Genomic DNA, 144179 nt, shown 5'->3' on the forward strand with positions numbered 1-144179 from the left:
GTAAGGCTCAGTGAAGCAGATTCCTCCTCAAGGTTGGTGGGCATCATCCAATCTGTGGAGGATCTGAACAGAACAAAAGGTGGAGAAAAAAGAATTGTCCTGTTTTTTCTTCCTGCCTGCCTGCTCGAGCTGGGACACCTCATCCCAACTTCTCCTGCCCTTGGACTGAATTACAGCACCAGCTCTCCTGGTTCTTCAGATGGTAGATCTGGGGACTTCTCAGCCTTCATAATTGTGTGAGCGAATTCCTCACAACAAAACTCAATTTCTCTCTCTCTTACATAGGTAGGTAGATAGACAGACAGACAGACATCTATAAATATAGATATAGATATGTATTTATCATATGTATATGATAGATATCATATGTATATGATATATATCTATTTATCATAAAAAGTGAATAAATGTAAATATAGTATGTATGGTGTTTCTCTGGGGAGCTCTAATATAGGTTTTAATATAATGTATTTAATTACACATTTTTTATGGGTTGCTTTTTTAGTAATGGCTGTGTTTTACAACCAATGCTAGCTGTCTCCAGCATGCCACTGGTTATAATCCTTGTAGGTCAAGCGGTTTTACTATAAGAAGCCTCTATCTGAGCATGAGGTAGGGGAGAAATAAACCTAAAGAAACCCTTTTTCCTTGGAAGATTAGGGTGGGAGTTTGTATCAGACCAGTGGACAGTTGGGGATATTGACAAGTCCTGGCTGCAGCAGGGCTACCAGCAACATCAGATGTGCAGCTTCACTGTAACACTTGTAGTTACAAACCCACCAGTAATATGGAAGCAAGGAAGGGGAAGACAGCCGACAGGAGCAAGCAGCGTTTTCTGGAAGGTTGCTTGTTTCAAAACCTAATCTTTAGAAGTATGTTTAAGTTCCTGTTCTCCCGGCCCAGGCATCAGTGGAAATGTGGGCAATTATTTTAATTGTTAAAAAGGGTTTAGAGAAACTTCAAAAAGAAGTCTAGTCTTGTGTGACTGGCCTCAAGTCATTTCATTTCGGGCATTAAAATATGATGTGACCTTTTCCATCTCCATCACGATGCCCAGCTCTCTGTGGCAATGCCGTCAAATGACCAGAGGGAAAACTGTCTAATTATGTGAGGCTTTGACATCTAACACAAACCTACAGCAAAGCTAGAAAATATTCATTTTTGAAAATGACCACACAGAAAATCCTCAAAAAGTTGCGCTTTTATTCATTGACATTGTGGTTCATTAAGCCAATAGATGAATTGGTGGCATTCCTTGGTGGCTAAATTCCAGTGTAAGCAATGCAGACTTCTTCAAATTAATATTAAATGTGATGGTGAAAGGATTACACATGACAAAATTAAAAATGCTTAATAAGGGGCTTCCCTGGTGGCACAGTGGTTGAGAGTCCGCCTGCCGATGCAGGGGACACGGGTTCGTGCCCCGGTCTGGGAAGATCCCACATGCCGCGGAGTGGCTGGGCCCGTGAGCCATGACCGCTGAGCCTGCGCGTCCAGAGCCTGTGCTCCGCAATGGGGGAGGCCACAACAGTGAGAGGCACACGTACCGCAAAAAAAAAAAAAAAAAAAAAAAAGTGGGGTTAAAACACATGTGACTTAACAGTTTACAATTCTGAATTGAGCCTGCATAATTCAGCAGAACATTTTGAGGTGTTTTAGTCAAAGGCTAATTTCTTTTGTTCTCCAAAGAACAGAGCTAAACAACAGCTTCAGGGTCCTTAAAAATACACCAAAGATCAGGCTTAGAAAACATGCAGCTTCTCTAAATACATTTATTGACCTGTTGGCTGGAGTGGTAAAACTATAGGAAGCATAATGACAAGTGAAAAGCAAAATATATCTCAGGGCAACCGTGAGAATATGCAAGATTCCTGGCATGTTTAGATTTCTTGATTCTTGTCCTGGCAAGTAGCATCTCAATGAAGTGGATTTTTGGATTCATTCTCTGATCAAAAGAAAAAAGTTGGAAGCCATGGTTATTATAAATTATAAAATATTATGTAATAATAATAAATATTTATAGAATTTTAAAAATGCTAACAACCCTACTGAAAGGCAATATCATTAGCTTCATTTTACAGGTGAGAAAACTAATTAAATAACTTAGCTTAAAGTCCCTAGTTTGGGGAAGAACTAAGAAAAGAATTGAAGTTTCCTGAGTCCAAGTCCAATTTTCTTTCCATGATACTAAATTGCCAATCTTGCCCAGTAATGGGGCATGCCCACCTATCATTCCAAGCACCTAAAGAGTTGAATGGATGTTTGCTGTGACGCTATGCTTCTGGTCACTGTGACAGAGGAAGAAAATGGGCCTAATGTCTTAGCATTCCCTGCAGAATGGATCACACCAGGGGTTCAGCTGAGTGCAATGATGCTTGGTGAGAGAATTAATGATGTTCCTCATCTTATGACCCCTCTGATCCTTTCCTTGAGGAAGTTATAGTCAATGGTTTTTGAGTCGATTATTCACTTTATAATCTCTCTGCAGTTTCCGTCCCAGAAAAGATTCAGGAAATTCAGGAAAGGGTGGGGATTTGTAAGAATAATTCCTTTAATATAATTTATCCTGAACCTTTCCCCTATTTATAACTTTTTGTTCTTGTTGCCATTTTTAGATTTGGAGACTGTTTTTCACTGAAAGGAATATATTCAGAACAATTAGGTTTCCTAGTATAACTTATGTAGGAGTGTGTAAAACACAAAAATAATAAGTGAACTATGAATTATTGAGGCATTTTGAAAGGAATAAAATTGCTAAATCTTGTAGTGTGTTCTTAAATGTTATTTTCTGACTACGCTGCAAGTTTCAATGATCAGCACTTAAGAACAAAATTTGCTCTTCAATTGAGACCTTTTTAAATAAAATTTCCTGTCATATTACTTTATATTAAACTTATAACTAATAGAAACTTATACAAATTTTAGCACAGATTACAGCGGTCCTGATCTAGTAGGTGATAAAGTAGCCACTTTTCTCATTACTATATTAATATACACACAACTCTGAGTTATTTATGTTCATATTGATGGCTTTTTTCATTTCTGAAACTGAGTCATTTAAAAAATGTAAAATAAATTGTGTTTTAGTGTATTGTAGAACTCAGTGTCACATCTTTCTTAAATCACATAGAAGTATGAAAATATTTGGAAACAAAGAAAAAAAAGTCTTACGTGTTATGGTTTACTGTTTTTTCCACAGTCAGCTTCAGGTTTTAACATACAGGTCGTGGCGTCACAGCAAGGATTGGCACATTCCTTTAAAGCACACACACAATGCGAAAGTGGGTTCAAGTATTTTTTTTCCTGTAGACTAGGTGCACAGAATTCTGGTACAAGATGACAGTGAAATTTCACTTTCTAAACTAAATTACTCTGCTATACAAATTCTAATGGAAATGACCAAGGAAATTTAATAATAGAAAAAATGCTGAGTAGTGAAAACTACCTCCTAAAAGGACAAAAATAGAATTATCCAAGAATTATCCCAAATAAATTTGCCCACGTGGTATTACATGTAAGTTAATTTAAAAGCTCAAAGGACAATATTTCTATACTATTCAAACAGCTTGAAGATAGAGAAAAAAATTTTCTTAATCCTCAATTCATTTTACCAAGCCTGCATAATTTCGATAATGAGATTTGGTAATGAATATACACATACATACTATTCTCATTTATGAATATAAATGCAAAAACTTGAATAAAATATTAGTAAAACACTAGCTTATTAATATAACAACTCTCTATTACAAACTATGCAGGGTTTTTTTTTGTCACCAAAAATGCAAGAGTGACTCAGCTCTACAGAATAAAGTAATATAATCCATCATATTAAAAGGCTAAGGGGAGAAAACAACTAATATTATAGTGATAGATGGCAAAAATTAGTACAAATTAGGTAGCCATTATTTACTTATTTAAGCATATATTAGTAAACTATGAACAGAATTATGCATCATTATGATAAAATCTATCTGATGAATAGCAAAAATATATTCAATAATATAAACTATAAGACAAGAATTATTTATAAGCTATGTAAAGCAACTATACTCCAATAAAAAGTAATTTAAAAAAGTTACTCATAGGCTATATCTTAATGTAAATTCTGACAAATGCTATGAGTGAAAAAATACATGAAAGTATAATAATTGGAACATAAAATCACACTTTCATTATTCATATGTGGTACAATTCTTGACCTAGGAAAAAAAGAGAGGATCAACTCTAAAAACTTTGAATGAGTCACTAAGATAGCTGTTTAAGATAACAATAAAATAACATCAAGAACACTAATAAATTAGAACCTAAATAAAAAAGAAAACATTATACATATTAATAGCAAAAAGAAAAAATTGGAAATACTTCAAAATAAACTTTCAAAATGTGCAAGAACTGCATGAAGAACATTTTATATAACTTCCCTGAAAAACTTCAAAGGCAACTTGTCTTTTAAGACAATACTTAATATTGTGAAAATGCCAGTGGCCTTCAGAGTGAATTATGAATTTAACACGTTTCAACCAGAATCTCAATTGTATTTGTGGGCAAGTTGACAAAAAAAAAATACTGGGAGTTTTATAGAAGAATGAACACTGGATAATTGCTATGTAAACACTGCCAAAAAAAAAAAAAAAAGCCAGTGAAGAAATTTTCTATTAAAGATATTAAAGTGTGTTACATAGTTACAGTCATTAAAGTAGCATTTCAGTTGTGTGATAATATCTAGACAGATAGATAGAATGATCATTTTTTAAATCCAGAAAAATACCTGCATATATACATAAAAATAATAAAATAGCATATAAGATCATGGAAAACTGGATTTTTCACTAAAGGATACTATATAAAGTATATATACACTACTTTTTGGATAAGAAAACAGTTGTTTAAAAATTCAGTTGTTTGTAAGCTTGAACTCTCTCTGATTTTATTCATCTGTAGAAGAAGAAAATCAAGATATGGAAAAAGTATAGCAGTTGGATGATATACTTAAAGAATATTAGATATTATACATCATATATAGTAGTTTCTCTCTCTCCTCTCCTCCTCCCTTCTCTCCCTCTTTTTTTTGTAGGTGTGTCTGTATGTACTGAATACACGTTATTTACCTGCTGAAATTAGAAATAGTAAGGATTGTGAACAACTTCAATGATCTTCCACCCAAGAAACCACATGGGAATGTAAGGAAGTAAGAATGAGATAAACATAAGTCTAACTTATTGTAGGGTATCACGTCATTTGTAAAATTTCATATCTCATTATAATTAAGAGAATATTTGCAATATTCTTTACAAATGATTGTTGCACCATGTAAACTTTTAATATAATTCAATAGCTTAAAATTTTTGAATAAATAAACTCAGGCATAGAGAGATTACATGCCTTCCCCATTGTCATAGAGCCTCTTAAAGTAATGGATAAGTCTTGGGTTGCAGTAGGCTTCACCAATTACTAGCTTTGTATCCTTGGATCTAGTTACTTAAATTTTCTGCATCTCACTTCTTTTCTAAATTGGGAAAATAACAAACCTATTTTGTAGATTTGTTGTGAGTAATAAGGAGATTGTGATTATAAAAGCATTTTGCAGATTAACACATAAAAATTCTCTTCAAATAGTAACTCATTTTCTCAACCTTAAAAGTAAAAGAAGATTGCTAAGAAAATAGAATGCTTTCTTTTAGAAACCCAATCTGGGATTGCTAGTAAACATTCTATCAGAGACATTCTTTAGAGTGCACTGATGCCTTGAAGGGGTCAGATTTTTATGAAGATTAGCAGAAGTATAGTAATTATCTTAGACGTTCTATGTTAACCCATTTTCTACAGGTTTGTGTGATTTTTCTTTTTTCTCCTTCTGTTTTAATTTCTCCTCGTTTACACACTGGTTTGATGAGAGAAGGCCAGCACTTTTTCTATGGAGAGAACTTACTTCTAGACTTTTAATTGTTATTGCTCAACAAATGATCAGCTGTGACTTTATGTGATTTAGGAATTTCTGACTAATATATTTAGGAAAGATCATAAGTGACATGTTATAGTTAATGATTTACTTCTTTACACTGAACTTCATACAATCATGTCATAAGTGTATCCTGGCTTTGAAATGCTTTTCAAAAGATTACTAAAAGCAGTACTGAAAACAAGTGCAAGCCTACGTTTTACTAAGATGTCAAGTTTGTCTTTAAAAAGAATTTCCAAAAAAACATTTTAAAGGAAAAAAAAGAAAAAGAAAACAGTATAATTCTTATGCAACAATAACTCCTTAGTAAAATTTTTAAACCGTGGATATTTTCATACCTCAGGAGAGCCACAATCACAGACTTCTCCTACTTCCAGAAGTTGGTTCCCACACACTGGTTTTATCGTCATATTTTTAGGAACCAGTGTTTTCAGCAAGCAGCTTGGTTTTTGAGATAAAATATATTTTTTAAAATGTGAGCGACTGACTGTACTGAAATCCTTTGGGAATTTTGAACTGTAACCAGAAGAAAAATGAGACATATCATGACACACAGTGATAAGTGAACATGAGAATCTGACTTGTCTAACGATATTACGTAGTTCAATGAAAATTCCAAATTTAGTATAAATGGACCATGTTATATGTGGAGCTTCATAGAGCAGGCATACTCTGCTGGTTGAAAAATTCTTTTCCTAGACACCCAGTTGTAGAGTTGGAAGAATTTAAATTCCCGTGTGGATTCACTTCTGTCCTAAAGGGCAGCAGTGATGAGCCTCGCCATTTGTTATCATTCACTCATCTCGCCGAGGGCTAAGAGGTAGGCGATAATAACAATGAATAGTGAAAGGAAATAATTGCAGAATTAGAGGTTCTATGGACATATTTATCTATTTATGAACACTTCAAAAGCAAGGTATGTTTTTTCATTTTTCTATCCCAGGTCCTTGCAAAGTGCCTGGAATTAAAAGGCAACTATTAATAACATAAAAATGAATTGATTGGTGATGGGGATTTATAAGGATGTTGTCATCATCTTAATTAGATAAATATTTTTAGAAAATATATTATTTTAAGCTAAAATTATTTTAAGTTAACATGGTCACTATACTTATAAACTCTATCTTGGCATATTTGGAGATCTTAAATAATGAACTCTGCTAGCTGGTAAATCCTATACATCAAGAAGCTGGAGGGTGGGGATTTCCCTGGCAGTCCAGTGGTTAAGGCTCTGCACTTCCAATGCAGGGGGCACGGGTTTGATCCCTGGTTGGGGAGCTAAGATCCCACATGTTGTGCGGTGTGGCCAAAAAAAAAAAAAAAAGAAAAAAGCTGGAGGGTGAATTAGCAGGAAACAGCCCTACATAAAAAAAAAAAATTTTCCATCCAACTATATAGGCTGCATCTGAATTCTTTGGGATTTAAGAAATATTTTTTCTCTAGGGTGACAAGGGCTCACCTCAGATACTCATTCATCACACAACTCCCAGAGAGACACTTGGTGTTATATGGAACATCAGGCATACCGAGGGCATGACCCAACTCATGTGCCATCACTCCTGCAAGAGAGACACTATTCTTTCTCTTACCCTGGAAAAAGAATAGAAATATCTATTACTTCTGATTTTATTCAGTTATTTGTTAATTTTTGCCAATGTTCAGTGTTACAAAAAAATAGTTTGACAGATGAAAATTATTGAATCATTGAGCTTCTTGCCCTGTCATTGGTTATTGAAAATTGTTGCATAAACATTTGAAATGATTGCCTCCTGGGAATCTAACCATTGAGCCAGTGCTCAATCAATATTTGCTGAATTAATGATGAATTCTTGATAAACCATGGTTAAATTATGGTAATTCCATTCTTTATAAGAAGTACTAAAATACACCATAGTATATACTCAAAGACCTCCAAAAACTATTGCCGTGATGCCTATGACATTGGTAGTGTTTGGCCGTATGACACCAGCATGCACTTTGTCTGACCTTCCTGGCCATAGATACTAGGGATGATTAATTTGAAGTTGCCTTGGGCCCCAGAGGGCACCTGGATTCCCTTTATGTCCCAGTCTTCCTGTTCTCATTCACTAACACAAACTAAAGAATGAAACCTCTGGGATAGTCAATGTAAAGAGATATTCTGTTTCATAATCCAAGGAATCTTCAGTGTAGTGATCTAGCAGGAGGTTCACTTCTACTTTTATTTACTGACTCAGAAAATGTACATTGTGCTAACTCTGAATAAGACATTGTGCTTGTCTTCCTGAAGGTTATAGAACCTCATGGAGCTATATTTTTACAAACCTCAATAACGGCAACAGACGATGGGGAACACAAGGAATTCAAGGCTGCCAGTGCTGTAATTCGATTTTTGAAGCCAACTCCACTGTGTGAAAGTTACAGGCACATTGTCACAATTTGAATCTTTGGAACCATCAGCTTTTTTCAACTCTGTTTGAGATTTCCCTAGTTCCCCTATCCTTTTCATATTCATGAGGCCCCCGAAAAGCTTCTGCTGTTCTATAGCATTATAATGACCACAGATGGCTATCCCACATCCAAGAGTCGATTTTAGTGTTCTGACATGGGTCTCCAATAATCTCACAGGTGAACTGCTATTAGTAGAACTTTAGGCTCTCTGACAACTGATCAGGGAGGTAGAATTGAACAGGAATGTCTGCCAAGAAACATTTGGGATAACTATCTTCTCTGCCAAAATAGGCCTGGCCCTGTCCAGCGTGTGCTCACGTGAGTAGCTGAGCGTGGTCATGGATCTTCATCTTCCCCAGGTTAGAACGATGCCAATTCAGAAAGTTTTCAAAGGTGACAGCTGTGTTGGGTACCACCTTTATCTTATCACCATCAGACCAGACTTCCATACCTATCAAGACCACTTGAACATCTATGGTATTATACATCTGTGGAAAGAACATTTTTCTTCATGAAAATGTTTGAGATTTCTGTTTTTAAAAGTTTTGATTGAAGTATAGTTGATTTACAATGTGTTAATTTCTGTTGTACAGCAAAGTGACTCAGTTATATATATATATTCTTTTTCATATGCTTTTCCATTATGGTTTATCCCAGGATATTGAATATAGTTTCCTGTGCTATATAGTAGGAGAGATTTCTTTAGTATTTTAGATATTTTACTGACCACAAGTGATGCATAAATGTATCCAAATTTTGAAAATAGAAAACCTAGAAGTTGCCTTTTCTACAGTATATGTGATTTTACCTTGATGTTGATCATATCTGCTAAATTTCCCAAAACTGCTGGCCTTAAGCCATTGTGACTCTCCCAGCTCCTTATTTGGTGAACACATAGGGAAGCCCTAAGCTCCTGTGTGGAAATATATGTTTAGAGAACAAATATCTTACCACATTGAGTAGGTTTATCACATCAAACAGAAAGCTTCTTATCAAAGTTACATTCCTATTATACATGTTATACTGTAAAACAGAAAATGCAAAGAGTAATTAAAACCACAAATTAAAATGAGAAAGCTGATGGGGTACAGGATTTTACATTCTAAGAAAAATTACACGTTTCAATGTAAATAAATGTCTGTTCATTCCACGTCTATCTTATATAAGAATCTATTTCAACAAATTCTAATTCAAATGTAAGACGTTTTTGGCAGGAGAACAATTTGGCATTCATATAAAATTTCAATTCAAACTAAGTTAAATCAAATTAATTTCAGTGTTTTTAAACCAATTTAATATTATTAAAATTTGGTTATAAAGCAGTATTTGAGAGAAGCACAGATTCTAGTATTTTTGAGCATATGAACATAATTTGTAAAGTACAGATAGTTTTATGTCTATATGTATTATAGTGAGAACTTTAAAAAGACATTAATAACCCATTCTTTTATGTTTCTAGTTATTGTGGTTGTTTTACTGTTGCTATCTGGCATTAAGTATATTTCCAATATCTGAATATTTTGGCAGAAGATTTTAAAGGGGGGGATGAATGAAAACTATTTTTGACAAAGCAGGTAGAACAGACAAGACAATCAGGTGGACAGACTTTGTATTTTCAGCTAGAATAGTTTATTGCTTGTGTCCACTTGATAAGAAAACTTAAAAGTTGACTTAACTGGCCAAAAAGTACTTATATTTCATACTCACAAAGGCATTATCCAGCACCAAAAAGAGATCGATGTATTTCTTAGCCTGAAGAAAGTCTTTCTTTACAAAGAGTGAAAGAACATTGTTAATATCTTCAACCTAAGAGATTAAAAAGCTTACAAAGATTTAAATAAGTAAAGAAGGGTTGAGCTTTACTCATACGAGTCATTGCTGGGTGCACCAGTATTTCATACATCATTGCTGAAATGAATGTTGGTCGGAAAGCTGCACTCACCTTTGGCCTTTTGAGTGACCTTGAGGTTCGAATAAGGCCCTGTTTCCTGCCAACATTTCTTACACCACAGGTGTGATTAGCTGGGTCTAGCTCCTCCTGGTTGTATATGAGGACAGCATGTTCTTCTTGGTCTGTGCTTTTCAAAGGCTTTATCATGTATCTCTGATTGTGATGTGTGAAGTATCCCCTGCGAGATACAGAGGCTCATATTTCAAGATTGTCTTCCAGAGTCACATCCACTGACCAGAGTGTCAGGGATACCTCTCCCTCAATCCCAAACTCACACATAGAGTTTTCATTTGTAGGCCTTGCAGCTAACTTTTGCTAACTTAAGTTGTACTCAGTATTTGTCAGTACTAAAATAGAGCCTATTTTAATTACCTAGAGAATTCTGAACAAGAAGTACTAAGGTGAAGCTATCCCAAAGAATTTGGAATGTACACCATAGTTTATTTTCACATTTAGCAAATATTTCTTGGCAGTTCCCAGACATATAATGGAAAATGCAGTAAAGGCATGTTTAGATACCAAGAACCCCAGAAGAGAGAAAGAATGATGAGCAGATCAGCCAGAGGAACAGTTTATAATTAGTATTAACTTAAAGATTTTCTCCTCTTAGAAGGAAAATTAGTTCAGAAATACAAAGTAAATCCATATGTTGGAATATTAGAAAGCCAACACAGCTGTTAAAAATTACATCTATGAAGGTATTTTATGACCTGGGAAAAGGCTTATGATGTCATGTGGTATGTCCCAGGTTGGCAGAAGAATCATGTATATTTTATTTCATATTTCAATCATGTAAAAGATATATTTGTCTATATGCATAAAAGGCAGCAACCATGACAAAATATTAATAATAGCGATACACAGAGGTAAAATTTTATGGTGGATATTTTTGTATTTGTGCTTTCTCACACGTTAAAAATTTTCCCTAGTTGGCAAGAATTATTTTAGTAAACAGAAATACCACACAGACAGACACACACACATACCCATACACACAAACTTCTAAAAATTATGTTCAACCATGACAATTGCAGGGTAGAATCTTTAAGAAAATGAAACAGGTGGTTTTGGGGAGTGAGTGGTAGAGTGGGTGATAAACATGAAAATGGATCCAGATATCATCAAGCTCCAGAATGTAGTACTTGTTTAAAAATTGCTAACTTTAACTTTTACTGGAACCGCAGATAATGGGTGCAAGGATGATACATTATTCTTCACTTTAACCACATATATTCAACATTTTATCAATGGAGACAATTCTACCAGGATAGTAAGAAGATATGGTGTTCAGAAAGACTCAACCTTGTGTCACAAAATGGTGCTTGATGTTTAACATTTTTGCAAGTGGCACTCACCTCAGCCCATCACAAGTACAAATGCTGGCAACAGAATCCTTTTCATTTAGGACGTGTCCTTTATAGTAGCAGTGTTCCTAAGGTTGAAAAAAATGTGTTTGCTTTTTTTAACTACAAAAGTAAACATATCACAGTTGTGTTGAAAGCTCTTATCTTGAATATGTAGGAAAGTTCTTCAAGTAGTGGCTGTGGCCAGACCAGCTCCCAGAAACAAAAACATTGAGAACCTCAGCGGTTTCATGAACTACTCCATGGGGAATTTGAATCTAAATGGACTCATGGCAAGAGTGGATGCTGCATTTGAGAAGTAGCCAGTTCCCCAATGGGATCTATAGCACTCCCCAAGAGCTCTCAGGTTTGAGTGTCAACTTTTGAGAATATAGTTCCCTTATGCAAGCTCCACTGTGCATCACATATCAATAAAATGAGGTATTCACTTTTCCAGATTCTAGAGTCCTCAGGGGGCCACATCACCACTCCTGAGCCCCTCAGACTAACTGGTCCAACTCATTATTTTAACTAGTGTGTTAGTGGCATCCCTTTACCAGCATCCGAAGCCCAGAGAATTTATCTACAACTAGAGATTCACACATGGTTGGTGCTTCGTAGAAGCAAAGTAATGGGTCACTTATGTAGAATGATCCAAGAAAGCTAATGAATAAACTCTTGCTCAAAATAAACTGATTTACCTCAGGGTCTGAAAATCCATCTGTATCTTTCTTTCCTTTGTAAGAAACCTTGTCATCATAAACATTTTCTTATAGACGACTTGGAAAAGGTACCACATTAAGATATCACTGGCTATTCACACTTGAGCATGAATAAATTTATCAGATATTTTCCCCAGAGGTCAATGTTAGCAACAATCCAGACATCCATGAAATGAGAGTCTTGACTTGAGAAGGGAATGGAGAGTCATTCTGTGGCATAAGTCTTGTCTGTTTTTTTATAGAAACGTAGATATTTGGGGCACCATGGAGGGTGGCTCTGAGAAACTCGCTTAGCTTGGTAATACTCTATGAATGAGTCTTTTTATATTCTCTTCCTGTTTTTCCCTTGGCCTTGATTCTCTATGTCTGATATCTATACCTTGGCATTATTCATATGATGGTAGTTTAACCAGATAAAAAATTATATTAAATAATGTACCTTTTCTGATCTCAGGATAAATGCATATATCATTAGGAAACAGTAAACAGCGACATGACCTTTCAAGTACCTAGGGGACAATATTTCTAACCTATTGATAAGATGGTTTAAGGGAAAGCAGACTTTTGGTTGCTTCTAAAAATGCAACACTTGGAAGCCTCCTACTACTCCTATCTTTTAAAAAAAGATACAATTTTTTTCATCTGTTATCTCATTGGTCTTAGATGAGCATCCTGTTTTCAAGTCCTTTAATTTTTTTTAAGTTGCCCTTGAACCTATGAATCTTATGATGTAAGCAGCAGATCCAAGTAAGAGTCCCAGAAAGCATTCGGAACCTACCATGTTCTGAGGGCTTGTTGTGATTTTCTCTCCTGTGGGTGAGTAATATGTTTCAAGGTAGTCTGGCCCCAGGAGATGCCTGTAGAGAGCAGAAAGCTGCATGATACTCTCATGGTGGTAGTAAAGGCTAATATTCCTGTAAGATCATCAGTACTAAAGGAATGATAATGTCTACAGTGAGAAAGAGCTGGCATTCTGACCACTGGTCCTTTTCCAACATCAGAAGTCTGCTCCTGAAGCAAACCAAAGCATTAGTTATACCTCTTAGATCTGAGGAAAGAAATACCCTGAAATACTTTTCTGATAGAAAAATCACATAGGAATTTTTCTACCTTCAAATGGATTATTTTGGGATTCTTTGAACCAAGGATATAGCCTCCAAAGGATCTCTGTAGGGTGTTGGGTCGTAAATACACATGAAGGACCATTGCATTCAGGGAGAAGTTTACTGACTATTATAGAACTTGGTGGAGCCCCATACCCTGGGATCTATCTCAAACTTGTGTGCCCTGAATGAGCATTAGATATATGTTATTATAAAAGTAATGGAGGAGAGGACCTTCAAGATGGCAGAGGAGCAAGACGGGGAGATCACCTTCCTCCCCCAAAATACATCAAAAATACATCTACATGTGGAACAACTCCTACAGAACACCTACTGAACGCTGGCAGAAGACCACAGACTCCCCAAAAGGCAAGAAACTCCCCACGTACCTGGGTAGGGCAAAAGAAAAAACTGACACAAAAGAATAGGGACAGGACCTGCACTTCTGGGAGGGAGCTGTGAAGGAGGAAAAATTTCCACATACTAGGAAGTCCCTTTGCAGGCAGAGACTGTGGGTGGCAGAGGGGGGAAGCTTCAGAGCCACAGAGGAGAGTGCAGGAACAAGGGTGCAGAGGGCAAAGTGGAGAGATTCCCCCATGGAGGATCGGCGCCGACCAGCACTCACCAGCCTGAGAGGCTTCTCTGCTCACCCGCCGGGGTGGGTGAGGGCTGGGAGCTGAGGCTCCAGCTTCAGAGTTCAGACCCAAGGGAGAGGACTGGGGATGGCTGCCTGAACACAGCCTGAAGGGGGCTAGTGTGCCACAGCTGTCCGGGAAAAAGTCTGGAGCTGCCTAAGAGTCAAGAGACCACTGTTTCGGGGTGCACGAGGAGAGGAAATTCAGAACACCACCTAAATGACCTTCAGAGATGGGCGCAAGCCACAGCTATCAGCGCAGACCCCAGAGATGGGCATGAGATGCTAAGGCTGCTGCTGCCGCCACCAAGAAGCCTGTGTGCGAGCACAGGTCACTATCCACACCTCCACTCCTCGGAGCCTGTGCAACCCGCCACTGCCAGGGTCCCGTGATCCAGAGACAATTTCCCTGAGAGAACATATGACTCACCTCAGGCTGGTACAAGGTCACACTGGACTCTACCACTGCAAGCTTGCCCTGCATTCCATACCTCTCCCTCCCCCTGACCTAAGTGATCCAGAGCCCCCAAATCAGCTGCTCTTTAACCCCCTCCTGTCTGGACGAAGAAGAGTTGCCAGAGGGCGACCTACATGCAGAGGCGGGAACAAATCCAGAGCTGAACCCCAGGAGCTGTGTGAACAAAGAAGAGAAAGGGAAATTTCTCTGTGCAGCCTCAGGGGCAGCGTATTAAATCTCCGCAATCACCTTGATGTACCCTGCATCTGTGGAATACCTGAATACACAACTAATCATTCCAAAATTGAGGTGGTGGTCTTTAAGAGCAACTGTAGATTGGGGTTTGCTGTATGCAACTGACTAGTTTCTGATTTTTATGTTTATCTTAGTATAGTTTTTAGTGCTTCTTATCATTGGTGGATTTGTTTATTGGTTTGGTTGCTCTCGTCTTTTTCTTTCTTAATTAGAAAATTTTTAAATTTAATACTATCTTTTTTATTTTTTTTAATAACTTTATTTTACTTATTCTTTTATTTCTTTCTTTCTTTTCTCCCTTTTCTTCTGAGCCATGTGGCTGAGAGGGTCTTGGTGCTCCAGCTGGGTCTCAGACCTGAGTGGGGGAGACACAAGTTCACCAGAGACCTCCTGGCCCCTCATAATATCAATTGGTGAGAGCTCCCCCAGAGATCTCCATCTCAACACTAAGACCCGGCTCCACTCAATGACCAACAAAGTCCAGCACTGGACACCCCATGCCAAACAACTGGCAAGACAGGAACACAAGACCACCCATTAGCAGAGAGGCTGCCTAAAATAATAATAAATTCACAGACACCCCCAAACACAACACTGGATGCGGTCCTGCCCACCAGAAAGAAAAGATCCAGCCTTATCGACCAGAGAGCACAGGCACCAGTCCCCTCCACCAGGAGCCTACACAAACCACTGAAACAACCTTACCCACTGGGGGCAGACACCAAAAACAATGGGAACTACGAACCTGAAGACTGTGAAAAGGAGACCCCAAACACAGTAAGTTAAGCAAAATGAGAAGACAGATAAATACACAGCAGATGAAGGAGCAAGGTAAAAACCCACCAGACCTAACAAATGAAGAGGAAATAGGCAGTCTACCTGAAAAAGAATTCAGAGTAATGATAGTAAAGATGATCCAAAATATTGGAAATAGAATGGAGAAATACAAGAAACGTTTAACAAGGGCCTAAAAGAACTAAAGAGCAAACATACAATGATGAACAACAGAATAAATGGAATTAAAAATTCTCTAGAGGGAATCAATAGCAGAATAACTAAAGCAGAAGAATGAATAAGTGAGCTGGAAGTAAAATAGTGGAAATAACTGCTACAGAGCAGAATAAAAAAAAAAGAATGAAAAGAATTGAGGACAGTCTCAGAGACCTCTGGGACAGCATTAAACACAACATTCAAATTATAGGGGTCCCAGAAGAAAAAGAGAAAAAGAAAGAGACTGAGAAAATATTTGAAGAGATTATAGTTGAAAATTTCCCTAATATGGGAAAGGAAATAGTTAATCAAGTCCAGGAAGTGCAGAGACTCATACAGGATAAATGCAAGGAGAAACACGCCAAGACACATATTAATCAAACTATCAAAAATTAAATACAGGGCTTCACTGGTGGTGCAGTGGTTGAGAGTTCACCTGCCGATGCAGGGGACACGGGTTCGTGCCCTGGTCCAGGAAGATCCCACATGCCGTGGAGCGGCTGGGCCCACGAGCCATGGCCACTGAGCCTATGCGTCTGGAGCCTGTGCTCCGCAACGGGAGAGGCCACAACAGTGAGAGTCCCGTGTACCGCAAAAAAAAAAAAATAATAATAAATACAAAGAAAAAGGTTAAAAGCAGCAAGGGAGAAGCAACAAATAACATAGGCGAGAATACCCATAAGGTTAACAGCTGATCTTTCAACAGAAACTCTGCAAGCCAGAAGGGAATGGCAGGAGATATTTGAAGTGATGAAAGGGAAAAACCTATAACCAAGATTACTCTACCCAGAAAGGATCTCATTCAGATTCGATGGAGAAATTAAAATCTTTAAAGGCAAGCAAAAGCTAAGAGAATTCAGCACCACCAAACCAGCTTTACAACAAATGCTAAAGGAATTCTCTAGGCAGGAAACACAAGAGAATGAAAAGACCTACAAAAACAAACCCCAAACAATTAAGAAAATGGTAAATGGAATATACATATCTATAATTACCTTAAATGTAAATGGATTAAATGCTTCAACCAAAAGATATCGACTGGCTTAATGGATACAAAAACAAGATTTGTATATATGCTGTCTGCAGGAGACCCACTTCAGACCTAGGGACCCATACTGACTGAAAGTGAAGGTTTGGAAAAAGATATTCCATGTAAATGGAAATCAAAAGAAAGCTGGAGTAGCAATTCTCATATCAGACAAAATAGACTTTAAAATAAAGACTGTTAGAAGAGACAAAGAAGGACACTACATAACAATCAAGGGATCAATCCAAGAAAGAAGACATAACAATTGTACATATTTTTGCACCCAACATAGGAGCACCTCAACATAAGGCAAATGCTAACAGCCAGAAAAGAGGAAATCGACAGTAACACAATCATAGTAGGGGACTTTAACACCCCACTTTCACCAATGGACAGATCATCCAAAATGAAAATAAATAAGGAAACCAAGCTTTAAATGATACATTAAGCAAGATGGACTTAACTGATATTTATAGGACATTCCATCCAAAAACAACAGAATACACATTTTTCTCAAGTGCTCATGGAACATTCTCCAGGATAGATCATATCTTGGGCCACAAATCAAGCCTTGATAAATTTAAGAAAATTGAAATCGTATCAAGTATGTTTTCCAACCACATGCTATGAGACCAGATACCAATTACAGCAAAAAAAACTGTAAAAAGTACAAACACATGGAGGCTAAGCAATGCACTACTAAATATCCAACAGATCACTGAAGAAATCAAAAGGAAATCAAAGAACACCTAGAAACAAATGACAATGAAGACACGACCACCCAAAACCTATGGGATGCAGCAAAAGCAGTTCTAAGAGGGAAATTTATAGCAATACAATTCTACTTCAAGAAATAAGAAAAATCTCAAACAACCTAACATTACATCTAAAGCAATTAGAGAAAGAAGAACAAAATCCCTCCGAAGTTAGCAGAAGGAAAGAAATCATAAAGATCAGATGAGAAATAAATGAAAAAGAAAGAAGGAAACAACAGCAAACTTCAATAAAATTAAAAGCTGGTTCTTTGAGAAGGTAAACCAAATTGATAAAACACTAACAGACTCATCAAGAAAAAAAGGGAGAAGACTCAAATTAACAGAATTAGAAATGAAAAAGGAGAAGTAACAACTGATCCTGCAGAAATACAATGAATCATGAAGGATTACTATAAGCAACTGTATGCCAGTAAAATGGGCAACCTGGAAGAAATGGACAAATTCTTAGAAAAGCACAACCTTCTGAGACTGAACCAGGAAGAAATAGAAAATATAAACACCAATCACAAGCATAGAAATGGAAACTGTGATGAAAAATCTTCCAACAAACAAAAGCCCAGGACCAGATGGCTTCACAGGTGAATTCTATCAAACATTTAGAGAAGAGCTAACTCCCATCCTTCTCAAACTCTTCCAAAAAACTGCAGAGGAACTAACAATCCCAAGCTCATTCTACGAGGCCACCATCACCCTGATACCCAAACCAGACAAAGATATCACAAAAAAAGAAAACTAGAGGCCAATATCACTGATGAACATAGATGCAAAAATCCTCAACAAAATAGTAGCAAACAGAATCCAACAGCACATTAAAAGGATCATACACCATGATCAAGTGTGGTTTATCCCAGGAATGCAAGGATTCAATATATGCAAATCAATCAATGTGATACACCATATTAAAAAATTGAAGAATAAAAACCATATGATTTTCTTAATAGATGTAGAAACAGCTTTTGACAAAATTTAACACCTATTTATGGTAAGAGCCCTCCAGAAAGTAGGCATGGAGGGAACTTACCTCAACAAAGTAAAGGCCATATATGACAAACCCACAGCCAACGTCATTCTCAATGGTGAAAAACTGAAGCCATTTCCACTAAGATCAGGAACAAGACAAGGTTGCCCACTCCCACTGCTATTATTCAACATAGTTTTGGAAGTTTTAGCCACAGCAATCAGAGAAGAAAAAGAAATAAAAGGAATCCAAATCGGAAAAGAAGTAAAACTGTCACTGTTTGCAGATGACATGATACTATACAATGAGAATCGTAAGGATGCCACCAGAAAACTGCTAGAGCTAATCAATGAATTTGGTAAAGTTGCAGGATCCAAAATCAATGCACAGAAATCTCTTGCTTTCCTATACACTAGTTATGAAAAATCTGAAAGAGAAATTAAGGAAACACGCCCATTTACCATTGCAACAAAAAGAATAAAATACCTAGGAATAAAACTATCTAAGGAGAGCTGTATGCAGAAAACTATAAGACACTGATAAAACATATTAAAGATGTTACAAACAGATGGAGAGATATACCATGTTCTTGGATTGGAAGAATCAACATTGTGAAAATGACTCTACTACCCAAAGCAATCTACAGATTCAATGCAATCCCTATCAAATTACCAATGGCATTTTTCACAGAACTAGACCAAAAAATTTCACAATTAGTGTTGAAACACAAAAGTCCCTGAGTAGCCAAAGCAATCTTAAGAAAGAAAAATGGAGCTGGAGGAGTCAGGCTCCCTAACTTCAGACTATACTACAAAGCTACAATAATCAAGACAGTATGGGACTGGCACAAAAAAGAAATATAGATCAATGTAACAGGATAGAAAACCCAGAGGTAAACTCATGCACATATGGTCACCTTCTCTTTGGTAAAGGAGGCAAGAATATACAATGGAGAAAAGACAGCCCCTTCAATAAGTGGTGCTGGAAAAACTGGACAGCTACATGTAAAAGAATGAAATTAGAACACTCCCTAACACCACACACAAAAATAAACTCAAATTGGATTAAAGACCTAAATGTAAGGCCAGACACCATCAAACTCTTAGAGGAAAACATAGGCAGAACACTCTATGACATAAATTAGAGCAAGATCCTTTTGACCCACCTCCTAGAGAAACAGAAATAAAAACAAAAAGAAACAAATGGGACCTAATGAAACTTAAAAGCTTTTGCACAGCAAGGGAAACCATAAACAAGATGAAAAGACAACGCTCAGAATGGGAGAAAATATTTAGAAACGAAGCAACTGACAAAGAGTTAATCTCCAAAATATACAAGCAGCTCATGCAACTCAATATCAAAAAAACAGACAACCCAATCCAAAAATGGGCAGAAGACCTAAATAGATATTTGTCCAATGAAGATATACAGATTTCCAACAACATATGAAAGGATGCTCAACATCACTAATGATTAGAGAAATACAAATCAAAACTACAATGAGATATCACCTCACACTGGTCAGAATGGCCATCATCAAAAAATCTACAAACAATAAATTCTGGAGAGGGTGTGGAGAAAAGGGAACCCTCTTGCACTGTTGGTGGGAATGTAAATTGGTACAGCCACTATGGAGAGCAGTATGGAGTTTCCTTAAAAAACTAAAAGTAGTACTACTGTACGACCCCACAATCCCACTACTGGGCATACACTCTAGAAAATCATAATTCAAAAGTGTCATGTACCACAATACTCATTGCAGCAGTATTTGTAATAACCAGGGCCCGGAAGCAACCTAAGTGTCCATCAACAGATGAATGGATAAAGAAGATGTGGCACATATATACAATGGAATATTACTCAGCCAAAAAAAACCTGAAACTGAGTTATTTGTAGTGAGGTGGATGGACATAGAGTCTGTCATACAGAGTGAAGTAAGTCAGAAAGAGAAAAACAAATACCATATGCTAACACATATATATGGAATCTAAAAATAAATAAATAAATAATGGTTCTGAAGATCCTAGGGGCAGGACAAGAATAAAGATGCAGACGTAGAGAATGGACTTGAGGACATGGGGAGGGGGAAGGGTAAGCTGGGACAAAGTGAGAGAGTGGTATGGACATATATACTCTACCAAATGTAAAATAGATAGCTAGTGGGAAGCAGCCGCATAGCACAGGGAGATCAGCTCGGTGCTTTTGACCACCTAGATGAATGGGATAGGGAGGTTGGGAGGCAGACACAAGAGAAAGGGTATATGGGGATATATGTATACATATAGCTGATTCACTTTGTTATACAGCTGAAACTATCACACCATTGTAAGGCAATTACACTCCAATAAAGATGTTAAAAAAATTAAAATGCTTTACAGAACAACAGCAACAAAAAGTAATGGAAAGTCACATCAAAGGTTTCAGTTTATCTGGGTGAAAAATATTTTCAATAAATTCCAAAAGCAGCAGGGAATCAAGTCATTCGTGCAGCTCTTTGTTTTACTCTTTGCATATAATTTCCTAGGGAAACATCAAACTTCTTAGATAATATTAACACCAACTATTAGCATCTAATGTTCAATATGCTTCATGTCTTCTATGTCAAATTACAGTATATAGAGTCTAAAGAAGATTTATTTTTCCACATTCTCTTAGGTATAATCCAGTGATTAGACTTGTCAGGAAATACAACTTACTCGGCTTTTTGTAGGCAAAGAATGACTTCTTCTCCATTTAATATCATCTGATACTGAAGTTCATGTTCATATCTTTCCTAAAAATATGTAATAATATAATGATAATTTATATTTATGAGTCTATCTAAAATAATTATAATGATATAGGTAGCTGTATAGAATAATAATTACAAATGTAATAGAAAGTTAATATCTATAATACATTTTTAAAATGTTAATTAATGAGATAATATGATTTCTCTATTATAGACAAAAGGCAATTCGGGGGGTCAGGAGGTGAGGGTAGGGAGAAGACATGGGTTTGGTGGGCTTGGCAAGGAATGTCTTCTCCTAGAAATACTGCCGTTCTGTCCTCTTTTTTTTTTTGTTCCCCCCACAGAGTTGGAGAAACACCCAAACTGTTTTATTTTTTCTGATCCAGTGTGGGAGTTAACTCCCTTCCTGCTGCTTAACTGTAAAAGCATTTAGAAAAATCCTATGCCCTCTCCTGGGCAAAGGGGAGCATTCATGTAAATGGGCTTCAAGACTGAACTACTAGATGTTGACTGTGACATCACTTCTACTAGTGAAAAGGTCCTTTACTGTCTCTTTAGATGACAGCAAAATCCCACGGTCATCCCATTGCTTACCTCTTTGCCATGCTTCTCTGTCTGGTTGTTCTGTATCTCTCTTTTGTGTAAAATGTGTAGTTTTTTAGGATGAACTACTTCATAGGGCTCTAGTTCAGGAGTCTGCTTTATGGCTATTGCTAGAAAAAGAGAGGTAATACTGACAAAATATTTAAAGGTTTTTGTCGGTTTTTTGAAAGTGAGTGGAAGACAATTTCCATTGAGAAGGGAAACATTGAGAAGAACAAGTTACTCCTCCAGTTCAGCTTTGATAACAAAGAATTTTTCTTTAGTTTTCTCTCCCTATTCTGGAAAGATGTGACAATGATGAAACAATTCTTTGGAACTGTCAATATATTAGTACTTACCTTGAGCTTGAACGATGAGCCAGAGGGTGGAAAGCAGGACCAAAGACATGCTGGCTACTGTAGGTAGCTGAGACATCCCACACAACATGAAGATTTGGTCTCCCCAGCTGTCCAGTTTTATCTTCCCCTACTTCTCTTTACAAATTGAAAAAAAATAATTAAAACCTTCTTTGGGAGATTGAGGAATGTTTCCTAATGACACTGGGAAGTTGCTAAGAAATTGCAGTGTCAAGATCGTGAGAATGTTCCTCATTTATGAGAGGTGTTTATGTCTGTGGTTACAGCTTAAGGAGTCACATCTGGACAGCTGCTTGGCCGTGATGCTCCTATAGTAGTGAGAAAGTACCAACTGAGACAGATGTGTGTGCATATGTTTACATATTCATTAAATTCAGCCATTGCTCATGCCATTCGGTAGTGTTATAGAAATTGATCCATACTTTTAGAAAATATTTCAGTAGTCTGTACATATTTTGAAAAATTGGCACAGAGAAAACAATCTGTAAAACAAGCACCAGGCAAAGTTTTATAAGCTAGGATATTATAATTTCTCTGACCCTCACTTTCCTTATCTGTGAAAAGGGGATGATGATAATGATACCTACTCTAAGTTTCTTATAAAGTTCATAGAAGGTAACACACACACATGCACGCACACACGTAAAACTATAAGGAAATGTGCAAATGTAAATTCTCTTGACGACAGTGCTAGCCTCAAATTATACTGCATATAAAGTATTTTTGAAACGCACTATGAGTTCTACTGAAGGAAAATAACTTTTTCTGATTACAAAAATAATACATTTTCATGGTCATAAGCATCAAATCAGTATCCTGAGGGAAAGAAGTTGGTCACCCAACAGCCCAACATCAAGAAGTGACTACTGTTAACATTTTGACAACTTATTTTCATCTCTCTTCCATGCACTAGTAAAAGAAAGGAAAGAAAAAAGAAAATTAAACTTTATAAACTATAGTTCTTACTGTAGAAAAGGTTTGGGGAACCTGTTATTTTTTGCATAGCATTATAGCATAAACATTGTCATCCTATTGTATATTAATATGTTATTTTAATGACTTTAGAATATTGCCTTGCGTGTAATGTTTTATATGTCGTTATTTGTGTATATTTCTATGATTGATTTTCTGATTCTTTTGGATAACTTACTAGAAATGGTATTATTTAGTTAAAAAGGTAGAACAATTTGAGCTTCTTGGTATACATTGATCTGGTAATCCTCAGATAATTAGCTCCAAATTACACCCCCATTTGCAGAGTTTTCCCAATCTAAAAATCTATGCTCTTTAACTACTGAGTTCAGTTTTCACTGTTACATTTGGGAGTTTGCTAGCATTGGACTGTAAGTTTTATAGTTACCTCTTCATGTTCATGCTTCTTTTTGTTCTTCTACGTTCTGTTGTGTCATTTAAGCTTTCTCTATAACTTTATTTATATATATATATATATATATATATATATATATATATATATATTTTTTTTTTTTTTTTTTTTTGCTGGTGCAGAAGATCAACAGTCTACATATATCCTATAGTAGTTACCATTAAAATTTCACAAAATATAATCTTAACATCTCTACCGTCAAGTAGTACAAGACTTTGGAACGGTGTAACTCTTATCAACATCTCACCCCTTGCCATCTTACATGTTGTTGTCAGGTATTTTAGCTCTACCATGATTTTCACCCCTAAGTTAGTCATTATCATTAGTTTGTGTTTTATACAGATAATACTATTTGAAATTACTCACAATCATACCACCTTCTTTGCTTATAGATCCTTTTAGTATTAGTATTTTTTTTAAATGTCTTTATAAAACATATTCTCTGACAAATCATTTCTTAGAGTAAACACTACTTTTTTTAAAATTTTTTTTCTGAGAGTATTTATTTCACCCTATTCTTTAATGGTGGTTTAGCTCGGAATACAGTTTTAGAATGACAATTAATGTCTCAGCATTTGTAAGCTATTTTACTGGGTTTTTTTTTTTTTTTTTTGACAACTAGTGTTGCTGTTGAAAAGTCTGCTTTCAGACTATTAAACACCACATTAATTTTTGGTTACTTATACAGCTAGTATTTCAAGATAAGTTAAATATTTATTGAGATCATGTTAAATTTGAGTTTATATTAAATTAATGCTACTATTCTGGGCATTTCAAGATGACCCTGATACTATCCTTAGTATTGTGATAGTCCCGTAACAAAGTCTAATAATAGAGATTAATTTACAAATAGGTCCGTTTATACAAATGGTAAACATTATGATTGAGGCTTGTGCACTACATTCAGGTAGACTTTAGAATACATCATTTGGTGCACAGAGAGAGTCAGATAATATTAGCTGGAAAAGAAATAGGGGAATGAGCATTCTGTGAGAGAAAACTATGTGAGAAAAGCAATGGATATGTAGAAAATCATATGTGTGTAGAACTACAATATGTTCTCCATGACTTGAACATAACATAAAAAGTAATAGGTATACGGCATAAAGCTTTTGAGATATTCAGGGGGCCAAGTTATGGAGAGACAAATGTTAAAGGGCTTAAGGAAAATGGTACCTATCTGAGAAATATTTAGCTCATAAAACTGTCACACTTGCTAATTGATCGGATGTAACAACTAAGGAAGATAGAAAAATCTGGAATGAGTTCTAAGGGGCAGTTTGAGCAACTGTATGAATCTTATAGATGACATCTTCCCATTTGGTCAGTTGATCAGACTGTTTTAGTTATAACCATTAAAGGCAGGATATATATCTCCTGGTGTATCTTTCAAGAGCACAGCACCTTGGAGATAATAGATGTTCAAAAATATTCACATTCAATGAAAAGAAGTTTGTAAACTGAACTGTCTGCCTGAGATACTAATGCTGTTTGTTAAATAGTTGAATATCAGTCTATAAATTAAAACTGTGGAAATAATAGTGAAGAGATTGTTTACTTGATGCATCTGGAGGGAATGAGGAATGACATATCATGTACCCTTATGAACACAATATCCAAGGATTTACTAAACATAGGACTTAATTTATGATCACAAAACTAAGAAATCATGACCAACGTCTTGACCACAGAGAATTTTGTTCCAATAAAAGTCAACAACATTCTGAAATGTTTCATAATAAAGTATACTTGATGACTGGGGAAGATGTTTAAACAGTGTCTAACTAGAAATGAAAATAGAACAGCAACATGGATAAAAATTACAATAATCCCTTAAAATGTGAATATTTTACATACATTCTTTTATTTGGTAATTGTAATAGATCTAAGTAGTCAGTTCAAAGATTGTGATTCCCGTTTTATAGATGACTCAAAGAGACTTACTTCAAATCATCCAGAAGGTCTGTAATATATGTCTCCTAAGTCACTGACATAGGAGAAGAGTTGCTTGATATGAGAACTAAAGTATTTCAAATATCTTATTGTGGGAGGGATCCATGATGGCTTCAATCGCTTCAAGGAAGAAGCCTATTCTAAGAATATGAGAGGATAGGAATTAGTGGGTTGGCTGAGAGGTTTGAGATGAGAAGAGAGGGTTTAGAATAATTAAATGTATATATATGTATAAAGGAATCACTTTGCTGTACAGCAGAAATTAACACAACATTGTAAATCAACTATACTTTAATAAGAATAAATAAATAAGTACTCAGAATAATTATTCAAAACAATGGAAGGGGAGCTGACTAAGGAAAGGTAAAAAGATTGTTTAGTTAGTATTAATGAAACAACTAAGGTTATAAATCACAGAAAGAGTTAGATGTACAAGAGTTTCATATTAGACAATAGATTAGGTACCTAAGTTATCTGAAATGATAGTAAGGCTTGATACCACTAGAGTTAAAGTATTGCCTTGCAGTAAGATCCAAGAACTATAATGTTAGTATGCTTCTGGGTCTTTAAATATTAAAAGTTCTAAAGTTATAGCAGACTTTATTGATACAGAGAAGTACCACGTGCACTACTAAAGGTCATTCTAAGGGTAGTAACATGTAAATCTTAAATCTCAGTGGCTATACACAACATATAGTTCACTTAAAATCCAATCAGCAGCAAGGGGCTCTGCTCCACACAGTCATTAGGAGACACTGGATGATGGAGGCTCCGCCATTTTCAACACGTAACTTTCAGTGTTACCATGGACATCAACATCCATCTGAAAGATGGAGGAAGAGAAAGAGTGGAGCATTTATGGAGCTAGGCTTGGAAGTAACATCGCATCTTTGGAACTCCATTGGCCAGAACTTACAGGGTCACATTTAATTGTAAGGGAGGCTGGGACAATAGTCCAGCTACACGATTCCAGAGGAAAGGGAAATGGGTTTGGTGAACAGCTACATCACACAGCTTTAATGTATATTTGTTAGCTATCATCAAGTTGTTAGATGTCAAAGATAAGTAAAAATAGAAGGTGACAGCTGAGCAACATGAAACTTAATGGAAGTAAAAGTGAAAATGCAATCGTTTAAAAGCCATCTTTGGTGAACTAGCAGTTTTCCCAATTAATGTGGGAAATATGTTGGAAATATCCCTAAAATGCATGCAAGGTAACGAGGTCATTGAATGGAGAGTGGGATTTCAGTTATGACAGATGGTAAAGAGATTGAAGATAAGGGGTATGTATATTTTCAGGTGAATAAAGTAAAAGGAATGAGAGAGGGTTCAGTTGGGTTTGCTCATTCATTCAACAAATATTTAGAATTGCTTATGTTCCAGGCTTTGTATAAGGGTTTTGGGAGGTGAGATTCAACAGTATAATTGTGAGGAAAATTACACTGAACAGTAAGTGGAATGGTGCATGAGGGAAAAGAAAATACAGAATTAGGTAAGAGAAGAGTATTTTGGGTATCAACCAAAGAAAACTGCCAACTGTTGCAGACTAGGTTGTATCAGACCAGTCCTCCACTAGTAATATGTTCATGAGCTAGAGAAAAAAATGTATAAAACCTATTAAAACGAGTTTGAGAATAGCCAAATAATAAGTCTTGGAATTAGGTAAATTGATCTTTTCACTTCTTCCTTTTCAGTATTGTTTTAGCTATACTAATTTCTATGCCTTTCCCTATAAATTTTAGAGTTATCTTGTCTGTATATAGAAAAAATCCTCATGAGATTTTGATAGGAATTGTGTTTAACCCATGTATCAATTTGCAAAGAATTGACATGTTACTATACTAAGCCTCCCTAACCATGAATATGGGAGGTCTCCCCATTTATTTAAATCTTCTTTGATGTACTTCATCAGCATATAAATCCTATATATGTTTGTTAGACTTACACACATGTTTAATTTTTTAAGAAACTGCAAATGGATTGTAGTTTTAGTTTAAGCTTTCTTGTTTTCATTAGTAATATAGAGAAATAAAACTTATTTTTATCTCGTATCCTGCAACCTCGTGAAACTTACTTATTCTAGGATTGTTTTGTAGATTCCTTGAGATTTTCTATATAGACCATCATGTCATCTGCAAATAAAGTTTTATTTTATCTTTTCTGATCTGATTCTTTCCCCCTTACTTGCCTTGTAGCACTGGCTAGCACTTCTATTACACTGATGAATAAGAGTGACAAGAGCAGATAGCCTCACCTTGTTCCCAGTTTTAGGAGAAGACACTGAGTTTTTCATCATTAAATACAATTAAATGTAATATTATATAATTAAATATTAAAAATTGTTAGAAGTTCTTTAACAAATTAAGGAAATTCCCTTCTATTCCTTTTTACTGAGGGTTTAATCATGCACTACAGTTGAATTTTGTTAAATTTTTCCTTCATTGATTGATATCATCATTTGATGTTTCTTATTTAGTCTATTAATGTGATTTTTAAATACTGGCTTTTGTTTCCAGCATGTTAATAGTTGCTCTTTCATGCATCTTTTTAATGACTGGTTTAAAATCTTTGTCAGATGATTCTATAATCTCTGTCATCTCAGTGTTTTCATCTATACTGGCTGATTTTTGTTTTTGTTTTTTAATCACTTAATTTGAGATACCCACTGTTCTTGGTATAATGAGTAATTTCTTACTAAAACTTGGGCTTTGGAGATATTATGCTCTGAAACTCTAAATATTACTTAAACTTTCTGTTTTAGCTGACTTCTTCTAACACCTCTCTGGCAGGAGAAGGGGGACACTGCCTCATTACTACCTACTGCAGGTAGAAATCCACATTCTCCACTCTAACTCAACTGACACCTAAAGGTGGGAATGCTTCTTATCATTCCTGGGTAGGAGAGGGGGTTCTGGCTCCCCACTAGGTTTCCACTGACACTACCCTCTCTGGAGAGGTAGGAGCACCTTGTTACTGCTCCCCACATGGTCTCCATTGACACCTCGGTTAGGGAAGGTGGCCTTGTTACACCCGGGAGGTGATGAAAATCTTGACTCTCCACTAAGCTTCCTCTGACAACCCTGCAGCAGTGAGTGGGGAGGGAGCCCTTCATTTTCCCCAGGTAGGGGTAGAAATCAAGGCTCTCTACCTTATTTCCACTGAGACCAAGGGGAGTGGGCTGTCATGATCATTACCGCCTGGTGAGAATGAAAAAAGCGCAGGCCTCCAGTTAGCCTTGTCTGACATCACCCCAGTATGGTGGTCAAAGGGTTCATTCAGCTTTTGCTGATGTAGTTGGAGTGTAGCCATAAATATTTGTGTAGTGTTTGGCCGGAGTAGAGCGTTTAAAATTTTCTGTGTTGCTAACCTGTCTTATTCCTGGTTGTTTGACTAAAATGAACAGACTTCTGTTGAGGCTTTTCTTGTCTGTGTCCATTGACATTTCCAAATTGATGGCTTCTTCAGATACAGTCTGGGTGAAAGAAAACCCAGGGAACTCACCATTATGTCCTTACTTGCAGCCCAAGGTCCTAGATGTTCTGTCTTCTCTCCACCTTTGAGTCTTATTATGTTTATTTTATATATATTCCACATACAGTTTTTAGTTGTACTTCATGTGAGAAATAGGGAAAAGTACACCTACTCTGTCTTCCAAATTAAATTGTTTTTAAAGGAATTTTTCTGTTTTATCTAAGTTGCTGAATTTTTACTGTAAAGTTTTCATACTACTTTGTTATTATCCTTTTAACATCTAAAGGGTCTGTTGTGATGGAATCACTCTGATTCTTGATATTAGTAATTTCTGCTTTCTCTTTATACTTGATATGTTTGGTAAAAGTTTATCAAACCTTTACCAAATTTCTCTTTTCAAATCAAATTATTCCTTTGTTCATTTCTTTATTATATTTTGTGTGCCATTTCATTTTTTCTTATATTTTTAAAGATTTTTTTGATGTGGACTATTTTTAAAGTCTTTATTGAATTTGTTACAATATTGCTTCTGTTCTATGTTTTGATTTTTTGGCCATGAGGCATGTGGGATCTTAGCTCCCCAACCAGGGATTGAACCCGCACTGCCTACATTGGAAGGCAAAGTCTTAACCATTGGACCACCAGGGAAGTCCCTCATTTTTTCTTAATTTTATAAGTTTAATTTTAATTAATTTATTTTCTTTTTAATTTTTTATTATTTGAATCATTGATTTTAAATTTCTAACATAAGCATTGGGAAGCTATACATTTCTCAGCACTATCCACTATTTCTTTTATTTGAAAGAGATAAAAACATCAGTTAAAAATATCTCCTAATTTTATTTTTTTATTAATTTATGAGATTTTGAAGCATGCTGCCTAATTGCAAAATATTTGGAGCTTTCCAATATATCTCATTTTAATGAAATTCTAATATATTACTGTTGTGTTCTGAGAAAATTTTTGTAACATTACAGTCTTTTGAAATATATGAGACATTCATCAACATATTAGTGAAAAATCCATGTTCTCTTAAAAATCATGTATTTTCTGTGGTTATGAATATAATACTGTACTCATTATTAATTAGGTCATACTAGTTGTCTAGTTGGTAGTGTTGTTCAAGTCTTCCATAACTGTACTGTTAAAATTTTCCAGGTTGTTCCATCAATGCCTGAAAGAGGTATTTTAAATCACCTACCATAATTGTGTATTTACCTATTTCTACCTTAATGCTTTTTAGTTTGTGTTTTGTGTATTTTTGTTTGTTTTGTGGTACGCGGGCCTCTCACTGTTGTGGCCTCTCCCGTTGCGGAGCACAGGCTCCGGACATGCAGGCTCGGCAGCCATGGCTCATGGGCCCAGCCGCTCTGTGGCATGTGGGATCTTCCCGGACCGGGGCACGAACCCATGTCCCCTGCATCGGCAGGCAGACTCTCAACCACTGTGCCACCAGGGAAGCCCCATGTTTCGTGTATTTTTAAGCTTTATTACTTGGTGCACAACATTTGAGATTATTATATGTTTGTGATGAATGTCCCTTTTTATTTCCAGCTGTATTTCCTGTATAAAATTTATTTTGTCTGATATTTATATAGCCACACTGCCTTTCTTAAAGAGTGTTTACATGATATGTGTTTTTACAGTCAGTTCTACTTTACAGTACTATTGAGTATATGTCTCTCTGGATGTAAATCAAATTTTAAACTTTTTCTGGAAATATTTTCTCTACTTCGTTTCTTTAATTTACTGATTTGTTCTTCAATTCCATACATTCCACAATTTATTCTATTTTATTCTGTATTTCAAGTATGAAGTTTTTCATGCCTAATATTTTTCCTTATTTTTTAAAAATCTTTTCTTGTTTTATATTTGGAGTAACTTCTCTTATGCCTATTAATATGTTTATTGTTATTTTTGGACCCTCTCTTCTAATATATCTGCTTAGGCTGCTTTATTTTAGGTGTTTTGCCCATTTTCATTTTAGGTATTGTTATTTTTTTGGGGAGAATATGCTATTTTTCTGTTTCCTTTCTCTTTTTTTAAATTTTTTAATTTAATTTTATTTATTTTTTTATACAGCAGGCTATTAGTCATCAATTTTATACACATCAGTGTATCTATATCAATCCTAATCTCCCAGTTCATCACACCACTATCCCCATCCCCCCGCGGCTTTCCCCTCTTGGTGTCCATACGTTTGTTCTCTATGTCTGTGTCTCAACTTCTGCCCTGCAAAGCGGATCATCTGTACCATTTTTCTAGGTTCCACATACATGCGTTAATATACGATATTTGTTTTTCTCTTTCTGACATACTTCACTCTGTATGACAGTCTCTAGATCCATCCACATCTCAACATATGACCCAATTTCGTTCCTTTTTATGGCTGAGTAATATTCCATTGTATATATGTACCACATCTTCTTTATCCATTCATCTGTCGATGGGCATTGAGGTTGCTACCAGGACCTGGCTATTGTAAATAGTGCTGCAATGAACATTGGGGTGCATGTGTCTTTTTGAATTATGGTTTTCTGTGGGTATATGCCCAGTAGTGGGATTGCTGGATCATATGGAAATTCTATTTTTAGTTTTTTAAAGAACCTCCATTCTGTTCTCCACAGTGGCTGTATCAATTTACATTCCCACCAGCAGTGCAGGAGACTCCCTTTTCTCCACACCCTCTCCAGCATTTGTTGTTTGTACATTTTCTTATGATGCCCATTCTAACTGGTGTGAGGTGATACCTCATTGTAGTTTTGATTTGCATTTCTCTAATAACTAGTGATGTTGAGCAGCTTTTTATGTGCTTCTTGGACATCTGTAAGTCTTCTTTGGAGAAATGTCTATTTAGGTCTTCTGCCCATTTTTGGATTGGATTGTTTGTTTCTTTAATATTGAGCTGCATGAGCTGTTTATATATTTGGAGATTAATCTTTTGTCCGTTGATTCATTTGCAAACATTTTCTCCCATTCTGAGGGTTGTCTTTTCATCTTGTTTATGCTTTCCTTTGCTGTGCAAAAGCTTTTAAGTTTCATTAGGTCCCATTTGCTTATTTCTGTTTTTATTTCCATTACTCTAGGAGGTGGATCAAAAAAGATCTTGCTGTGATTTATGTCAAATAATGTTCTTCCTATGTTTTCCTCTAAGAGTTTTATAGTGCCCAGTATAAAATTTAGGTCTCGAATCCATTTTGAGTTTATTTTTGTGTATGGGGTTAGGGAGGGTTCTAATTTCATTCTTTCATATGTAGCTGTCCATTTTTCCCAGCACCACTTATTGAAAAGACTGTATTTTCTCCATTGTATATCCTTCACTCCTTTGTCACATTAGTTGACCATAGGTGCATGGGTTTATCTCTGGGCTTTCTATCTTGTTCCATTGATCTATGTTTCTGTTTTTGTACCAGTAGAATATTGTCTTGATTACTGTAGCTTTGTAGTATAGTCTGAAATCAGAGAGTCTGATTCCTCCAGCTCCATTTTTTTCCCTCAAAACGGCTTTGGCTATTTGGGGTCTTTTATGTCTCCATACAAATTTTAAGAGTTTTTGCTCTAGTTCTGTAAAAAGTGCCATTGGTAACTTGATAGGGATTGCATTGAATCTGTAGATTGCTTTGGGTAGTATAATCATTTTTCACAATATTGATTCTTCCAATCCAAGAACATGGTATATCTCTCCATCTGTTGGTATCATCTTTTAATTTCTTTCATCAGTCTTATAATTTTCTGCATACAGGTCTTTTGTCTCCCTAGGTAGGTTTATTCCTAGGTATTTTATTCTTTCTGTTGCTATGGTAAATGGGAGTGTTTCCTTAATTTCTCTTTCAGATTTTTCATCATTAGTATATAGGAATCAAGAGATTTCTGTGCATTAATTTTGTATCCTGAAACTTTACCAGATTCATTGATTAGCTCTAGTAGTTTTCTGGTGGCATTTTTAGGATTCTCTATGTATAGTACCATGTCATCTGCAAACAGTGACAGTTTTACTTCTTCTTTTCCAATTTGTATTCCTTTTATTTCTTTTTCTTCTCTGATTGCCATGGCTAGGACTTCTAAAACTATTTTGAATAATAGTGGTGAGAGTGGACATCCTTTTCTTGTTCCTGATCTTAGAGGAAATGCTTTCAGTTTTTCACCATTGAGAATGATGTTTGCTGTTGGTTTGTCACATATGGCCTTTATTATGTTGAGGTAGGTTCCCTCTATGCCCACTTTCTGGAGAGTTTTATTGTAAATGGGTGTTGAATTTTGTCGAAGCTTTTTCTGCATCTATTGAGGTCATCATATGGTTTTTATTCTTCAGTTTATTAATATGGTGTATCACATCGGTTGATTTGTGTATATTGAAGAATCCTTGCATCCCTGGGATAAATCCCACTTGATCATGGAGTATGATCCTTTTAATTTGTTGCTGGATTCTGTTTGCTAGTATTTTGTTGAGGATTTTTGCATCTATATTCATCAGTGCTATTGGTCTGTAATTTTCTGTTTTTGTAGTATCTTCGTCTGGTTTTGGTATCAGCATGTTGGTGGCCTCATAGAACGAGTTTGGGAGTTTTCCTTCCTCTGCAGTTTTTTGGAAGAGTTTGAGAAGGATGGGTGTTAGCGCTTCTCTAAATCTTTGATAGAATTCAACTGTGAAGCCATCTGGTCCTGGACTTCTGTTTTTGGAAGATTTTTAATCACAGTTTCAATTTCATTACTTGTGATTGGTCTGTTCATATTTTCTATTTCTTCCTGGTTCAGTCTTGGAAGGTTATAACTTTCTAAGAATTTGTCTGTTTCTTCCAGGTTGTCTATTTTATTGGCATAGAGTTGCTTGTAGTAGTCTCTTAGGATGCTTTGTATTTCTGTGGTGTCTGTTGTAACTTTTCCTTTTTCAATTCTAATTTTATTGATTTGAGTCCTCTCCCTCTTTTTCCTGATGAGTCTAGCTAATGCTTTATCAACTTTGTTTATCTTTTCAAAGAACCAGCTTTTAGTTTTATTGATCTTTGCTATTGTTTTCTTTGTTTCTACTTCATTTATTTCTGCTCTGATCTTTATGATTTCTTTCCTTCCAGTAACTTTGGGTTTTGTTTGTTTTTCTTTCTCTAGTTACTTTAAGTGTAAGGTTAGATTGTTTATTTGAGATTTTTCTTGTTTCTTTAGGTAGGCTTGTATAGCTATAAACTTCCCTCTTAGAACTGTTTTTGCTGCATCCCATAGGTTTTGGATTGTCGTGTTTTCATTGTCATTTGTCTCTAGGTATTTTTTGATTTCCTCTTTGATTTCTTCAGTGATCTCTTGGTTATTTAGTAACGTATTGTTTAGCCTCCATGTGTTTGTGTTTTTTACTTTTTTTTCCCTTTAATTCATTTCTGATCTCATAGTGTTGTTGTCCGAAAAGATGCTTGATATGATTTCAGTTTTCTTAAATTTACTGAGGCTAGATTTGTGAACCAAGGTGTGATCTCTCCTGGAGAATGTTCCATGCACACTTGAGAAGAAAGTGTAATCTGCTGTTTTTGGATGGAATGTCCTATAAATGTCAATTAAATCTGTCTATTGTGTCATTTAAAGCTTCTGTTTCCTTACTTATTTTCATTTTGGATGATCTGTCCCTTGGTGTAAGTGAGGTGTTAAAGTCCCCTACTATTATTGTGTTACTGTCCATTTCCTCTTTTATAGCTGTTAACAGTTGTCTAATGTATTGAGGTGCTCCTTGTTGGGTGCATATATATTTTCAATTATTATATCTTCTTCTTGGACTGAACCCTTGATCATAATGTAGTGTCCTTCCTTGTCTCTTGTAACATTCTTTATTTTAAAGTCTGTTTTATCTGATTTGAGTATTGCTACTCCAGCTTTCTTTTGATTTCCATTTGCATGGAATATCTTTGTCCATCCCCTCACTTTCAGTCTGTATGTGTCCCTAGGTCTGAAGTGGGTCTCTTGTAGACAGCATATAGATGGGTCTTGTTTTTGTATCCATTCAGCAAGCCTGTGTCTTTTGGTTGGAGCATTTAATCCATTCACGTTTAAGGTAATTATCTATATGTATGTTCCTATGACCATTTTCTTAATTGTTTTCATAGGTCCTTTTCTTCTCTTGGGTTTCCCACTTAGAGAATTTCCTTTAGCATTTGTTGTAGAGCTGGTTTGGTGGTGCTGAATTCTCTTAGCTTTTGCTTGTCTGTAAAGCTTTTGATTTCTCCATCGAATCTGAATGAGATCCTTGCCGGTAGAGTAATCTTGGTTGTAGGTTCTACCCTTTCATCACTTTAAGTATAGCATGCCACTCCCTTCTTGCTTGTAGAGTTTCTGCTGAGAAATCAGCTGTTAACCTTATGGGAGTTCCCTTGTATGTTATTTGTCATTTTTCCCTTGCTGCTTTCAATAATTTTTCTTTGTGTTTAATTTTTGCCAATTTGATTACTATATGTCTCGGCATGTTTCTCCTTGGGTTTATCCTGTATGGGACTCGCTGCACTTCCTGGACTTTGGTGGCTATTTCCTTTCCCATGTTAGGGAAGTTTTCGACTATAATGTCTTCAAATAGTTTCTCTGGTCCTTTCTCTCTCTCTTCTCCTTCTGGGACCCCTATAATGTGAATGTTGCTGTGTTTAATGTCCCAGAAATGAATGTTGTCTTCATTTCTATTCATTCTTTTTTCTTTATTTTGTCCCACAACAGTAAATTCCACCATTCTGTCTTCCAGTTCCCTTATCCGTTCTGCTGCCTCAGTTATTCTGCTATTGATTCCTTCTAGTGTATTTTTCATTTCCGTTATTGTATTGTTCATCTCTGTTTGTTTGTTCTTTAATTCTTCTATGTCTTTGTTAAACGTTTCTTGCATCTTCTCGATCTTTGCCTCCATTCTTTTTCTGAGGTCCTGGATCCTCTTCACTATCATTTTTCTGAATTCTTTTTCTGGACTGTTGCCTATCTCCACTTCATTTAGTTGTTCTTCTGGGGTTATATCTTGTTCACTCATCTGGTACATAGTCCTCTGCCTTTTCATCTTGTCTAACTTTCTGTGAATGTGCTTTTTGTTCCTCAGGCTGCAGGATTGTAGTTCTTGCTTCTGCTCTATACCCTCTGGTGGATGAGGCTATCTAAGAGCCTTTTGCAAGTTTCCTGATGGGAGGGACTGGTGGTGGGTAGAGCTGTGTGTTGCTCTGGTGGGCAGAGCTCAGTAAAACTTTAATCCACTGACTGCTGATGGGTGGTGCTGGGTTCCCTCCCTGTTGGTGGTTTGGCCTGAGGTAACCCAACACTGGATCCTACCTGGGCTCTTTGGTGGGGCTAATGACAGACTCTGGGAGGGCTCACGCCTAGAAACCCTTCCCACAACCTCCGCCGCCAGTGCCCCCATCCCCACGGCGAGCCACAGCCACCCCCCGCCTTCGCAGGAGACCCTCCAACACCAGCAGGTGGGTCTGGTACAGTCTCCCCTGGGGTCACTGCTCCGTCCCCTGGGTCCTGATGTGCACACTACTTTGTGTGCCCTCCAAGAGTGGAGTCTCTGTAAGTCTGATTCTCTAGGAATTCCTCCTCCCATTGCCGGACCCCCAAGTTGGGAAGCCTGACATGGGGCTCAGAACCTTCACTCCAGTGGGTGGACTTCTGTGGTATAAGTGTTCTCCAGTCTTTGAGTCACCCACCCAGCAGTTATGAGATTTGGTTTTACTATGATTGCGCCCCTCCTACCATCTCATTGTGGCTTCTCCTTTGTCTTTGGATGTGGGGTATCTTTTTTGGTGAGTTCCAGTGTCTTCCTGTCAATGATTGTCCAGCAGCTAGTTGTGATTCTGGTGTTCTCACAGGAGGGAGTGAGAGCATGTCCTTCTACTCCGCCATCTTGGTTCCTCTTCTCTTTTGAGTTTTTATGTAAACAACTTTTGGCAGTAGCCTTTTAAAAGCCTGCTAGTGTTGGAGGGCCTCCTGCAGAGGCGGGGGTAGGCCCTGTCCCACCGTGAGGACAAGGACACCGGCAGCAGAAGCCCCAGGAAGCACTCCCTGGCATGAGCCCCTCCAGAGTCTGCATGCATTTGCTTTTTATTCTCTTGTTTTTCCTTTCTTGCCTTCTTTTGGGTATTCAAATTTTTTTAGTGTCACATTTTAGTCCCTGTATTTGGATTTTTGGCTATATCTCTTTGTAATAGTTTTTTAGATTTTTTTCTTGTTTGATGCAGACCTTTATATAATTACATTAGTCTTAGCTTGTTAATTATATTGTCCACATCACTTATATATTCTTCTTAATTTTTTATCTGTTTGAACTATTCATAATCAAAAGGAAGATGTTGAGATCGCTTACAATTAAGGCAAGTTTATCACTTTCCCCTTGTGGTTCTAGAAATTTATTAGGTGTTCAGATGCATAAAGTACTACATTTTACTTTGTACCTTTTAAAATTATACAATAACTCTCTTTGTTCCCTACCCTCTCCATCCCTAATAATGCTTTTTTGCCATAAAGTATATATTCTCTGATAATTAGATACCCCAGGTTTCTTTTTACTTATATTTGCCTGATATTTCTATTCCTATCTTTTCACTTTACATGAAATTATATTTTAGATGTGTCACTTGTAAACTATGCATATCTGCATTTTATTTTTATTCAGTTCATCAATCTTTGTCTCTTAACTTGTAAGTTTAGTTTAATTATATTTATTGTTACTATTGGTATTTTTTGTCCTTGTTTTCATCTTTTCAAATTATTTCTTACTTTTTAAATAGTTGATAACTATTTCTCCCCCCAAATAAGACAAGAATTCACCTCGCTTTCTTATTCCTTGCTCTTTCCCAAGTCTTACATTTTATTGATATCATCTAGACTTATACTGTCCAAAAAGTAGTCACTAGCCACATGTGTCTATTAAGATTAACATTAATTAAAATTAAATACAATTTAAACATTCAGTCCCTAAGTCATAGAAGCCATATCTCAAACATTCAATAGCCATGTGGCTAGTGGCTACCATTTACAGGGTGAAGATGTAGAATACTTCCATCATAACAAAGTTTTCTTGAGTAGAATTGATCCAGACTTTCCAATCAGGGCAATTATGGATATACTTCGGGGGAGGGGGGCTATAACTATTTTGTTTTAGGATACATACATTTTATCAAGATGTTTAATCATCTCTGCTTCATATATTTCTTGTGGTGTACTCTGGATTTTTTTTGTCTCATTTATTAATTTATCCAAAAGGCTTTTCAAGTGGGTCTTTGTGTAGTCAATTTCTGTAACCCCTGATGCTTGAGAATATTGTTGAATCAACTCCTTATAATTAAATAGAGTTTGGTTGGGTATAAAATCCTAGTTCTAAGTTTTTTCCTTCAAAACTTTAAAATTGCTATTGTATTTCCTTCATGAATCTATTACAGCTGTTGGAAAATGTGAGGTCAATGAAAATCTTTTTATTTTTTTTCTGTGTGATATGCTATTTCTCTTGGAATCACTGGATTTTTTTCTTTGTTTTGATATTCCTAAATTTGTCATAAATTTGCTAAGGGCAAGATTTTTTTTTTAAAATGTTTTGTTTCCCTTTCCCCTTTGACTCTCCATGGCTTTTCTCATATGGTGCTCTTTTCTCTTTCTTAAGTCTGGAAAATTCATCTCCATTATTCAAATATTTACTTATCTCCCCTTTTTTGAGATATCATTTTTCTGGGATTTCTATTATTTGGACTTTAGCATTTTTACTTCTACCCTCCATAATTTTTGGCTCTCCTTTTTTTAAAAAAAATTCTTCGTAATTTTTTTGGTTATTTCTGGAAAAAACTTTTTATTTGGTCTCTGCAGTTTACTGATTTGTTCCTCAATTCTATCTATTCTATTATTTATTCTATTTTATTCTGTATATTTCAACTATTAAGTTTTCTTATGTCTCATATTTTCCCTTGGTTCCTTTCTTTATGTTTTCTTGTTTTAGTTTCATATTTGAACTATCTTCCTTTACTCCTATTAGTATGTTTATTATTATTTTTGTCTCCTCTCTTCTAATATTTCTGCCTAGGTTGGAATCTGTAATCCAACATATTGCTTGTCTTTGGAAATGTTTGTTTCCCTAATGTGTTATTTTTGGGTCAGCTACCTCATTTTTACACAGCACTATTGCTTATTCTACTAAGACATGCATATAGAGAAGGACAGCCTCAGATATTGTTAGCTAGAAAAGCAAGAAAGTGGGAAGTTGATGCATCTCTCACAAGGTGGAAAACCTCAAATACAAGGAAACAAGTCAATTACTCCCCACCCACAGACAGCTCTCAGACCTTCACCGTTTGCCCCTAGAGAAATAGCATTAGTAAGATAAACTCTTTAGATGTTACTTCCTTTGCCAGTTTAGAGCAGGTGAGGTGAGAAAGCAACTGTGAAGGATTAGTTAGTCTCATTTCCTCTGGAATCATACTGCTCAGGGTTTCTCTATTGCCCTGATTTTATTCCTGAGTCCACCAGGACTAATCCCAGTTGGAGCAGATATAATACACAACACTGTGTATTCAAGGCAAATCTGGCAAACAGCCAGAGAAGCTCAATACCTTCTGTTCCTCTTTTACCCTCTCACAGATTTCCAAGCTGCCTCCTGTTCCAAGCCAAAGCAGCACACAGAAATCTAAAAACAAATCCACCCCCACTCCCACATTATCTGGGGAAGTGTTGCAGCTTCCTTAAGTTCTCCTGGGACTAAAGAAATAGCCAGATGTGCCACATCAGCTTATTTCCTTGAAATGACTGGATGATTTTTAAATGTAAACAAGATATGCATGTTTTCTTTCCTCACTAAATTTACCTAGAATTAGATCATTCAGCTGAATGGGTCCTTTAAAACCCCTTTCTAATTACAAAACCTATTTCTATCAGCCTAGCTTCCTTTTTCCCTCTTTACTTCTCCATTTTGTGTTGTAAGAAGAAAGCAGAAGTCTAAACCAAACAGCTCGTGTACCTTTAGTTGTGAGACCCACCTATTGCTAATGGAGGTATTATTTGATGTCATCTGAGTCACTGCATGGAAGATTTACCATCTCAAGAGATTAGAAGGACTCAAATATAAGTTTTATTATGACATTATCTTCAGTTGCAACAAAATAAAAGGTTCCTGGATCAGTTCCAAAGGGTATGTTTGGCAAATAAGCATATGAAAACACTCAACATCATGTATCATGAGGAATTGCAAATTAAGGCAACAATAAGATACCACTACACACCTGCTAGAAAGGCCAAAATCCAGAGCACTGACAGTATCAAATGCTGGGGAGGATGCAGAGCAACAGGAACACTCATTCTTTGCTGGTGGGAAAGCAAAATGTTTCAGCCACTTTGGAAGACAATTTGGAGTAACCCTACAATCCAGCAATCACAGGACCTTGTTGGTTATCTATTTTATATGTAACAATATGTGTATATATATATATATATATATATATATATATATATATATATAAATAATATAATATGTATATTTTAATCCCTAACTCCTAATTTATCCCTCTCCCTGCTTTTCCACTTTGGAAAACCCTTTGTTTTCTAGGTCTGTGAGTCTGTTTTTATTTTGTAAATAAATTCAGTTGTATCATTTTTTTAGATTCCACATATAAGTGATATCATATGATATTTGTCTTTGTCTGACTTACTTCACCTAATATGATAATCTCTAGGTCCATCCATATTGCTGCAAGTACTCTTAAAACAGGTTAAAATATCTATTTCACTTGTTCGGTGATGATATATTAGTGTGAGAAAGATCAATTATCTGATTTCTCAATTCATGGTTTACAGCTTAGTTTGAAATTACTCCATTACTGTGACAAGTAATGGATTAAAGTCACTGGTGAAAAGGTTGGGTCGATGAGCTGAATTAAGCCTACAGATTCCTCCCTTTCGGGGTTCTTTTCCTACTGGGTGTGAGCATAGCGTGGGTTAGGGCAAGTAGTCAAGAATCTGTATCTGTGAAATACCTGGGGGATACCAGTGTGAAAGCCCAGGAAAAAGGCAAAGTCAGGTTCTCAAGTTTGATCCAATAACGATACCACCATGAAAACTCTCAGAAACAGGAAGAGCTGTGCTCCTTCTGATTTTTATGTATTTGTTTGGTTGGCTTTGCTCTGTTTATGTAGTTTTATTATCCTTGTTGATAGTATGTTTGTTTTTGTTTTATGGGTGCTATCCATCTCCTATCAATCCCGTTTACTTCTCGTTTGTTTACTATTTTGTCTTCAGATAGTTTGGAGTAAAACTTAGAGCTCATACTTATCAAACTTGTAGGGCTGTATGTTTTATATTTCACTGGTCTCATCTTACCCATGGCTTTATGGTTTCTGGAACTTTCTTGCTTTCTTGTTTTCTAATTCTCTTAACTGTTTCTCTTCCTTTTGTTATACTTTTTGAAACCTCCACAATTTGTGTGTGCACAGTGTGTGTGTATGTTTAATGAAGGGTGGTGTATGTAAATATATAAAGAGACTCCTTAAAAAAAAAAATAAATAAAATGCTTCATTTCAGGCTAACCTCGATAAACCTGATGAACCATGACTTCATACATGCTATTGTTGAATCTCATTATCTCCCCAGAATGCCCCCTTCTTCTTGTTTCCTTTATAGGCCTGACAAACCTGCTATTTTAAGGTTGAAGTGGCACCTCCCTGAGAAATTTCTCATGCCCTCCTTTGATAAATATTTCCCCCATGCTCCCTTGTGCTGTTATTTTAGCAATAAATTTATTTCTGTATTTATTTACGCCAGTCTTTAGAATGAGGCTGTGTGTCCCAGGACATCAGGGAAAGAGGTTAATCTTTCTATCCCAAAGGTCAACATAGTAAATTAACATTTTTTTAACATCTTTATTGGGGTATAATTGCTTTACAATGGTGTGTTAGTTTCTGCTTTATAACAAAGTGAATCAGTTATACATATACATATGTTCCCACATCTCTTCCCTCTTGCGTCTCCCTCCCTCCCACCCTCCCTATCCCACCCCTCTAGGTGGTCACAAAGCACCGAGCCTGATATCCCTGTACCATGCGGCTGCTTCCCACTAGCTATCTACCTTACGTTTGTTAGTGTATATATGTCCATGCCTCTCTCTCGCCATTTTTGCAAATGTTTGCATTAAAGAACAAAAGAAAACAACCAGGTAAGTGTAAGTTGCATAATGCTAAATCCAGAGTCTTGACCAAAGACTTTTGTTAAGGACTTTTTGAGTACTTACCATTTTCCAGGCTCTGTGCTATCAATAGCGGCAAGAATGGGGAGAAAAATTAAAAGTTATTTTCAGAAGGAGTGGACAGCCAAGGGGCATAAAGTTTGACACCAACATCAGATAAATTTTCACTGGTAACACTGTAGAAAGGAAATTATAGCTGGAGATGAAGGGGAATTTCTCTACTTAGTACTATAATGTTAAATGTGCCTTTCTGTTCAAAATAGTTTTGCTGCAGACAGTGTGGTTGTGTAGAAGGAACTAAAAACTTGGAGTCAGAATAGTTGGGTTTGAGACCCTATTTCAACACATCCTAGCTGAATAATCTAGAGAAAAATAACCTACTCTCATTTTTATCTGTTTTCTCATCTGTAAAATGAGGATAGTGTTGTAAGGATTAAGCAAAGACATACATGCACACACATACACACAGGCTTGCATAAATCATATGGTACTCTACAGTTGTAAACTTTTATCATTACCCTATGATATTCTAACTTTTAAAAAAAAATCATCAAATTTACAATCAGTTGTGATTTCATTTTTTTCTAATAGTTTTGTGGATTCAGTGCTTGTTGATTTCCCTCAAATATCAATTCCAGGTCATTTTACATGGCAGCCCCAAATCTAGAACAGTGTTTGATTTGACCCAGAAGTTCTGGCTGAGATTTAGACTTAATGGAAGGGGAGGAATAAAGGTATGGAGACAAATTCTAAAAGCACTTCATAGACGCAACAAAACACTAAGAAAAATAGAGGCTCACCAATGAGATATCTACACATAATAAGTAACTTTGCCCTACTTCCTGCTCAAAGATGCATGAAACAGCCTGTACAGAGAAGGGCTCCACCTTTGACAAATCCAAGAATGGAAGCATCTTATGGGTAGATCCATGACAGATGGACATTATCTGCCCTTCTAGACTATGGACATCTCTCTTCTTTTCTCTTTTTCTTTTTATGTTCTTCATACTACCTTTACACATTTCTTAGAAAACCCTCTTTAGATATTGGCAATTCATGAATTGTTAATTGCATTTCATAGGAAATTTAAAGATGCCCACAGAGTTCAAATTATTTACTAAGTCTAAAAGGCTAGTTAATGGAAGAGCTGGGGGAACTGTCTCTGCTTTTATCCCTGTGTATTGTATATTTCCCCCACATAACGTATTTTTTAAAACTTTTCCTTATTCTTTTCTGAACATTTCCATTAAATTTGCTCTTGACTTTCTCCGGGTCCCCATCTGGCACTTCAGCTTTTCACTGGGTCTGCTTGGCCTGCCATTGACAAGTAGGACTAAAGGAGTCTGCCTAGAACTGGCTGCTGTAGACTCCATTCTAATTACGGTTATAACATGTCCCCAAAGACACACAAACCTCAGGGGGCTACTTCACAGCAGTTGGGAGTTTAGAAAGCCAAACAGGTGACACACATTGACTTAGAAGGGAAAACGTTATATACTGAGTCATTATGTACTTGGCCTCTGAATCAGGGGCTTTCTCTATGAAAAATGCAACAATTTTGGCAGTTAGAGGCTGCAATCACCTTCATCAGAAGTTACTGGGACATCAGGAGGAGACCATTATCTATAGTCAGGTTGTTACACCCTGTTTTTCACTTAGACAAACTTACCAGCTTCCTTTAGGTCCCCATCGGGGTTGTACACTAAGGATTTCAACACTCAGCTCATGCGGATGCTTGGTAAGGCTAGGAAAGCGACCTAAGACATGGTTCTTGCTAAGAAGAGGCTAGCAAGACCCTTGCTTTAAAACAACGTTCTAAAATACTAAGAATACAGTGAGTAACATGATCAATTCAAAAGTATGTTCACCAAGAAGCCACGTGTAAAAAGAATTAGTGGGTTAGGGAATGAGCAAGCCTGAAAACAGTGATAATGTGCATGAGGAAGTGGAACCCCAGAAACTGCCTCCAGCTGTTTTAAGGAGAAAATAAATAGGTTAAAATGATATTAGGCTCTTAAGCCTTTCAAAGGAATGACATTCTGATATATTCTACAACATGGATGAACCTTGAAAACATTGTGCTAAGTGAAATAAACCAGTTACATGAAAGAAAAAAAATACTGTATAATCCCACTTATTAGGGTACCTAGAATTGGCAAATTCATATGGACAGAAGGTGAAGAAAGGTTATCAGGCCTGGGGGAAGTAGTAATGGGAAGTATTTAATGGGTACAGAATTTCTGTTTGGGATGATGACCAAGTTTTGAAAATGGATAATGGTGATGGGTACACAGCCTTGTGAATGTACTTATGCCACTGAATTGTAAACTTAAAATTGGTTAAAATGGTAAAATTTTTATCTATATTTTCAGAAAAACAGCCAGGTTTAAGAAAATGGGCAAAGGAGCCTAACAGACATTTTTCCAAAGAAGACAGACAACAGGTATGTAAAAAAGTGCTCAACCTCATTGATCATCAGGGAAATGCAAATCAAAACTACAGTGAAATATCACCTCACACTTGTTAGGATGGCTAGTGTCAAAAAGGCCAGAGATCAGAAGAGTTGGTGAAGGTGTGGAGAAAAGGGAAACTTTGTGCACTGTTCGTGGGAGTGTTAATTGGTACAGCTGCTATGGAAAACAGTATGAAGATTCCTCCAAAAAATTTAAAATGGAACCACCATATGATTCAACAATTCCACTTCTGGGTATTTATATAAAAAAATTAAAATTAGGGTCTCAGAGAGTTATCTGCAATCCCATGTTCATTGTAGCACTCTTCATAATACCCCAAATGTGGAAACAATGTAACATCAATGAATGAATGAGTTTTTAAAATGTGGTATACATGTAAAAAGGAATATTATTTGGCCTTTAAAAAGGAAGGAAATCCTGTCATATGCAACAACATGGGTGAATCTGTAGGACATTATGCTAAATGAAATAAGTGAATTATAGAAGGACAAATATTGCATGATTCCATTTATATAAGATGTCTGAAATAGGCAAACTCTTGGAAGCAAAGAACAGAATTGTGGTTGCCAGAGGCTGGGAGGGGAAAATGGGGAGTTGCCAATCAATGGGTATAAAATTTCAATTATGCAAGATGAATAAGAACTGGAGAGCTGCTGCCCAATATTGTACTTACAGGTAACAATACTTTGATGTACATTTAAGTATCTGTTAAGAGGACAGATGTCATGTCAAATGTTCTTACCACAATACATTTTTAAAAATTTATTTTATAAAAAAGAGTATGGACTTCAACACCAGGTGTGAGAGAGAAAAGAGTTAAATTTTAACAAGGAGATACTTTCATAGTAAACAGCATACCATAATTTTCTTCTGCTTAGGAACTTAGTTTCCATAACAATATTACTTATTTAGCAGATTAAGAATAGTAATATTGTATTAGTGTTGAGCAGAATAGCAGACTGTCCAGGGCTAATTGCTAAGCAATGTCTAAAGTTGTCACTGGCAAGGGAAGGTCTTTTTCTGGAAGCAATCTATAGCGGTGATGATGAAGTGGAACATGTGCCCTAATAATAGGAGCAGCTACTTTATTAGTCAGGATGGCTTCTGTCACAAATAAGAGCACGTTTAACTTGAAATGGCTTAAACAATAAGAAGATTTTCTTGGTCATGCAACAGAAGTCCCAAGAAAGTACACGGTGATGCAGGCAGTTACTAATCTACCAGTTCATGACATCATTAAAAGACCAGGTTTTATTCTTTTCATTTTTCTGCTCTATCTATCTTATTCAGTATATCAGCCATGCCCTCATAATCACAACAACATGACTGCAACAGTACCAGATAGGATATCCAAATAGCCAGAGGGACAAGGATATCTTTCCTAGAAATTCCCCAGCATATCTCCTGTCTTGCCCATTGGCAAAAAAGGGGGGGGGATGGGGGTAGGGTGGGTTAATACACTTACCTCTAAATCAATCAACCACTGGTAAAGGAAATGAGATTATTATGATTGACTTAGAGTGACTGATGATAGAAATGTATCCAGGAGATGGAGTTAGGATTGTCTTTTTTTGTTTAATTAATTTTCTATTTTATATTGGAGTATAGTTGATTTACAATGTTGTGTTAGTTTCAGGTGTACAGCAAAGTGTTTAGTTATACATATTCATTTATCTATTCTTTTTCAGATTCTTTTCCCATATAGGTTATTACAGAGATTATCTCTTCATGCATGCATGAAAATGGAAATGCATATGGAAAACTGAACAAAATTTGGCTTCTGAAAAGCAAGAAAGGAGTTTTTGGTAAGGCAACCTACAATGTTTGTTCCATCACCAGTCAGCTAAGCTGATGGTTGCTGTGGGCAATGTGATTCCAGGGTTGACAAACCATTTGATTACTTTTAAAATGCTGGAGATCTGGATGTTTATGCAGGATCTCCCAAGTTTTAAATATTGGCAATACATTCAAAACATTAAAAAATACTTTTTGGCCAAATAAAATAAATCTGCAGTCCAGACACATCCTGCTGGTCAGCAGTTTACAACTTCTGGTTTACGTTATTAATTTATTTAACTAAAACTTAGTTAGAAAGTACTACTAAGTTTCTACTAAAACTACTTAGAAAGTAATGTTCACTTTAAGCTTACCAGTAACTGAATTATACAAATTTCTATGAAAAAACAATTTAATTAATAAAGTCTTAATCAGTTGTAGTAAACTTCCAATGACACAGCTAATAAGAATTCCAGAAGATAATGTAGGGTAGGAAAAAGACATGATATAAACCAGAGAATGTCTGTATAATTTTCTTTGTAACTGAGGGTTCTAATTTGACAGTTTCAGGGTTAAAACAGTTAAGCTATTGCTAGTCATCCAATGAGGAGTATACAATTTTCTCCCATCCTTCCCAGTTTCCTGTGATTTCTTGTTTTTTGTTTTCATTAGAGGGTGAATTAATTCCTACTGAATGAGGAAATCAAGGTGCTCAAAACCCTTTAACAAATATTAGTCAACATCACAGTAAAAAAGCAGGGGTGGGAAAGGTTAGGAAATTCACCTAATTAGAGATTTCAGCTTTATAACTCTTTCTTTAGAGCCATCCTCTTTCCCGTGAGTATAGAGAACAGAAAATTTTAATTCATACAAAGATTATCAAGAGTATGTCTCTCTTGAAAGTTTTATGTCTTCAAAGTATAATCAAGAAATAGTAACGTCCTTGAGTGTCAAGAGCAATATTAGTACATTTCTCTTCCATCCAGATGGTCCAGTCTTCTAAGTTGATCATTTACCCACCAATCCTTGTTTAGCTGTTACTTCAGACTTCTGGATTGGAGCCCTAAAAAAAAACAGAACTCTTAAATAATGAACTTTCCCTAAAAACTTAGATATTACATAACTTTGAACTATTAAGAAATTAAAATGATTTATCTGTAGTCACTCTTGCTATTCTGTAGCTTGATACTTCACAGTGAAGGAGTGGAAACATAAGCGGGTAGAGAAAGGAGAGAAAAACATCACAACTGGGATTCAACTATCCACCTGGCCACTTATCAGTTGTAGAGGGTGGGGCATCAGGAGAAGAATTATGCCATGCTGAGTAATTTTTCTGTGGAGAATTTTCTCCCTCTCACTATCCCTGGGTAATTTTTCTGAGAAAACAAAGAATATTGGGGTCATCATCACTTTCTAGCAAAGACCCTTACGTCTTCTTTCTCTTGGTTTTTGTCCAAGCTCAGAAGGAAGACATATACTAGAACCCAAAATATACTCATATAGACACGGTCCTTAGTGAGCATCTTCTAGGAAGACATGGTTAGCACTTCTGTCCTTGATTCTAGGAGGGCTACAAGATTAGAATAGTTTGGTTATCGATCTCTTACTTTAAGTGCAGACATTGGCTTATCCTTGAAAACAGCAGAGGAAAGTCCTTTTATGTCTTTATGCTATATTAGGGACAAAAATAATTAATGGGAGGGCGTTAGAAATGTTGTGCAGTTCCCATCTTTGCTATACTTATTTCCTTATTTAAATCCTTCCTACCTCCTTGTCACTTATTTTAACTTCCACCCAACCCTCAGGGTCCAGTACAAATTCCAACCACTTAGTCAATGGACCTTCCTCTTACTTTCCCATTCCTACCCCATTCATTGTCCCCTCGCCATACTTCTCTCAGTAGTATTGCCTGCTTTGGCACACGTAATATATGAGGAGTTAAGTGCTCCATATGCATATGATTTGTTTTCCTACCAAAAATGTAAAAATTATTGAAAAAAAGGACCTTAAGTTTTAATTCCTTCTCATGTACTCACAACAAAGTACCAAGTATGAGGGGAGTATGTTCAGGATCCACTTGAGCGAATGACTGACTCTACCTGTTGCTTCATGAGTGCTTGGCCTTTATTCTGGGTGTGCCTTCATGTGCTCCGTTTTTCATACCCTTCCTCCTCTAGAACACTGTGAATAATATAGACCTTATTCTGTCTAGAATAAACAAGTACAGTCTAATTTATAATACAATTTTGTATCCTCCAAAAAGAGCGTCTAGAAACTAACCTGTGAAGGAGACAGTTCAACTTCTGCAGCAGAACCATTTATCATTTCTTAACAATCATGTAACAGTAGAACTATTTTTAACAGTAAAAAAATTAATACCCATTCTAATTTGTAGATAGTGAGTAGGCCTTCTTTCTCAGATATTCCTATGGGCTATGATATCTCAGGTTAGCTTAGCGTATCCTGAAAGGGAACCCAGAGATCTGAAGACACCCTTCACATTGGGCACCAGAGACATTTAAAACACCACCAGTGACCATCTGATACTTACAAGGAAAGAGAATGACACAGATGTAGGAATCAGCGGTGGAGAAAAATCTGGCTTCGTAATTAGCTAGTAAGAAGGTAAAAAAAAAAAAATTAAAAAATGGGGCCTCGAAAACAGGTGTGCTTAACGGAAAGGCTTAAATCACTTTCAGAAACGGAGAACTAGGAATCTTCTAAACCTGTACATTTAATTGCTTTCACTAAGGGGCGCACATGCAGTTCAGAAACAAGCTCAATGCCAACAGACATATGATGAAGATGGCATTCTATGAAGCAGATCGGTTCTCTTCTTTAATGAATTAGCTTTTCAGACCCAGTAACTCAGGTTGAAGGGTTAAATTTAGTAGTATAATGGAAAGGCAAGCTCGTATTTCGTCTTTTCAAAACGTTTTGCAGAAGAATCCATATTTTCTATGAATATTCACACAGATCTGAACATTCTCCTGAAGAAATAATTGGGCATTGTGGGTTATGTCTTTCACTAGCGTTCCCCTGAGGTTAGATTGGAAGGGATTTTTAAGAGACGTTACCAACTCACAACAGAAGCTGGAGGCGCATCCTCCTCTGCCAGAAGGTCAGGTGTGTCAAGCTTCATCTAAAAAGAAAAAAATAAAATTTTAAAATGGGTTTATATGAAATCATGTGTGTGAAAACTTTGAAAATTGTAAAGCACTATAGAATTTAAAGAATGCTTCATTCAATAAAAATAAATTTTAAAAAATGATCGGTGTCCTAAGTTCAGCTTCCAAATAAGCAGCCCTTTCTGATGTGAGCTCAGAACTAAGATGACACTAAGAGATTGGATGGAAAATCACAGTGGCCCAGCTGCTGCATTCTGCTGTGTACAGAGCTATTAGAGATGGGTAAGTTTCCATCAAAAACATTATTACCAATGTCATTGTCATTAGGCAATTGCCACTTAAATTTTTAAACTTGCAGGACACAACTAGGGCATTAAGGATTATACATATTACAGGTGTTGTCATACAAGTATACATATTATTGTCATTATTGGGATATTGCAAAAGGAATAAGGAATCAACCTAGAATCCCACAGAGAGAAAAGGAGAGAGAGCTGTCATCTGCCCTCCCCTTTCTCTTTATTCTCTTTGCATTTTGTGAACCCCAGCAAAGCAGCCTCTGAATTGTAGAGACTCTTGCATGGAACAAAAGGCAAAGGTGAACTTTCTGAATGTGTAGTTCAGAGCCCACAGTCCTTGCTGCATACTAACTAGTGAGATGGATTTGTAAAACACTGCTGAGTAGAAATGACAGCTAGCTGGTCAGGACAAGAGAGAGAGAATCACAAACTGGGACCCAGGGCAAACACAGTACAGACTATGGTTCACCTCTTGGGGTTGAACAGCCTTCGCCGTCTGTGGTTTCCTCTTCTGCTTGTGTGGCCCGGTGTCAGTGGTAGACAGTGGCCTGCATGTGAAAGCATATCATATAAACTGACTTAGAAATTCCTTCCCCGTGAGAGGGAGATTCAAGAGAAGTCTGCTAGTGTCCTCTGCCCATTGTTTCATACTTGGTAATTGACTGGGTTTTCATCTGCTCCCTAGGGCATCCTGCAGGTTTCCTTGTCTTGTAATTAATAATCATTACCACTAATTTTCTTTTCCATTCTCTACCAATCCCTGAAACCTAATAATGAAGATGCTGAATCCAACTTTTATCTAAATTATGCCATTTACTTAAAGATTTGTTTTATTCATTATTTATTAAAAGCCCATTCTGGGTGAATAAATCAATTTTTAAAAAATGCTAGAAAGAGACTGTAGTGTCAAGATTATCTTTGAAAGACTGACTGATGTATGTGCAAACCTAGACTCCATTACTTACTTTGTAAGACTCTGAACATGTTAGTTTATCTCCCTGAGCTTCTGTTTCCACATCAGTAAAAAAGTGAAGTGCCTAGCCTTGCAGGACTGTTGTGACGATCAATCTATAACACCTTTTCATCTATAAAATGGGAATAATAGGAACTATTATTTCCTTATGAAGATTAAATGACATATGTAAAAGGGCTAAGCAGAGTGCTTGTCATAAAGCTATGAGTGATACATTTTAGACACTGTATTTGGATAATGAGCATAAACATCTTTAATAATGAGAGTTATTAATTATAAACGGTGATTAATAGAAGAGAAAAAGGAGATCTTACTGTGAAGAATTTCCCAATAAAAAGAATAACTAGCTTCTGGTCCAAGAAAAATGTATCTGTACTTATTTCTGAGTATTTGAAGTAAACTAAAATTAAATTGGATAATTTGGGTCCTTACATTTGAAGTGAATTAAAGGCCAAAAACGTCCCCAAGGCAAGATAATGCCTACCTCCGGACTTCCTTCCGCTTTCCTCTGGTGCTTTGGCATCGGGTTACTATAGCAACCACCACAAATATGACGGCCACAGGGAACAGCACCCCAACCACAATGGAGAAATCTGCAGCCAGGAGAACGAGAGCCTCGTGAGAATAGGGGAAATTCACAAGTATACATCACACTGGTCCTTATTTCTTTATTTTATTTTATTTTTTTTGCGGCATGCGGGCCTCTCACTGCTGTGGCCTCTCCCGCTGCGGAGCACAGGCTCTGGACACGCAGGCTCAGCGGCCATGGCTCACGGGCCCAGCCGCTCCGCGGCATGTGGGATCTTCCCGGACCGGGGCACGAACCCGTGTCCCCTGCATCGGCAGGCGGACTCTCAACCACTGCGCCACCAGGGAAGCCCCCTTATTTCTTTATTTATCACAAACTCTGCCTACCTTTTCCCCAAAGGACATGCAGTCCCTGGAACATCTCTCATAGCCAGTAAAATGAAAATATATTTTGATAATGATTATTATAATATTATTTAGATAGAAGAAAGTAAGAGGATGTCTAGGGAGAACATTTTACATGAGATAGGTAAAGCATCATACTACTGGGAATTCTTAGAAGGGATGATGTTTGTAATAAATTGAAAACAAAGGGCTGAAAGAATATGAAGTAAGGAGGATGCGGAAGAGGAGGGAAACATTGTTAAAATTCAGCCTTGGAATAAAACCAGTGAAAAGAATCTGAAGACTTGAAATCATATTCCTCTTAGTAGCAAGTAAGAAGCTGAGACGTGAAAAAGAGAATTGATGGATAACTGATAAGTGATAGATAGACAGGACATAAGTGAGTGTCCTGCTGACGTTTGCTCTATAGTGGAATTATTACGGACAAAAAAATTATGTGACCTTGTGAACTGGGGAATGGTTCTAACAAAGTTTTTTGATTTATAGGGTGTTTTTTACCTACTAATCTAATAAAGAATGCAACTTCAATCTTTTGCTATCTCATGTATTCATTTCTCTTATAATAATCTGAAAGCACAAAGACCAGGAGGTACAAGTTTGAAGAGCAATGCAAACAGCTACTGCTCTCTTATTACAGAGATGGCGGAGATCAGTAAATGAATAATAAGAATGATTTTTGCATAAATGCAAGAAAAGTTCACAAGTGTGAGCACACATGCGTGCAGAGAGATAGAGACCTCAGAAGTAGAATTCTAGGTAAGATAATAACAGTTCAAATACCTAATACTCTCTACCCTCCATAAAAATTGCTACCCAAAAAGTCAAAGGAAATAAAGTTCTGAAGCATCTGTGTTAGAAACAGTATAGATGCGTTCAGAATTTTAAAAGTGTACTTGCACTAACAACAGAATTGTAGCTATTTTCAAAAGAGTGACACGGTCCAGAGGAAATAAAGAGGAACTTGGCAGTACTTCACAGACATCCATAGTTTGAAAGGATGTGGTCTAGAGGTAAAGCCGGGGCATCAGGCAGATGGAGAGCACTATAAAAGGAAGCAGGTTTACAGTTGAAGATGTCAGTGATTGAACAAAAAATACAGCCCTTTCTGTTTCTGGAAATGGTGGTCTAGGAAATTTGGACTAGCTCTCTCACTAAAAACAACGAATGAATTAAAAAAAAATCTTCCTAAAAGCACAGAAGTGCTGAAGAAATAGGGGGAAAATATTTTGGAGTGAGAGAAAATTACTTTGGAGTGAGAAAGCAGGAACTCAGAAACACAGGAAGGAAAACGATCATAAAAGGAAGCTCAGAAATGCGGAAAGGAATGAAAAGTAAATAAACCAAGAATGAACCTTAATGTAAACTGTGGACTTTGGATGATAATCACATGTCAATGTAGGTTCATTAATTGTAACAAATGTTCAACTCTGGTTGGGGGGTGTTAGCGGTGGGAGACTGTGCATGTGTGGGGCAGGGATATAGGGGAAATCTCTGTACTTTCTGCTCAGTTTTACTGTGAACCTAAGACTGCTCTAAAAAGTAAAGTCTCTATTAAAAATAATAAAATGGAAATTTTTATGCTGGCCACGAAAAGAATATAAAATAAATGTATAATCTCCAAATTAATAAAAACAAAAATGAAGTGATTAAAATCCTCAGTAAGTCCATAAGAAAACAAGAAAGGAGAGAAAAAGGAACAGGAACCAGGCAGGACAAATAAAAAGCATATAATAAGATTGTAGATTATACCCAAATGTATCAGTAATTACATTTAATTTGAATGGACTAAGTTTTTAAAAAACGATTGAGACTAAAATTTTAAAATATATCTGTATTTTTTAAAATGAGAGACAGATATAAAACATGAGGATTCAGAAAGGATGAAAGTAAAAGTATGAAGAAAAAGTTATACCAAAGCAAAAGAGACCAAGAGAAATATGGTACAGCTACATTTTTCTCCAGGAACTGTGGACTTTAAAAGGCAAGAAGACTAGAGATACACAAAAGCATTTCATAATAACAAAAGTGTTAATTCACTGGGAAGACATACAATTCTAAACTTTACTGTAGATAACAGCATGGTCTCAAAATATATAGGTATTGATGGAACCAGAAGTAATAGCCAAATTCAGAGTTATAGTGGGGATTTTAACACTCTTGACTCAGTCATTGGTACAACAAACAAACGAGGTATCAGTAAGGGTTAATATATTACACACAGTTAACAAACATGGCATTAAAAACATATGGAAAACACTGCACATAAGTAAGTGCAGAACACATATTTTTGTGTTCATAGACAGAACACTTACAATATGGGCTTATGCTGGGTCATAGAGCAAGTGTCAACAAATTTCAGCATATTCTCAACACAGTAGGTTTTCTGATCCCCATGGAATTATGCTAAGTATTAATTTAACAGAAGCTAGAAAATCTCCATATGCATGTATGTTAAGAAATAGATGTCTAAACAGTTCAAGGGCCAAAGAAGAAAGCAAATAGAAAATAGAAAATAATTTGAAACAAATGATAATGAAAACACCAATTACGATATGGTCTACAAACTGAAAATTAATGAGCCAAAGATTCCTTTCAAGATTTTTCTTTTAAAGATGAAATAAACTTAAGGAAATGGAATTGTATAAAGTAGAAATTGAAATAGCAAAAAAAATGTTAAAAAAACAAATCAAAGAATAATAAGTTTTAAAATTTTGTTAGGATAATATAAAAAAAGAGAAAAAACAATGCTACAGATACTATTGCTATTGAAAAGATAAGTGAGTATTATGAGCACTCTTAAACCAAAACATTGACATTTAGGTGAAGTAGGTAAATGTCTAAGAAAAATATAACATAGTAAAACTTGCATAAGAAGAAATTAAATACCTGAAGGGTCTTATAGCTACTAAAGACACTGAATCTTTAACTAAAATATTGTCCAGAATTCTAGGCCTACATGGCTTACTGACAAGTTCTACCAGATATTTAAGGAAAGAGTCTTCCATTCTTATACAAACTCTTCCAGAGAATTTAAATGAATGAAAATGCTCCACTTCATTTAATATGTCTAGCATAACCATGATACTCAAATTTAGCAAGTACAGGCATCACTCATGAACATGAAATAATAACAAACATCATCCATCAGTATCCGTGAGAGCTATTTCCATGTTGGGTTTATCCAAAGTATGCACCGTTAGATAAATGTTCAAATATCAATCAATTTACTTTGCAATACCAACAGAGTAAAGAGGTAAAAATCTTAACCAATAAATAAAAAGTATTTGGTAAAATTCTTAGCAAACTAGAAATAGAAGTGAATTTTCTTGATCTAATGAAGAGGATCCAATATGTACAGAATACCTTCAGATAACAGGGCAAAATACTGAAAGTCTTTCCTAAGATTGGGAAAGAAACAAAGAGGCTTGCTATCTCTATTTCTATTCAGCATTGCACAAGAGTACTACTCAGTGAAGGAAAACAAGTATGAGAAATTAAAATGGTGAAGATTAGAGAAGAAGCAAAACTGTCATTTTTCTGAAACAGAATGATTGAATATGTAGAAAATCTAATGGAATCTACAAATAAATTACTAAGATCATTAAGAGAGGTTAGCAGACGTGCTTGATATAAAAATAAATATACAAAAATTAGTTGACCTTCTATATTCTAGTAATAGTTGAAAAATATTTTTTCAAAAAATACCATTTAAAAATACAATAAAAATTAATTTCTTATAAAACAAATCAAACAAAATATATGTAAAATTTCTGTGGTGAAAACCATTAACTATTATTGGGCAAAATTAAAGAAGACTAAGTAAATGGATAGATATTTCATGTCAGTAGGTTTGGAATTCAATATTTTATATATGCTCATTTTCTGCAAGTAAATGTATAGCTGTAGTTTACACTAAATTAAAATCCCAACAGGAATTGTGTGTGTAACTTGAGAATCTGATTATAAAATATATGTGGAAATACAAAAGCTAATAGCCAAGACATTCTTGAAGAACAATGTTAAAGGATCTCGTATAAGATAACAAAATTATTTTAAAGATACAATAATAAAAGAGTGTTATACTGGCATAAGGATAGCCAAATAGGGCCACCAGCAAAGAACAGATATCCCAGAACAACACACATGCATGGACATACGTGCTTTATTAGAAAGTCATTTATGATATGAATAATGGTGTGACAACTGGGCATCTAGCTGAGATAAAAACGAAATTGAACACTTCGTTGACACTTGCTCTATGACCCAGCATAAGCCCATATTGTAAGTGTTCTGTCTATGAACACAAAAATATGTGTTCTGCACTTATGTGCAGTGTTTTCCATATGTTTTTAATGCCATGTTTGTTAACTGTGTGTAATATATTAACCCTTACTGATACCTCGTTTGTTTGTTGTACCAATGACTGAGTCAAGAGTGTTAAAATCCCCCACTATAACTCTGAATTTGGCTATTACTTCTGGTTCTATAAATACTTATATATTTTGAGACCATGCTCCTATATACAGTAAAGTTTAGAATTGTATGTCTTCCCAGTGAATTAACACTTTTGTTATTATGAAATTGCACACTTTGTGTGCATCACACACAAAATAATTCCAGATACATTACAGACTTACATTTGAAAAGGCAATACAAAAATCCTTTTTAGAAGATAATATATGGGTATACATTCATAACTTCAGGATAGGAAAATTGTCCTTAAAAAGGACACAAAAAGAAAAAAAACTAATAATCAAGGAAATGATTAACAAATTGACTACATTACAATTAAAAGCTTCTTTAGGGCTTCCCTGGTGGTGCAGTGGTTAAGAATCCTCCTGCCAATGCAGGGGACACGGGTTGAAGCCCTGGTCCGGGAAGATCCCACATGCCACAGAGCAACTAAGCCTGTGCACCACAACTACTGAGCCTGTGCTCCAGAGCCCGTGAGCCACAACTACTGAAGCCCGCGCGCCTAGAGCCCATGCTCCACAACAAGAGAAGCCACCGCAATGAGAAGCCCACGCACGGCAACGAAGAGTGGCCCCTGCTCGCCGCAACTAGAGAAAGCCCGCACGCAGCAACAAAGACCCAACGCAGCCAAAAATAGATTTTAAAAATAATAATTAAAAAAAGCTTCTTTAATCACATGACATCACGAAGACAGTGAGAAAACACAGAATGAAGGGAGTTATTTGCAGCATATATAACTGAAAAAATAGCTTATATCAAGAATATATTAAAACTTACACAAGTTATTAAGGGGTCAGGGGAGACACCCAATAGAATAAACAAAATGGCTTGAACAGATGCTTTGCAAAAAACAAAATCCAAATGGCCAAAAAATAAGAAAAGATTTTATTATTATTAGTTATAAAGAGCAAGTCAACCTAATCCCACATTGAAAGAAGGATCATACATACTGAAGAAAAACAGCCCAGGGAAATAAAAGAGACAGGGTGAAAAAACAAAACAACTCGACTCAAAAGAAACAATCTAGAGAACAAAGTGAACCTGCAAAAATTATGTCATATTCTTAGAGTTTTATGAGGATATTATATCTAGTACACATTCAGTCAAGGCTGCTATGAAAATGGAACAATCATAAAGCAAGAAAATTCGGAAAATTAAAATAAAATGACAAATATAAAATGTCAAGAAATCTTTTTGTACGTAGCACAAAAACATAAGAATGTGGAAAATATGATTAAAAAGTTGCTGTAGAAACTTTGGGGATTAATATTGTGGATTCAATATCTACAGAATAGGAATTCCAAGAGAAGTGGAAAAAAGACAATGAAATCTTACATAACGGGAAATAAAAGCTTGGAAGAGGAGAGTAATTTTCTCACATTAGATGTGCAGTATTACTTACTGAAGACCATGGAAGAAGCACCGCAATCAGGAGGGGCCCATCCTTCTTTACACTGACATTGGAGCTCGTGGTCACACACCTAGAGGAGCAATGATCCTGTTAGTTTTCTCACTGGACTAATCCCCAACCCGAGGGTTGATTCATCCATAATTAAGTCCATTCCAAAAAAAGAATAACCTCTGCTCTGTAGCCTTTCAGCTGTCTACGTAATGTATGAATCAGTAATAGTAATTTCAGTACTAGGTTCTTTGAAGGAATTTTTCATTGAATAAAACTAGTGAGGAGTTAGATAATAATTTTAATCATTCAACGCTGAAACATTATTTTAACATCATCCAAACTGTCTGACCTAAAATGACACAAGATTCAGCAAGCTTGGGGAAACACTGTCAAGACTTACAGCATGTCCTTTGCATTTAGAGGAGCAATTGGCCGATCTGTAAGTTCTTTCGACATCCACACATTCTGCATTAATGCAAACCTGAAAGTGATATGAAAAACACAAAGTAGACATGAATGTCCAGTGGTTTCAGTTCTGCAAACTGTTGACTTTGGTATTTAGCCTTGTATTTTTAGTTACTATTATTGTTATCAAACTTGCCTTTTCATTAGGGAAATCACCAAATCCTTTTGAAAATAGGAATATGGAATCTAGATCATTTTTATAATTAAATATTTAGGAAGTCCTCTTTAAAGAAGATTTCCTTACTTCACGTCATATCTCATGGGTCATCTTTAATGCACCTCTTTAGTCCAACTCTGAAGACTGAGAGCACTGAGCTAAGCATTGTACATGGTACAAGGTACGCATCCTAAACAAAAATACTATGGAAAACATGGTAATATCACATCATCTCCAATATTAAGATAATTATCATTTATGTAAAAATAAATAGTATTGTTACGATTTTTTTCATTATTATCATCAGAATGGCTATCATTTATTGAGACCATACCAATTTGGGGGAAATAAAATTTACCTAAATTTAACAACCTAGTGCTAAGCACATAATAGGTACTTATTAAATAGCATTGAAGGCAAGAATGCAGTCATGTATACGTGAATGGCATAAACATTACTTTGAAAAACTGTGCTCCATGAAACACAAGGAGGCCTTGAGAAGCAAGCAAACAAAATGAACAAACAACCAGAACATTTTGAGTAAAAGCCACCATTAATCAATGTACCTTATTCTCTCCACACTTGGTTCCATTTGCTACTATGCTGATTTCTTGACTGCTGTCTTCAGGTTCAAATGTTTTACATGTCAGGAACGTTATTATATGTCCTTTCCAGAGCAGATAATCTGACCCACCATTACAGAACAACTTCCCACACAGGGCGTCACTGAAGAAAAGCCGAAATTTGTTGCCTTTGAAATAGCAGGATCCAAAATGCAGTTTTATACAAATATAAATCAGCTCCCTATCGATATTTAACTAATGGTATTTTCCCCTACGGCAGAGACTTCTAGTTCTCCTTTATACCAATTTCCCCCTTATTCTTCAGTAATAGAACCATTGCGTATTAGCAAGGCACAATGTTGCTCAAAAGAAAAATCCCATGGCTCTCATATTCCCAAATTTTGGCCAGTTGCCTAAATTCTAGCCAATGGGAAGGAAGCAGAATCTTAACTGCAGATTCTTGAGGGTGCCCTTACGTGAGGGTATATGTCCTCTTCTCAATATTTTCTCCTTTTTGCTTATTGGAATATGACGGTTGGAGTTGGAGAAGCCATCACAGACTGAGAGAAACATTTGGGAAAGGAGGTCATACGTATGATGGAGCAAGAAGCTATAAGGAGGATGGATGTCTAACATCATGGAGGGCACCTAGGAAATCAGTTTCTGTCTTGTTTCAGCTAAGTTATTTATTGCCATGAAGGGCAGCAGAATAATTCTCTCGACTGTAGTTGTATCGGTATAAGGCTGAGCCTCGGTGGTCACTCCAAGGCATCGTGTGTTACTGGAAGAACCCCTGCAAATTCAGATGAAACTGCTCAGCACTCATTAAAGCCTTGCCTTCACTAGCAAGGGGAAGAAAGTCATCGCCAACAAAATTGGAATCAATTGCTTTATGCAGAATTTAGAGGAATGCTGTGAAAAACTCTTCGGAGAGTGGTAGAATCAGATTCTTCTGATGTCTCTGAGGCTTTTAGAAAATACCATTGAGGAGTGGAGAAAGGCACGCATTCTCTCCAGACTTGAGAGGGTGTTTTTCTTGAATCATTTAGGTAGAGCTTTATGAGGAAGGCTCTAGGACACAGGGACTTTCAGGCTTATTTCCCACTACAGCCAAAGACTATCAAGAAGTGACCAGGAGGTCAGCCTGTGGGAAGAAATGAAATGCTTGTGCCTCTGGTTGCAGAAATTATCCAGTGTTCACACAAAGTTTTACAGGACAAGGGTGTATACACTCTACAGAGGAAAGATGGAATTACCCTAGTCTCTTTTCCCTGTCACACTCTCTCAGACTAAATATTGCCACACTCCCACCCCACTCTCCCACACATATTGCCTTTTACATAATTTTCATGATTTCCTGTAAAGAAGAACCCACAGGGTATGATTATCTTTGAGGCTTAGACTCCCCAAGAGATGACCTTCTGTCCAAAATATAGTTTGTTTGGTAATATCTATCATTGAGAAAAATCAGTGTTATTTTAATAGAAAATCTTTGAGAAATGCTGATTTTTTTCATTCAATCTCTGGTTACACATTAGTTTGTATGTGTAAAATTTGGAGCAGGTATAAAGTTTAATCTATTATCATTTGAATTTTAAAAGTCATCTTAAAATTGCAGAATCAAAGGAAAATATATAGAAAAAATCTCAAGTTCATTGCTTATGGTGTTCTATCATTTTTTTCAGACTATCAATATAAAAAGGACAACAAATTCTTTAGGTAAATTGTCAATCTTTCCCTTACTGTATTTTTTCTTTATGGAATGCCATGGCAAATTTAAATAAAACTGTACAATCATCATATTGCTTATTTCTCTGAGTAGATACATATTTATACCCTAGAATCAAAATGAAAGACACTAGATGGAAAAGCATCTAAAGTATACTGGAGAATCAGTGTGCAAATTTCCAACCAGGCCCATTTAACTATTGCACGCTCGGTCTCAAACATTCATTCTATTTAACAACAGCTGTACTTGGTGTCCTTTGAAGCATCCATTATGAGAGACTGGAAAAAGTGGATCATTCCCTATTTGTCTTTTTAACTCAGTGCCTAGCCTAAAATATATCATATAGTAGTCACTCAATGAATGTTTATCAAATGAATGATGTCCAAATTCACTTTCTCTTTAAATGGGATAAATCAGAATGTGTCAAAATGAGCAGGAAGGTTCAAATAACAAGGCCACTTACTTTGCTTTACAGGGAATGCGTGTGTCATCCACTTTTCGGCAGTACCCGTAACTTGACCCACCTTCATTTCTGCTAAAACATGACTTATCTGCAACCTGGGTTCCTGGGACCAGGCATAGTCAGTAGGCACACAGTTGAAAAGAAAAGAGATAAATAGTTCAGTGCCATAAAGGATTCATGAAACAGAAAACCAGCATGAGGAATACGATTTTAGCATCATCCCCTTGACCCTTCTTGGAAATATAGGTTGCACTAATTTGATACCAAGAGAGATGGCTAGAGTTAAAACAATCTTTTAGATAGCCTATTTTTGAATAATGGCTATCTAAATATTTGGAAACATCTGGATGATTGAAGACTTAGCTGGAAGAGCCGTAGTTATCGTAGTAGCAGCCCACAGGCAGATACTGGAATGTTATCCTGCTGGAGGGTGCAGCTGTGACAGGTAGATGCTGTGCTTAGTCAAACTTCTACTCTGCCAGGCACAGAGATGAGCATCGCATGCTTAATTTCTCAGGTAATCTTCCTCAGATCCCCATCAACTGGGGCAACAGAACACAGTGGTTAAGAGCTCAGGCGTTAAGTAAGAGCTGTGTGATCTTTGGCAAGTGCCTTAATCTCTTGGTTTGCTCTGTGTAAAAATGAGGATTCTATAATAGTACCTCCCCCACAGCGTTATTATGAGGATTAAATGAGTTAATATATGTGAGCCACTGAGGAGAGTGCCTGGTCTGTAGTACATGGTTCAGAAAGAAAATGCTGGCTGAAAATCCTTTGTAAATAAATATACCTGGGTACCATTGCTAAGGAAAGGAGCACATTTTCTTTTTAGGTTGCACACACATTTTTCCAAATTCTCTGTGAAAAGATTGTACTAATTCATACTCTTACCAGAGCATATTAAACTAAGTGTTTTGTCACATCCTCACCAACACTAAGCATTAACTGTAACAAAGCTTTGCAATTTAACAAGTGTAGAAGATTAACTTGTCTTCATTTATATTTCTTACCATATATTGCATGTGCTGATGTATTAATAGTGTTTCATACTTCTTGCTAGTGAGTTAAAATGATTTTAATGTTTATTAAACACGTGTACTTCTTTATGATGAATTGCCTGTTTATTCCTTGGTCACATTTTCAATATTTGGAATTCCAAATGATTTATAGGAGGTTAAAGACAGTGATTTTCCCCCCTTATATGTGTTATAAGACTTTTCAAACTTTGAAGACTAATTTAAAATAAATGTGTGATCCTTGTGAATTGTAAAATTTGAAATTTTATTTAGGCAAATCTATTTTTCTGGTCTTTTATAAAGGCCACCTTTAAATATATGATTTAAAAGTTCTTCTCTATTCCAATATTGGATAAATATATTCAACATTAATTCAATAGATCACTTGGAACATTTACTAAAGTCAGGCACTGTGCTAGGATACACTGGGAATAACAACTATGAACAAAACAGTGTCTAGGTACTAGAGAATTTACAGATGTGTAAGGGAGGCGATATTGAAGGGTCAGGCAGAAAGAAGAAAGTAATAGTTTTTATCGCAGTGATTTATAGCCAAGTAACAAAGGAGATGTTCAGAGCTTCATCTCTGTGCTGAAGATTTCCTTTCCCCAGGTTTCTGCCATATACTGAAGTTAGCCAAGGAAGTACAAGGTCTTTAACCAGCAAAGCCATCTTTGCTTGCAGCTGTAACTTAGCACGTCCATCTGCATTACCTATAAACTGGAGGAGAGCCAGAACCCAATTCCAGACCATCAGAGCACTTCCTGATGCACCAATGGTATCAAGCTTTCTCCTCAAATTGTGTCTCAGCTCACCCTAGCCTGATACAGAGGCTTTCATTCAGGGGTTTCTCTAGGTTCCTGTCCATTTATTTCCCAGGTGTCTTTTTTTCTGGGTATATTGTCAATCAGTGATTTTTGTTGCTTTCCTTCATCTTGTCTTATGTATATTTTCAGGAATTATAGAAAGTTTCCAGCATATGATAACCTTCCTCAAATATTTTTAGGAATATGTATTTTCCCTGTTAAAAATAGTCCTTCAGCCATTTAAGTAGGAATCTGGAAATGTAGCAGAAAATGGTATGAAAATTAAATATATCTACACAATATACATCATATCCAGGAAGTCCAACGAATTGATATTTTAAAAATTGCTCTTCTAATCAACTTATTTAGCATAATTTAAATTTGGGTTTAAAGTTTTTGAAGATTCTTAAGTTATGCTTTTATTTTTAACTTCTTTTTTATGGTGTAATCAGAGAATATGACCTTTAAAATTCTGGTATTATGGACAAAATAAACATTTTAAAAACTTTCAATTTTCCTCACTGCTCCTTTGCATTCCACCCCTACACACACACACACACACACACACACACACACACACACACACACACACACACACACACACACACACACAAATCCAAGGGTCTGCTTAACTGGGAAGGATTTTGGTTAGAGCTGCCAGATAAAGTACAGGACGTCCAGTTAAATTTAAATTCCAGATAAAGACTTTTTTTCAGCCTAAGTCTCACCCAAATATTGCATGAGACATACTGACACTTAAAAAAAAATTTATTTTTTTGAGACATACTGACACTTAAAAAAAAAATTTTTTTGAGACATACTGACACTTAAAAAAAAATTAATTAATCTGAAATTCAAATTTAACTGGACTGTCCTTATTTTTATTTGCTACATCTAGCAACACCAAAATTCTCCACTTATCCAGGATTTTGAGCAGTGGCACAGTCTCTAAGATGGAAGAAAGGGACAGAATGCTACTTTGGCCATGATTAAACACTGTCACTTGGAGTGATACGATTTTCCTTTGTATGTACAAAGGTAGTGCCAGCATCACTGGGGTTTGTCCTCCTACCTGGTCCCCATAGCTTGGTGCACTGCTCCTCCAGGGTGGGGCACATCCCCATCAAGCAGTAGCCCTTCCCATTTTGGCAAGGGAAGCCATTGACTTGGAATCGATCATCCGGGCAGAGACCAGATTTGCCATCACACGTTTCGGGCAGGTCACACTCGTCTTTTGCTGGTCTGCACACCTCACCAGCCTTTTTAAACTATAGAGAAATAAAATTGGAGAGAAGGCTTTTTTTTCCACCTGACTTAACCCTAATATCTCAAATTGATTCAAATAACATTTTCCTTGTGGCCTTTTTTTGGCAACGTAGTTAGAGGCATCGTTCTGTTTTAGTTCACGTTTTCACTGTATAAGCTGAAGCCATCTCCTATAATCTCTCTTCTGTTGACTTTGGCCAAGCCCTGAGTCTTTAAGCAATCAATACTTCTGAATTTGTAGAGCAAACGTTATAGAAATAACAATGAAAAAACACAGAAGAAAACTGAGCAATATCTTAGATGGAAAGAAGGAAGTTATTTCTCCCTCTGTTGAATGCATCTTTGACAAGCTTTTCAAGGAGATTTAAATCTGCAGCTTCAGAGATTTATTGGTGAAGTAAATCTTCCATAGTAAGGAAGATAAGTTTATAAACCCAGATCAGCATGCTCTGAGACTTCCCCAGGCATAGAGTTTCCTAATCCTTAATTCCTTTTATTGTATGTTCAGATATTTCTTTTCAACTCACGTCTTTCTATGGAATGATTTATCAGAAGGAGGAAACAACCAAATATTCATTTCATGTGTTAATTCCATTGCAATCTATTACTGCAAGTCTTGCTCTTGTGAGCTCAGAGAAACCTTAGGAAAAGAAATTCTGCCATTCATACAAATCTAAGAGGCCTGTGTGGATATTGGAAGCATACCCTTCTCTAGTTGAAGTGAGAAGGCATGCTCTCATATCATCAAAAGACTTTCCATATCTTCACGCTGGTGACAGAATGTGCCAAAACTAAGATCCGGCACAGCCAAATAAATATTTTTAAAAGAATCCAAATTTTCATCAGAGCATATGAGACCCTCCAAATTCAAGCCCCCCCTACTCCAGTCAGACTAGCTTTCTTACCAGATGTCACACAAACCATCTTTATATCTTCTTTTCTTTCTTCCTTCTCCCTGCCTGCTCACTTGGATTTTTTCTTTCTATTTATCTAAAATCTCCTCTGGCCTCTTCAATGCAAATCACTGTTCCTCTTTTCTACATGTGGTAGGAAAAGAGCCCTGAATTTGGATTTGAAAGATACAGGTTTGAATCTTGGCTCTGCCAGTGGCTAGATGTGTACCCTTAGCAAATGGATTTAATCTCTCTGAAGATCCGTTTCCCGATCCAATATTAACTTTCTAAGGTCATTATGAACATTCAGTGAGAATATATGTGGAAACTATTACCCATATAATGGCCATCTGTCATTATAATATCTATCTGAGCATTTAATCATGTATCATATTTTCGTCTGTTTTAGTTATGTATGTCATCACCCTAAAGAAATAGCAAGTTTTTTGAAGTCAAATACTAGTTTTCTTTATCACTCATAATCTCTAACAAACAAGACTTAATAAATACTTGTTGAATACTACTTAAGTTCTCAAATTTTCTTCATTTTGGCCTCCTTTATTTCTTTCCTCTCCCTCCAACATTAGAAACAAACAAACAAACAAAAAAAACCTATCTCAAACACTGCCTATAACCTGGCATGCCATCTGCACATTCCTTTTACAGATGGTTATTGGGCTTTTAAAATGAACGCAATTCTGTGTTAGGTGAGCATGAATCAGACTCCAGACATTAAGAATCAGTTTAACTAAGAAGACACATAAACAAATAATCATAATAGAGAATTCTCTGCAACAGTAGGATGTAACATGCTGAACTCAAACTGGAAGAGAAAGTCAAAAAAGCCGCACAGAGAAAATGACACGGCATCCTCATCTTATGTCTTTTTTCTAAGAATTTCACCCGGAAGTGACTTCAAAGGTTGAAGATAGAGGAGCCCCTATATTATTAAAATTAAAAGCTTTTCCACTACACCATATTAAAGTGTGAAATAAAATTCATATTTTATGGCAAGACAAGGAAAATTTAAACATAAGAAATTGTCACTCCCTCTGACCTCCTCTCTCCCCATACCGTGCACTGTGCATTAGGCATTGACCAGACCTCCCCCATCAGCAGAAATACCTGCTCAACCATAAAGACCAACATACTCCCAGCACCAACAAGACAACTCCTTAAAAGATAACGTTCCTTCTTGATCTTGTAAGGGGCCATGGTGATGCTTAGATATGGATTGTGTAAATTATCAATAATATGCCATTTAACGTACAGCCCTCTGTCTCAAAAAACTTACACAACTGTGCTTTGACTTCTAACTGGCTCAACAGTTTTCAGAGCTTTCTGAGATGCTCTTCCCCGGTTATAATCCTCAGTTTGGCTAGAATAAAATTTTCCATTTCTTTCTTAGATCGGCTGATTAATTTTTTGCCAACAAAAGGGATATGCAAGCAATTACTGGATTTGGTCCAAGAGGGTCACACGGCATCAGAAGAAATAGCAGGTGGGAATAACAAAGCATTGGTTTTGGAACTGATCATACTTGGATTCTGCCATTTAGTGGCTGTATTATTTTGTACATTATCTGTTCTGAGACTCTGCTCGAAAACAAAATTAAATGATAATATATACTTCAAAGGGCTGTTGGAGGATTAAAGAGCCCATCTTTGCAAAGTACTCAGTGAGGACTTGATAGATGGTAGGTAACATTATTTTATAGACAGAAAAATATTACTTTGCCTATTTCATTTAACATAATCCCTAAGATTTTAATACAGAAAAAACAAAGTAATCATAATTATTAAGATAGATAAAATAATAATCTTACCTGGCATTTTTCACAGCATTCCCCTACCACACACTGAAAATTTGCTTTGATTTTACATGTTTTTGCATCACAGCAAACGTTGGTACATTCCTAAGAAATACCAGAAACAAATGCAAATGCAAGATTACTTTTTGGTCTCATTTTGGCACAATTCATAATACAATTTATTCATCACACAGACCTTTCTTTGATACAGTCTGAAAATGATTTGGGGGAAAACTAAAAAAAAAAAAAGTTTAATGTTAGAAATACTGAGTTTATCTGAATTCTACTTACATCATTTTTTTATTTGAATATCTTTTCTAGTTCCCCCAATCTCCCATAGTAATACTGAACATGGTCTATTTTTGGTGAAATAAGAGAGAAAACAAAAGAAAGGGACAGTTTTTGAAAATCAAATTCCTCTAAATTGTTACAGAACATAATTAGTTCAGCTCATCAATTTTGTATCTATCCAGCAGTAAACTTAATCTCTAGAGCATGTACTGAAAATCTAAAAATATAGTTCTTTATTCAAGTTTGACATTTAATTCAGCTCTCTGTAAAGCAGTATACTTTGTCTTGTTCTCCCCACCTTGCTTCTGAGAAATTAGGCATCTGCACAAGGCTTTGGGGAAACTCCTACTTTGGGAACCTCAGAGTGAGATATTTACAGTTACTAATTTTTAGGGTTAAAACTCTTGCCCTGGGCTTCCCTGGTGGCGCAGTTGTTGAGAGTCTGCCTGCCGATGCAGGGGACGCGGGTTCGTGCCCGGGTCCGGGAAGATCCCACATGCCGTGGAGCGGCTGGGCCCGTGAGCCATGGCCGCTGAGCCTGCGTGTCCAGAGCCTGTGCTCCGCAACGGGAGAGGCCACAACAGTGAGAGGCCCGCGTACCGCAAAAAAAAACCCCAAAAACTCTTGCCCTTATTCAAACACACATCACCTGGGAAAGATTCCTTTTTCTCACAGAAGGGATAAATGTGTAATCCTATTTTGAAGTACTGAAAGGCCAACCCCCTGAGAGCTTGGCCTGGTACTCGCATTAGGTATTAATAAGATGGGGGCAAAGGTCCCATTCAGAATCCTGGCTGCCCTGTCAAGAGGATGGGACCAAGCCAGGCACTTCGAATGGTAAAATGTCCTGAGTCCCAAAGTTGGCCTAACAAATGTCTACAAACAAACATTTACAAAATTACAAGAAGTGTGATTTTTTTAGTGAACCGCACGTTGATAGTTTATCTCTCAGCAATTGAAAAACATAGTAGATCATTTTAGAAAGAACTTGGTGGTACCTCGGGGGTCCCACAGTCACAGTCTTCTCCCATTTCTAACAGCTGGTTCCCACAGATTGGGGTGGATATGATATCTGTAGGGAGCGGAACGTTAAAGAGGCAATTGGATAATTTATCTTCCAAGAATTTTTCATAGCTGACACGGCTGCAAGAACTGAAGTCTGTAGGTATATAGAAGCTGTAAAGGTAAGGAAAAAGAAAATGGAATACAGTCACGCTGAGCAGATAGGGGGAAATATCAGACATTGGGTGTGATACACTCAAAACGTGACCCAAAAGATCAAAGGGAAGACCTTACTCACCAACTGCTAAATCATGAGCTCTTATTTTTGCTCCTGAAGTAGCCCACCCGGGCAGGTATAAACACCTCCAGCTTAATGAACAAAGCAAGTATGGTCACATCTTAAAACAGAACATCCAGGCTGCTATTTAATAAATTAAAAATCGTTCTAATTTATCCAGATAATCTAATTCAGCCTTCGGTCGTCTTGGTTTTGAAGTCTTAAAGGCACTAAAATTATATTTATTTACATGTTTAAGAATTCATTTTCCTTCAGAGGGATTTCTATTGACAGCCTCTCTTCATTCCACAAATAACAATGAGGTTAAAAAAGCAGTAGCCGGGCTTCCCTGGTGGCGCAGTGGTTGACAGTCCACCTGCCGATGCAGGGGACACGGGTTTGTGCCCCGGTTCGGGAAGATCCCACATGCCGCGGAGCGGCTGGGCCCGTGAGCCATGGCTGCTGAGCCTGCGCGTCTGGAGCCTGTGCTCCGCAACGGGAGAGGCCACAACAGTGAGAGGCCCGCGTAACGAGGAAAAAAAAAAAAAAAAGCAGTAGCCCAGGGGGTTGCGGGGGAGGGAAGGAATGGGAGTTTGGGATTAGCAGAGGCAAACTATTATACATAAGATGGATAAACAACAAGGTCCTACTGTACAGCACAGGGAACTATATTCAATACCCTGTGACAAACCATAATGGAAAAGAATATGAAAAAGAATATATATGCCTACCTATCTGAGTCACTTTGCTGTACAGAAAAAATTAACACATTGTAAATCAACTATACTTAAAATTAAAAAAAAATTTTAAACTACAGTAATATACGTGAGAGATAGCATAAGATATGTAACTGGCATGCAGCCATATGCTACTTTGTGGAAGGGCATGGGAGACTAACCCTAGCTTGAATGAGCTGGGAGAGGGAAATACAAAAAGAGGAAATGAACACATAAAAGGGATTGTGGGGTCCTTAAAAATAAAATTCCAGGGCAGTTTTGCCTAAGGTGTGGCAGGAATGTGTAATCTCTTTTCAAAGACTCTGGTCATCTTCCTATGAGAACATTCTTCTTTTTTGAAAAAAAATTTTATTAGAGTATATTTGCTTTACAATGTTGTATTAGTTTCGCATATACAGCAAAGTGAATCAGTTATACATATATATAAATCCACTCTTTTTTAGATTATTTTCCCATATAGGCCATTACAGAGTATTTAATAGAGTTCCTTGTGTGATACAGTAGGTCCTTATTATCTATTTTATATCTAGTAGTGTGTATATGTCAATCCCAGTCTCCCAATTTATCTGCCCCCCCCCCTTTACACCCTGGTAACCATTAGTTTGTTTTCTACATCTGTATCTATTTCTGTTTTGTAGCTAAGTTCATTTGTACCCTTTTTTAAGATTCCACATATAAGTGGTATCATATATTTGTCTTTGTCTGACAGTTCACTCTGTATGACAATCTCTAGGTCCATCCATGTTGCTGCAAATGGCATTATTTCATTCTTTCTTATGGCTGAGTAATATTCCTTTGTATATATGTACCACATCTTCTTTATCCATTCCTCTGTTGATGGACATTTAGGTTGCTTCCATGTCCTGGCTATTGTAAATAATGCTGCAATAAACATTGGGGTTGCATGTATCTTTTCGAATTATGGTTTTCTCTGGATATATGCCCAGGAGTGGGATTATATGGTAACTCTATTTTTAGTTTTTTAAGGAACCTCCATACTGTTCTCCATTGTGGCTGCACCAATTTACATTCCCACGAACAGTATAGGTGGGTTCCCTTTTCTCCACACCCTCTCCAGCATTTATTGTTTGTAGATTTTTTGGTGATGGCCATTCTGACCCATGTGAGTTGATACCTCATTGTAGTTTTGATTTACATTTCTCTAATAATTAATGATGTTGAGCATCTTCTCATGTGCTTTTTAGTCATCTGTATGTCTTCTTTGGAAAAATGTCTATTTAGATCTTCTCATTTTTTGATTGGTTTGTTTGTTTTTTTGATATTGAGCTACATGAGCTGTTTGTATATTTTTGGAGATTAATCCCTTGTTGGTTGCTTTGTTTGCATATATTTTCTCCCATTCTGAGGGTTGTCTTTTTGTTTTGCTTATGGTTTCCTTTGCTGTGCAAAACCTTTTAAGTTTAATTAGGTCCCATTTGTTTACTTTTGTTATTATTTTCATTACTCTAGGAGGTGGATTGAAAAAGATCTTGCTGTGGTTTATGTCAAAGAGTGTTCTGCCTATGTTTTCCTCTCAGAGTTTTATAGTATCCAGCCTTACCTTTAGGTCTTTAAACCATTTTGAGTTTACTTCTTTTTTTTTTTTTTTTTTTTGCGGTACATGGGCCTCTCACTGTTGTGGCCTCTCCCGTTGCAGAGCACAGGCTCCGGACGCGCAGGCTCAGCGGCCATGGCTCATGGGCCTAGCCGCTCCGCGGCATGTGGGATCTTCCCAGACCGGGTCACGAACCCATGTCCCCTGCATCGGCAGGCGGACTCTCAACCACTGCACCACCAGGGAAGCCCCATTCTTCTTTAATTACAGTTTTCTTCTAAAACTTCTCCATTACCACCACCCAATCTGAATTCACTGAAAATGTGATAAATGCTAATGATTTTATGAACCCAGATCTTGTGTAGCTAAGATGAGGATAAAGTGACATATCACCCCAACAGCAAAGAGATAGTATGTTTAAACTATGTCTCAGTTAATGAAAAACATTACATATGATGAGGTACAAGGTAGTTTGGTATAGATACACATCCATGATTTTGTCCTGATACTGCTATTTAATAATTTGAAAGTTTGAACATGTCATTGAAGATGACAGCCCAGAGTGAATCCAAAACACAGATAAATAGCATCTTCCCAGAAAGGCTCACCTTAGTGCTCTGTCCATCACACATACTGTAGAAGGGCACTTGCAAGCATAGGTGTCATGAAACATTCCGAAGTTATGGCCCATTTCATGGGCCATGGTCCCTGCAGTGCTAAGCATGTTGTGACTGTGGTCCTGAGGATGAGAATAGGGAGACAGATACTCTGGTTTGCAAATTGAATTATCACTCAGGACATAATTAAGTATTTTCACTGTAGTCAAGTGGAGTAGAGAGTCTGATTTTAGCTTCAGTTTCCTCAGCTTACCCATCTCTTCCCCTCTCTCCTTCTCTTCCCTTCTCTCCTGTCTCTCACCCTGACTTTCTCTGCACTTTTGTCTCTCTGTCTCTGTATCTCTTGCTGTCTCTCCCCCCAACACACACACCCCTTTGGTACTGAATCCCCATCACAAGGCATACAGCCTACTCTCTGTTCTTGTCAATGGGTCCCTATAATGAAGATTTTTGTAATTTCCTGCCATGACGGATAATGACCTTTTTTTCAACAATAATAAGAAATTAGAATTTTTAAAAACTGATTTACCTCCCCCCTCACATTTGGTTTGTTTTTCAAATTCTTTCCAATTTATCAATAATTGGAGGTCTTTAATGTATTTAGTTCATAGGGATCTAGAAGTGCTCATGAACCTAGAACTTTAGAACCACTGGTACCTTTTTCAAATCTACTACTGCCAAGACTAGACATCAGTCAACTCCAGACTTCCCTTACTGCATGAAGTTCAGCGAGTAGCCAACTTCATTACCAGATTGTTTCTGATTAAAGGTGTTGGACCAGGACATCCAAGTTATCCAGAAGCAATAAAACAACACTAAAGAATTATTGCTGGTTGTAATTTCCCAGTAGGGATACAGGAATATGCCAATAACACCCACCCACAGAAAACTGATTCCCTTATGTACTTCATTTCAAAGAACAAAATAGAGAAGTCCATCAGGCACAGTACAAGGCTGGCAAACAAGGAACACGTATGTGAGACAGGAAGTTAATACCTACCACTCACAATATTGTTTCATCCTGTTGAGGTGAACCTGGTAACCTTACTATCTATTAAGATGGAGAGTCTTCAGTAGGGACAAAAACAAACCAAACAATTTAAGAAAAAAAGAAATGTGTTTAAATAGACACTTTCCAGATTGCCTTATTTGAGGTTCATTCAAATTTAGGGTACCTTCCTTTAAATAATTATTTTCATAACTTAAATGGTTTTTTTCTACTGGTATTACCTCCATCCTCTCTTCCCCTTAAATCCAATCCAAGCTCTGAGGTTCGTTTTAGTGCAACTTTTCCTGACCACATTACTCTTCATCTACAATCCTCTCCTCTGGATTCCTACTGCAGTGTTAAGTCTGTTGGGTTGGCCAGAAAGTTTGTTCAGGTTTTTTCCATAACATCTTATGGATGTTACTATCATATATTATTAACTATTGCTTTAAGTGGGCTAGTTTCTCTTCCAATTTTATGGTAGGCACTTTCAAGTTTTAAAATACATATTTTACTTCCTCCGTTTATGATAGGAAGCCTATCATAAACCCAGACTCATAAGATATATTGGAGAGATACATACATATTCACTGACGGGAGAAGTGGCAACAATCTATAGCAGAACTGCCGACCTGTTACAGATAGGGCATGAGTTTAACACACACACACACACACACACACACACACACACACACACACACACACACACACACACACACACACACACACACACACACACAACTACAAAAACCTCTACTCCTGAGAGAGGGGCAGACAAAAATCCTGAGCCTAGGATCCTATATTGATATCAAGTGAGGTTTTCTGCCAGTGCAGGAGGGCCAGGAAACTCTCTTCCAGGAATGATCTGCAAAAGTCAGAAAGCAGAGTTTTGCTGCCATTGAAAGGACGCAGGATCACTGAGAAAGCCTAGCTGCTGAGACCCAGGGCCTGATGAAAACTGAAATTAGACAAAGTCAGATGAGAATTCCCTGACCCCTGTTTCTCATCACCAGATAATAGAAAGCTGGACAGAGCATCCCACCCAAACTTATTGTAGTCAGATTCACAATTTTCTAGAACCAATCCTAGAGCTGAGGTCACAAGGCAACAAAGCTGAAATCTAAGGAAAGACAGGCTGGCACCTAGTGGGAGAGCTGGACGTGAACTTCTGTTTACCTGGGGCAGACACTACCAGATGCCAGTAATAACTCATACAAAACATTAAAAACTGATGTGAAGTGAGAGTAGCATCGACATATATACACTACCAAATGTAAAACTGTCACCTAGTGGGAAGCAGCAGCATAGCACAGGGATCAGCTCGGTGCTTTGCGATGACCTAGAGGGGTGGGATAGGGAGGGTGGGAGGGAGGCTCAAGAGGGAGGGGATATGGGGACATATGTATGTATGTGGCTGATTCTGTTGTACACTTTGATGTACAACAGAAACTAAAACAGTATTGTGAAGCAGTTATACTCCAATAAAGATCTATTTTAAAAAAAAAGTGTGGTGGAAACACCAAAAAAAAAAAAACCCCAAAAAACTGATAAATGTTGATTGTGGAATAGCAAGAGAATATGCAAAATGTGAGGAATTCAGAAATTAGAGAAATTCCCACCTATTCACAGATTTTTCTCCACATGACGTCACTAAGTCAGAGTTCTGGGAAATCCTCCATCATGGTGTTGACCTGGGGGAGCAGAACAGCAGTAGCAAAGGCATGAAACCCCTTCACAATCCTTCTCCCTTATCCCTGTAATGGAGCAAACGTGACCAGCACCAGGGTGAGCTAAGTGCCTCACTTGGCTTACTCTAGTCCTAGCCCTAACTAAGGTCTTAAACTTCTAAGAGAAGGGCAACAAATCTTGCCACCCTTAACGCACTGGTGAAGTCTCAGTGCAACTGTGAAAAAGAAAAAGAAAAAGAAAGGGAAATAAAAAACCCAAAAGCAAAACACCTCTACCACTGGAGGGGAGAGGCAGAAGGGGCAGGAATGCCTGCTGGGTTTACGTCACTAGAGGTCTCTACCATCTGGCAGTGGACCAGAATCACTAGAAGGACCCATGCCAGAAACTAAGAGATGCAGGACTTGCCTAAGACTGAGCTTAATGAGAACAAAAGGAAATGCCCTCCTCCCACCAAACGTCCAACAATCATCCAGTAACAAGTAACAACAACCTATTGATGGGAGATGGATAACAGCTTAAAGAGACTCCCTGTGAGGTGCAGTAAAGCCCTAAAGATGAGTGTGGAACACACAGTGAGAAAAACTCTGGCAAACCATCCTTCATTCTAAACACAAAATAATGTGAAAGGAATTTAACATCTGTGATGCACTGAGGATGTCCATACCAATCAAAAAATCCCGAACCCAGCTCAACTCCTGCTAGATTGATTCCAATCTTCACACTGAAGTCCTAGAAGAAGGAAAGAAGGGATCATTTCCAAGCCAAAAAAAAAATTATTTACCTCAGACTATTGCCTTTCACGAGATGCCTAACTTTCAACAAAAAGTAATAAGGCATTCCCCCCCCCCCATAAAAACAAGAAAAAACAATACCTTGCTGATCAACAGAACCAGACTCAGATTATTAGTGCTATCGGAGAGGCACTTTAAAATAACTACGATTAATATGTTAAAAGCTTCAGTGGAAAAAATGAATATCATATAAGACTGGATGGAAAATTTCAGAAGAGAGTTGGACACCATAAGAGAGAATCAAATGGAAACACTAGAATTGAAAAAGACAGTAACAGAGATGAATAATGCCTTCCATAGGCTTAACAGTAGATCCGGAATAGCTGAGGAAAGAATCAGTGGATTTAATGTTTCAACAGAAATTACCCAAATGGTAACACGAATTGAAAAAAATGATAAAAAGGAAAAACCAAACAAAATGAAATGAACATGGAGATACAAGTTTTGTGGGGTAATATGGAATGATCATACATGTATGTTCAATTACTTATATGTAATTGAAATCCCAGAAAGTAAAAAGGATGAGAATGGAAGAGAGGAAATATTTGAAGACATAATGGCCTAAAATTTTCCAAAATTAATCACAAATACCAAGCCCCAGGACAAAGGAACACTAAGTAGGATAAATCACCTCTCCCCACAAAATCTCCTTAGTTATAACATAATTATAATTATAATCGAAGAAATTAAGGACAAAGGAAAAATCTTAAAATCAGAAAAAAAAAACCCACCCACACACATTAGAGAGGAACAAAGATAAAGTTTACAGCAGATTTCTCGTTAGGAACTCCAGCAGACAGTGAGATCACTAAAAGTGCTGAAAGAAAAACACTATCCACCCAGAATTGTCAACCCAGTGAAATATATATACAAGAATGAAAGAGAGATAAGGTCATCTTCTTAAAAAAATGGAAAGAATTCATGGACAGGAGACTTGTCTTATAAGAAATATTTTTTAAAAATTCTTATGGAAGAAAAAATATATTATGCCAGATAGAAATTTTCTCTCTGCAAAGAAAGGAAGAACGTTGGGAATGTAACCAAAATAAGCACCAGTAAAGATAAGATAAACGGAAAACTAATTTTTTCTCATTTTAAATTGCACAGCAAGATGACTTTTAAAGAAAAATTAGTAACAATGTATATTGTATTTGTAGTATATGCGAAGTTAAACATTTGATAAAAATAGCACAAAGGATGGAAGGGAGTAATTAGAGGTGTTCCCTTGTAAAGTCCTTATACTATATGTGAACCAGTTAATACCATTTCAAGGTAAAACATACAAGCAGAGATGTATAATAAACCCCAGGGTAACCATTAAAAAGAAACAAATCAATAAAAAGCTAATAATGGAGATAAACGAAATTTTTTTTATACACTCAATCCTAAAAAGGCAGAAAAAATAGAAGAGATGGCATAGGAAACATCTAGCAAAATGAAAGATTTTAATCCAACAATATGAATAATGATATTACATATAAATTATTTAAACATACCAAATAAAAGAGATTGTCAGATTAGATAAAAAATAAAATCCATGTATATACTGTCTAGCAGAAACCTTTTTTAAATGTAAAGAAATACATATGCTAAAAATAAAAGTAAGGAAGAGGTTGTATCAAGTACACTATAGCCACAAAGTATTGGAGTGATTATACTGAATTTGGACAAAGTAGACTTCAGAATAGGAATATCTCAGGGAAATAGAGGGACATAATATGATAAATGGATCAGTTCTCCAACAAGACATGACAACTCTGTGTATTCACTTCACAATAGAGCTTCAAAATACATGAAGTGAAACTTATAGAACTGAAAGAAGAAACAGACACATCTACAGTTCCGCTTGGATACTTAAACACTCTCTCCATAAACGATTCAAAAGAACTGAACACTATAAGTCAACCTGACATAATTGACAATTACAGAACACTCCAACAACAGGACACATTCTTTTTGAAGTTCATATGGGGCAATGACCAAGAACAAACCTCAAAAAAATTTAAAATATCAAAATTCTACAAAGTATATTCCCAGACTATTATGAACTAAATTGTGTCCTGCCCACTAATTCATATGTTGAAGCCCTAACTCCTAACATGTCTGTATTTGGAGATAGAATCGTCAAAGGGATAATTAGGTTAGATGAGGTCATAAGGGTGGGGCCCTAATACAATAAGACTGATGTCCTTATGAGAAGAGGAAGAGACACCAGGGATAAGTGTGCACAGAAAAACGGCCACATGAGGGCACAGCAAAAAGGCGGTCATCATCAAGCCAAGGAGACAGGCCTCAGATACCTTGTCACCTAAAGCTACTGACACCTTGATCTTGGATTTCCAGCCTCCAGAACTGTGAGAAAATAAATTTCTGTTGTTTAAACCACACAGGCGATAGTATTTTGTTATGGCAGCCCTAACAAATGAATACACAGACCATGACAGAATAACAGAATTAAACTAAAAAGTCAATAATGAAAACTATTACAATACACATCTACATAATACATGAGTCAAAAAGAAATTAAGGGGACTTCCCTGGTGGTGCAGTGGTTAAGAATCCGCCTGCCAATGCAGGGGACACGGGTTCAATCCCTGGTCCAGGAAGATCCCACATATGGCGGAGCAACTAAGCCCGTGTGCTGCAACTACTGAGCCTGAGTGTCACAACTACTGAAGCCCGTGAGCCTAGGGCCTGTGCTCCGCAACAAAGATAAGCCACTGCAATGAGAAGCCCGCGCACCACAATGAAGAGTAGCCCCTGCTTGCTGCAACTACAGAAAGGCTGCAAGCAGCAACAAAGACCCAACGCAGCCAAAAATAAATAAATAAATGAATAAATAAATTTATTAAAAAGATTAGCAAATATTTTTAACTTAATGAAAATGAAACCACACATATCCAAAAAACTTGGATGCAGCTAAAGCAGTGCATAGTGGGAAATTTATAGCATTAAATGATTATATGTGAAAAGAAGAAAACCCGCAAATTCACAATCTAAAATTCTTCCTTAAGTAACTAGAAAAAGAGTAACAAATTAAATGCAGAGAATGCAGAAAAAAATCAATAATCAAGACAAGAGCGGAAATCAATGAAATTGAAACTAGGAAAGCCTCAGTAAAGCAAAAACTGTTTCCTTGAGATCAATAAAATTGATATACCTTTGGCCAGACTGATAATGGGGAAAACCCCCCCCACAAATTACTAATATCATGAATGATAGAGGGAAAATAACTACAAATCCTACAGATATTAAAAGGATAGTAATGGAATATCATCAACAAATATATGCCAACTTAAATGGATAACTTTCCTTGAAGACACAAACTACCAACGCTCACTCAAGAAGAGATAAATAACCTGAGAAGTCCAATATCTATTGAGGAAACTGAAAATGTAGTTTAAAACTTTTCCACAAAAACATGCCAGACCCATATGGTTTTACTAGTGAATTATACCAAACATTTCAGGAAGGAATAATACTAACTTTACTCAAATATTCCAGAAAATCGAAGAGTTGGGAGCACATCCTTCACCCTGATACTTGCTCTAATAACAAAACCTGAAAAACACATTACAGGATAAGATAACTACAGACTAATATCCCTCATGAATATGGATGCAAAAATCCTCAACATATGTTACCATGTTGACTCCAGCAATATATACAAATAATACATTATGACCATGTTGGGTTTATACTGGATATGCAAGCTTGATTCAACATTTGAAATTCAGTCACTGTTTTTTACCATGCCAAAGGACCAAAGGAGAAAAACTACATGACCTTCTCAACAGATGCAGCAGAACAGCATTTGACAGGCTTGAGCTGTAGAACCAACAGTTTAAACAAACCTGAACAATGCCAACAGAATGATACGGAGAGCACATTGTAGACATGAAAGCAAGGCCCACAGTTGTTCCAGAAAATTCACTTGCCCTGCGAAAAAGAGAGAAATTGATAAAGCTTATGACTCTAAGTATATTTTCTATAGACAATTCATCCAGAACCCTTACTATTTAACAGAGAAACTCACATTGCGAATCATCACTCAAATATTTCCTTCAGCGAGTTTGCAGAAGGCATTTTTTTAAATACAATGGTTTTCATACCACCTAAATCCAAGCATCTGGGAGTAATCACTTTAATATTTTATATCTCTTATTCATGATTCTTATATTTTTCATTGTGGAATTCATTTCTTGTCAGGAAATAAAGGGGGATTTTTTTTCTAACAAATGTTTTGCTTTATAATATACATATGTATGTATAAATTTATATAAATATATAAATTAGGATGAAACATGTTTCACCTTAATTTATATTCTCCTCATGTATTTTTATATATGTTTACTTTTATTTTAGCACTGTTTTAGCTGTAGCTTGATTTACGTTTGGGCTCATTCTATAAGTATTTGTGTTATTGAAGCATTTATGCATTTGCAATATTTGTCCTATCGGAGTGACATCTGAACCACTTGCATTTATTTACGTAGATGATATATTTGGTCTTTAGTAATTTTAATTTCTATTTTGGTTTTGTTTCATTTTTTCTTTCAATTTTTAATAATTCCATGTGCTTTTTTTGTTATTATTATTCTGTTATTATTGTCTGTTAAGAATCTGACCCCGGTTTGCGTCTAGAAATTTGCAAGTATGCATCATTTTAAAAATTCCCATAGTAGGTGCATTTACATAAAAAGTCGAACCTATATTTTTCCACTTATCAACGTAAAGAATGGCAAGTACACATTTTGCCATGAAAAATGAGGAAATCAGAGAACTTCCTGCCACTTTCCATTCCCTATGGAGATTTCAATATCTGTTATTCTGTAATGATATTTTGTATCATACATGATATTTTAAAGATTTATGGCACTTATATTCTCTTTTAAAATTATATTGTGAAATTATTTATACTTAAGTCTACATTTTTGTGGATTTAATTCTTACTACTAGCTCATTTATAAAAAATAAAATCTTCCTCCATTATGGGATTACCTATTTTGGTTTCTCTTTTCAGTGGATAGAGTATATTTGGACTCTAAGATTCATACCCGGTTATGCCCAGGTATAGGTATATTTTGTTAATTTGTCAGGTAAATGGTAAGGCTTTCAATTTACACATGAAAGGGCAATTATTTCCTTCCATCCTTATCTTTTTAGTTCTTTTATCTTGTTTATTCTGGTCTATTCAGGAAATCTACTCTTGATATTAGATTACTATTTTTTATCTATACATCTGTCATCTTGTCTATAATTTATATTTCTCTACCCTATTACTTTACAATACTGGATTCAACTACCATTTTAGCTTTGTCCTGGGACCAGTCTGGTAAGAGTTGAATTCCCTTACTACTCACTACCTTCGAGACCCTGGAAAATCACCAAACCACTCCCCAAAATGAGCTATGTCTTGTGGTGGGCCCCTGAGTCTGGAACTCATCTTTCCAAATTAAGGAACTGTGGCAGCTAGCCTTCAGAGATAACCCAATGAGCCAGCCTTGTGGTAGTCATATCCTGTGTAGCACCTTCCCTAAAACTGGATAGGTCTATGACTTGTTCTTGACCAATAGAATACACCAGAAGTGATGTGTGATTTCTAAGACTGAGTCATAACAAGCCTTGAAGTTTTCTCCTGGGCCTCTTAGAATGCTTCTTCTGGGGAAAGCTAGTCACCTTGTTAAGATATCCAGAAACCTGAGACTGCCATATTGGAGGAAGTCCAAGTTAGCCGCATGAAAAGCTGTATATGCAAAGAGATGACCAACCGGCACCCCAGGCAAGGCACTAGACATATAAATGAAGAAGACTTATTTTAAGTCTGGAAGTTGCGGGCTGATGCATCATGCAGTCACAGGCAACCAGCACAGAATATTAATTAATTCTGACAGGACCTAGTCCACTTATTTCCCATGACACCCACTGTTTTCTTAGGTAGTGAAACTCAAGTAATTTTAAGTCACTCTTTGTTGCAATCTGATTCCAGCTGCAAACCATCTGGCAGAACTGTCTTGAGGCATATGCTTAGCAGTCTTGTGTCATTTATAGCTGTTGGATTTATTTCCCCTATTTTTTAAATTAGTCACTAATTAGTCATTTTGTCAGGATGGTAGAAGCATGGGATTAGAATATCATGTTCAATTTTCCTTCAGTCCTAGAAGTTTGTCCTGATTGGTGCGTACAGCTAATCCATTCTTTTAAAACATTGAATCTAAATCCCTCTTGCCATTATCTAAACCCGCCTTTCCTTTCTGTTATACACAATCAAAACAAACAAGCTTGTTATGAATCATTGCTCACTTACTAGCCTCTCTCTTAAAAAAAAAAAGAAAAAGAAATCGTTGGAACAAAAGTAAGAGCACATGCAACATAAGATCCAAATGAATACTTTTTAAACTTTTAACGCTCTATGTGTAAACCTGTAACCTGAGATACCATTTGCTTTGCCAAGGCTTTGAAAAATGTCTATGGCAAATACCACAGAACATACAAAGGGGAAAATCTCTACATACGTGAGTAACTGAGCCACATCATGACGCTTTCTTCTTAGGAGGACACCCTCCCTCCATTTAGCAAAATTTTCCAAGGTGAGGCTTGCATTGGGGGATATCTTTATCTTATCCTTGTCATTCCAGATTTCCATCCCAATTAAGGCAACATGAGTATTGAGCTTTTTATAAAGCTGTTGAAAGAGAATAAATGGCAAAGTAACAACTCATAATGGTGTTATCTTTTAATATTTTCAATGTACTTTAGATTTTGAAACTTATTTACAACAGCACTGTAAAAACCTTCTTTCCAAACATACTTGTGAAATGGAAGTTACCATCTCTTTTGGCAGACACTAGCATCCCCATGTGTAGGCAAGACAGACACCCTTAGATATTTCGCGTCTATAAACTCCCTTTTTTGGGACAAAGGGTCTATTGAAACAAACTTTTCCTGTTTGCAACCTCAAAAAATATTATAATTTCCTGCTAGTAGTTCATGACTATGACTTTACTATAAATATATTTCCTCAAATGCTATGTAACTTCCTCAGTCATAATTTTTCAGAATTAGCAAGCCTGACTCGGTGCTGATTTGGACATCAGAAAAGGAACAGGCTACATGAAAAAGTCCTGCATATGTGAGTTACAATAAAGTAAGGGACCTCTAATACTTGAAACTGGACTGAACCAGATAATCTACAATGCATACAGAATAACCTTTAGAAATAACTAGTTAAGCTTATGAGACAATACACTTACTGTAAAGATGAAAACTTAAATTACTACTATAGTTTATAAAACTGCACAGTGTTGGTCAAAGAGTACAAGCTTCCAGTTATAAGATGAGTAAGTTCTGGGGATCTAATGTACAACATGCTGACTAAAGTTAATAATACTGTATTCTATGCTTCAAAATTGCTAAGAGAGAAGATCTTTAATGTTCTCATCGCAGAAAAGAAATGGTGGAATCATGTGACGTGATGGAGGTGTTAGCCAACCTATTAGGTGAGCGAACCTAATCATTTTGCAATATATAAGTATATCAGATCAACACAACACCTTAAATTTGCCCAATGTAATATGCCAGTTATATTTCAATAAAGCTGGGGAAGAAAACTACACAGTTACAGGCCTTCTCCTGGGGCAACTTTCTGCTGAGAAACCTGAGGAGATATTTTTTCAAAAAAAACAAGAAAACAAGAAAAGTGTTGAGGAATGCAATTATCATCAAAAGCAAAGTAAAAATCTAATCAGAGTAAAAGCTTGCCTTTGATTTTTTTCCAACTTCCTTATTCCTCACTTCTTTATCTTACTCACCTGACAAAACTCCAATCCCGGTTAAAACAAACTCTCCCTTCTGTCTCTCCTCCATCAAGCCCCGAACACAGACAGGGGAAAACAAATAATGTTGGCTGCTTTACTTAGAAGCCATGACCACTAACCTCAAGTGGCCTGAACCACCCTCCAGCAAACCTGCTGCATTTCCGAAACCCGTTCACTCTCACAACCTTCTATACATTTTTTCATGCTTGCTCTTCTTTCTCAAAAATTCTGCCACTTTCTTTTAAATCCTCACTTTGAGCAGATGTCCCTGCTGCTAAATTAATCGAAGAGCATAGATGCAACCAGAAGAGAATCTCCACAAGCTCCAACCCCGTCCACCCACTGGTCTACACCTGTTCAAACAACCTGTGCTTCCCCTTCCTCACTATATGAATGAACTGTGAGCCCAAGGCCAACTTCTCCATGCATGCGCTGGACCTGCCATCTCTCCCCAGATCAAAGAGATTCCTCCAAAAATTATTCCATCTTTTTTTCACTGTCAGTGTTTAGCCTTTTGTGCCGTGGTTCTCATTAGCATATAAAGGATGCCTCATCGTGGCGGGACCGGAATCTCTCTTTATGATTCTTCCTCCAATGACTTATGCCCCATTTCTCTGCTTCCATTTATAACAAAATTTCTGTATTTGCTGTCTCTAACTCCACTTCTTTCATTGTCTCCTGGACTCCCTGGAATCATGCTTTTACACTCCACAGGAACTTGCTTCATCCAGGAGACCAATAACTTCTACTTTGTTAAATCCAGTGGCCAGTTCCTGGTCCTCAGAACATTTCACATCATTGATCATGTCTTCCTTTGATAGATTTTTGTTTCAAGTAGCTTCTAGAATAACAACCTCTCCTGGATTTCCTCCTATCTCACTGTCTACTCCTTGGTCTCACCTCCACTCTCTCACCTCTTCCCCTCTTACTCCTCCTTAGAGAAGTACTTCAAGTATATATCTTTGTGTCTTCTTCCTACTTATCTACACCCATTCCCTTGGTGATTTTACAAACATTTTCTGCAAAGGTCCAGGTAGAAAATATTTTAGGCTTTGAGGCCATGTGGTCTTGGTTGCAATTACTCACCACCTTTGTTATTGTAGCAGGAAAGCAACCATAAACAATGTAAACAAATGGGCATGACTGTGTTTGAATAAAACTTTATTTTATAAAAAGGCAATAGGCCAGAGTTGGTCCACAGGCTACAGTTTGCTAACCTGTGTCTTATGCCATCTGTATGTGCTAAAGTGATAGATTTATATCTATGGACCTGGACCTGCCATCTCTTGCCCTGAACTTCAATCTTGTATCTCCAGCATTTCCACCTAGAAATTTTTATACAAAGAGATATCTCAAAGTTGCTGGGTCCAAAATGGAAATCCTAATCTTTCCTCTGATAGATTTCCATCATCCCCCACCATTGTTCCCCATTCTTGAAGTTGCTTAGGTCAAAACCCTTGGTGTCACCTGACTCCACTCTTTTTCTTATGCTTCTCATCTTCCACCCACCTCGTAAACCCAGTTGACTCTGTCCAGACATCAGATCTTCTCAATAGGTCTCCCATCACTGCCTTTTCTCAAGACACCATCTTCTCTTGCCCTGAATTATGACACGATTCCCCTACCTGGTCTTGTTTCTGCCCTTGCTTTCCTTCAGTTTATTTTCAACAGAATGGCCAACGTAATCTTTTAAGAACACAGATCTGAACGTGTCACACCTCAGCTCAGGTTTTCCAATGTCTTCCTCATTCATTAAGAATAACAAAATGCTAAATACCATATGATATCACTTATATGTGGAATCTAAAATATGACATAAATGAACCTATCCACGAAACAGAAACCGACTCACACACATAGAGAACAGACTTGTGGTTGCCAAAGGAGAGGTGGGTGGGAGAGGGAAGGGTTTGGAGTTTGAGATTAGCAGATGAAAACTATTATATATAGGATGGATAAACAACAAGGTCCTACTTATAGCACAGGGAATTACACTCAGTATCCTGTGATAAACCATAATGGAAAAGAATATGAAAAAGAATGTATATATATATATATATATATATATATATGTGTGTGTGTGTGTGTGTGTGTGTGTGTGTGTGTGTGTGTGTATAACTGAATCACTTTGCTGTACAGCAGAAATTAACGTAACATTGTAAATCAACTATACTTCAATAAAAAAAAAGAATAGCAAAGTCCTTACGCAGACCCACAGGGCCTTCAGGTTCTGGCCACTGCTACCTTTAGATGTCATCTCCCACCCTAGCCCTGGCTTATTACAACCAGCCACAATGGCCTTCCCCTTATTCCTCAAACAAGGCAATCTAGGTTCTGCCCTCAGGTCCTTTGCTCTGCCTAGGGTCAGACTTCTCTCCCTTCCTTCAAGTCTCTACTCAAATGTTACCCTATTAGAAATGACTTCCCTGTCTAACACAGCACCCAAGATATCTCAATCTTTCCCCTCTCTCTCTCTCTCCCTTTCTCTCTCTCTTTTTAAAAACTCTGCTTTATTTTTCTTTATAGCACTTATCACCATCTTACATACTCTTTATTTGACTTGTTTGTTTGCCTCCTTGAACAAGGATGCTAACTTCCTGAAGGGAAGGATAACTCCTTGAAAAAAAGGATATTTGTCAGTTTTGTCCCCCATTTTATTTCCGTAATCTAGAAAAGTACCGACACAAAGTAGGTGCTCAATAAATATGGCCAGTTCTTGGGGCTCTTTAAGAGGAGTCAGCATACTCTTTGTGGTGAGAAGATGAGATATGACCTTGGTCACTGTATCCACCTTCATTTTATTTCTATCCTCAGAGGATTTGCAGGACCACAAGTGACTCAGCCATTTCAACTAAGTAGGTAACCATATGTTCAACTAATAGGAAACTAACAAGATTTAAATAGAAATGATATAAAAATCATTTTTTAAAAGTTTTTAGAAATTAGATAATAAAATCACGTTTAAAGAACCAAATCAACAGTTTTACAATGGAAATAGGCGTGGAAATCTAACCGATCTAAGTTGAAATCTTCTCTCTACCATTTCCTAACTTTGTGATTTTAGGCAAGTTATTTTGCATCTTAGAAACTAATTTCTTAGCTATAAATTACGTTTAATAATATGTTAGCGTTGTTCAAGGATTAAATGAGATTAGGTATTGAAAGCTGCTATGTACCAGAGCTTGGCTTATTTTGTTTTTTGGTTGGTTGGTTGGTTGGTTTTCCATTTTCTTCCTTAGATTGGTTTTCTATTGGGATTTGTGTGTCAGCATTTTCTTACTGGGTTTTAGAAAAATAAAAACCATGAAACAAAACCACCTCCTATACCTTCATGGACCTGAGAATAGTGTGGTGAGTATGTGAGATACTTCTCTATCATGTAATATTAATATTCAATTAAGTTGCCAAAGTTGTGGTCACCCTTCAAGAGCCAGTAAGCAGTATTAGTCTTAGGACTATTGGCTTTTCTTCCCTGCTTCATGAACATTCATAGAAACACCCAATGGCATCACCTAGCAAATTGTTAAAACTACACTTAATAAAATATATCATACCATGTTGATGTAATTGACCATCTCAAACACCCTCTTTCTTATTTCCTCTTGGTCTTGATTGTACTTTTTAAACTACAGACAAAATATAGACATTGATAGAAATGAATATAATTGGAAGGTAAGAAAAAGCAATTTCACTTTATTTTACTTATTATAACTAATGATCAGTTATAAAAGTTAACACTTAAACATTAAAAACAAAGCACTTCCTTATTTCTCTACCTAAATTAAAGCAGTCTGGAAGAAGAGATGATGTTTTGTCCCCTGAAGTACTAGCTCAGTGTAAAGCTCTAAGGAGCTATTGCAGACATATTTTCAGTTAAATACCATAGTTTCCTAAGCTGAGGAGCACTAGTGCAAGGAATAGTCTACTTATTTCAAAAAATATGAGCAGTAAGTGAATTTAGTATAATGAGAGGTCAAAATTTTAGGGTCTGAACTAACTTACATTATCATAACACAAAAATTTTCCTTTTGAGAGCACACATGTGGACTTCAGGTTTAGAACAATCAGTATATAAAATGCATTCTTATAAAAGAAGATTAACAATGAATATTACCAAAAAATCATCTTTTTCAGAAAATTCTATCCATTAGTTTTTTTTTTTTTTTAATTTACCACTCCCTGATGAGCGTAAATTTTAATTTACCAATGATTTAACTACTTAACAGAAGACAAAGTGACAAAGGAATTTAATTGGAAAATAAGTTTGGGGCTCCTAAGACAATGAGAAAGGCACATTATAGTGCAAAAAAATCAGTTTATGCATATCATATTAGATGTACATTCCTTAAAAGGTAAGATCATATCAGTCTAATTATATGTTATATTTCCTAGGTTCAAAACAATTTGTAAAAAAGAATAGCTCATATTCATTATTTTTAAAAACTTATCCATTATTTAATATCTTGCATAATAAATTTATGTAGTATAGCATTTTAAAAGACACATTTATCTGATATAATTACCTCACCATTATCCAGGACCAAAAAATATTCTATGTATTTATTTTGTTCCCAAGCCTTCTGGTCTTTGGATTTCTATAATAAACATAAAAAAGAAGATTACTAAGACAACATCTTTCTCTGCAAGAGTCATTCTTAAATTTTAAATGAGTAATTTTGTAAGAGTTGGTTGGTCTGGGAATGAAGGAAGACAATATTACCATTTTGACTCTAACTAACCATCCAGAATCATCTATAGACAAGGCTCAGAATGTCAGAGGTAGAAGAGACATTGGTGATATGCTAGTCTGGCCCCTTCATTTTTACCAAAGAGTGTAAAGGATTACACAACTGAGTGCTAAAAATAAAACCAAAGTCTTCATATTTTTTGAACGGTGGACTTTCTCCACTAGCCTGCTGTGAAATAGAGGCACGTTAACTTCAGCATCCTCCTAGGGTTTTGTTTTGTTTTGGTTGCCTTTTATTCCTATCCCAGTGAATACACCCTCCTTTACCAATGGTGCAAAGTCCAGAGCCACCGTGGCACCCAGTCTGTCCTTTTCTTCTCAGACAGTGCTTGATCGCCTTCCCACATTCCAAGCCTCCCTATTTTCAGTTTCTTTCTCTCCACAAAATGAAACAAAAACAAAAAACATGTTTCACAGTAGATTTTTTACTGATCTGGGTTCTTGAACTCTTTAATCAGTAGAAGTTGGTAAGAGGCCAGATGAGAAATTCAGACAAGGGTTAGATGCATGAAGTAGGTAGCTACTTGTAACCGTCTGGCCTCTAAAGGCAAAGGCTGGAGATATACATTTGATGGTAATTAGTGAACAGTTCCTATTTAAATAAGACATAGCACTGGATGAGATTACCTAGGAAGAATGTGTAGATAAAGTAAAGAATGGGACCCAGTATTGAGTTACATGAGGCCTCTAATATTTAGTGGTCCATCAGAGGCGGGATAACAGTGAGAGGAACTGAGAAGAAGTCGCAAAACCAAACAATAAGATGTCATGAGAGCGAGGTTATTTGCACACAGTTACCAAGGAATTGAGACAGAAAGACTAGAGGCCTGTACCAAGCTAAACGAGGAGATCAACGTTCACAGGAACATATAGCTCAGAGTGATTCTCCTGGACTCTTAGATATCATACCGCTGGTAGAATTTAAACCCATAGCAAATTGAATCCAACAGAGATTCTATTTTATTCAAACCTATTCTGTCCAGTGCTTATGCATTCTGAGAACATGTATCAGTAGAAGAGATGATTGGATGTGAAGCGTATCCTAAAGAAAATGAAGGTAATAATGACAAAGTTTTTGTGTATATATTTTATAGTTTCAAACACAAGCGATATTCATTTTCCTTCTGTGACCAGAAGCTGAATTCCAGGTATGAAAGAATATTCTAAGTTCCTGTGGGAAGATCTGATATTTATTTTGCCCACTGCTATACCCCCAGCACCTATGGCGGTACTTTAAGAAAGATTTATTGAATAAATTCATTCATGGAGAAGGCAGGGTATTTTATCTCAAAGCAGTAATAATACTTTACACCTTTGTTGTATGTTGTAGCATCGCGAAAGCTGTCTGCTTCTAGGAGGCCAGCATTATATCGATGCGTCTTTTTAACCCTTGCACACAACATGTTGTTAATAATAGTTGATCCTTACACACTCATTAAATAAATCGTCAAGGTACAGTAAGGTTTTAGTGTCTCTTTAACCTACTAGTTTCAACAATGACTGTAAAGTTTCAGTCAGTTGGAGCTACTAAGACTGGAAACCAGAGCAGCCAGGATGAGATACATGAGAGCACCGCAAATAAAAAATAAAAGTAGGCATACAAGAAGACTGGTGGCCGATGGGGCTGCATTCTGATGAATTTCAGGTACCCATAACATGTCATCCATCCCACAGTTGCTGTTAGTCTTCTGTTCATCAGGATCGTGCTTGAAGAGTGCATGTTCCTGTTCATCCTGATTTGTGGGGCTTAAAGGTTCAATGAAGTACTTTTGATCTCCCTGACTGAAGTAACCCCTGAAAAACACAAGAATCTAAGCTTCCTAAAAATATTCCAGTTCTGAGCACTAAAGACTTGTCGACTTCAAAAAACGACCAATGCCAAAGCATTCCAAGCTCATGGCAGTAAAATATAGTATAACATTATAGCTGAAGAGACGCTTAGAGATTACCTAAACTTATTTTCTCTATGAGGAAATTGGACTAGTTGGGGAGAAGTAACTACTGCAGTCATATAGCCAACCTGTGTCAGAACTGGTGCTAGAATGGAAAATTCCTGACTCTCAGTCAAGTGTCCTTCCGATTCTCATGCCTGGTCTGCTCTAAAGATACACCGACAATAAAAGAGACTTTGAAGTCTTACAGATAGAGTTAAACTTCTGAGTCTATCACTTATTATCCATGATACCATGGGAAAAAGACTTAAACTCACATAGCCTTAGTTCTCCACCTCTGAAATGGGAATAATAATACCTACCTAATAGTATAGTTGTAAAGATTGAAGGAGATAATACATAAGGCACATAATCAATGAATATTATCAATTTCTTCTCGATTCTCTCTGCTAAAGCCCTGAGCTAAGATTCATTTAACCATGAATTAGGGAGCGAGCACCCATTATTCATTAGACACTGGAGCAAGGGCAGAAGGTAAAAGGAAAAGAGTCGTGGTCTCTCATCTCATGGAGCTTATATTCAAATAAGGAAGATGGATGTGGATCGAATAATCACATTTGATCCACAAATATGTACAATTATATGATGTATACGTAATACATGCAATTATGGCAGATAACTGCTAGGAAGAAAAAGTCTGAGAATATATAGCAGGGAGACTGGACTAAGCATACCTGGAAGTAGAAGAGTGGACTGGGGAAATACGTTAGGTGATTTCTTGCAATAGTCTGCCTAAAGGATCATGGCAGTTTGGACTAGGATGTGGCAGTAGAGAGAGAATGTAGTGAATAATCTCAGGGAATATTTAGAACATATAATCAATAGGGCTTGTTAAATGGATAGAAAATGCGTATTTGAAAGGCAAGAAGTCATCAAGGAATCTAGGTTTCTGTATTAGGTGGTTGGTTGACTATATCTTTTATTGAGATAGGAAGCACTGGAAAAACGCCACATGAGGGAGAATATCATTAGTTTGATTTGGAGTATATTAAGATTGAGATTTCCTTAAGATATCCAGATATGGAGAGAGATGGAGATATGGAAGAGGAAGTGAAATAATGAAGTCTGGGCATCAGAAGAGATATCTTACTGTAGACAAATATATGACAAGTCATTAACATCCCAAAAGAAATGGATGTCATAGGCATGGATTGGACACACTAGAGAGAGTTTAGAGTGAAGAGAGGTGTTCCCATTCCCTAAAGATTCTGACTCTAAAACTGGGACACAAAAACCTATATTTTGAAAACAAGCAAACAAACAAAAACAACTCTGCAAGCAATTCAGAGGTGTAATTTACAAACTACTACCAAGAAAAGCCATGTTTCCTTTAAATTTCAAAATTTTTGAGTCCTTAGAATGCATACTCAACTATAGTATAATTTATTATATTTGAGATTCTTTAGGTAATTAACACACACACACACACACACACACCCATCATCACAGGTACAAACCATTATGAAGCCTTACCTTAGACCCCTACATGTGCTGATACTAGCATCAGAAACTTTTTCATTAATGATGTGTCCTTGGTAATAACAGTCATCCTAGAGAAAAGGGAAAAGGGGTTTGACAAAGGAAAAGTGTGCATGTACTTTAGACCCGCTACTAAATTTGAATTTGAAATCTTGAATCAAGATCTATAATATTTTCAAATCATTTTATGCTGAACAACAAAAAAAATTTTTTTTAATTTCTTTTTTTTTTTTTTTTTGGCTGCATCGGGTCTTAGTTGCAGCACGCAGGATCATCGTTGAGGCATGAAGGATCTTTCATTGCGGCGTGCTGGCTTCTCTCTAGTTGTGGTGTGTGGGCTCTCTAGTTGAGGCACGTGAGCTCAGTAGTTGTGGCATGCAGGCTTAGTTGCCACACGGCATGTGGGATCTTAGTCCCCCAACCAGGGATCAAACCCTCATCCCCTGCATTGGAAGGTGGATTCTTTACCACTGGACCACCGGGGAAGTCTCCCTAAAAAAAATTTTTTTAAGCAGCCTTTTGTGGTTAAAATCTTTACTATTTAGCTAATGATCCCAAATGCTTAGGGGGCATTAACTAAACACTGTTGTAAATTTTGTTGTTGCCGAAGAAGGATAACAGGGATGAATACAGTCTGGGAAAAAAACAACTCACAGGTATAAGTTTAAAACCTGAGCCCCCAAAACACCAGACATTCATTCTTTTCCTTGGCTAATTGCTCAGTAAATTTTCCTAACACTGATGAGCTCTTTCCAATGAATGGATTATTCAGTTTGTGCTGTTATTTCTTGATTTTTCCAAAGAGCGCCACCAGACTAACTAGATTAGTTTAACATCCCTGTATCCACTCGAAGCCAAATGCTCAGTCTTAGCACTTTTTCACATGGATGTACTTCAGTCAAATTCACCTTTCTACTTTGGAACAGGTGAGGTATTGGCCCACATAAACCTCTGTGCATTGCTATGGAAGAAAATGCTTGAAAAACTTCCTCAGAATAGATGGCAAGGATAAAACACTCCTCATACCACTTCATCCTGTCGTCTTCTCTGAATAAGAGTCCAGAGTGGAAATTATTTAGGGAAAACACAGAAATCTACAATTCTACCATTGAAGAAATAGTCTTGAGTTTGAGAGACTACATGATCCTGAGAGGTGATTGGCACTGAATAAGAACACCAGATACATTTAATTCTCTACTTTTCAAATGAAAATAAGAAGCTCTTTCTGCCCACTCTCCTATAAGGAGTCCTTAAAGGCTGGAAACGGTTACCATGGTGGTCAAGGAATACATTTATTCTTGTCAGACTGTAAAAATGTTAGAGGATCTATTAAGAAATTACTACTGTTTCTGTTTTGTAAATAAGTTCATTTGTATAATTTTTTTTTTTAGATTCCACATGTAAGTGGTATCATATGGTATTTGTCTTTCTCTGTCTGACTTACTTCACTTAGTATGATAATCTCTAGGTCCATCCATGTTGCTGCAAATGGGATTTTTTCATTCTTTTTTATGACTGAGTAATATTCCATAGTATATAGGTACCACATCTTATATACACTACTATATATAAAATAAGATAATCAGTCAACAAGGACCTACTGTATAGCACAGGGAACTCTACTCAGTATTCCATAATAAGCTATATGGGAAAAGAATCTGGAAAACAACAGATATATATACATGTATAACTGAATCACTTTGCTGTACACCTGAAACTGACACAATATTGTAAATCAACTATACTCCAATATAAAATAAAAATTAAAGAAAAGAAATTACTACTGTGAAAAAAACATCGTTGCCATAACACCATTTCACTTTCACTAATTGGCAATGACACTGCTTCTGAGTGTGTGGGTCACACGCCAATTAGCAATGAATTTAGGATACTCTGTCTTACCATGATCTGTGGGCTCGTGGTGACCTCCTTTCCAGTGGAATTATAATATGTTTCCGTGTAGCCTGGTGCAAGGAGACCCCTGAGGGTGGGAGGAAAATGTCATGTTTACTCATGCTAATTGCAAAGTCCAGTGATCAAAGCGAGAGCTTTCCCTGGGTGTGGAGAAAAGTTTTACCTCTTAGCCCCTCAGGGCAAATCCAAGCGTGAAAGGGATGCTTAAACTGGAGAGAGTGGGAAGGGCAGGGACATTCCTGAGTAGTGTGGAACAATGTCTGTTTCCTCATCAGACTCTGCCTGTTTGAGGAGAGATTTGAGGAAGAAATAGAACTGAGTAGGGCAAAGCTGATAAAAATGACTGAAAAGAGCACTGTTCTTCCCCACAGCTAAGGATGACTGCCTTTTTCACCCAGTCCTTGTCAGTTACCAGTAACTGTTAACAGTTGCAGCAGTGGAAAGTGTATTGAAAATTGACTTGCACTTGGTAGTGTGGGCTCTTTCAGCATTCTCACTGAGCTTCTTAAAGTTCTTTCAATTATCCACCAGCAAATAGGAGTCTGAATATATTTTTAAAAGAGGCAGGGCAAGGAGAAAAGGAAGTAACTAATATGTATTCTATACCATCTCTATCCTGGCTGCTGGGATAGACCTATTACACATATCATTTAATCATTTCAACAACCCTACCAGATAAATACTACTCTCCTTATTTTTCAGATGAGATTAAACAGTTCAAGTGGCAAAGAATCCTATCCAGATTTGTCTGAATTCAAAGCCTGTACTATTTCCACTGTACCACACTGTTTCCAAACTCTCGACAGTTGTGGCTTTTTGCAAAAGGTGATAGTCTATTTGAGGGGAAAAAAAAAATCTCGTTGCCCTATACTGAACAATTGAGGGATTAAAAAAACTTGAAAGCATAGAATTAGGAAGAAACTACTTTGGATATAGTCTAGATATAGGATGATCAAGATCTGGGTGAGAGCTGAGGTAGTGAAATTTGAAAAAGAATGTTGAATTTCAATGAACTGAAGAGAATGAAGGAATACAGGAAAATGTAATGTATGAGAAAATGGAGGGTTAGTGGTTGGCTGGGTAGAAACAGCATTGGCGTTGCAATCAGGGGACCCTGAGTCAGTTTTTACCACTGACTTGTTTTTTGGCCCTAGAGTTCACTTAACTTATGTATGTCTTGTTTTTCTGATGAAAATAGTTGCAAATTTTTAAAATATCTAATCTTTCAGTGTTAAAATAACAAAATGCAGTGATGCATGGGGGAGACTTAAAAATCTATGTGCTGTTTCATAGAAGTTGATAAAATATACATCTGCTCGCACCTCGTTCATTGTGTTTATGACTTCAACTGGCAGAACACTAGTAAACTGTTACCTTACTCAGTGTCTCTACTACTTCAGTACAAACAAATACTCGTGGAAGCCCTTGGGTCACTTGAGAGTAAAAGATGATTAGCCAAGGTTTGTGGGAGTCATAAGTAGTAACAGACTCAGTCATCACACTTGCCACATGCTAACTGGCTGTTGGTGAGGATAGTATCAGAAGTAAAGACTCTTACTTGTTTTTCTTCAAGTAAAGCACTGCGATTTTTCCATTAACTGTCATTTCATACTTCAGTTCAGTTTCAAATTTTTCCTGCAAAAATGCACAAACACTTACTGGTGATTAAAAACATACACACACAGATTCACTTGGCTATGTCCATCTGTCTCATCATTAGAGAGCAATGCCTGCTTTTCTTTAACAATGGTCTCTGTAATTCCAAATGTCTGCTTCTGCCTCTTTTAACAAGTCAAGCTGCCAACTGAATAGACAAATTATCTGAGACCTTTATACAAACCCATCTATCCATCCAGGCAGCCTCACATTCTACAAAGAGGATGTGAGTGTGGGTTATATGCCAGGCACTGCTAAGTTCTGGAAACTGGCCTCTGAGCAGGAAAAATTGGTACTGACTGTCAGAAAGCTTATAATATTGTGGAAAGACAGACAATAGAAGTGAGTTATATGATAAGGGGTATGAATCTGGAAGCAGGGTAGGATGTCTCACGTCTTAAGGGCAGGGAAAGACTTTCCTGAGGAAGGAACATGTCAGCTGAGATATGAATTAGCCAGGTGACACAGGGTGGGGAAGTTATTTGAGAAGAAGTACTACTATGCACACAGACCCAAAGACCCGCAAGCCTCTCAACTGATGATTTGGTCTAGAGGTCTTCTCACTGCTACATGGAGGGCAGAATATGGGCAAAATAACATGAATTCGTACCCTAAGGCAAGAAGAAGTCATCAGGAAGAAAACATAGTCTCGGGTGTTCAGAAAGAGAAGAAAATGGCACTTCTAGTAAACTGTGTGGAAAAGGAGAACTATTTTAAGTTTAGATTTATATATACAGGAGGAGATAGAGAGGTCTATACAGAAGAATTTTAAAGAAGATGTTATCAGGTACTGAATTCTGACTTTGTCCTATAAAACAGGGTTATTAGCCATGGTGACATGTAATATCTACCAATTCACTGGGAAGTACTAGGACATTGTTGTTATTAAAGAGATCCAATATGGCAGAGCAAACGTGATAAAGCACCAGTTATTATGGACTCAGTGATGCTTCCACTGTTGTGTTACACCTAAGGTCAAGCTTTCTTGTCTCCTCCCTCTCCTGAAGGAGAGAAAAGGACCTGAGCTCATCCAGGGACAATAGAAAGTTAGAGCCAAATGAGAAGGCAATCCAAATAAGAGGGGATATATGTATACATGTAGCTGATTCATTTCGCTGCGCAGTATAAACAGAATATTATAAAGCAACTATACTCCAATAAAAATTTTTAAAAATAAAATTGTTGATAAACAAGAAAGGGGCTTCCATGGTGGTGCAGTGGTTAGGGTTAGGGTTAGGAAGGGGCTTCCATGGTGGTGCAGTGGTTGAGAGTCCGCCTGCCGATGCAGGGGACACGGGTTCGTGCCCTGGTCCGGGAAGATCCCACATGCCGCAGAGCAGCTGGGCCCGTGAGCCATGGCCGCTGAGCCTGCGTGTCCGGAGCCTGTGCTCCGCAACGGGAGAGGCCACAACAGTGAGAGGCCCGCGTACCGCAAAAAAAAAAAAAAAAAAAAAAGTTAGAGCCATCTGGTCAGAGTATTGTGCAGGGATTTACCATCTCCAAGGTCAGTTATTTCAGCTAAAATTTCCTTTAAATTTTCAGTTATTGAAGTGTGTCTCTGGTGTCAAAAATCTCAGACTATAAATATCCTACACTGTGGGTCTAGAGGAGGGGAAGCTGCTCTAATTGAGTTTACTTTCATGAATAACAGGAGCTGGAAAAAAGCCTGAGGGTTGAAAACAAACGTCATGGAGAATTGTTGTCACCACTTCTTGTTCAGGCTTAAGAAAGGCCAGATAAAATGAAAATATTAGGAGGATACCAGATATGACCGTCCAAACAGAAGAGCCTTCCAGATATCTGTTTTCTGTCAGCAATGGATTTTAGTAGATTTTCAGATAAAATATTATTTGGAGGTTGTTTCAGAAAAGATAATTGGGTAATGGGAGTTTTAGCCAATACTATCATAGAGGGTACGGATGAAAGAAAACAGCAAAGAAGAAAACCAGAGACTATACGAAAGAGGGTGCGCTGGGTAATGTTATAACTGTACTTCTCAAGTAGAAGCTCATGGTGGAGAACAATGCCTGCTAATAAGAAGTGTGTCTTATTTGTATTCTATCTAGGTTCTGAGCTATGGGTTGGGAGAGGAAATAGGCACCTTTATTTGGAGAGCTTCCACTAGAAGGAAATGATTTGGAGCTCACTGAGTAAGATTAACTGGGCACAGGGACATATAAATAAAAATTTCCTCCAGGAAACACCATGGGTAAGGTCTAGTGGGTGGATTGGGACGGTTAGAGTCCTGTATGGTTCTGAGATGGAAACAGAACTGTAAAGTCAACATGATGCCTGTGAATACACAAAGGAAACCCTGTAGCCCAACTATTGTGATAACATACAGTAATCCGAGGCCTCTGAAAGCCTTGGTGGACCTAGCTAAGGCCTGACGTTGTTCTTAATAGGGGAGGCATTGTGATGCCAGATTTTTTTTTTTTTTTTTTTTGCGGTACGCGGGCCTCTCACTGTTGTGGCCTCTCCCGTTGCAGAGCACAGGCTCCGGACGCGCAGGCCCAACGGCCATGGCTCACGGGCCCAGCCACTCCACGGCATGTGGGATCCTCCTGGACCAGGGCACGAACCCGCGTCCCCTGCATCGGCAGGCGGACTCTCAACCACTGCGCCACCAGCGAAGCCCCAGATATTTTGTTTTAAGTCATGGACCAACAGCAAGATGATTTTGGCCTCTAAGGAAGCATGTGATCTGAAGACTGCAAGAACAGTGACCACCTTTGGAATGTAAGTTTCAACATCGGGGACCTTGACTGAGAATGTGTTGACTATACATCTATGCAGGTTTATAGGAAATGTATTCCACTTACACTCATTCATTTGTCTATTTGTTTACTTACTCATTTGCTCACTTATTCAACAAACGCTTATTCAGGTCTCCTTATGCCATGTATGTAAAATACAGTCAAGAATACAATCATGAATCAAATCTTTAAGATTCTGTCTTGGCTGTTAGTGCCTCCTCCAGAAAATGTTTCAGAGGATTACTTCATTCTAGCTCAAATCTTAAGTAATGTGGCCAGGTGTGAGGAAGTCAGAAAGATGGGCCATGCTCTTGGCATACCTGACAGGTAATGTTGGTGCCTTAATTCTCTGGTCCAGCAGAGGGCACAGTGGTGTAATAGTAAGTACAAGAGTCCTCCTCTTCACTGCCTTGAGAAGTGATCAATCCAGACTGAGATCTGTGTAGATACAGGGATCCCCTCTGTCCCATGCACTCTAAATTCTAAATGTTTCACGTAATTGCTAATCAATTATTTGCACAAGGAAGACCAAGAGTCTCAACACAGAAACCACAAAGTTAATTTCTAGCAACTTGGCTTTCACCTCAAAATATTCAGTGGAAAATGTAGTTGGCATTTTTAAGAGACTGCCAGAAAGCATTTGAAGAAAGCCATATTGACAGGGAATCCAATGCATATGGGTCCTATATAAATTTAGCAGAAACATTTTGTTGAGAGACAATTATTTTGGGAAACAGAGTCTACTCTGGGTTCTGTTGCTATACATGTGTTTGCTTTAGAAAAAATAATTTGTGAGGAACTTTGTCCAGTTGGGGAATATGAGCTTCCAGTGAGTTTCATCTTACAATAGGTAGATGTAGAAGCTGTCATTTATGTCTCATTTATTTGTATTTTCCTGGCTCCCAGCAGAAGACTTCCAGGTGTAGGTAATTAGAAAATTGCTGTGGAATGAATCATCATGTTTTAGCTTTCCTCTTCTGACTGAGAATGTGTGTTTTGTCAAGTGGTAAGAATTCTACAAACTTTAATAGCCGACTCTTGAAAAAACAGAGGTAAATTTTATGTTCGATTACAGGAATTAATCCTAATTTACTACACATATATGCATTTATTCACCCACAGTATTTTATTTTTTACTTCAATTTTAGTGCTCACGGTTTTGTTTGTATGTGTGTATGTATAGATAGATAGATAGAGATATATAAAGAGATAGATAAAAGAAGTTGCATCAAATTCTTTAGAAGTAACAGAATAAGTTATAAATTACCATAAATAAAGTTCACCCTCTGTGTGACCTTGGACAGTTAGTTTATCTCAACTGCCAGAACTTTAAAATCAAAATAAAGCTAATAATAGAATGTTGGGTTATCGTGAAGATTAATAAAGGTAAGACAGGTTAAAAAACACAAATGTGTGTATGTATATATATCTACATATTAAATATAGTTATATATATGCATATGTGTGTGTGTGTGTGTGTGTGTGTGTGTGTGTGTGCATGTATTCAAAATTCTTTATTAAATCAAAAGCTGTACCTGTTGACCTGGATCCTTGACCTCTCTTTTATGCAGTGGATGAAGTCTTCTGGGATAAACCACTTGATAGTTTTTCACTCCAGGGAGTTCTTTTATAGAATTTACTGAGCAAAAAAATAAAAAGTTAGAGAAGATTCAGCTAAGCAGAACTAACATATGCTGTTCGGTAGTGGTCATGTTGATTGCGTTTCTGATGAATGAGGCCACACGCAGGGGCTTTAACTGAGTTATGTGAGAGAGTTATAAGAGTGCAGACACCAGAAAAGATCAACAAAATCAGAAGCCCACTCTTCCTCTCAGATCTTTCATCTATATCTTCAGATATTTTCCCACTGAAAGTTTACCGGTGTTTCTCAGCTTAGTGAAGATATTTAATATCTTCACTAAGATAAAAGATAATTCAAAGATAAAAATAATTCAAAAACACTTAGTGAAGATATTTCCTCACTAAGAATTTTCCCGCTTCTCTTTACCACTTTGTGTCCCCTAGGGGAAGGTAGCAAACAGTTCAGGCAAAAGCCAGGACAGGAGAACAGAAGCCAAAGTAATCCTCTAAGAACCTAATCAGTGTCAGAATAATCAAACTGAAGCACTCTGAAACTACACAGTGTCATAAAAATGAAATAACTAATGGATGCCATTTCAGATTCTAATATATTTTTCTTGGGTTTTCCAACAGCAATATTTTACAGTAATGAAAGAAACGAAATCAGTAAGAAAAGGCTCCAATATCAGCTCCATAGAATGGGCTGACTTTTGCAGTACAGACATACCTTCATTTTTGAATACAAAACATGAAAAATACGAAACCTGGAGAAGCAGACAATTAGAACACTAGGACTGGCCTGGAAGGAAAACTTCTGAACCTGCAGTTATATTGAAAGAGAACTGGAAAGATTCAACCTACTATTGGCATCTTGAATTCTCATTTCAATGTTGTTTCTAGAAGTTATTTTTTTTAGAGAAATTCAGTTTTCCCAAAGCTGATGCTGAATTTTCTATTTTCTTTTTTATTTGCCCACATGGTCCAGTCCCTACTCTGTATAAAGAAGTGCCTGAGGAAATGTCAACAGACCAGCTCTTTAGAGGTTAAGGGGCTGCAGATCCACAGAGAATGTAGGTACAAGGGAACAGGGGATCCACAGGATGGCCCCAACCCAGCAGTTTCCTAACTAGAACTGGAAAGGCTTTAAATGACTAGAGGGTAATTCTAGCTCATTAAAATAGGCAAACCTAAATTCTGTGATAACATAAATTTATGTGATGGGGTTGATCTTTTAGCAAATAAAACAGTATTTTTCATTAGTCACTTTGCATGAATGTACACTTATCCCAGTGATGTTCCAGAGAATAAATGCTTATTTTTTCAAAGTTTCTTCAGAAACTAAAGTAGAAACTTTTCAAAATTCCTAGGGATATCAATTTTCTTTTATCATTTTAGGATGGCTTTCATTCTTCTGACCATTCAAGAGCCATTTGCATATCTAACTTTGAAGAATAGAAAAAGTGATTAAATTTGCTAAAAGCTCACTGGGTCAAAAATGGAGTGTTAAAGAGATGAAATGGCATTTCTTTCACTGGCTCAAGATTTACTGTTAAAAATAATTCAGAAACACTTAAAGCCGTGGCGTCAACACTAGACTACATTAACTTTGGGTTTAGTTTGGGTTTTTTAATTGTGAAAAGAGGGGGCAGATTAAATGATCTTGAAGGACAGTTCAAGCAGTCTACAACTTTATGCAAATAAATACAGAATCTCCAATGATCTCTTTGAATAGGTGACGGTCATTTCAATAATGTTCTAATCAGAACCTTGTGATAAAATGTCTCATTACATAGTCACACTTCAAGAATTACATCACAAGTTCCCTCAGTCACTTACTTCTTGCTGTTATAGAGCTAATCACTGGGCATCTTTTATTTCTATTTAATTAATTTTTGGTAGAGGAAAATAATAATGTTAGTTTTAAAACAATAAGCGAGGTTCAAAAGCCTAAAGGAACAGTAAATCAGTCATTTTCTTTCCATCGAGTGAAAATTTTCCTAATTATCATAATTATTTCAAAATAATAAGATGCCAAGAGTAAGAAAATTACTCTTGCCAGAAATTAACTGATGGTAGCAATTCCGTACAGTCTCCTGTTACTCTCTAAGTACACCATAAGGCACCCACATGCTGTCTGGTGGACTGTGTTCAATCAGTGCAATTAGTCCCATTAATATGGAGCTCATGAAGCCATATATTCACCAACATTGCAACCAGAGTAACTCTTCTAAAAATGCTGTATGAAACACACATTATTCTGATGGGAAATATTAGTCTAAGCTGCCCTCAGTTCATAAAATAATAACTACCCAACTAATTATTTTTATAAAAGCAGAAAGGGATAACACTCACATGCTCCCCTTCAGAAGTGGTGAGAAGGGGACAGGCCAATCCAACCAACACAAGTTTTCTCTGATACACACATTGATCTCCATGCCTCTAGTTACTATCTAAATGCTAATGTTTCCCAACTGACTATGAAATATGGAGTCTAAGCATGTAAATCAGTGGAGAAATTTCTTTCCAACTCTTTGTTTGATGGCCAAGCACTTCCAAATGGCAACCAAAACAAATCAATGAATAAACTAAACCAGGATATTTTTTAAAACGCCTCCAGCAACCTCTCACTTTCTTCAGTGTGAAGTGAACAGATTTCCAGCTTTTCACATTCTTACAACAGGGTGCATTCTCTAAAGATAACAGATAGAATTTCCCTTAATGGCCCTTCTTTTTCTGAAACCAAGAAGGCCCTGAAAGAATGAGATTTGAGATACAACAAATTATACAGCAGTTAAAGAGAGGCAACAGACCTAAGTGTTGTTTGGCTCATCATCCTAAGGTGTGATGGTGCCGCCTCCTCCCAGCTGTGTAACAGCACACTAATTATTTTGAGGCCTGTGGAACAAACACAACTAACTATCATCCAGGGATTACACAAATCTGAGATGAAACACAATATGTTTCTACTAACTCACTTTAATACTTGCTTTTCTCTCTCCCACAGAACTCACAGGATGGATTAGTTTTGACGAGCAAAACCGGATCAAGAAAAAGAAAACTGTTATTTGGCTTTGGGTTAGATCATTATTTTCACTGTTTATTAGTTTTAGAAAAGTGAAATCTTTGGGGGGGGTACTTTTAAACACTTTTTATTTGGCAATAATTTCAAATGTATACAAGAATTGCAAGAATAGGAATAGTACAAATAACGTCTTTATATCCTTCACCCGGATTTACCTAATTCACAGATTTACCCTACATGTTCATGTAGTGACAAAGCATTCTTGTAAGCCATCAATATTTTGAGGCTGTTGTCACTGAGATTTTGAATATTCTCAGTCTCTCACATATATACACATGTGTATATACACATACATATGTACATAAATATACATACACATACACACAATTTTTTCTAACCATCTGAGGATGAGTTACACTACATACATCATGGTTCTTTACCCCTACAAACTTGAGTATTTCCTAAGTACAAGAATATTCTCTTACACAGCCATAGCACAGCTCTCAAATTTAAGAAATTTAACACTGAGCCAGTACTTTTATCTAATCTACCATCAGTATTCCAGTTTTGTCAATTGACCAAATAATATCCTTTATAGCATTTTCCCCATTCCAGTGCAGGATCCACTCTAGGGTCAGGTATTTTATCTAGTTTTCATGTTTGTGGCCTCTCCCGTTGCGGAGCATAAGCTCCGGACGCGCAGGCTCAGCGGCCATGGCTCACGGGCCCAGCCGCTCCGCAGCATGTGGGATCTTCCCGGACCGGGGCACGAACCTGCGTCCCCTGCATCGGCAGGTGGGCTCTCAACCGCTGCGCCACCAGGGAAGCCCTCTTTACTCTCTTTTAATCTGGAAACTTCTCACCTTCCTTCCACCCTCCCTTCATCCTTCCTTCCAACCGTTTTCTTTCTTTCTTTCTCTTTCTTCCTTCCTCTATCTCTCTTTCTCTCTCTGCCTCCCTCCGTCTTTAGAAAAGTTAAATCTTGTTGACAAGATTAATATACCAGACATTAGTCTGGATGGCTACTTTATTTTTTAATGTGTTTGGAGCCATTTTAGAGTTTAGCCCCTTTGTACATAATACTGATATTTCCATTTTTCTTCAGATCTTTTCAAAACTGTTGAAAGCAATGTCTTTTCAAACTAGACACATGATGTGAAGCCCTGAATCAGGGTTTATGCAATGACATGGACTTGAGTTCTGGGATTCTCTGTACCCCATCAAGCTACCCCATCAAACTATCTGGTGATTTTAAACTTCATGCAGTAAAAGTGAGTACAAACACTAAAGGAAAATACACATCCTAATTATGTCTATCACTTTGGCTCTAAAGATCAAATTACGTATACTCTTTGGGGTCTTCCAGTCGACTTATGAAGACAGGAAGAAACTGCAATTTGAAATAAAATAATTTCAAAAAGTACTGTACCCCCTGGATATTCTGAAGTAAAGAAATTTCTCCTTACTTCTTCACCCCCAAGCACCTGTCACATTCTTTAAATTTTTTTCCCTTTCCTACAATGAAATCTTATAAGTTATTTTTCTCAGGGGATTGTAAAGCTCATTACAAACAGTTGGCCTGATTTGACCTCATGTTTTAATTTCGCATATGTAAGAACTGGGCAGGAGTCATGGTTGGAGGGGCACATACTTATTCTCTGGATGATGGGGGCAGAGAAACAAAAAAAGGAGGAGATGGGAAAATGGAAATTGCTTTACGTCTTACATTTCAGTGGGTATTTCATTTCAGGGTTATTTCAGGGACCATGGAGACATTCCTTTTTTTTTTTTTTGGCTGCGTTGGGTCTTGGTTGCTGTACACGGGCTTTCTCTAGTCGTGGTGAGCAGGGGCTACTCTTCACTGTGGTGCATGGCCTTCTTATTGCCGTGGCTTCTCTTGTTGCGGGGCACGGGCTCTAGGCTCGTGGGCTTCAGTAGTGGCACACTGGCTCAGTAGTTGTGGCATGTGGGCTCAGTAGTTGTGGCTCACAGGCTTAGTTGCTCTGCGGCATGTGGGATCTACCGGACCAGGGCTCGAACCTGTGTCCCCTGAATTGGCAGGCGGATTCACGGAGACATTCTTGAAAATACACAATGGAAAATAAAAAAGAGGGGGCAGCTTTCTGTTCCAGATGGAAGATAAGGGAAGGCAGCTTTCTGTTCATCCCCCCATCCTCACAAAAGCCACTTCAGAACCTCTGTCCCCTTCTCACCAAGTATTCAGAGATGTCACACTTTGAGACATGACCTCTAAAAATGTTTTGTCTCTTGGGGCAAATGCTGTGAATGCAAAGACAGAACAGAATCAATTGGTATGCCCAGATTCACCGAAAAGGCTATAATGTGGGTGGACTGCACTGGTAGCTTATGTTATTCTGTTAACAGATCCCGCTTGATCTTTATGCTGTTGGGTAAGGCTAGTACACAAACAATTCTTGTGTTTCAACCAAGCAAAGTGTTCCAGAGAGTGTTCAGTGATCCTACTTTTGGAGAATGTAGGGAAAGAAGATTTCTATTAACTTTGACTCAAAAAATAGGAATTTTAAGTCAATAATTTAAATTCCTAGCACAGTTCTATACCAAAAGATGTTAAGTTAAAACTTTCCCAAGTCTGAAAAACAAATCAGAAACCAGCGTAAAAGGAAAGTCGCTTTTAGTGACAAAGTACTGTGTGGGCAAAAGGGGTAGGAGAATATTTCCCTACCTAACCCCATCCTTCTTGTTGACAATGTGTTCCCATTTCTAGGTCCCGGCAAACATTCTAAAGCCCAGGAAAAGGTTTACCAGGGAAGGAGTCTCATGAACTGAAGCTAACGTGCTGAATTTCAATAAGCTCTCGAAGTAGAAATAAACAAAGGAAATGTGTTAGCCAATCTAATTTAGCCAAAATCTAACTGGAGAATTCATCAGAGATGGAGAGATATGCTAGATATAATTGATTATTAGGAAGGAATATTACTCTACTTTTGAATTCTTAAACTAAAAATTGCTGCTCACCATCTGGCACTACAAGAGTGAAGTCACTTGGGGCTTCCCTGGTGGCGCAGTGGTTGGGAGTCCGCCTGCCGATGCAGGGGACATGGGTTCGTGCCCCGGTCCGGGAAGATCCCACATGCCGCGGAGCGTCTGGGCCCGTGAGCCATGGCCGCTGAGCCTGCGCGTCCGGAGCCGCGTACGCAAAAAAAAAAAAAAAAAAAAAAAAAAGAATGACGCCACTAGCCACTGCAGTAGTTGACCTTCAATACACAGCCTGAAACAGGAGTTCAGGGCCAGCAAAGATCAGAAACGAGGCACTCTGTACTCTGGGAAAAACTGGCAGAACAGACCTTCAGATAATTAGATACTTTTAGGAGAAGATGTTATGAACCCAATTTCTTGCATTATCTCATATCTAGAAAAGCTCTAAAATTATTAATGGAGACATCCGCTCACCGTGACTAGCAGCAACCTCCTGCCAAAATGTACACTTGATTCCATGGACCCCCTTCACCAAAACGCATAATACTGATCTCCCTGCCCTACTTCTTCCGAACAGTTCCTCACAGTTATCTGAGAAGTTGTCTCCCAGGCTACAGTCCTCATTTTGCCCCAAATAAAACTTCACTCACAACTCTCACATTGTGCTTTCTTTTTTTTCAGTCGACAAATGTTTGATCTAACCAGCAAAATGGAAGTGAATGATCAATGTAAGTTCAACGGCAACATTGTTTTGATCAAGTAATATCACAGTGCTTTATAAACATGAAATGGGTCCACTACTTATTTCTAATTCGTCATATTTATCATCACCAATAATGAAAAGACTAAATATAAAAATGTGATTGAAAGGAATAGGACGAATCGAACTGGCCCCAATAATAATAACAGATACTTTCTGAAGCCTTCTGTACCGCAATAACCAGTCAAACCTGCCTCATCTTAACTGCTCTAAAAACTGACAAGGTTGATCTGGGTGCATTCCATTCTTTGATGCAAAGATCACATTCACTGCTTAAATGATGCTGAATGAAATGTCCCCTCTGATTTCTAAGTGTTCTCAGATCAGATGTGTAAATATTGATTCAAGAAGTCTGCTTGCCTCTCCTTTACACTGAATGTTTAAATCAGTCAGGGCCCCCCAAAACAACAAATTAAACCAGCTCAACTGGTTAGTAAAATTGGTTAAAAAAAAATACTGGGAGAAGATGAAATGCAAGCAGTTCCCTGGGTATTTAACAGAACCTGAACAGGAGTTAAACACCTACCTGGAAGTGGAGAAAGGAGGAGAGTGGCTGTCAAAAGAAGCCCTGGCCACATGCTGGGTGATCCCAGGAGCCTGGTGTCTGTCCTTCCGTCTCAAGCAGACGTGCACTGGGTCTGTCCCCTCCTCTCAAGTGAGACAGAATGAAACCTCAGGGTTCATTCTTGTCTCTGCTTCAGCAAGTGTTTACTAGAGGTGTTGCACAACCTCAGGGCTCTGGTCCTGTGACAGTGGCACAGCAGGCGGAAGTTCTGGCCGCAGTCTGGCTCTAAGATCCCTTGATCCCACGCTGTTGTTTCTCTTTCTTTCTTCCCCATATTCCCCACTCAGAAGTAGTACATTTCCAGGAAAATACTATATTCCAATAAGCCACTGCAATAACGGCTTCAATGCAGCTTGATAAATGTGTGTATTTATTATGTGTATAATAAATATATGTGTATGTACACACTACTATATATAAAACAGATAACCAGCAAGGACCTCCTGTATAGCACAGACAACTATACTCAGTGTTTTGTAAGGACCTCTAAGGGAAAAGAATCTGAAAAAGTATATATATATTTGTAAATATATATATACACATAAATACATGTATATATAAAAGTATATATATATATGTAGCTGAATCACTTTGCAGATCCCTGAAACTAACACAACACTGTAAAGCAACTATACTTCAATAAAAAAGTGAATAAATAAAAATTAAAAAAATAAAAAGCAAAATAAATAAATACATGTATATGTATTTGCTATGTTGGCAAAAATTTATTGAGAAGGTTATCCTCTCACATATACATGTGGTTCAGTGAAGCAATTTCTGATCCAATCCCATTATTATATAAAACTCTCTTTTCCAATTATTTTGTATCCTTAGCCTGTTCTTCCACAATGGCGATCTCAGGGAGCTTGAACTCTCATGAAATAAGAATGTAGGACTCTATAAGCTCAAGGTTTTTCAGCTCTCCAAGGGTATTTGTATCATCAATAACAACCAAAAGAAGGGGGTAGGGGGAAGCCTTTAAGACTCAAAAAATGTAATTTCCAGGATAATTTCAGGAGTTGTCACAGGTGGTAGTGAGTCTAAGCTGGCATGCCCAGATATCACACAGTATAGCTAATATTAATTAGAGCTGCTTACCAAGTTCCAGGTCCTTTATACTAATTATCATATTGATTCTTACGATACTCCTGTGTGATAAATATCATCTTACCCATATTTTGTATATGAAAAAAACTGGGGTTTAAAAAGATAAAAAATTCAGAAGATTAAGACTCAGTTTTCCTCATTTTATAGAATAAAAAGGGTAAGCAGCTCGCCCACAGTTACCTAGCTAGCAAGTGGTAGGAGTGGAATTTGGACCTGGTGTTGTCTGATCTCCTACTCACAGACTCTGATGCTTCCTACTTATGCAGCTGATTTATACACCCAGTTATATTTCTGTTGAGAAATAAATATACAATTCCTACTAAAAAACCCTGAAGTATTATTACAAAACCCATTCCTGGTCCACTAAAATTATGCATCATTTTACGGATTCTGAGCACATTCTTATACTAATGATTGCAATGAAAAGGGATATCTCTAAATGATAATACACATACTGGCCAACAAGCATAAGGGACTTTTTTAATCTAGTTATTGAACATTTCAGCCATCAGGATTGGGAATCTCACAGGTGTCTTGTCTCTTCCATCCAAGTTCTACTGGTTTGTTTTTTTCAGGGAACAGAAAGAATACATCTGCTTTTAAATGATTACATGGCTTTTCTCCATTAATTCTGTACACATTCATTAGTATCTTATGCGTAGGACACTGAGGTCGTGGCTGAAAACACAATCATTTCCTTTGAGATGCTTGCAGTCTGGTGAGGCAGATAGGCAAGAACAGTTACCATGAAGTTGTGCAAAGTGAGTACTGCCCGTATATCACAGTACCTTGTGTTTAGTGCTATGATAGATTTAGGCATAGCGGCCAGAAGTCAGAGGTGACCTCTATGCCGAAATCCTATCAGGGCAAGGAAGGCTTCCTGGAGGCAAGAACAATGAGATCAGTGAAGAACCAACTGTGAGAAGTAGTGAGGAGGATAAACACATTAGTTTATGGCTGGTAATGTTTTGGTGTTTTTGGAGCAAAGAGTGTCTGGGGGAATGGGAAGATGTTGTTGTGATATCAGCACAGGAACTTGAGTGGGAAAATACAGGTTCAAGTTCTTACTCTGCCACTTGCTTTATTACACTGGGAATATAACTTTCTCTTAAATCTTGATTATGGAGAAAGTTAAGTTCCAAAGTCATGTAGCAAATAACTTCCAGCATTCTACTTCACTGGACTTTATAAGGATCAAATGATAATATATATTTGAAAAGTGCTTGTAAAATGTTTACTTTATCCTCTATTCTACACAAATTTCTCTTAGTTAAATGTCACCTAAAGAGAGGATTCTAACAAGATGATCCATTTTAATCATTTGATTAAAAATAGTGAGGAATGAAATCTGATCTGGTTACAGGTAAGAACATTACTACTTTGAACTGGTGTTCCAGATTGTGTAGTTCCTATGCATTGTAATGTATAAGACACTTGTAAAGCCCCTTCCCTTTAATATACGCCTGATGCCATTTGAAGTTCATTGTATGTGGTGTCGCTAGTTCCTATTAAAATTTTTCGATGTATGTATCAACAACTCCAAGTCGCATATGCAGAAACTGAGGTCCAGATGTATTAAGGGAGTTTTTGCAGGGACTTCAGCAGTGTGTAGCTTATGAAGGATTGTTTTTTGGTAGCGTTGGAGTTACTCAGATCCTACTCCATCCTTCAGGGCCACAGTCCACTGGGAGATGATTATCAGAAAAAGAAAATCCTTTAGGGATGCTGGCTGGGAAAGGCTGATAGTGAAAGGACCCCACAGCACCAAGCAGGAGACAGGCAATGAGGATCAATGTAATGTATCAGGGAGGATCTGGTCTTGAGCTCTGCCTTTTCATTGATGCTTTGGGAAGTGTTTCTTGGAGCAGTGTCTGTACCACAATAGGACACCCTCTCTTCTTGTTTTCCTCCCTGCTGCACACCTCAAAAAAGAAACTTCTGGAGAAACAGACATAGATAAATGGGTAGGGGAGGTGTTCAAGGTTTAAAACACCTTATCTTTACCTCTTAGGAGGAAATGGACCTAAAACCGAGAGTGGGATCATGGGAAAAAAAGGACCCAATTATGGGTAGGTTACTAAGACTCATAGATTGTATCTGATTTAATAAATATAATCGTTCTGCTGTGTTCTCTGTATGTTTATGTCATTCAAGGCTTTCAAAATTTCTTCAACAGTAATTATTTAGAATCATCAAATCATTTGAATGAGAGATCAGGTCTTGAACTCTGCCCAAGATGGGTTCTCACTGAAGCTCCAGGAAGATCTTACTGTCACTGTTTCACCTCCCAGGACCATTATAGCTCTGTCCCTATTCACTAAGGGCGAAGAGAAATAGCACACATGGAAGACTGTATTTTTCCTCAAAAGAACTTCACAAAAATCTCTTTTCAGCCCGGAATTCTCACTATTCTTTCTGCTTTCCATTCTGATTAGTTCAAGGAACATCACGTAGAAAAAAGACCAAATGATGTTAGTATTGGAACTGGGAGAGAAGGATTATTCAGTCACCACCTACTTGACTCTACTCAGACCAAGGGGATGCAAAGTCTTCTCAGCAGGAAGAGAGAAAGGAGCAAATGTTTACTGTGTGATTAGAATGTGCTAGTTGCTTTGTATTAACATGAATCTTCTTCTTCACCACAACCTAGAACCTAGAGAAGGAAGTGTCATTGAATTATCAAAGACTTGATATTGATCTTTTCTTTTTTTTTTTTTTGGCCGCTCGGCTTGCGGGATCTTACTTCCCTGACCAGGATCGAACCTGCGCCCCCTGCAGCAGAAGTGCGGAGTCTTAACAACTGGACTCCCAGAGAAGTCCCAGTATTGATCTTTTCTGAGCATGTGTGACAAATCTTGGGACCACTGGGTGTAGGATCTTTCTTCAATATGTTTTTATTTAATTAAAACATTCCTACACTGCTATGCTCTTACAAATTGCTTCTGGAACAGACAGAGAGGTAACGTTCCTTCAACCCAAAGACACACTACGGGGTCAGTGAATACTGAGGCACCACCTTTGTCTTCCCTGTGCCCAGAAATGAACTACACAGAGCTGGCACTGAGTAAATTAAATAGCTTCCAGAGACGCTATTAAAGGATATGTTGTAGAGCATAAGGAACTCAGGCGTTAACACGGCTGAATACATTCCTTCTGCCTGCTCTATACACACACTGTACACATGTTGAAAATTTATTGGATCACATCCCTATAACAGAACAAACAAAAATACAAACTTAGAGTTTAAAGGAAGACAGACTGGTCATCAAATTCAAGATTTTTAAATATTTTCTATTTTAAACAAGTAATTCAACCACTGAGAATCACTCTAAGAAAATTGTCTGAAATATAAAATGGGTTTTATGCATCAAGATGTTAATTACATTATCTATAAGGAATAAAACTAAAACTAAATATCCAAAAATAAAAAGATGGGCATATAGTCAACTACATACCTACTCAATAAAATATTAAACCACTTACAATGAAATTTAATATTATGGGAAATTGTAACATTATAATATTGGAACAAAACTGAAGCCACAAATTTATATACAAAATGGTCACAACTACATAAAAATTTCAAAAACCTATTTGGAGTAAAAAAAAAAAAAGCAAAAAAATTCCCAAATATTTAGGGAGGTGTTTCTGTATGTGCTGGGAAGATGAATGTTTTTACCTCTTTTCTTCCTGTATTTCTTAATATTTAAGTAGTGGTTACTATTATTTTTATAATTTAAAAATTACATAAAGTAAACACAAAAATCAAAATATTTTTTCAGAACAGACCTATTCTCCCCTAAACTGAGCTCTCCTTGAGGATACATATTAGTCATCATTGCACCCTCAAGACCCCAACAGAGTGCTTAGAAAACAGGAGCTAATGAATATATGTTTGCACATTGATTTAGTGATTTGAAGGAGGATCACTCAAAAAACAAGCAGAGCCCCTGAACTACAAGCCATGAGCAGCTGAGTCTTAGAAGAAAAGAGAGAAAAGCGCTGTTAGTCTTCTAAAACCAGAACAAAGGTAAAGCTTAAGGTTTCCTCTTCTAACTTATGTTCCCACCTATGGTAAGTAGATAGTGTAACACAAAGAAAGAAAGCTATTGGCTTTTAAGCTCTGTAAATACATTTTTACTTACGAAAGCCAACAGGTTTTTGTTATCTCCTTTCAGGTACTATATTTACATAAGATTTTACCTTAAGTTTTACTGTTATAATCAGCCAATAACTCCTCTCACCCTGAATCACCCTGAATTACTAGCTATTATTTAAGACTTGCTACATTGCATTAGGCTCTTTGTAACATGAAGTGACCTTTCCTCTCATCACACAGTATCTAAATTAAAAAGCAGTAGCTAATCACAGAGATTTATTGAGTCCAATCAAAGTGATGCATCATTTGCATAATCTGATGTACTTAACAAGCAGATAGGGCTGTCAGAACACTCTGTCTTCCAGGTGGAATGAGAATAGACATTGTCCATCTTTATATCTGTGATTCTTCTAGTTTTTCTGTGCTCCACTGCTGACCTACACTCTCCCCTACCCTTCATCTGGTATAAAAACTAAAATTAAGATCCAATAATATGTGTGCTTTGATATGGCAAAAAAAAAAAAAAAAAGAGAGAGCGAGCCTGGATTGGTCTAACTACAAATTTCCCTCCCTACTCTATTTTTATGGATAAGGTCCCCTAGTCAAACAGTAATCCTTTCCAAAGGGACCAGGGAGGCATTCTGCTTATATCTGTTTGGATTCATTATGTGTTGATTTCACATGTAAACTCCCATAGGGAAATCTCATTCCTCTTATTTACAATCAAAGGTAGAGAAAGTTTTCTTATGGTCGTCCCCTCATGGTCTTCCTACACATGAAAATCCAGACTGACTGAAAAATCTTCACCACCCTAATTAAACTCAACTCCATCCATTACAATGACTTTCAAGGCTATACAGGACCTGTACTCCGACACTCGGCACTCACCCCTCAGTCCCTTCTGGTCTGAGCTCATCTTCTTGCTCACTCTAATCAAGCCACACTGGATGACTCCATATTCCTTGAATAATCAGGCACAGGCTTGCCGCAGCGTTTGCTTTGACTCTTCCTTCTGCCTGAAATACTCTTCCCTCAGATATGTACCTGGATGATTAGTTCAAGTACTTGGTCAAAGATTGCGTTCTCGGGCTTCCTTGGTGGCGCAGTGGTTGAGAGTCCGCCTGCCGATGCAGGGGACGCGGGTTCGTGCCCCGGTCCGGGAAGGTCCCACACGCCGCGGAGCAGCTGGGCCCGTGAGCCATGGCCGCTGAGCCTGCGTGTCCGGAGCCTGTGCTCCGCAGCGGGAGAGGCCACAACAGTGAGAGGCCCGCATACCGCAACAACAAAAAAAAAAGGTTGCCTTCTCAATGAGGTGTAACTTAATCAGAAATTTCCATTTTTCTTTTCTGTAGCACAACTCATACCCTTTCTGTTTTATTTTTCTCCATTGCACTTATTACACACCAACATTCTACATTATGTATTTGTGTGTTTATTCATTTTTAAAGCCTTTCTCTCTTCCCCTTGAATGTAAATTCCATGAAGCAAGTAATGGTTCAATAAGTTAGCTCTAACACTTAGAGCTGTGCATGTTTTAGAAAATGCTCAATAAATATTCGTTAATGTTTTTTAAATGGATGAATTTAAATTAAAAAATTGGAGCAAAAATTCTTTTATCTATTAACATAAAATTCTGATGTATATTTTAACTTTAGAAAAGTTTTTAGTAACCCACTTGAGCCCCCATTACTCACTTAACAGGAAACCCATTATATTTCTCTGTATACACCCTTCCATTCCCCAAATCATTCAAAACTCTTACAGATTTACATAGCTGAAAGTACGTCATGCCTTTTCAAGATATCAAGATATTAAGCAGAGACTGAGAACTGGATTCTGATTGGTCTATTATTGCAACCGTTTTGTCACTGGATGGAAAAACTGGTCCATAATATAGAAGTATTTTTACAGGCTCTGAACCCTCCCTGGACAGTGATGGTGCTTCAAAAAAGGCACTAACGTTCTTAGTTCACATTGACTTGGTTAGCTATCGCTCACATTGCTATCCTATGGGAGGATAGCTAGATTTAAAGGAAGTGGCAGCTTCATATTGCTTCAAATCAACTCTTCTCAATCAAACTTAAAACCTTGTCTAAAGCCTGCTCTCCAGCGTAAAGTCCCTTTTCCCACATGCTATTTAATTCAGAGGTCTCTGTCTTTGGTCCTCATATCCTGAAGTATTCCCTGAGTTGCCCCACACAATTGTGGAGGCTGGCGAGTCCAAAATCTGCAGGGTATGCTAGCAGGCTGCAAACCCAGAAGAGTTAAGATTGCAGCTCAAGTCTGAAGGCCGGCTACTGGCAGAATGCTCTCTTTCTCAGGGGAGGTCATTCTTTTTTCTATTAAAGCCTTCAAGTAATTGGATGAGGCCCGTACATATTAAGATGGGTAATCTCCTTTGCTGAAGTCTACTGATTTACATGTTAATGTCATCTGCAAAGAAATCTTCACAGGAACAGGATATCGTTTGACCAAATATCTTAGTACTGTAGCCTAGCCAAGTTAACACAGAAAATTAATCATACACTAGGCATATAGATTGGGATTTGATTCTTTCCTTCCAGAAAGCCCAGGGCTTTTTATTTAATTTGTCACTCTCTCCACAGAGATGTACTCCACATTGCAGCTATTTCATCACTGAAAAAAGACAAAAAAGAACTGGTTATACACTAATTCTCTAATCCTAGAAAAATGTGTTCCTGCTAGCCCTACATCTGCATATCAGAGAGGGCCCTCCAAGAGATTCTTTGCCAGACAAAGAGGATCAACTCAGTATTACAAATCTTGGGCCCACTGTAGAGAGGAAGGGATAGCCACACAAGTAATAATGCCCAAAGCTGTGACAGGTTAATTAAAATGAACTTTAAACACCTGGAAGTGGAGTCCGCCGGCATTGTCCTTACTTTTATACAAACTGTATGGAAGAACATTGTCCCAGGAGTCACATTAAACAAATTTATTTATTTGTAACTTAGTCATTCTACAAACTCTCCTTCTGTGTCACATGCTTCTGGGTTGAGAAGAAGTACTCTGTAAGCTTGATAGAATAAGAATATAGGACTGGGTGATCCTTTCTGATTTCTCTCTGGCCTTAACCAAGCAAAGCTGCTAACCCATGCACTTATTAATCTGTGATCATTTATGCACTGTAAGTATGAATTAAAACCATCCAATTATTCATAAATTAAATTAATTTTGTGTTGAACAGATCTTCTTAATAGGTCAAGAATAAAGCCATTTCTGAGAGTGGCTTAAGAAGAGAAAAGAAGTGCAACTGAATGCCAAGGAACTGAGAAGAGTTTGAAGAAATTAAGATTTAGAATTTAACTTATAAATATGTGATGGTTAATATTATGTGGCAACCTGGCTGAGCCATGATACCCAGATACTTGTTCAAATATTATTCTGGATGTTTCTATGAAGGTTTTTTTGATGAGATTAACATTTAAATCAGCAGATTCTTTTTTAAACCACTTTATTGAGGTATAACTGACATGTAAAAGGCTGTACATATTCAAAGTATAGAAGTTGATGTGTCTGGGGATAAGTATACATCTGTGAAGCCATCACCACTATCAAGGCCATAGATATATCCAAGTCCTCCTAAAGTATCCTCCCACCTCCTTTGTAAATTACTGTTTATTACTACTATTAGTTTGTGTGGTAAAAACACCTAACATAAGATCTACCCTCTTAGTAAATTTTGAGTATACAATACAGTATTGTTAGATCTAGGCACTGTTCTGTACAGTAGATTTCTAGAACTTATTTACCACACAAAACTGAAACTTTGTACTCTTTAACCATAAACTCCCCATTTCCCTTCCCCCGCCCCCAGCCCCTGATAACCACCATTCTACTCTCTGCTTCTATGAATTTTTTTTTTTTTTTTTTTTTTGCGGTACGTGGGCCTCTCACTGTTGTGGCCTCTCCCGTTGCGGAGCACAGGCTCTGGACGCGCAGGCTCAGTGACCATGGCTCACGGGCCCAGCCGCTCTGCGGCATGTGGGATCTTCCCGGACCGGGGCATGAACCCGCGTCCCCTGCATCGGCAGGCAGACTCTCAACCACTGCGCCACCAGGGAAGCCCTGCTTCTATGAATTTGATGATTTTAGATTCCACATATAAATGAGATCATTCTGTATTTGTCTTTCCATGTCTAGATTATTTCATTTAGCATAACCTTCTCCTGGTCCATCTATGTTATCATAAATGATAGGATTTTCTTCTTTTTAAGCTTGAATAATATTCCATTGTATGCATAAATTTTTTTAATCCACTCATCCATCAATGGACATTACATTGTTTCCATTCTTGGCTATTGTGAATAATGCTGCACTGAACAGGGGAGTACAGACATCTCTTCGAGATCTTGATTTCTATTGTTTTTGATAAATACCTACAAGTGGGATTGCTGGACCATATGGTAGCTCTAATTTTAATATCTTGAGGGATCATCATACTGTTTTCTTTAGTTGTTGCACCAATTAACATTCTCACCAACGGTGCACAAGGGTTGCCTTTTCTCCACATTCTCACCAGCACTTTCTATCGATTGTTTTTTTGACGATGGCCATTCTAACAGGCGTGACGTGATACCTCATTGTAGTTTTGTTCTGCATTTCCCTGATGATTAGTGATGTTGAACATCATTTCATGTACCTGTTGACCGTCTGTATGTCTTCTTCGGAAAAATGTTTTTTCAGGTCTTTGCCCATTTTTTAATTGGACTGTATGTTTTTTTGTTATTGAGTTGTATAAGTTCCTATATACTTTGGTTATTAACCCCTTACCAGATACATAATTTGCAAATATTTTCTCCATTCTGTAGGTTGTCTTTTCATTTTGTCAATTGTTTACCTGTTGTACAGTTTTCTTTTGTTTTATTAGTTTTTATTGTTTTAGTTTGATGTAGTCTTACTTGTTTATTTTTGTTGCTTTTGTTTTTGGCATCAAATCCAAACAATCATTGCCAGAACCACTGTCAAGAATATATTTTCCTATGTTTTATTCTAGGAGTTTTGTGATTTCAGGTCTTATAGTTAAGTCTTTAATCCATTTTGAGTTATTTTTTGTGTACGGTATAAGATAGGGGTCCAACTGCATTCTTCTGTGTGTTATTATCCAGTTTTCTCAAAACCATTTATCGCAGAGGCTATCTTTTCTCCATTGGGTACTCTTGGCTCCTTTGTCAAATATTAATTGATCATTTATGTGAGGGTTTAAAAATGGATTAAACTAAGGTTCTGGATTATAAATTGTTAAGATAAAGGAACATCTAAAAAATATGACTGAAGGTTGATGAAGAAGTATACACACTATGAAAAGTACTTTCTCCATAAAATAAGAGCATCATGTGTTAAAAGGAAGGGGTAGGGGCTCGGTGAGGGACTGGGAGAGCATGTTGGACATTGGGATTCATAAATCTGTTTCCATCAGCGTGTATATTAGGAAACACCAGAACTAGAATGTCTTTCCATTCAAATTGAATATAGATAAAATAACCAACTTGAAGTCTATAAAAATATATGCAGAAATGAGGCAATGAAGTATTGCTCTCAAGTTTCCACAAAAAAAAAGCATGCTTGTTAAAATAATTTTTTAAAAGACATATAAAACAATTTAGGAGTCATATGTTGCCCCCTGAAAACTATATATATTTTAAATGTCTGTATAACAGGTGAAGAAAGCCATGAGAAGGAAAAACACTTACATGTGCAAAGAGAGCTACCTGTAATGAAAAAAGAATGGAAAAGAACACCTGTGTCAGATGGCCATGTGAGCCTAGGGAGTTAATCTTTCTGCTCCAGATACTACAAGGCCCCTGGAGATACACAGAACATGATGGAACTTGGATGTCTTGCAGGATAGCTGCTGCACTGCTGTTGGTCACACTATTCATGATTATTCAAGAGCAATAGGCAGTTAAAGAGGTGTTCTGTTTAGACGCTGAGAGTCAATAAGGCTGAAATTGTGTGTTTCTTGCTCAAATCTACTTGGATCTCAACATTACAACTTTGAGAATTCATCTACACAGCCTTAGTTCCAGGGCACGTGTTTATGCCTAGCAATTTAGGCCAGAATGAGTTTCAATTGCCACTTCATGCAGACATAGAAAAAGTGATGTATGTATACCTATATGTTAGTACGTGTGTGTTAGTGTGTGGCTGAGGGTTTTGAGAGGGAGAATTATAGGTAAATAGCTAGCTAGCTAGATAACATGCACATTATAGACAATAAATGGATGGATGGATGGATGGATAGATGGATAGATCGATCGATACAGAGGTAGATTGATATATATCAATATATATATATATCTATATATATCTATATTATATCAATATAATATATCAAATTACAAATTATCAATATCCTGGGCTTACTGGTGAGTTGTATGTTCTTTATATACTTAAATTCTCTTAAAATTTTTCTAAAGTGAACATTATTAATTTTATATAATAAATTAGAAATCAAAAACTTTTTTTAATGTTCCAAAACTGGAGAATTTTAGAGTGATGAACAGGTTGAGGATGAAGCTATTTCTGAGACTGACATAAGGGGAAGATAAATGCAACAAAATGTCAAGGAACTGAGCGATAAGCTCAGCTTTTTTTATCAGATTACATGAACATTGTACTCACTTGGATGGTGGTAGAAACTAGGGTTTGAAAGAGGAAAATCTGTGAAAAGTGTGCTAACTTGTAGATGAATATGCAGAAGTAGCTGGGAGGCTAAGCAAATATAGAGTGCTGCCCAGCTTCAGAGGAAAAACGATTTGCACACATATAGAAGAGGAAAGATACCAATAGCTGGGAAACTTAGGGAAACTGAACACTGCTTCCTGCATACTTAGGAGGTAACAGAATGAGGACTGTCCACTAAAAAGCTACAGATGTACATTATCCTTGCTAGAGATGAATGAAGTGAAGTGATGTCAAAAGTAACACAGGTTTTGTAAACAATGCCACAGTCATTCTGGAAGGCACAATGGAAAGCCTGAAAAGAGAGCAGTGGTGTAGTGACAAGGTGACACAAGAAGCACAGAGAAATTTCGAGACAAGAATATAGAAAAAAATTGACCAAAGTCGTTTTCACCTGGAAGATGACCACGAATGGCAGGACTTGAAAGAAAAAGGAACAGTTCGATAGTCAACAAGGACCTAATATATAGCACAGGGAACTCTACTCAATACTCTGTAATAAGCCATATGGGAAAAGAATCTGAAAAGGAATGGATATATATATATATATATAAAACTGAATCACTTTGCTGTATACCTGAAACTAACACAACATTGTAAATCAACTGTACTCCAATATAAAATAAAAATTAAATTAAAAAAAGATAAAGGTACAGCTCTAGGAGAACATACTTGGAAGAATAAGTAGAATGCAGAATGGGAGATGAGAGCTTCATGTACAAATACTGTCTTGAACTATCTTCATAGATCACAGAGAGTTGCAGAAGCAATCTCAGATGTCTCCAGTATGCAATTCTCTAATGAATCACTGCCAGGGTTGCTTGACTTACCAGAGTTGTTAGGTGCAAACCTCAGCACGTGTCTTACTATATAGAGGAAAGGTATTTATCAGGAACAACCTCGTGAATGGGGTCAGGATGAACAGAATGAAACATGACCCACAGAACCCAAGGAGTTATCTGAAGTTTCTACATTGTTATTTCTTGTTCCTAGGAAAGAAGCTGGGTGGCAAGGAGTTAGAACATTTATAGTAGAAAAGCTGATTAGGAGAAATACTGATCTGCAGGTGAACACTGTCTACGTGTGCAGACAAGTCGTAATGATATCACTGACCCAGATACCTAGAGAAATACATCACACGTTTACCTGTCAAAATTTTGTAAGGGGTCCCCAAACAGTCCTGTTCATGCTTTTGAGTTCCTTGATTAATAATTCTCTATTCATTTCAGTAAACACCCCTTCATTAAAGTGAGGACAGGGAGGGGCAAATCTTCACCAGAGTTAAATCATGAAGCTACACTATTTAAAAGTCTTGTCCAGGGCTTCCCTGGTGGTGCGGTGGTTGAGAGTCCGCCTGCCGATGCAGCGGACACGGGTTCCTGCCCCGGTCCGGGAAGATCCCACATGCCGCGGAGCGGCTGGGCCCGTGAACCATGGCCGCTGAGCCTGCGCGTCCGGAGCCTGTGCTCCACAACGGGAGAGGCCACAGCAGTGAGGGGCCCGCGTACCGCAAAAGAATAAATAAATAAAAATAAAAGTCTTGTCCAGGCAGAGTAACAGACAGATACATGAGATCGACTAGACAGTACAGAAATGGACCATAATATATCTATAAATTTAGTGTATAATAAGGTTAAATTTTCATACCACTTTACGGTCCTCAATAAATGGTATTAATTAGTAGGTTTACTAATTAATAAGTCTAGCTAATTAACTATATAGAAAAGAAAAACATCGACTTAGGATTCCTGTCTGATACACTAATTCCACATTAATTAAAAATTAATATATAAAATATAAATAAACAGATTTTTCACCCATCAAATTAGCACAGATTTTTTAAATGATAGTGCTTAATATTGCCAAGGATATCACTGCTGAAGGAAGGGGAAATTAGTCCAATATTTTGGATACGTTGTATACATTCTAATCATTTTCTTGGGTCTTATTCCAAAGTGTAAAATTTTTCTTATGCTGACGGGATGATGATTCTTGGGCTTTAACATATATGGCCAAATAGCCATCTTGAAAGTGTTTTTCCTTATTATCATATTAACTCTTGTTGAGTACAGAAGAACACAAAGTACCAACAAGCAAAAAAAAGAAAAAAAGGCTTTTAAAGGGTCTAATTTCTCCACATCAGAGACAAGTTCTCACCAGGGTATGTTCATTTAGAAAATTTTCAACACATCTATATGTGTGTTACTTTCTCCAAAATGAGACCATGATATTAAGTTCTATAGCTTTCTTTTACATTTAGAAATGTATTGTGAAAATCTCTTAAATGAATAGGTACAGTTCTGAAGCATCTGTATTGCTGCTCAGTGCTCCACTGGATGGACGCACAACAATTTAACTAATGCACTTCTGTTGGGATTGCTTCCAACATTTCATTGTCACAGCGTTACAGAAAATACTCATGCAGAAGCATGTGAACACTCTCACCATCTGGGGATAGACACACAATTTTATTAGAACACCTTTTGGTATTGTAGCCAATTTTACTGACACTGGCAAATTGGAATGCAGTCTTGGATAGCTGGGCTGTTTGCTGGGAGAGTGTATGCATATATAAATATACATGTGTGTAAGTGTGTGTGTGTGTGTGTGTGTGTGTGTGTGTAAACACAACACCAGCGTAAATTAGTGATTTATAAATTGGTTCCACTCTTGCCAAAATAGGCAACACCTTTCACTGGAAACAAAAATATACCTGTTGTTGGCAGATCTCACGCTATTGAGTGTAGTGTGCTCACAAAGTCCCTATCAACTGAGAATTAATAGTCATGGTCATCTGAAAATTTGAAATCAACTGATTCTTAGCATGGTGACATTTTCCTGAAAGCACGATTTATTTTACTTACATTTAAAAACCTTAAATACACCTTCTAAGAAGATGTGGGGTTTGGAAAATTCTGAAATAAATCTGAAAAGTGGGAGCTACAAAAAAAATCTCATTGAATTTTTCAGAACTTTGGCTTTTCTTAAGTATAAATAAATTAGTAGGTGAATGTGTTTCTCTGTTCTAATTATTAATAGAAAATGACACCCCATTGATTTTCATATATTTTAACCAGTTTCATTCATTCACTCCATAAGTGATTACTCATTACCTTCTTTATATTCTCACATTCCCCCTCTCTCCCCCTCTCCCTCTCATACACACATACACACACACACACACACACACACACAGCAGACACTAAAGAAACTACCTTCAAGAGGCTCACATAAGCTCCTAATCTGAGCATTTTTGAAAAAAATAGAGCAAGGGAAGAAAGCAACTCATTTGCACCATGATGACACTCTGAGATCATGCGACAGGTACTAACATGAATCTGCATACATCATACAGCAGTCCTTTGCCAAAGATCACAAAGCAAGTAACAAAATAAGCATGAGAATTTGGTTCGCCCATGCCCACTGCTCAAGTAGAGAACGTTTTTCTTCTCTGAGAATTTATCATCAAGAACCGGCGACCTGAATATCATAAAATCAATGATTAAATAACACACTATGTATGGGAGAAGGTGCAGGAGAGAGGCAATATTTTCATTGGTCCTGTTTTATTGATTCTTTCTGTCCAGGCAAGAAAACTTCTTTTAAGAATAAACTAGGCTTAGGAACAAAATTGGGTCATTTGTAGAGAAGAGACATGAATGGACCTAGAGACTGTCATACAGGGTGAAGTAAGTCAGAAACAGCAAAACAGATATCATATATTAACACATACATGTGGAATCTGAAAAAGTTGGTATAGACGATCTTATTTACAAACAGAAATACAGACACAGATGTAGAGAACAAATATATGGATACGGAATCTGAAAAAGTTGGTATAGACGATCTTATTTACAAACAGAAATACAGACACAGATGTAGAGAACAAATATATGGATACGGAATCTGAAAAAGTTGGTATAGACGATCTTATTTACAAACAGAAATACAGACACAGATGTAGAGAACAAATATATGGATACAAAGGGGGAAGGGGGGGTTGGGATGAATTGGGAGATTGGGATTGACATATATACACTGTTGATACTATGTATAAAATAGATAACTAACGAGGACCTACTGTATAGCACAGGGAAACTCAATGCTCTGTGGTGACCTAAATGAAAAGGAAATCCACAAAAGAGGGGATAAATGTATATGTATAGCTGATTCACTTCGCTGTACAGTGTAAACTAACACTATATTGTAAAGCAACTATACCCCAATTAAAAAAAAATGAATAAACAAGACTGAGAGAGGAAGAAGCAGGCTGAAGACATAAAGGGAACAGTTGTAATGATTGCTCATGACTTGGGTACAAGATTGAAGGCTGAGTTACCAGTGAGGAAATGAGGAGAGGACATTTAGAATTTAGAACTAATGAAAGGCTGAAGGGACAGGAAGGCCGGGGATGCTATAAAGTGAACTGATAATGTGCGTGGCGAGAAGATAATTTGGAGGAGAGGGAGAAGACAGAACCAAGCAAAGGAAAGACTGAGCTGTGAAAATCAAGCTTGCTTTGCACAATACACCATTATTAACCCCAACAGAAATGCTGAATGTATCAGGGATCTGAGTTACAGAATAACTAGTTAGGTGAGCCTTCTAGCCAAACCTACTTATTTGCCTGATAAGAAAGCTGGAATCAACAAGGCTAAGTTATCTTTTTTAAAAAGTCCCAGGAGGAAATAAAGTCAGTTCTCTCTCTCAGTCAAAAAAAATTTTTTTCTTTCTTTCTTTTTTTTTTTTTCTGCAAAGCTTGGCTCCAATTATAGTATTTCTTATGAGTTCATTTAGGCAGAAATGGACCAGGGCCAGGGCAAGAGATTTATTCGCATGGACTGAGAGAATGTGCATTCCCTCCTCCAGCCCCCTACACACACAGTGAGAAAAAATACAGGATTTGAGGGCCTTGTGTTTGGAGATAAGGGTCATGTAAAAAACACACTAGACCCTTTAGAAGTTCATCTTACAAAACAAGTTTTTCCAAAGCCATCTGTTCCCACCATTTCTGGATGGGAAAGAGGGACATGTTTGCACACCAGAGGGTGTGGTTTGTACCAGATGACAAAGTGAGTCATGATTACTTTCTGCTTCTCTTTATCACATCTCATTAATGCTTGATCCCAGCGTAAATGGTGTAGCACTCAGGTCTTCTCCAAAAGCCCTACGTGCATATTAACCATGGTTCTATGCTCTTACTGTCACTCTAGCTTCATTTCGGCCTGTCAGTGTTTACTTCAGGGAAACTTCAGATGGCATTTTGAGCAAACATGATCTTGTAGATCAGAATAAGGCACTCAGGAGATATCAGGTAGGTAATTTGAGCTCAAGCTACCCAGAAACCTGAGTTTCATTCCATTCCAGCCTAATAAACTGGGGTGTCACCCCTGAGTTCTGTCTAGCACATCATTTTTAAAAATTTTATTGGAGTAGAGTTGATTTACAATGTTGTGTTAGTTTCAAGTGTCCAGCAAAGTGATTCAGTTATACATACACATATATCTATTCTTTTTCAGATTCTTTTCCCATATAGATTATTATAGAATATTGAATAGAGGTCCCTGTGCTCTACAGTAGGTCCTTGCTGTTTTCTATTTTATATGTAGTAGTGTGTGCATGTTCATCCCAACCTCCTAATTTATCCTTCCCCCACAACTTTCCCCTTTGGTTACCATAAGTTTATTTTCTAAGTCTGTGAATCTGTTTCTGTTTTGTAAATAAGTTCATTTATATCATTTTTTTACATTCCACATAGAAGTGATATCATATGATAATTGTCTTTCCCTGTCTGACTTACTTCACTTAGCAGGATAATCTCTAGGTCCATCCATGACTGCAAATGGCATTATTTCATTCTTTTTTACTGTCTAGCCCATTCTTGAAACGAAGATCTTTACTGGTCCAGAAAGGACACTGGATGGCTTGGAGCAAAAGCTTTTATTCAATTGCACAGAATCTTTTTTTGGCAAAATTAGAAAGGTAGCAATGCACCTAAAAGCATAAATTTAGCCACTAGTGAGATGTTTCAGCAACAGTCTAAAACATCAAGTAGAAACAGAGAGCTTTTCTAGTTTTTTTTCAATACTCTCTGTGATACACTGGAATTTTTTAGATATTAAGAATTGTTTCTACCAAAAAAGGGGATAGGGGTGGTCCAGTTGTACCGGTTGGGTTGCTGCTTTATCCTCTGAGTCCCTTTTGCTAACCCAGAGCTTTGTACTTCCAGAAAAGAGTTCTGGATACGAGTTGTACAACTGATACAACTCCTCCTCCAGCCTAACCAAATGGTGGCCTAGCCTACTGTCCTGTGTCTTTGATTTGGGATAATGTATGTGCGAGCATGCATGTGTGTATTTGTACCGAGAGAGATCCCAACACCTGTCTTAGTCCCACCGCGAGACTTGAGCTCTGCTCTAGACCTAAGTCAGTATGAAGAATCTTGCCATCCAAAAAGAATTTTCACAAATAACAACTACTTCCTTACCTTCCCGCCAAAATCTGAAAACTAACCTTTGCCTAAGTTCCCTACTATTTTGTTCTGAATACCTGATTCACTGGCCACCTGAATTCTTTACCAAATCGTATTCTGTCCCCTTTACCCATCTCTAGAGTCCCTCTTGCAGCCAAGTCACTTTCTTGAGCATCCTTTTTTTCCAAAAGTCCCCGCAAAGAGACCATGTTCTGTACCTAAATCTGTAAAGATAACACTGTTCAAATTCACCATGGAATAGAAGACCCTACATAACTTATCTTCCCGTAGGTGTTCAGCCTTACTTCCTATAATTCCCAAAGCAGATCCCTTCTCTTCAGGCTAGTCCAGCAGTCCTTTTCTCATGTATATGTGGAATCTTAAAAAAAGAAAAAGTCAGATGCAGAGTAGCAGAGAGTAGAATGATAGCAACCAGAGAATGGGGGTGTAAGGGAAAAGGGGAGATACTGATCAAAGGGGACAAAGTGTCAGTTATAAAATGAATACATTCTGGAGCCCTCATGTTATACATGGTGACCAGAGTTAATAATGATGTATTGTACACTTTAGACTTGCCAAGATAGTAGATCTCTCTTTCTCTCTCTCTCTCTCTCTCTCTCTCTCTCTCTCTCTCACACACACACACACACACAAAATGATAACTATGGGAGGTGATGGATTTGTTAATCAGTATGATTGTGATAATCATTTCATGAAAAAAACTGCATGTTCTCTAGAACATGAAGTTGATAAACACAGGAAAAGAATTATATCCCATCTGGAATCATTAAAGTTGGCCTGAAAGAGAGGATGGCAAATAGCCAAGGAATGTGGAGGTCATCCTCTCATGACCAAAGCGGGAAGTGGCTGGACGCCTTCAAACCTCCAGCTCAACTAAACAGGAGAGAGTAGATGAATGACAGCTTTATGGGTCACATCCATCTCAGTGGGGAGGAAAGAGGTTTGAATATTTTTTTTCTTGAAGACAGGCTTTGAAGAGGGAGAAAAAGACCATCAGAACAGAGTACGGAAATGGGAGGGAATGACTGGAACAGAATATTGTTAATGAAGACAAAATATTACAGAAAGGAGAGGCTGGAAATACTAAACATAAAAGCATCAACTCTGCAGTTTTAGAGCAGGATTTACTTCCTTTGACAGTCTAGATCTGTGATTTTTATGTCTTCTTTGGTTCATAAAACCCTTAGATAATTTGAGGAAATCTTTGGACTTGGCCGATAAATGCAAAAAAAAAAAAAAAATTAAGAAAATTCTGCATAGATTTTCATGAGAAGTACTGAGCCTGTGAAGTCCATTTATTGATTTGTTTTCAAAACCAGTGTTCTAGAACGTACACTCATTCCTGATATCAAAGGTAAGCTATAATAATGTTGGCAAGGAGGTTGTTCCCACTCTGTTGTAACTGCCAACATCACCCCCTCAAACTAAAGAGTGAGGTTTCACCTCTAAGAAGCCTCTTACATCTATTTTCTTTGTCAGGAAGACCCCACTGGAGGTGGGGAGGTGGTCCCGGAACACTGCACCCATTTCCTAGAACACTACCTCCCTAAATTGCATTTATTGGTCATCTTCAAAGCCTGAGAAATTTACTAGGGATGGTGAGGAAGTGGCAAAAGTGAAGTAGACTTGGACTTGAAGATCTGAGTTCTGGCCTCAGAACAACTGTGTGACTTTAGGCCACTCACATAACCTCTCGACAGCTCAATCCTCTCACCTGTGAAATACCAGCCAGATAAGATGATTTTTAATTTTCCTTTCTGCAGTGTGGATGTGTCCAGGAGAAGGTGAGACCTGGATTTGGAGGGTTTGGTAGGATTAATGCACAGGGGAGGAAGTCTATTCTGTATTTTTGGTGAACCTTTATTAAGTCTCCAAAGTGTGTTAACAACTGGCTTTAACATTTCCTATAGAGAAACAGACATATGAAGTTGAATTTATCTAACAGGTTTGGGTGTGTTATTTTGGGACAGGAATACCTCCCATTTACAATACTGCATTAGAGCATCTATTGAAAATAGATGAGTCAGCAAGATGTTTTCTTCATCCTATTATATTTGTAGGGCCATATTTTGAGATATGACACATCAATCCACAGACATTTCTGTTTTGTAGGGATATTTCTAGTGTGTCACGCTGGAGAATCCTGGCCCCTGCTTTCCCTTACTTTTCTGAATTTAACTCTTTATGTTTCCATAAAATAATAGAAACATATACCGGTGACTCTTAAGGTAATTAAAAAAAAAACTTGTTAAGGTTGCACTACTTCTTTGAAAATTTCATATATAGATAAGATTTATATATAATATATGCAAATTATATGTTAATGTATTTTATATATAAATATAAAATTATATATTAATACATTCACATCTATATCTTCACTTAAAATATACCTCTTTTCTGAATAGATACAAAGATGAAGCAGAACTTCTTTCCTGGCATTGAGGAGCTTACAATCTGTCATAAATTCAAATCTTTCCTAAACTGCTCCATATTGTCCAATATAGCTTTAAATGATCTGCAATATAATAATGCCTTCCTTTTATTTAGCTATTTTTCATTTTACAAAGTGCTGTTATTAACTTGTCTTCATTTAATTTGACTTACACTCATGAATAAGTGTTTGGCAGTAAATTCTGAACTTTGTTTTATCTGTGTAGGCTAAAAGAAAAAATAAAAGTCAAAGAAAAGGTATTTGTGGGGTTTTTTTTTTTCCTTTCTTTTCCTTTTTTCCCCTTATTTCTTCCCTGGTAAATATTCCATACATCATGTGTGAGTCTAAGAAATCAAATATCAAACTATCAATTTAAAAACTTTCCAAGATTTAAATCATGTCTTCATATTCTAAGGTTTCTTAGAATATGTTTCTAACTTTACACGCTGCTGGTATAAGCGGTAGCCCACACCACCACATTCATTTACCGCAAATGACTCATTTGAAAATAATTCCTATTGCCACAAAGAATGGAGACTATTCCATTTACCCACTAAGTATTCTATGAGGGTATATATAACATGTCGGCAACGAAAACAAAAAACTGGATTTTGTTGACAAGCCCACAATTTTAGGCATGGCGCTTAGAACCAACGCCAGCCAAACTAATAAAAAGGCAGTATGAGACCAACCAGAAGTCAGATAAGAACAGTGGCTTGATTCTGAGACAATCCAGTTCCAAAATAAAATGGAAAGTACTGGAATTTTGTGATTTTTTTTAAACAGGTAACTTTGAAACTTAAAGAGGAAATCTATACAGTTGGAAGTTAGTTTCCCTAAGGTTTATGTTTTCATGATTCTTGGCTCAGGCTGCTTTTATAAACTGTCTAGATTTTGCTCACTGGCTCTTTAAGAACTGCCTCCAGTTGGACTTCAGATGGTTCCATAGAGCTCTGTTGGTCTTGAGAATTGTTGAATCCATGTTTCTCTTTATTAACTCATTATCATTATTATAGGCGATAATCATGTAGTACAATTGCTCAAGTTTCATAAGTGAGCTAATCTCATGATATTTCTAGGAGGACACCCAGGATGAACATTAAGCTAAATATGTAAGGCTTGCCAATGACAAAGAAAAAGATGGGATATAAAAAACACAGAGTGCAGACCTACCACAGAGTGCAGACCTACCACAGAGTGGCCTTGAGGACACGGGGAGGGGGAGGGGTAAGCTGGGACGAACTGAGGGAGTGGCATGGACATATATACACTACAAATGTAAAACCGATAGCTAGTGGGAAGCAGCCACATAGCACAGGGAGACCAGCTCCATGCTTTGTGACCACCTAGAGGGGTGGGATAGGGAGGGTGGGAGGGAGGGAGGGAGACGCAAGAGGGAAGAGATATGGGGATATATGTATACGTATAATTGATTCACTTTGTTATAAAGCAGAAACTAACACACCATTGTAAAGCAATTATACCCCAATAAAGATGTTAAAATAAATAACTAATATAAAAATAAAAAACACAAAGTGTTACTATGGGTAGAAATGTATGCATTCCTTGTGTTAATGTCCTTGTTTCTTACTGAAGATGCCACAGTAATGTCTGGGCCTAGGAAAAAATACATAAATAAGTAAAGATTGCTCTTTGCAAGCCTTCTACTCTGTTGTCAGCAATTGTTCCACTAGCCATTCCACATTTGGGGTGGCTTTTTGCATTATACCTCAAGGACTCTGTGAATGCCTTTGTAAATTTAGTGAATGTTTACTGATTACCTATTTTACAAGAGCAAGTTCTAGGGGCCACAGATAAAACAGAGATGAATGGAATACAATTTCTGCTATCACTTAACATTTCAACCTAAGATATAAAATAAGACAAATTTTAAAATACACTAAAGGCAGAATGCATTTGTTACTGTAAAAGACATTCATGCTACAATATGTATTTGATTCGGTTAGTTCCTGGACAATAGTCGCATGTGCAATTACTATAAATCCATTCCTTTCTTCCAATAAATACAATGCCATCAAATCAGACTATCCTTAGTAACCAATTTCATACTCATAATATTTACATGTTATTCACAAAAATAAATGATAAAGAGGAAAAATGTGTGTATTTAGGAGGTTTCTTTCACTGCATGGGCTAGACTGATTACATGATTTTAAATATGAATCTAATACGTTTAGACATTTAGACTAAATATGATTGAGTCGGTGGTTGAGTGAGATTGAAACACCAATATTATACAGTTGATAATGTCATTAATAGAAATAATAAGACTGGAGAAAATGTGCTTGAGGGAAATACAACGAATTCAATTTTAAATATGAGTTTGGTGGGGGTAACCATCAAACAATCGGAAATACAAGAATAAAACTCAAAAGACTGGCATTGACCAAATTTGAGAGTTATGTACATATTAGAATTTGTGAGAATGGTTAATAATCTTAAGGGAGAAATTCTAAAATGAAAAGATGGCTGTGGAATGGATTTGGTGTAAAACTACTTGGAAGACAAGAAAGAAAAGGGAGTCAGTGAAAGAGTGTGAGATGTAAGACAAAAATGAGGAGAGCCGTTGTCACAGAGACCAAAGAAGATGCTAGTGCCACAAAGATGGGAAGGACACCTGAAAAGTCACAGGAAATAGGGTGTGAGAAATAACGAGACGTTAAATATTGAAAGGGGGATGAGGAAAGACTACTCACTTAAGAGACTTGGGATCCAGGAAAGAGGAAGATGTCATGGTAATGTAAGGTAGAACCAGGGTGAAGGAGAGTTTATATGGAGGTGGTGAGACCTGAACATGTCTGAAGGCAACAAGTCAAGGAGTAGGGAGTGAGGGAAGAGGCTGAGCAGAGAGAAGATCATGACTTAGGCTTCATAGGAGCAGGAGAAGATGGGCTTCAGTCAAGCTAATCTTTAGGACCTAGAGATTTTGGGCAGGAGCAAAGAGAGGTAGGAAAAATGACAATCCAGGAAAATACATCCAGATAAAATGCAAAAACATTAAAGGGACCTCCCATTGGATGGACCCAATCATTCTTGATAACAGAGCCAAGGCCATCTACTCACAGGAGCTGAAATGAGGCAGAAGTAGAGATTTGAGGCAAGTGAAAAAAGTATGAAACAACCATTTTAGATAATGCAACAGAGAGGCCACAAAAGTTAAAGAATTATAGGACGGCAGTGAGGTACAGACTGACATTGAATATGTCAAAGGATCAGCATATTTGCAATACTTCCCACATTGATCTTTGGCAGTAAAAAACAAAGAAAGCAAGCAACGTGAATTTTCCTAGGTTCAGCTTTGGTTAAGGTTGAGTAGCAAAAGTTTACAGTATACTTTCTCATACGTTAATCTAATTTTTGCTCTAATAAAAATCATAGGATGTCATATCATTTCCATTTTACACACTGAGGTTGACAAATATCACATAAGTATTATGAGCCAGAATTTTAATGGGATCTCCAATAGGCACACTGCCAATGGCCGAGAGGGATTCAGATAGTACAGAAGGAAAGGATGTAAGCTTAGGTCGCAATAACAGAATCTGGGGGGTAGGAGACTGGGAAGTCCACTCATGTTAATCTTTGAGGAAGAGAAATCTATGTGAAAACACTTGGATATAGGTTTCCAATATATTGGTGGAAAACGTTTCGCCTCAACTCTGCTACCTAGTCAATGTTTCATTCTTGTCCAGCACTGACTTCCAACTAATCTCTGAAAGTATGTTAAATTACTAATATAATCTAATAAAAATAAATAATAAATGGTTATTTAAAAAATATTTGCATGTTTCTAGCAAGGAGACCCTACTTCCTTCCTCATCACGCTGAATCCTGCCACTCTATTCCTACCTATCTCTTTGGTCTTCAATTGTGAAGCTTATGGGCATATTCCCAGGGGTCTTTGACTACATTCAGCCCAACTACTTTGAATTATAGCAGTTTCTCAATGTGGAAGAAAATTTTGATGAGGACTGCACCCCCATCCACATCGCTACTTTCACTCTCCACGTGTCATCACTTTCACCTCCAAGAGGGAATGAATAAAAGATCGCTGGACAGCCTCTTCCAAAGAATTTGTCAATTCATGTCTATACTACTAGAGTTAAGAGCTTTATTCAATGTTTGATCTTAGAGGCACAAACTGTGAAATTCTATTTTTATTAAAGACCAGTGATTATTACTGTGACAGGTATTGCCACTTGAAGATTCTGAGCTATAGCATTTAAAGACATGATAAAGTCTGTACCTCTTTGTTGCTCTAAAGATCTGAGTCGATCGGGTGTTCTGTTGTGCCTGGGTGTGTGTAATGTCTAACTACAACATTTCCTGAAACCTGAAGGAGTTAAAGATGATTAAGCTCCACAGGTGGAGTAGAAAAACCAAGGAAACGCACTTCTGATTATATTACCTGTATATTTCATAGGGGCAGTAGAGACAGTTTCTAGACCAGTGGTTCTCAACCCTGGCTGTACATTAGAATCACCTGGAGAGCTATTAAGAAGCACCAATGCCCAGACACCACCAAAGTCAATTAAATCAGATACTCCAGGGGTGAGGCCCAGACTTAGGTATTTGTTAAAAGCTCCCCAGGTGATTGTAACGCTCAGCCAGGCTTAAGAACCATTAATCTCAGCTTTTTGGTCCATAAATCTGCTTGGTTAAAATATCTGGGTAAAGAGGTTGGATGGTTGTCTTAGCTCGTTACTTCCCTTTGTAAAAATTCCCTTCTCCATGAATAAATTGTTCTCATTTCCCTATTTTATTATTGTGACTCCTTTCCTAAGTATTGCTGAAGAGTTTTATAAAAGGAAGTGACTAAGTTTTGATGTCTCTTGAAATAAAGTAAAAGTCTATTCTTTAAGTTTGTCTAAGAAACACATCCACTGGAAATTGAAAATCAAAATTTTAAAATGTCAAAGTAGACAAAGAACAAGCTGTTGAAGACTTGTAAAGACCTGAGACCATAAAACTCCTAGAAGAAAACATAGGCAGTAAGCTCCCTGACATAGGTCCTGGCAATGAATTTTTTTAGATTTCACACCAAAACAAAGACAACAAAAGCAAAAATAAACAAGTGAGACCACATCAAACAAAAAAAGCATCAACACAACAAAGGAAACCATTAAAAAAGAAAAAGAAAAAGCAACCTACTGAATGGAAGAAATCATTTGCAAATCATAAGTTTATAAGGCGTTAATATTCAAAACATGTAAAAATTTATACAACTCAATAGTAAAACAAACAATCTTAATAAAAAATGGGCAGAGGATCTGAATAGGCATCTTCCCAAGGAAGACATACAGAGGGCCAACCAGTGCATGAAAATGTGCTCAACATCACTAATCACTAGGGAAGTGCAAATCAGAATCACAATGATATATCAGAACCACAGTGATATGTATCATATATCGATGATATGCATTTCACAGCTGTTAGAATGGCCATAGCAAAAAGACAAGAAAAATACAGGTGCTGGTGAGGATGTGGACGAAAGGAAACCTTTGTGCACTGTTGGAAGGAATGTAAATTGGTGCAGCCACTATGGAAAACAGTATGGAGGGGTCCTCAAAAAAAAAAAAAAAAAAAAAAAAAAAAGAACTACCATATGATCCAGCAATTCCTGGGTATTTATCCAAAGGAAAAGAAAACACTAACTTGAAAAGATATCTGTACCTCCATGTTCATTGCAGCATTATTTACAATAGTCAAGACATGGAAACAGCCTAAGTGTCCATCCAAGGGTGACTAGATAAAGAAAATGTGATACACACACACACAATGGAATATTATTCAGCCTTAAAAAAAGAAGGAAGCCTTGACATTTGCTACAACTTGTATGGTGGCTCTTGTGGCATTATGCTAAGTGAAATAAGTCAGACAGAGAAAGACAAAAACCATATGATCTCACTTACATATAAACATGTATCAAGAAAAGCCAAACTCATAGGTAGAGAGAACAGATTGTTGGTTGCCAGAGGCTAGGATCAGGGGTGGGTGAAATGAGTGAAGGGGATCAAAAGGTATAAACTTTCCGTTAAAAGATAAATAATACCCAGCATGGCGACTATAATACTGTATTGTATATCTGAAAATTGCTAAGTTGCTAAGAGAGTAGATCTTAAAATTTCTCATCACAAGAAAAAAAATTGTAACAGTGTGTGGTGATAGATGGTAACTAAACTTATTGTGATGATCACTTCCCAATATACGCATATAGTGAATCATTTTGTTGTGTGTCTGAAACTAATATTATGCTATATGTCAATTATGTTACAATAAAAGAAAAAAATAATAAGCTGTCTTACAAGAAAAGTTTACTAGCACATTGGGGAGAAAGATTTAGGAAGATTCAAGTGTTGCTTTCTCTAACACTATCCAATCAACAACATACGTCTACAACATCAAGAGCTAATACCACAGTTTAGTCTACTAGACAACAAGTATTTATTCGGCACCTATGTGTATATTCCAAAGTCGACTTAGTCACTTTGAGAAAAAAATCTCAGGTAATCATAAAAGACATGGCTAAAGCTATTTCAGATTTATTTAGAGCCTTAAAGAGAATGAAGGGAAACAAAACTCAGTAGAGTCTTAAAAACCATTTTCTCGTGTTCAAACCTAATCTATTTCACCTTGATTTCTGCTTTAAACGGTTTGTTTTCTTTGAAACCACTAAACCCACAAAACAGAGGATTGCCTATAAAAAAGAAGAAGAGTTAGGAAGTACAGGTAGTGACCAAGTGCTATGTCTGCCCCCATCTTTGAACTCTCACTGCAAATATATGGTTAGGTAAAAACCAAGGAGCTTGACATTATTTTAATCCATTATGCTCCAGTAAGCTCACAGTATACTTGAAAGAGATTGCTGTATCTCTCAAGATCCTGTACTTACCAAGACACATTCCCTGACCATACCCAGCCCACACTGATTTCCTGCTCTAATGAACACCTATTGTATAATACTTACGGCCTCTAACACTCATTTGGCTGTTAGTGTAATTCTTTTTTTTTTTTTTAACATCAATGATCTTTCCATTGGAAATAGGAAATTAAACCTATGAATAGGAAATTAAGCCATTTTTCAGGCACTTTGGTGAACATTTTCTAAACTCCAGTTTGTCACATATTGTCAATACTTAATTTAACAAAGTGTCTTCTTTGATTATTCCAATCCTTAAAGTTGAATTTACCATAGGCCTCCCTCATTGAGTTGATTAACCTATCCATCACCCCACATATTTACCTTATTATTATTATAATTATTATTTTTGGTGAGAACATTTAAATTCTACTGTTTTAGCAAATTTCAATTATACAATACAATTATACAATCAACTGTAGTCACCAGGTTATACGTTAGACCCTCAGACCTTATTCAGCTTATAACTGAAAGTTTGTAGCCTTCTACTAACCTCTCCCTATTTCCCCCACCTTCAAGCCCTGACAACCACTTTTCTACTCTCTATTGCAATGAGTTTCACTTTTGGGGGGTTTAGATTCCACATGTAAGGGATGCCGTGTAGTATTTGTCATTCTCAGCCTGGCTTATTTTACTAAGCATAATGTCCTCCAGCTTCTTCCATGTTGTCACAAATGACAAGATTTCCTTCTTTTTTTTTTTTTTTTTTGGCAGTACGTGGGCCTCTCACTGTTGTGGCCTCTCCCGTTGCAGAGCACAGGCTCCGGACGCGCAGGCTCAGCGGTCATGGCTCACAGGCCCAGCCACTCCGCGGCATGTGGGATCTTCCCAGACCGGAGCACGAACCCGTGTCCCCTGCATCGGCAGGTGGACTCCCAACCACTGCGCCACCAGGGAAGCCCCCTAGATTTCCTTCTTTTTTAAGGCTGAATAATATTCCATTGGAGGTATATATAATACATATATATATTAAATTATATATATAATTTTCTTTTTCCATTTATCCATTGATAATCACTTAGCCTACATCCACAACTTGGCTATTATGGATAACACAGCAATGAACATGGGAGTACAGCTATCTCTTCAAGATAATTATTTCATTTACTTTGGATATATTCCCAGAAGTGAGATTGCTGGATAATATGGTAGTTTATTTTTAATTTTTTGAAGAACCTCCATACTGTCTTCCATAGTGGCTGTACCAGTTTACATTCCCACCAACAGTGCACAAGGTTTCCATTTTTTTCATACCCTTGCTAGTACTTATCTCTTGCCTTTTTGATAATATCCATCTCAACAGGTGTGAAGTGATATCTCACTGTGGTTTTGATTTTCATTTCCTTGATGATTGGTGACATTGAACACTTTTTCATGCACCCATTGGCCATTTATGTCTTCTCTTGAAAAATGTCTATTCAGGTCATCTGCCCATTTTTTGGTCATTGGTGATTAACCCTCTTGAATCATATGATCGTTTCTCCTGGCAACCAGCACCCCCATCCTGAGAGGCTTCCAAAAGTCACTTTATTAACATAATAAAGGTTGAAATGGGCCTGTTATGAATAAGAAAAGATGCAAATTTCACATTTATAGCTCCAAAGCCATTTTCAGGAACTAGGGACAAAAAAGGAATGTAACTAAAGATGCTCCTTTTGCTCTTATTATTTAGGAAATTACAAGGGTTTTAGGAGGTCTGGCCAGGAGTCAAGGACCAGGATCAAGATATAGATTTCTTATCATTGTAATAGGGAAGAACAAATCTGACTCCATATTGGGTCTGTTTCTTTTACTTTAACTTTTGTATTCTATGCCTTTTGTTAACCACAAGTTAATCACTGAAGGAATGTTGCCCATAGCATAAAGTATACATAATAATCCGCCACTGACAATTCTTCCTCCCAAGCCTAAATGTTAAGCTAAAACACCTTTCTTCGAGCCCACAGGAAACATCCTGACCAGGCCCACCTGTGAATGGCTGGAGGAAAGAAGAAATGAACACATTCCCACAAAAGTCTGTCAGGAACCAGGAAATATTTGCTACAACTTATCCTCTTTTTACTTTACCTTCTCATCACCCCCTCTTTGTTCTATAAAAGAAACTAGCACCAAATCCAGGCAGGATGGTTTTGGGGGACACTCATCCACCATCTTCTCAGTTTACTAAGTCGCTATCTTATTCCTTGCCCCAGCAACTCACAACATTATAGCACAGTACCACTGTAAGATGGAGAGATACTGTTAGTTTTTCTCAACTCAGTTTTAACAGAAGTTGAAAAGAATTTTATCATCGTTAAGCCATAAACTTATATCAGCCATCTAGCGTCTCGGCATGACAGGCGTCTCCAGTTGCCGTCATCAAACCTGCCCTCCCACAAAGGTTATAATTTGATGAGTGTTTGTTGTCATTCATTCACTTTTTTTAGGTAGTACCATTCTTGATGATTTCAGTATAAAATGTCTCTTAGTGATCCTCTTTATTAGAGCTTCACTTCACAACCCCCCCATTTCTCTATTTCTCTCTCTCCCCCTTACTCCCTCCTAAGCTTGTGCGAGCGTGCACACGCGCGCGTGCACACACACGTTCCTGACCCCTTTCCTCCAAAACATAAAACAACTCAGAAATTTGTAGCTAATGAGAAATAGCCATTAACAGAGATTTTTTTACCCTACACCTAAAGTTAGAATGTTAAAAACAGCACTGTCTTGAGATTACAACAAGATAGACCTGAAACTAGAAAAAATTCTCCTAACGTGATAAAACAGATTTCTTGCTTTCTTTCTGTAAAGCCATGTTAGTAAAAGACTGCACAAAATTTGCTGACATAAATAGTAACATGCACTAACAATTAGTCTTCCTTTTGTTAATGTCAGTGATTTCATCTATAAATAAATTTCGATCCTGTCCATTTCTGAAGGAAACCATTAATATCAGAATACTATTTGACACACAGCCGCCATCGTAGAGAACATACCTTCCAGGTACTCCAGAAATTCTAACATTTAGGGTATACTTCTTAGCATGCTTTTTGTCACCCAGAAGTTGCATTAAAATGTTTTTTCAGACCATGTGTCTTTTTATGGCTTATTACATGGGATCATTGTGTAGGGGAGGATTAGCTGCACATGAAAGGACAGCTATTCAAAGAAAGGAGTTGAGCTGAGACATTAACAAATAGCCCTCAATGAAACACATACATTGTGAAACGGAAGAAATGTTTGTAAATATTTAATCTTTGTTCATCAAGTTATCTGATAAAATATTACATCTTGAAATTAGGCCAGGCCTTTATGAGGGGGGAAAAGCTCAGATAAGGAAAATTGTAGGACGAAAAATATAATCTCTACTGAAGTGTAGAGGAGGCAGAATATATTAGATTGGATAAGAAAGGGAATTAGAAAACAAGCTTGAGAAATTGTCCTGAATTCAGAAGAAAAGTGCTTGCACAGAAAAAATATAAAGAGGAACAAAGAACTCATCTGATACAATACGAATATAATAGAAAATTGCAATGACTGAAACAAAAAATAGGCACAGATATTTACTGCAGAAGTATTTATAATAGTTACAAATGGAAGCATAAACATTCCTTACTAAAATATTAATTAAAATATAGAATAGGGAGATAATGGAATACTACAAAAATATTTAAATGACATTATAAAAGATAAGTAATGTATAACATGGTATAACATGCACATTGTATTGTTAAATTTAAAAGAAAATTATAAAACAGTATTGTGTAATTCAGATTTTATTAAAAATATGTTATATATTCCAAGAAAAAACAGTAATACTACAAAATACTAATAGTGGGTCATGACAGATGGATGGAAATATGAGAAAATTTTTTCTTTTTTATCTTTGTTTATTGCTTCCAAATTATCTAGTATAAGTCTGTACTCTGTTTTTAATTAAAACCACATGGGTTTTTCTTTTTTTAAAGAGTTGAATTCTGAGAGTGAAACAAATAAATGCCAAATTAGTCTCTGAAGTCTTGAACAGGAAAGTCAAGTCCCCTTACTTCTGTCTGGTCCTCTCAGGATATTTAGGTGAGTTATAATACAAGCAGTTGGAAAATACCACCTCAGTTATTGTCAGGGTATTAAGTTAGCAATGTATGTAATTGTCTTACGGACATGATTAACTCTGAAGGCAGAATGAGTTAGGATGGTTGGCCCTAACACAGTGTGTTACTGAACAGTCCTGGAAATGTGTAGCTTTTTATTTTCCAACTGAGTAATGGAATACTACAAAGCAAACATCTGTGTGCTGTGGGAAAGGAGCACACAATCATGGTAAGTGTAAAGAAATACAGACTAAATGACCACAATTACAGGCTCTGCTCATTCCCTCAGTCCCTTGATCCCAATCACATTCATCTAAAACTTTCAAATCCTTGAAAAACTTAGCAACAGATTTATCCTGTGATTATTTAAACCCATCTTCTCACGTTCCATTAACTTGACAAACATATGTTCCTTTGAATTTTTGGCTCCAGGACAAACAAACTTAACTGTGCTATAACTTCTCCACAATTCTGGGAATGTTTATTGTGCTTTTAATAAGAAGCTCTAGGAAAAACATTGATTGTCTTCTTTTCAAATTTTAGTCCCAAATCAGAGCCATTCAATAAGAATTATTTTTAGCCAGAATTACCATTTAACATCTTTAAAAACTGTGCTTGAACATTTAAAATTAGGGACTGTTGAAAACAACTGGAAAAGAAACTCACATGTTATCCAAAGATAATATGAAAATAAAAAAATAAGTGACTGGAACGAATACTAACCTTTTTCATATATTAAAAAATACCTCACTGTTACAAACAGATATTCAACTGTGTAATATTTACTCTATATCTACTTCTGTTGGGTGTACTAAAAATTAAATACATATTTGAGTGTGGTATGAAAGGCACTATTTTATGCTATGAAAGATTACAAAGACGAAACCTCCAAATTTCTATCCTTAGGGACTTTCAACATAACTGAGATAACAAGATACAAACATAGCTTTAAAGTTCACTGACAGTGCAGACAGCTTATGTTAAGGGCCAGAAGAATGAAATGGGCCTTCAATGATACAGAAATTCTGGGAAAGAACACTTTGGTCTTGGGAGGTCAAGAAAGTCTTTTCGGTTTGGGGCCAATGTAAACTAGGTGTTAGATTATAAGTAGGACTCAGCTATATGGAAAAAAGTTTGGTTGCCCTTTCTGAAGAGTGGGAAATCCTGAACAAAGGTATTTTCCCTAGGAATGAGGAAACTGTGTAGTCTGGGTGAAACAGAGGGTTCTTAGAGAAAACTAGGTGAAAATGAGGCTTGAAGGATTGATTATAGCCAGATCATGAAAGTTATTGGAAATATAAAACTAGATAATTTTAATTTTTGGCCATGGACGATGAGTACCTAAGGATGGTATTGAAGCAAGGACATGATATCGTAAATTCAATAGGGACCAGGCACTGACCACTATATTAAGTGTCTTACTCCATTTTGGCTATTATAACAAAATAGCAGATTGAGTTGCTTATAAATAACAGAAAATATTCCTTAAAGTTCTAGAGGCTGGAAGTCTGAGATCAGGGTACCAGCACGGTAGGGTGAGGGCCCTGTTCCAGGTCGTAGACTTCGTGTATCATCACATGGTGGAAGGGGCCTCACAAGCTCTCTGGGGCCTCTTTTATAAAGGCACTAATTCACCAAGTATAAAATACTATTGGAATCCCCTGAGTTTCATTTTAACCTCATGTAGCTTTAGTTTTTTATACCAAACGCCAAAGATATGACCCTGAAATGCTGAGGGTAAGCTAATCTTTTTGCTCATTGACTCATATAATTAGTATAGGGATGCCATCTCAGAATCCATTCAATGATACACACTCCAAGCCTGCTTTTTACCAGGTTAGCTTTTATTTTTATGCTTTCAAATTATGAGCCTCTGTGTTTTTATATTTAAACATATGTACACATTACACTTAATATACAACAGTATCCCAGATTAAGAATATTAAATATACCAAATGAGAAGGTCCTGTGGGAAGACTGTACTTCTAAATCATACATTACTGTAATCACTGTTTTTTTTTTAATAATGGGAAGGTGTTCTTAATAAAAGGGTAGTTAAGAAAAAAACAAAACAAGAAAGTGTGGTAAACAGAAAAACAAATAAATATGTTCAAATTTTTTTCTTTTTTTTTTTTTTTTTTGTGGTACGCGGGCCTCTCACTGCTGTGGCCTCTCGCGTTGCAGAGCATAGGCTCCGGAAGCGCAGGCTCAGCGGCCATGGCTCACAGGCCCAGCCGCTTCGCGGCATGTGGGATCCTCCCGGACCAGGGCATGAACCCGTGTCCCCTGCCTCGGCAGGTGGACTCTCAACCACTCGCCACCAGGGAAGCCCATGTTCAAATTTTTAAAAGAAATCATGAGTGCAAGATTAGGAGACATTATATATGGATTGAGAGCAAGGTCTTTTTTAAACAGGAGGTTCCATTGTACAGAATTATGCCATTTCCCTGAAAATCATACAATTAATATTTTGTAGCTTAAAAATCTCCAAACCACTCAGAAGAGACAGCTCAGTAACAAAACCACACACACCAGCTGTAAGAGGCTTCCGAGGCTGGGAAACCACTCCTTCCTTGTGGCACAGATTTTATGGAAAATAATATATATATATATATATATATATATATATATATATAAAATAATATATATATATACGGGATTCAAAAAATTTTTTTGAATTTTGAATTCAAAAAATTATTCTCATCTCTTTTTGTGCCATGAGTATAGGCCAAGGGAAATAGAGTAAGGCCCAGTACAAAGTGATGGGATCTATATATTAGGTCAGTGCTCTACCTAAAGCCAGGAACACAGGCAGTGAGGACCCGGCCCCCCCCAGACTGGAGTACAGGAGGGTATATGATGCAAATTAGGTTGGGCCCAAGCAGGACTCAGGGGCCAGCAATACGTGTTGCATCTCAGAAACTCTGTAAGCCTGTCCCCAGACATGGCAGGATCCACAAGTGCAGTCACACCTGCAAGGCAGCTCTTCACCTTAAATCCCCAGAACCCAATTTCTTAAACTTGATCGCTCTTCAGAATCACCTGGGATGCTTTCCAAAAGTACAGATCCTTGGATCCCAATCTGCATGATTTTCATTGAGCATATCTGTGGTGGGGCATGGCATCTATGTGTTATAAATTTTACAGGGAATGTGATGACCTGCCAGGCGTGAGAGCATACTGCCTTAAGCTTTTCCACCCCAGATTTGTTCTTTGGGCTTCCATATTTTTGGTTTCCTTTCTTTTTTTTTTTGCGGTATGCAGGCCTCTCACTGTTGTGGCCTCTCCCATTGCGGAGCACAGGCTCCGGACGTGCAGGCTCAGCGGCCGTGGCTCACGGGCCCAGCCGCTCCGCGGCATGTGGGATCTTCCCAGACCAGGGCGTGAACCCGTGTCCCCTACATCGGCAGGCGGACTCTCAACCACTGCGCCACCAGGGAAGCCCAGTTTCCTTTCTTGTAATGCCTGGAGGACCTCCATTTTCAGCTCCACTTTTCAGACCTTGGACCAATCCAGAAACGTAATTGTTACTTTCTCTCTTATACCAGCCACACAAGGCCAGGGCTCTGCTTTTATATTTTCTTATGTCTCAAGGAGAAACATAAGCAGTAATGTGAGTATGTTGAAACATGAGTAGATGAATAACCGTGAGAGTTATTAAATTTGTTCCATGACCTAAAAGTCATGTCATGGAACAAATTTAATTCCAAGAACTAGATAAAGAGTGGATGAAATGTCTGGTTGACAAGCAAGAACTAAGCAGTCAGATCCGCCTGAGGGGAGAGACGTAGCGTCCAATACTCAGGCAGGATAAATAGGAGTTTTACAGGAAATGAGGAGTATATAATAAATGCATAAATGAGTGAATGAATGAATGAATAAATAAATAAATAAAATGGAGCCAAGCAGTGTGCAGAGAATGAGATTAAGGTACAAAAAAACTTTTGATAACTAAATCAGCTTTTCAAGTCCCCAGTCAAAAAATTTTAATTCAAAAGAACTAAATCCTTCTGATTTGCCCAGGTTGCTTCTCCCCACTGGTCTCTTCTCCCAGATCTGCTTCTGACGACCTCTCTGGTCACTGAACTCTGTACTTGGCTGCTGGTTGCTAATGAGGGTGAGACAGACAGGCCTGTTTCTTTATTTTCCAGACACAACTTTATATCAGATTTTATTGAAGGGTTAGGAAAAACTAAAAAATGAATTACAACATAGGAGAAGGATAAACACTTAAAATTGTACTTTTATGTTAGTCTAATGGCAAAGCGCTCAAGAAATATAATCCTTCCCTGTGTGGGCTCTATGTGTTCACTCTGGGGGCTAAGCTTGCTCCATGATTAGGATGAAAGAGGGCTTTAGTAATAGCTCTCTGGACAATAGGGGTAAATTAGAACTCTGCTGAGAACCTGGGATGTATGCCCCCCCCCCCCCAGTCCATAGTCCTTCTGTTTGCGCTTCTCTGTGAAATTGTCTGTCTCTTCTAAATTCTGCTAAATTCTCTCCACCTTCACTTGGGGCTCACCATTTTACCCACAGTACCTGTCCCTCTCTCAAGAAGTACATTTTTCCTAGTCTCAATTATATTTGGAAATTCTTGAATGGCAAAGCACAGGAAAGTATTGGTTTAGATCTTCAACTTTTTCTATAAGGAAGGCAGTGACATCCAAATTGAGTCCAATCTAGCCCAGCTAGACATACCTCTTTATTCTCCTGGTTATTCAGTAAGTAACTGTTCAGTCAAACACACAAACTACACACACACACACACACACCTCCTGAAGGACACACATCGAATCTCACACATTGTAGGATATAATCCACTAAGAAGGGAAAACAATATTTTTTCTGTCCCATACTCTACAATGATACTTTTGAGCAGAGGTGAATAATTCTTTGTCGTCAGGAGCTGCCCTGTGCATTGTACTGATAGAAAGTTTAGCAGCTTCTCTGGTCTCTAAACACTGGATGCTAATACCACCAACTTTCTCCACTTGGGACCCCCCAAAATATCTTCAAACATTGCCGATTGTTCCCTGAAGGAGAAAACTGTCCCCGATGAGAACTACTGCTCTAGGTTTATGACCTTACCTTACTATGAATAGCAATTTTAGTTATTTTTCTTCATACTCTAGTTTTCAAAATTTCCCTCCTCAGGCTTGAAGATAACAAGGGATAAACCTAGTACAGACCAAAAAGTCTCTTAATGGACATTCTCTTAGCACACTGAAACTACTAAAATTATCACTTGTTAGAAGTCACGTGAACTCTTAACCAGAGACTGTCCTCCTTTCTGGTCTGTCTAGGGGAGAGATGGTTGACAAAATTATTGAGGACACCTGGATGAAGTGGATGGCGGGCCTACTGGAGCATGCATTTTAGTGCCAAGCCCTATTAGAACTGAGGTAGATGAGGGGTCAGTGTCTAGTTGAGCCATTCAAGTCATTCATGAGAAAAAAGGGAACCAATTTTCTGCTAGGTGTTTTAACCTCTGCTATCTCAATCCCTCAAGAATTAAGTATTTTTATTGTTGACTCAGAATTTGTGATGTGTTTAAGTTAGATGGTTAGTAAATTTTGTATCCAGCAAACTTTAGCTAACCATCTAAATATGGCCAAATATTTTGGTGTTTAGCCAACAGCAAGATATGACTCCTGATAAAAGGTCTCGATGCTACAGAAAAATCTCAGTTATCATAAATCTCACCCCACGTATTCCAATTCAAAGAGAGGAAGTAACTGTGAGGAAATATGAGGAAGTAATAATTGATGAAATAATATATTGAAGAAGCCTAAAAACAGGGGCACAGTGAAGGGAGTATAATTTGCTGATTGCCACCCAATATCCATCTCCCTCTGCTTCTGCCCAAAGACTTTGGAGAATCGAGGCTGCCTCCGTTCTCCGGCCTGGGACTTGGGAAGATTAGCTCCTTTCCAGCTATGGGAAGGGACCCTGGTTAGTCGAAGCCAATCAGCGAATCCTATCTCCTGCGCTGTATGGTTTGAGGAATAGTCATAATATTCTATTCAGGCCAAAGAGAAAAGATAAATCCCAGGATTTGCTTGGGATCTTCTGGAAGAGGATCTCTCTCCATCTTTAGATGGTAGAGTCTGGGGTCTGGAACCACAGCAGTCATTTTGCTCATGGAGCTGTTTGGGGACAAGGAGATTGGTACGGGAACAAGGACACACAGAGCCTGAGGAGGACGTCGACACTGCAGAAGGCAGGATAAAGAGAGAGAGAAAATAGAATCTTAAAAACATGATTGGAGTGTCCAGATTCT

General features: G+C 37.1%; 2 protein-coding genes across 2 annotated transcripts; both read right to left on the reverse strand.

Moving 5' to 3' along the window:
* Positions 1–1758: 1758 nt before the first annotated feature.
* Positions 1759–22435, reverse strand: ADAMDEC1 (ADAM like decysin 1). The gene is made up of 14 exons (XM_019941407.3): positions 22281–22435; positions 21934–22052; positions 21305–21381; positions 13187–13265; positions 11699–11775; positions 10335–10521; positions 10100–10159; positions 9344–9415; positions 8711–8880; positions 8267–8348; positions 7422–7552; positions 6301–6478; positions 3172–3255; positions 1759–1945 (listed from the first exon to the last, which is right to left on the reverse strand). Exons 1-13 carry the CDS (start codon positions 22366–22368, stop codon positions 3175–3177), a joined length of 1401 nt encoding a protein of 466 aa, XP_019796966.1. The 5' UTR covers positions 22369–22435; the 3' UTR covers positions 1759–1945; positions 3172–3174.
* A 19654-nt stretch (positions 22436–42089) lies between these two features.
* Positions 42090–106133, reverse strand: ADAM28 (ADAM metallopeptidase domain 28). The gene is made up of 24 exons (XM_019941300.3): positions 106013–106133; positions 98701–98804; positions 94312–94388; positions 92742–92820; positions 90834–90910; positions 89010–89202; positions 87185–87256; positions 86216–86287; positions 81360–81529; positions 78699–78783; positions 71368–71498; positions 68187–68364; positions 66913–67002; positions 64001–64196; positions 61107–61209; positions 58918–59077; positions 58130–58210; positions 57730–57808; positions 51406–51514; positions 50418–50496; positions 49607–49663; positions 49073–49135; positions 48129–48191; positions 42090–47584 (listed from the first exon to the last, which is right to left on the reverse strand). Exons 1-24 carry the CDS (start codon positions 106062–106064, stop codon positions 47564–47566), a joined length of 2391 nt encoding a protein of 796 aa, XP_019796859.1. The 5' UTR covers positions 106065–106133; the 3' UTR covers positions 42090–47563.
* Positions 106134–144179: the final 38046 nt, after the last annotated feature.

The sequence above is a fragment of the Tursiops truncatus genome, chromosome 6 (genome assembly GCF_011762595.2).
Source record: "Tursiops truncatus isolate mTurTru1 chromosome 6, mTurTru1.mat.Y, whole genome shotgun sequence".
Lineage (NCBI taxonomy): Eukaryota > Metazoa > Chordata > Mammalia > Artiodactyla > Delphinidae > Tursiops > Tursiops truncatus.

Bases quoted from the DNA above. Each gene is read 5' to 3' on its own strand.
- ADAMDEC1 (XM_019941407.3), bottom strand. From the start codon at position 22,368: ATGTTGTGTGGGATGTCTCAGCTACCTACAGTAGCCAGCATGTCTTTG. The intron at 22,053-22,280 runs GTAAGTACTAAT...CTCTTTTTCTAG, and splicing joins GCTCATCGTTCAAGCTCAAG to CAATAGCCATAAAGCAGACT. The intron at 8,349-8,710 runs GTGAGCACACGC...ACTTTCACACAG, and splicing joins GACCACGCTCAGCTACTCAC to TGGAGTTGGCTTCAAAAATC.
- ADAM28 (XM_019941300.3), bottom strand. From the start codon at position 106,064: ATGTGGCCAGGGCTTCTTTTGACAGCCACTCTCCTCCTTTCTCCACTT. The intron at 94,389-98,700 runs GTACAGCTTTTG...GCATTTTTGCAG, and splicing joins TCAAGGATCCAGGTCAACAG to GAAAAATTTGAAACTGAACT. The intron at 51,515-57,729 runs GTAAGTAATACT...TCCTGGCTGCAG, and splicing joins TGCTTCTTCCATGGTCTTCA to ATTTCTCCATTGTGGTTGGG.